This window comes from Orbicella faveolata, unplaced genomic scaffold (genome assembly GCF_042242905.1).
Source record: "Orbicella faveolata isolate gen_17 unplaced genomic scaffold, um_ofav_v1 contig_26, whole genome shotgun sequence".
Lineage (NCBI taxonomy): Eukaryota > Metazoa > Cnidaria > Anthozoa > Scleractinia > Merulinidae > Orbicella > Orbicella faveolata.
In genome coordinates this window covers 19060698-19202555 of record NW_028301554.1, presented here as the reverse complement: position 1 = coordinate 19202555, position 141858 = coordinate 19060698, and the positions used below count along the sequence as shown (strand labels likewise).

Here is a 141858-nt window from a genome sequence, read left to right as displayed (position 1 = left end):
ATTTGCATTCGTTTTTACACCCAGTCCTCTCAAACAAATTACATGTAATAAGCAATGATTAAATAGTGTTTTACCATTATCTCTGTTCAAATTGCCGGTTTTAGTCATGAATTATAAATGTCCAAACAAATATGTGACCCTATTTTGGAAAAAGTGGTTAAAGGTGAAAAGAGAAAAACGCGTTTATTCACGTTTCAGACCAAAATGTGTTTAAACACCGTTTAAACGGGCTAAAAAAACGTTTAAACGCGTTTACAAAATGTTTTAGCGCGTTTTTCCTTTGGCGAATGTTTTCTTTAAATGAGCGTTTAAACGCAATAATTTATTTAATAGTAAAGCTGTTATGACAGATTATTCAGCATTATCGTTCCCACGCCTTTTGAAATCATGGCGTTATTAGAATTATTATGCCAAGCTGGCTTACTGGATCGTATGTAAAACTTATTTTCGCCATCATTCTCAGTCAAAGTGGAAACTTATTGTTTTGATGAAAATACAAAATAATGATATGAACGCTCCTTAATATCGTACTAAAAATGTAATGTAAGTTATGGTCTATACAGTGAGCCAAATGCACGAGTCTTCAGCGACAATACACAATACACTTCACATTACCATTTCCGTGAAATTTACGCCAACGTAACTTCATCCAACTTGCGAAACGAAAATTTTGTGTTGCTAATTTTCTTGTCGAAAATATTTGCACGTAGGTAAAATCTGCTACAATTCTGCAACACGCGGGAACGAGTGTGTCTTTCATTTTGCGATATCACAGGGAGCCTTTGTGCTTTAATTAGCCTGTTCATATTTATGGCATCAAACTAAATGATTTACCTGTGTGTTTGTGTCTTTCTTTGGTTGTCTTGTGAGGTATTTGCATCACGCGGAGACGGCCGTTTCTCCGTGTGATCGATTCAATTCATGCGCCGGGACAGATGAGTGTCTCAAGTTTCAAGTATTAACTACAGTTCAATCTTCTCCCCAGTTAAACAGAGGGCAGAAACTGTTATTCACAGCATAATGTTTGTAAAGCTAAGGAGAACCACAGTTTTTTTCTATTTGAAAGAAGTTTACTATTTCATGCAGCGTTGTAAGCTGTAAAAACAAACTCTGTATCCATCAAGGTTGATTTGGATCGGCTATCCGTGTTGCATTGCATTGCTGTCTCTCAGTTACTATGTTGTTCTCTTGCTCCATGCAAACTCAACAGATTGAATAATTGGTCATGTTAATCGACTAGCCAATGAAATTTGCCTGTTCCCACGGCTAATATCTCACGTAAGAAGAATGTGTCTTCGCGTTTGCAAGCGGCATGAAATAAACGCCCAGGAAATCGCCAATTGTTTCGGCGCGGTCATCGAAGACGGTTATAAACAGGGGGGGCTAGATCACGTGTCACGAAAATTAGAAAGTTGCTTTCGCAATTCGTGGAAAATAAAAATACGCATTTCATGCACCACGAAAAAAGTTTCTCCTATATTCACAAAATTAATTAGATTTCGAAATTCCCTAACGCACAACCTTGTTCGAATGCGGATTGCCTTTCATGGTCAGGCAATGTTTACTCACGTAATGACAGGTGTCAAATACATGTAATCTAAAGAAGGGTTGAAGACGTGGAATAAAACGTCACATTTTCATTTGACAGAATTGTTGAAAAAGCCACTAGTGAAATCCTGCGAAATTACGATTCACGAGTAAAAAGTATGGCCAGTCACGTTAATACTCTTTACCACCCTCAATAAACATTTCCTGCAGTACAGAAACTGTAATAAATTTAACGTGACATGACATCTGAGAAATAAGTTACTGTACTTGAAGGCTTATGTGAAGGAAAGGGCTCCATAGAAAACAAAATATTCGCTTAAAAATACTTATGGGACCACAGCAAAGCCGTGCTATTTGGGTATCAACTCTATCGTAGCTTCAGAAATTGAGCTTTTAATGTTATCGAAGACCAAGAAAAAAGAGCCTTTTTAGACCTACATATAGCACCAAAATATCACGCTAATTCTGACTAACTCTGCAGTGGAAACAATATAATTACCTGTCTAACGAATAGGGCAGGCCTATGTGAGAAAATTTTAAATATTTGGCATCAGGTTTGCGTGTTAAAACCAAGCAATAACTGAGCTATTTGTACGATACTAATAGTAGTTTATGTTGGAAACACTTTAAAGACTGATAGGGGTGATTAGAATACATTTAGGTGGTTGTGATTACTGTAGATGTAGCTCCTATAGTAAAACGGCTTTTGATGACCATTTTACTCCATTTTATTAGTGTCAATAAAAAGTACCTCTATTTTGTAAGCAGTAGCAGACTTTTGCGTACACGAGGAAATGTTTCGTGCAGCGAAATGTTTTTGACGTAACTATAACGTGACACACAATGTAGAGTGTGAAGGTATGCCGGAAGATGGCACGTTACTTGAGAAAGGTCGAAAAACTTTCGAGAATTGCAATGGTATAAAATCCTCTGCGACCCATACGATATCCTCAGTCATTTAGTTACAGAGTGGAAAGCACAAATAGTTATTTTAAACCATGACTGCAAAGAAGGTGCTTATAAGATGGGACACTAAGTGTGCGTGGAATGGCAAAGAGCAATATGTGCCAAGGAAAACAATCGACCCTCCAAGCCCTGCAAGCCTCGCTGCTGGAATAAAAATTAGAGTGAAGTTTGCATCCCGTTGGTACAATGCCTTTGTAGTTTTACCGTGGGAAAAGCAACGAAACGGTAAGTTGAATTTTGTTTGATTTACTTTTTATTTGATCAGACTATTTTTGGCCTGCGAGATAGCGTCAGTTCAGTCACTCACTCTGGTTTGAAATAATTTTGCATTTGTACTTTAACTTGTATATCAAATTCACTCTAGTTGTAACTGATGGTGACAGAAGTTACTGTCGAAACATGCATTTACAACTGAAAAGCGTTGTCCTTTCTTAAAAATTTATTAGTGGCCTGCTGTTAACAAGGCAAGTTTTTTATGCGTCTGTCCTGTTATTGACAATTAATTACATTGTCAAGCAGCTGAAAATCTAGGAGACGATAGCCGAGTGGATCCGCAGGACAGTACAGAAGCATGAAAAACTGACGTCAATTTGTCTTTTACAATAACAAATTGTCAAATTGTCTTTCTCTCACTCGCATAAATTATAGTCTTAAGTTAAGTCTGTCCGCTTAATGACAATGAAAATTAGCCCATGAGTGCGCGAGATTTCTTGCAATCATCTTTGAAAAAATTCGACAGCCATTCACATGAATTGATGTTTTTTACCCTTCAGATTAAAAAAAAATTTAATGTGAATATCAAAGGGAACCCCATTACATTGTGCGCCTTAGGGTTAAACTGTACTTATTAACAACTCGGTTTTTGATAAATGTACATTCATCTGATTAATTGACAGTTTCGACTAAAAGCATGCAAGGTCAAAAGGAATTGGCAAAGTCAGCAAAAGAGCGAGAGCCAGAACCAGCTACTGCTTCAAAGAGCAAACAAGTTGAAAGTCAGAATGAAGTGGAGGAAGCTGCGAAAAAGCCAGAGCCAGAACAGCCTCCTGTCAAAAGAAAGAAAGTTGTCAGTGAAAGGGACCTGTACAAAGAGTACACTGATGAGAGGAAGAAGACGGAATTGGCCTGGCAGAGAATGCGTGCGTCCGGTAAGGGTGACGGCAGTAAAACGGTAGAGAAGGCGAAGAACGAGCAGAAAGCAGTAGTAGTAGAAGAAGAAGAAGTAGAAGAAGCAGCAGCAGCAGCGAAAGAAGACTCCAACAAACGAGCAACAGTGGAGAGAGAGTTAGAAAACAAGAGAAGGAAAGAAGACGTCATGGGACGGGAGCGGGTGAAAGAATTGGAAGAAAGGAAAAGGGAAGAAAACTTCAGGAGAAGAGAGCTGGAGATCGAGAGCCGGGAAAGAGAATTGGAAGAAAAGAAAAGAGAAGATATCAAGAGACTGGAGGTGGAAAGAGAATTAGAAGTGAAGAAACGTGAAGAAAACATCAGGAGACGAGAGAGGGAGAGAGAATTGGAAGAACGAAAAAGGGAAGAGAACTTCAGGAGAAGAGAGATGGAGATCGAGAGGTGGGAGAGAGAATTGGAAGAAAAGAAAAGAGAAGACATCAGGAAACTGGAGGTGGAAGGAGAATTAGAAGTGAAGGAAACTGAAGAAGACATCAGGAAACGAGAGAGGGAGCAGCAACAAATAAGGCAAGCGGAAAAGGAAGAGACCGACCAGCAGTTGAAGAAGCTCCAGGATCTGCTAGCTCGTAACGACGATGTTGACGATGGCTTAGTTGGCACAATGGATGATCTAATGCAATGGCCATTAACATCGACCCCAATTTCTTCAGCATGGCTGCCTGAGGCAAGAGGCTCAGAGGTCCAAAATAGCCGAGATCCTTCCCCATGGCAAGTCTGGAATGTAAGTCGGTATTCTCTTAAGATTAATTGTTTGTACACTTTCTATAATTATATTTACTTATTTAATTCACATTTATAATTTCCTTTATGTTGCGTCCCCAGTTAGCAGCATTGCTAAATCCCCCCGACACTCTCATGAAGGTTTTGTTGTTGCTGTCGTTATTGTCGTAGTTGTTATTGTTGCAGTTGCTTTTTTGTCATTGTTAGTCTTTTCAATTGCTCTTGCCAAATCTTGGTACTTTCCGGGGTTTTTTTTTATTATTTCTTTAGTTGTACTGCTACTGCTTGTAGGAGCTGCCTTGTCTATTATTTGACAAAGTGGATAGTTGTAAAGAAGGGGACTTAAAAAGTTCACCGACTTTGAGCTAATAAGTTATCACCTTTTATTCTCTCCTGTAGACCGTTAAAAGGATAGAAGAAAACTTGGCACTTTTTACAATGGAGACCAGATCGGTGCTGGAGAACCTTGCAGAGCGGGTAGGAAGACTAGAAAGTTTTCCAGTTCCAACAACTCCACCTTCGGTAAGTATTTTTCATACATTTTACGCTCTTCATATATTTAACATTTTCCTTTCAATTCCTTTGTTACCCTCAAGCTTCGGTATTCCTAAATTAAGTGAAACGAATAGCTTTCAGTTGTACATGTCTATCGAGTTTTATTCTATATTTAGACTTATGCAGGAGAGTAACTGGTGTGGAAAATATTGTAATCTTGACATTTGTTTGTTCCACAATAGGTGACTGGGGTACCCAGTTCAACAATTTCAAGCTCATGTGCACCTTCGATGCTTGTACCAACTGCGCAGGTGCCAACACTGGCAGTTTTAACACCTTCAAGCAAGAAGACCGTAGCAACGATTTTAGAGAGGACTCCACAACGGCACAAAGCAGCGCTAAAACTGTTAGCTGTGAAGTTCACCAAAGAGGAACTAACGGGTGCCAATTGCACTGGGTCGCAAGGGAAGTCAAAGCTGGACACGACTCGCTTGGCGCTTATTAGAAGTAAGTTGGTATACTGGAAGAATTCAAACAAGGACGTTCTCATAATACGTTCGTAATATATCATACCTACTGCCGTTACGAACCTTGCCTCATGCCTCGACGGTGCATATTTTCTTGCTGTTCCTATGCCGGACTACGTTAACCATCTCCTCATATTTCAAACACAATTTAATTAAAATTATGTATGTAAAACGCCTGTGTATAGTGGGACTATCTAAAATATGTTCAAATGTCTTACAAGTAATTTATTTACTCTGTATATATTACATCACAATTACAGAATACTTACGTTACAAAACAAATGTCTTAGAAGTCAATTTTTTTTGTGCTGACAGGAATTATTTTTGAGAAGTATCCCATTGACGTGGCAGCCGAGGAAAGGGAGGAAACTGTCTGGAGGGCCATCTGTAAAAGGATTGATGTCAAATGTCGAGGAACAACATTTTTTAGCAAGTTTTAAAACAGACGACAGAACTGTATATAGTCCAACTCTGAAGCAATAAAAGTTTAGTTTTTAAGAGTAGTATCAAAGAGGCCCTTAAATTGTCCTTCACTGGAATTTAAAACCAAGAAGCAGTTGCTTATCACTTTCACAGCGGTTAAACGCATTGCGTACGTGGTTTCCGCCAAAATTGTTGCCCAGATAAACATGTCAATTGACTAGAGAGTCACTGAAAAGATTAGCTTCAAACTCCTTACAAGCAGAGAGAACGTATATTATCCACCTTCTTTATTCGCCTCCTTCGTAACGTTTTCCTTAAAATAAAAGTCTTGTATATTTTTTCGCAAGCTTCGAGGCAACGAAAACCGGAAGTTGTAACAGATTTTTGCATGTGGCTGATCCTTGCCAACCAAAACATCACGATTGTGATCCTTGAACTGAGAAACTACTGGTAATGATATCTGGGGAAGGGGGATGGGGTAAAGCTGAACACCCACAATTGCCAAAAACAGCTCCCGTAACTACGGGCTCTAACTTAGTGCCAATTGGTAGGTCAAATCGCACCTTGTTGAACGGGAATTTACATGCGTCATTATTTTGTAAACTTGTCTATGATACATTGATCCCTAACACAAACAAGCAAAGCTCACGCAATAGCAGAACTCTTTAGAGAACTCGATCGATTCAGTACATTTGAGATAGGAAACATAGACTTCTACATGTACACCCTTGGGCAAAGTTACGGTTACCACTACTTCGGTTGAAAAATGAATTTGAGCCAAACGCTTGGCACCTTTCCGAGGATTACACTTTCATTCATTATTAAATGCGAGTCCCCAGTGACTTTGAACTATGTTGTGTTAGGAAGCCTCCAGGAGTGCGTGACCATGCCTAACGAAACATGTGACGTTTCAAACGAAACTCAACGTATCGTTGTTTGATACTGTGCCTTCAAGTCAGCGAAACTTGATGTAAGGGCAGCGCGTTAATAAGCAAAGGATCACTTGTGGGTTATATGTCGGTTTACAGACACAACTCAGCACAAATACACAGGCATTTGGTATAATGAAATTTATTAGGAAGTCAATCAAGCGCAGTCCGACCCCAACAATACAGAAGCGGACGTATCGCCTATTATAACTAGGTGACTGAAAACAGCACCTTATCATTTCCACTACATTTTGAGTACACTTGAGTGCTTAACATTTGTAATTCAAGTAACTACTTTCTGTGATGCCCCTGAATAATAACAGAAATAAATGTTATGACGGAAAAAAAAGATATGTCAGACATCATCTAATTGGTGTGTGGATCTCCCTGCGGTTCAGGAGCGATGAGATCCTCCGTTCCTTCTTTGCAGAACTGTCGTATCTCATTGAAAAGGTACATTTGCCGTTGATGATCTAAGCCTTTGGGTTCTTGGATAGTAGGCAGTTCAGCTGGGGGAAAATCATTTTCAGCCCGCAATAAAGTGAACCTTTCTTCAGTGCTATCTGAAAATTGCTTGTAAAAAACAACCCCTGGGTCTTCTTTTTTAAACTGAAAATGGTGGTATTTCTTTATGTTTTTGAATTTTCTGAAATACACAGAGAGAAATGAGACCCAATCATAAACTGGAACAATGACTGAACCATCATGTAATGAGCACAGTTGTGTGACATTTACTCCGCTAACAGTGGACCTGTCAATAACTGATGCAAACTCATAGAGTGAGGAGATGAAAGATTTTCGAAAAGATTGCTTCAAAAGGCCAAAGCACCAGTCGCATGCAAATTTAGTGTGACCAACAATTAGAAAACTGTACACGCACGACTGATGCAGACCAGTTATTATCCTCCATGCTAAATACCACAGGACATACGAATTCTTGTTTTGGCCACAGCAGTTGTCTGCGTGGAGATGTACGTCTGTCTCCCCTATGCCGTGCTTTTGGAAAAAATAGTGCAGATAACTTATGGTTGCATTTGCACCCTTTCCCGCACTGCCTGCTTCATCAATTACAAAATTAACTTGCCTGGGCAACGATTCGCAACAGACACCAAAAATTCCTACTTTCCTTGGTACTTTGAAATAAATAGGGCCAGGTTGCATGGGGTTTGAGGGCAAATGAACTTGCTGGGCATAATCAAAAGAATAATGCATTTTCCCTTTGAATGAACAGGCTGTTCTTGTTTCGTTAAAGTCTAGACTATTTAGTATCGGCTTTAAGTTGCTCTTACTCTCTTCGCATACACGCTTGTAAAGGCTTCTCTCACGTTCGGCATCCAGTAAATGCGCCTCCTGCTTTCGTACAATCTCGCTCTTTTCTTCGTCTGGCAAGTTAGCTGACCGGTAGATGTTTGAATTGTTTTTTTGACATGTGTGACACAGGTCAGTCATTGGTTTTGTTATTCTTACAAGTGGCCGCAGCTCATTCCACATAGTTACAAATTTAGAATATGAAACTACAGGTAGACCAGCGCTCTCTGCTGACTGTTCATAAAGTCTGTGGATACTTGCTTTAGTTGCAGATGAGGGAAGCAATTTAATATCGGATTGTTTAAATCCCGGAACTCTTCCAGGAAGAGCAACAGCATGCTCTTCGGCATAATTATCAAGGAAAGTGATTACATGTTGTAGGGTGTCCATTGAACAAGTTCTAATAGGCATTTTCCCTTTGTTACCATGGATACGAGGCATAATTCCATGATTCTTGTAGTGCCATTTCAAGTTCTCCAGGCGCCTTACCCCTATTCCATAAAGAACTAAAAACATCTCTCTGCAAATCGGAGCACCTGCAAACACCGGCAAATTAAAGCATGGTAAATGGCGATGTTATACGCAATCTACACACTAACAATGATGTCTGCAAAGGCGTCTGCGGGAAATTAACGTTATGCAATACAATAAAAATCCGCTTGTGAGAACCTACATTTTGTTGAAGTTTGGCAAAATAGGTTCTTAATTAGGCTCTTAATTTATATGAAGGAGATATAGTTATTGCTTACCAGACAAATAAATAAAATTGGTTTTGGTCCTTGAACATAGAGTGTATTTATTCACAACTGTGTTATGTATTTTCTTGTAATATGAATTTGCAATTTCAAAGTCACGCTCCGTTAAAATGTTTGTAATAACTTAACTGTAACCCACATAATTATAAGAACCTGCTTGATCTTGCTTGGCTAAGTAGGTTCTTATATTTTTGCGTATTAAAATAGCAGATTTCTGCCAGCAGGTTCTTAAACCACTAGGTTCTTTACCTGTGGGTTTTTACTGTAACAGGGTTTTACTAATAAACACTAGAAAGTGCATTTTACCTTCAAAAGTGAAATATGTGCGGGTCCTTTTTCTTTTTGTCGTTTGCCGGCTGGAATGGGAATTTTCATCTTGCCTGGTGCATGCTTCGAGCAGTGCTAGTACCACCATGTCCAACTCTGAGGACGACATTTCAAGACAAATTTGTCGATGATTCAGTACTTTTTCCACTGAAAAACGGTTGCTGCAGTTTTCTCCTTCCGCTTCCTGTAAACATCCGCAGCCTACTTTGAGAAAAGATTCCACTTTTTGATTTTCAATCACGTCTGATTCTCTCCATTCAATCGTGTCAGCATGTTGGGAAAATTCAGCCTGACTGCAGTTCTCATCGCTTTCCTCTTCACGGTCTGAATCTGACGATTCATTTTCATCGTTATCAGATATTTCACGATCCCTAGTTCTAAAGTAAAGTTCCTCCGCTAACTGCAGGTCGTTGGCAAATGATGCAGAAATGTTTGAGGAGTTTAGACAAGTGTAATCCATAACAGCTTCGTTTGTAAAGAAGTTAGAAAATCAATGCCTTTCGGGAGCCTTTCACATTTCGTGCAAATTTTATGTGGAATTGAAATATCCTGTTGTTTTACGTCAAGCCTCTGTCAGAAGTGAAGATGAGTCAGATAATTTTATTGCGTGAAACGCTAAGTGTGTAGCCCTGTCAGCAGTGCTCACGAAACTGTTCAGTCAGACCACTTTGTGCAACAATAAAAATTAATAAGTAATACTCGTAGTAATCGGTGGTTAGAGAGAAATGCGCTAACGCAAAGGGGCAGAATACCTTTTCTGGGTCAAAATCGGTGTCAATAGCAGCTTTGTTTGTAAAGAATCCAAGTAAATTAGCGTATTTATACCCCTCGAAGGCCTTTCACATTTCGTGCAAATTTTGTGTTATTAGTGGATCATTACGTTGTTTTACATCAAGCTTGTGTCATTGATAGCAAGTGAAGATGAGTCAGGTAATTAGTGCGTGCGAATTTTAGCTTTTCCGAGCTGACTTAAAGTGTGTAGCCCTGTCAGCAGTGCTCATGAAACTGTTCAGTCAGATCACTTCTTGCCACAATAAAAATTAATTAGTGATATTATGTACAACTTTTCTATGAAGGTTAGATGATGGGTTGAATGCCACAATGTAAATAATACAAACCAAGACTGTACCGCTTGTTAACTTGCGAGTCTCGTCAGTGTTAATGATTCACAAGTCTTGAGCAGGCACGAACATAAAGGTTACTATTGCGTGTGGCAAAAAATATAAATAGTCTCATCTCAGAATTACTCACATTCAGTTGGTTTGAAAAAAAGGTAACCACAGCATGGATGCCCCAAAGAATTCCCCTTTGCACAATTCGTCATCTGAGGATGAATTGCGTCCCATTGACGTGGCGTTGGAAGCTTTGGAAAAACTGAAGTCAGGTTTGAGCAAGATGGAATGTGCCGTGTGTATGTATGAGACGGAGTTTGAGCATAGTGAAGACCCATACGATAACCGAGTTCACCCTTTTAAGCAGCAGTTTCGAAATACTTATAAAGGTATACGTGAATTAATATTACATTACTTTCTTTCTTATTCGGATAAACAACCCACTTAATGTAGACATCGAAAAACATATAACTTTTAGATAATGTATAGTTATCGAAAACCATTGCATACAGACTGAAGACAAATTCTCAATGTATTACGATGTATAAAACTGTAATTTTTGGGTCAGTCTCATTTGAGGACCTTAAGCTAAGGTGTGAATTATTTGAATTTTATTTTGTTTTTAGTGCTCAAGGTATCCATCGAAGCTATGGAACAGATGATAACAACAAATAAAGTATTAGACCACAGGTTCTTCAAGTGATCAGAATCTGTTGAAGGAGATAGATATCACGTACCCGGGACACGCAAACCAGAGTTGAATAAATCCACAAAATGTACATGAATTGTAATGCTAAATGATGTATTCAGTCGAACCTAGAAAGCAATATTTGAAGCAATAATAAAAATTTGAAGCAATACGAGAAGGTAGTTGAAGTGGTTTGTATTCTCGCTTAAGCTTCTTACAGAAGATGTAAGAAAAGCCGGGATTAATTCAATTATCGCCCCAATTCTCCTCGTCCATTCTTTTTCGTTCAGTTGCCACTAGCGTTTACTCAAAAACGTGCAGTTTTCGCTGGTTGCATTCCGCAAAAGAATTGTGGAAAACTTCGGCGTTAATTGAGGAACTTGCATTTTCTCCTCGAAAAATGGGCGATTGTTGAGACAGAAATCGGGTTCGTGATCGTTCGCACGCACTCTCGATACGTTCGCGTCAAATTACAGTGCACATGTACATGTGGAGGATGAAGGCGAAGTCTGCCCATTACAAATGTTTGCTGCATATATACATATATACCTCTCTTTTTGGATAACTGAGATGAAAAGGACTCATCTTAAGTGGTATGTTTACTAAATAGAATCAAGGAATTTGCGACCTTAACCTAAAACACGTTTGTTATTGCTTCTCTTTCTTTAGCTTTTCCTTCATTGAAAAATCTTGATGAGAATGAGCTTGTAATGTCTTTTTCAATTGCAACCAACGTCTCGAATGCAGATCAAATTTGTCAAACACAAACACGAACTATATATAGTTGCAAATCTGTGCACTTTCTTCCAGCCACAATGGAGGAAAATTTAATTTAATCGGAAACATCGCTCGTCACAATCCAACACAACAATACCTCTAATTTATGAGCAAATTTCATTCGCAAAAAGCTTCGTAAACTAACCACAACATAATTATCGGAGTATTAAACAGAGAAAATTTTGCACTGGTGTTTAAACGCGCAGAATTAGTGTTTAAACGCGCAGAAATAGTGTTTAAACATGTATCCAAAGCGTTTAAATGGGTTTAAACACTTTCGTTTTAAGGCGTTTAAACGCCATTTTGACAATTCACCTTTAACCACCTTTTCCAAAATAGGGTCACATATGTTGTTTACTTTTCTTTGGCTTTACTTGCGATTTTCTTGAATTTCCTTCAGTGAAATCTTCCCAAATTTTCACAGCATATCGCTTCCTGCGGGATAGGAATTTTAAAGACAAAAAAAGTAGGGTTTGTAAAGACAGGTTTTTCAAATTTTGCAAATTTACTTCTTTTACCGCTGCAAAAAAACTGGTCTGATAGATTTCTCTGAAAAACGAGCTCCGACTAAAGTAAAACATTTACTACCAGTGTGCCAAGTTTTCCAGAATTTCACCAAAGGAAACGCCAGAAAATTTACTGTCAGTTTTTCTTGTTGTGCTCATGTTGACGTAATAAAATATTGAAAAACACTGACGTTTCCCTTCGAGCGCGCGCAGATTACTTGAGCTTTCGTCCTACGCGCGCGTGCGATCATAAAACTATAGGGAGCCACCTTAAGTAGTATTCAGAGTTTCCCTTTTCTGCAGGTGGCAGAAACAAAATCAAACCATTCATATCTCTTTTTTACAACCATGAATAAGAACTCAGTTCAAAGCAACTGCTTGTAGACTGAGCTATGGCATGTACATGTAGCCTTTTCATGGACAATGGAGAGTAACAGTTGAATGGTGTAGAAGAATAAAGAGCAGTTGAGTCATAGAAACTACGGTTTCCAAGCATTCCTAAATTGGTTGTCAGAGTCTCCTCTGATGGAATTTTTCACAGATGATCACCCTTTACTTGCAGAGAAAGGAAATCCTAGGTCTAGTTGCTGGTATGCTGAATGCTGAAATTTCCCCAGATCACAACATGGGGTCCAGGTTTTGTGAATGATGCGTGTGCCAGAGCAGCTGCTCTTAACTCAGTTATTTCTTTAATGATGAGAATGCTTTTTATTTGCAGAGAAATTTGACTTGGCAAATTATACTGGAGTGGACAAGAGCAAGATTGTTGGTATGTTGTGTACTAACTCTTTATGAGAGTGATCAGCACGTTTCTCCTTACAATTAGCAGCATATTTTCAAGAGATGGGTGATGTGAGGAGAGTCGCCAAATTGTGTACATTGATGGGTTGTTAAATTCTCAGAAAAGAAAAAAAAGGATCATGTGACATTCAATTTTATTTAATTTTCGGTTTTCACCAGTCGTGATCAGAACTAAAAATCATAACCATTCAATGAATGAATTCAAGAATCTGGGATATGAAAGATGATTGCTATATAAACAACTTCGCCAAGAATCAGGTTTTTGCTGTTTTTCATTACCCCGTTATTCACAGAAGTGTGTCACCCAAATTTATAGTCAGAGCTTTGTATGGAGATACCATGTTTGTGCCCTTCGGAGGGACACAAACATGGCGGCCATAAAATAACAAAAACATCTATGGTTGAGTTTTGCTATTGAAATGAAAATTTTTACTCTAGAGCTCCAACACATTGAAATAAATGCTTCTTTTAGTACAAGCACCATTTATTTAGCAAAAACTAAAGTGATAACTCATCCTTTGACCTATGCAACAGTCTTTGGGGCGCCATTTTCATGTCACGCAACGCAAAACCTTGGAGTGCTCTATTACAAAAAGAAGAACTCTGTTGAGCTAAAACATTGTCAAATGTCACATTCCTATAGGGTCTTTTATCTGGTGAAACTAAAACCTCAGAAGCTAAGATAATTTCTAATTTTGGAATATGACGTATGAAAACCAAGAATACTTGATTTTTAAGCTTGAAACTGAAAGAGTTCAGATTGCTGCAATGATAAATTAAAATTACTCTTGAGTGTATGGTTGGTTCCTCTTTCACTAACTTGCTTAATTACAATATTATTTCAGGCGGTGAATATTTAGAGGAGATCAAGAATGATGACGGGAAAGTTGTCAGTTTTCACTGCAAGTTGTGTGAATGCAAGTTTAATGATCCAAATGCCAAAGAGGCTCATCTGGCTGGGCGACGACATCGTTTGTCATACAAGGTAATTTAATAGTACATGTATGTTTAGTTTTACTCGTACTGCAGATTATTTCTCTGTTGTGAATAGATAAGTTTGCATCCAATCTTCTCTTTGATTCCGAGACTTTATTGAGCTTTGAATGCTCCTCTGAAACTATGGGTTATGCTCATCCAAATTAATTGGTTAAAAATTCTGTCAAAAGAAGTTACCCTTACATTATTGAAATTGTGAAATCATGTGCAGCATGTTCATATGGACACAAGAATAAGCCACAAGTAATTAATTAGATTCAGGTACTGTAAGGTCTGGGTGCTTATTATAGTAGTAATTTAAGCAGAAACACAAAGGCTCTTGGAATGTTTTGCTGCTTAATTAGTGATCTTTTAGAAAGCAGTGTGCACACACAATCAACGTTTTGAGACAAGAAGAATTTTAAACTTAAATGTGGTTTCAGAAAAAAGTGCAACCTGATCTGGTGGTTGATGTAAAACCAGGTGGCCGTGGCCGCCTCAGCAAAATGCAAGAAGACAAGTTTCGCCGACAGTGGGAACAAGAGCAATACTGGCAGTGGAAAAAGTAAGTTAATTAATTATCTGAAATGCTTTGAACTTCATTATAATGTTTCCTTAATTATTTTGTCTGATATATAGGCTAGAAATTTTAAATATTCCATTTTCCTTGCTTGTGTTCAAGTTTTATTTGCATGTCAACAGGGGAAGGCATGAGGAAGAAATACGCCGTTGGGAAGAAGAAGAGTATTACAGGAGAGTGGAGGAGGAGAGATTTTGGGAAGAGGAAAGACATCGTCGTTATGAGGCAGAGTTCTTTGAATGGGGGGCCCCTGGCCGAATGGGACCACCAAGAGGCCCACCAGGTCCAATGGGACCACGGCCCCTTATGGAAGGAGTTGGTGACATGGTGCCGGTGAGAATCCATGCACTGCTTTATGCTCTACTGTTGTATGTACATGTAATTACATGTAGAAAGAAAGTTTACATGTAGGAGTTAGTCTTTAGTAGAAGTGAATTAATGGAAGAAGTCTTAAAATACAATATGCTGCAGCTATGAAATTCTACTATTTTATAGAACATATTAAACCTTGTCTTGTGAGCATTTCTTTGAGAGATGAACTTCAAGTATTGGATGTTTTAAAATTTGAAATTAACTTAAATGTTTTCATAGCAAACAGCAGCTTTGTCATTATTTGACTTGTATGAGACTATTTTGTAACATTTCAGTTTTTCATTTCCCCATGAGTTTTTTTCTGGGTGATATTGTCATAATAGTGTAGTTTTAATGATAGCTGTTGTTCCTTTTAAGCCACAGCCTATGCCCCGCCCAAGATATGACACCCCAGATGACCGCCTTGTGATGGCCAAACACTCAGCAATTTATCCCAATGAGCAAGAACTACAAGCAGTTCAAAAGATTGTGTCCGCCTCGGAAAAAGCATTAAAACTTGTCTCAGACCTGATTGCCGAGCAAGACCTTGCTGCTCAGCCTAAGAAAGAAGGGGAAACTGCAATCAAAAAAGAGAAAGAAGAAGCCAAAGATGAAGTTAAGATGGAGGTTAAGGAGTCTGATGAAGGAAGTGACGAGAAAAAAGAAGAGGATGATAAGAAGGATCCCAGCAAGCAATCCTCACCACCGCGTAAGTGAAACTTGAATGAGTACACTGGAACCCTGTTTATCTGGTCACCAACAGGCCGCAAACATCTGGCCATATAACTGGGAGGCCATATCGAAGGGGTTCTTTAAATGAAAAAAAAAAAAAAGACTGACTGAGCTTTTGTTCAGACCAGAATAAAGTGGCCTTAATAATGAGGTGGTCATAAGGCGGGTCCCACTGTATGTGTAAATATTATTTTGCATTCCTTCTGTACGTACAGTGATTTGACCAAAATAACATGTTAACTTCATCAACTTTTTAGTACATGTACATGTAGGTTCCAATAATTTAACATCAGGTAATGTTACTGAAACATTCTAGAAACTTATCCTTTATTTTTCTTAGGTGCTCTAAAGGGCGTCATGAGAGTTGGTGTACTTGCCAAAGGTTTACTACTTCATGAACGCCTTGATGTTGATTTAGTTGTGTTGTGTCATGGTAAGAAACTCTCTTTTTTACCTTTCCTCAAACTTTCCAAATTTCAATTTGATCTGGAACTGATGGATAAATAGCTACTCTGTGGATTGCCACTGACTATACCCATTTGTTTATTTATTTGTTTGTCAGTTAGTTAGTTTGTTTGTTTGTTTATTTAATGTTGTAGTTTTGTTGTTAAATTTTATTCCTATGCAAATGCTGTTAATAAGTTTTTGCCTTTTCACCATAGATAAACCTACAAAGACGTTAATGAACAGAGTTGCTGAGCTCTTACCGGCTCACCTCACAGTAAGCTATTTTTTTGCTTGTTTAGTCAATATTGTAAAACAATATTATAAAAGCTAATCAGATAAAATTGTATTATTTTTGCTCAGTGAATTCTACAAAGTAAATTTTATGAGGCAGACTTTCTGAGTGCAAGGTGATTGACAGCTGAAGACCTATGTAGGTTGTCAGCCAGAGTCTTAAATGTGTTGTACCCCAATGGGAGAAGAAAGCATTCCCTGCCAAGTTAATAGCAGCGAGCAGTGTCTCGGCATTTGTGCTTTCTAAGACTCTTGTGTTTGGTGTCACAACCATGTTAAAAGTTCTATACTGGTTTTTCTCTTTTTGTTTGGCAGAAAGTCACAGAAGAGAAGTATGAGATTAAGGTGGCATATGAGGAAGCTGCAATAAAAATTGTCACTACAACTGACCCTAAGGTGGTTGTGACAATCACCTTGACATCACCTGTCATGCGAGAGGGAGAGGAGGCAGAACATGGTAGATGTTTTTATGTCCTTTCATGCAACCACAGGGCCCTTAATAAGTCCTTTCTAAGATGAAACATTGCCAACCAGTGTTATCTGATTGCAAATTTTGATCAATCGACTAGCAAAATTTATTATTGCATTCTTCATAAAACAAATATTTTTGTGGAAATTGTATTAACCACTGTTCGAGCAGTGGTTGCTTATTACAGATCTTATAAAGGGCCCTGTGGTTTATACTTAAATATTTGTCTCTTGTTTTGGGGAATCTAAATTTTGACATGTATTGCCCCATTGTTTTAAAGTTGGTTTTGCTTTTGAGGAACATACAATCAAATTGCCTATTACTGCAAATGTATGCTAGTATTTGTGGCTTCATCAAAATACTTGTTGTTTCACTGTTACCAAGTTTCTCACAGCCTTTTTGACATACAAAGACATTTGCTAAGTTGGGGCTAGTTCAGTTTGAACAGCAATTCTATTTCCTCTAGATTTCCCTTTTCCAACTTTCAGATCTATTTCTACCATTGTTACAAAATTGTTGGCATTGTGACATTCCAAAATTCATTGACAATGCAAAGGTTCTTTTTTTGGCATTGCCTTCGTTGTGTTATGCATGAGAAATTTTGTTTAAGGAAGACAATCACTGATTTACTGTTCCTCCAAAGTCCAAAAGACTTCTCATGGCACCCATAAAGAATTAATACTGATATTAACGTTTATTTGGAAGCAATGCCTGTGCACAAAGCTTATCAGCCTTGTGCTTGATAATCATTCTGATGTTGTTACAAATCTGCAGAATTCTCTGTGTAATTTTTGTACACTCAGATGTCTTCCGTCCATGCTACAGCGTGGAGGAAGGAGGTGGAAAGATACTCGGCCTTGTGTTGTTTGTTGTCGCTTGTTTGTTGGCCAGTGGATGGCCGTGCTAATGTTCAATGCGCATGACAACGTGCCCAAATTATTTTAAAGTTTTTCACAACTTCTGGACTTTTTATCCAGTTACTCTGTTTTAGTACCAGTCTTAAATGGAGAATGTTTCATTGTACAACTTTGAACTTAATTCCTGGATTTATTTTTGTACATGTATATTCCTAAAGCAATAGAGTTTGTTCTACAACTTAATAGTGAGAGGAATGATGAGGTTTCCATGTAAAAGAGTTAACTTTGTAAATTCCTTATATTGAAAACGAAACACATTAGGTTCATTGCGCTGTTGCTTGTATTGCTTTGGCTTGAATCTAACTGATTTTTCGTGGAACATATTTTCACTGTGGTTTCCAAGGCATATAACAGTGTGTACACATGTGATGATGTATGCATGTGGGTGATAGTTTGTGTGACAGTTGTTGACAGTATTGGGATGTACCGGGGTAATCTTTCCACCTCCTACTTATCCACCCGATTCTCACCCGTAGCTGAAGACGATCCTCAAGTGCTGGACAGGCCAAAATGCTTAGCTGCATTGGCATCGCTACGACATGCTAAATGGTTTCAGGTTCGGCTCATTTGCTGTATGTTTTAAGAGGAATTGTCACATTCTCTCTTATTATATCATTTTGCTGTTGGAAGTACATCTAATTTAAGAGTTTGGACTGCAACAAGTTGCTACACACTCCCCTACATTCTATGAAGTGCATAGACCAGAGCAAAACATCAAGTGTGTAATTATAATTGGCTAAAACTGTCTTATTCTCTGTCCAAGAAGATACATGTAACTTTACAGGAAAATTTCCACTCTGTTATTTAAACATAGCATTATTTTTGGCCATCTCATTTGTTAGATTTGCTTCCAACCATAATGTTTTTCTCATGTTAACTAAAGCACTGGTTGTGTTGCTATGTATGTTCTGAGCAGTTTTAGTTGCAAGTGCGGCAAAGGTATGTATTGTGAGCAAATATGTGACACTTCCTCTTTGGAAAACAATGACCTCAGAAGAGATATGCCATCTCCTCTGGTTTTCCGCTGTATGCTACTTTTGATTTTATTTTATGTGTTTGTAAATGAGCATTTCATTCTCTTGTGAAGTGCTGGTTTGCAGTGTACTGTTCGTTGTAGTTCACTTAGTTGATGTCTTTTAGTCTTTTGTTATTTCTAATGACAGCATATTTAACACACTGTTTGTTTGTTCCAGTACATTAATTTTCTTGATATTTACCTGTAATCTTGCAAGTATAGCATAGAGTAGCCTTGCTAATGTGATCTTTGTTTTGCGTACATGTACATTAATTTAACTGATAGTACAAGTACTGGTGTTAACATGCACTTTTACACAGCTGTTTTGAGAAAGGTTGTCCTTCAAAAGCATAAAAGCATGTGCGACAATGTCGAAAGGTATTATCAGTAATGATGGTTTATGGTTGCTTGATTGAAGCTCAAGATGTTTCCGCTTGACTAAAGGAAACAGCACAAACATGTATTCATGTTATCTTGTTTCGTCTTGCTGAAACACCATAAACCTCAATCAAGCAGTGCCAAACTGCTACTACCCCTAATACAGATCGGCATTGTCGTGTATGCGTTTAGAGATCTTGTGGAACAACCTTCATCATATAAACATATTTGACTGGAAGGTTCCATTCTGTTATTTGTGATCATGGAACATTTGTTATCGTTATTAAAAAATTTCAGAGCTGTTTTTATCCTTTGCCCTGCCCCCCGCCTCTTAACTTTTTCAGTGTGTTTATATTACTATACTTCCCTATACATGTAAAAGGATAGTCTGATTCTCAGGCAGTCTACAGTCACTTGCTTTCACTTCCAAGTGAGCGAGAGCTAGCGATCTCCTACTGCTTGACAATCAGGCTAATGAAAGAATTGAACCTGGTTTAAAGCTTTTGTATGAGAACTGTAGTGGTGGGAAAATATATTCTGATACCCTGCTATTGCTTGAAGTGCGCTGTACAGTAAAGTTAACAATTCCTGGGCTGTTATATATTTAACGTTGGCATTAAAGAGTTCTCTCCATCATTGTTGACTTTGTTTCATCGTTTTCCACAGGCAAAGGCAAATGGCTTACAGTCATGTGTCATCATTATACGCGTCATGCGTGATCTGTGCCAGAGGATTCCAGCATTTTCTCCTCTCAACAATTGGGTAAGTTATTGTTTGTTTATAGTAGTCACGAAAAAGTATAATATTCAGAACTGTTTGCATACTGGTAGGGTAGTAACGTAAAGGCTGTATACAAGCCAAGTGGTCTATCAAGCCAGTGCTTATCTCAGTTTCAGCGGCATGAAGCGACTAGGTGTGATTCTACTCTAGTCGGACTTCTAGTCCAGTTACCCCCAGCTTGCTGGTACCCATTCATACACCTGGGTGGAGAGAGACACTATGAAAGTAAAGTGTCTTGCCCAAGAACACAACACAATGTCCCCGGCCAGGGCTTGAACCCAGACCGCTCGATCCGGAGTCAAGCGTACTAACTACGATACCTCCACTCCTCCACTGTTTGCATACAGAGCGTTTATTTATTGCATCAATTTCTAGCACCCAAAAATTGTTCAAGAAGTTTTACAAGTTCTTGTAATGTTTCCTCTTTGATAGGCTATGGAGTTGTTGGTAGAGAAGGCACTCAGCAGCAGCCAGCAGCCTCTGGGACCCGGTGAAGCTTTCCGCCGCGTATTGGAATGCATTTCTAGTGGTCTTCTCCTGGAAGGTACGTGTAGTCAACAAAGCCACTGACAAAATGTTCAACTGAAATTTGACTCTCTTTTAACACCATTGACTGACAAACGCTATTCACTTGACTCTGAAAATGACTTCCGCTCAGGTTGTCAAAACGTCTGTCACGAACAACAGTTCTTTCCAGAACCACTCTCACCCGGACGATCACACAAGACGAACTACTGATACCCCTGGGTTCAAACCATTTACTACGTTAATTCTCTTTGTTGTCTGTGCTACAGGTGGTGCAGGGTTGTGTGATCCTTGTGAAAAGGACACTGTAGATGCCTTAAGCGCTGTTTCAATGCAGGAGAGAGAAGATCTGACAGCTTCTGCACAGGTTGGTTTACGCTATGAGGAATTTTACGTCCAAAGGATTTTTTACCGTCTAGAGAGGGTAATGAGCAAATTGATCTTTTGAGCTTCTTAGGTCCCCCTCAAGAGACTCCACTTTTTGCGTCAGTTGTGCAGGGCCTAAATGATGAACAGATTTTTGCCTGACACTTGGTGGAGGGAAAAAACTGATTTAATGAGCCTGATAGGCCTCTTTAATTTTGCTTGACATACTAATGTGACCTGAATATACTATCACATCCGTAACTGACAATTTATTTTTCTCCCATCAGCACGCTCTACGACTTCAGGCTTTCCGACAACTACATAAAGTTCTCGGAATCGATCGGCTGCCTCCCGCGTCCAAATTCCGGCGCGGTCGAGGCCGAAGCTTCAAGAGAAGGCGCGAGGACAGTGGTCAGGGGGAGGAAGGAGCCAAGAAAGAGAAGAAAGAGGGGGAAGGGGAGAGTGGAGGAGAGAGTATGGAAGTTTCTGCTGGAAGTAGTGCTGAGACGAAGACTGAAACCAAGACATAATGACATAAATTCTTCATGGATGGTTGTAGCAGGATTTAGACAAGGGAGGCAAAAATGTCTACAGTCTGGTGCTGTTGCAAAGCTGGCAATAAGAGCTGAAAAATTATTTCACATTGTTTTAACTTATGACATTGGCTCGTAATGATTCAAACGTTTTTATTGTAGTGACGCTTGTTCCTATGCAAGTGTCCAACTTAGAAGTACTCATTGACCACGTCGTCGCTGGGCCGCTTGTTCACTGTTATAATAAGGTTCCTTAGAAATGTTAAGTTACAGAACAAAACGTGGCAGTGTAGAAAATAAAACTGGAGTTGTTCAAGTTTGTTACTTTTATTTTTGCAGAAGTCAAGTGAGCATAATTTTAGAAACACAAGAGGCTCTTCAATTTACACTTAAATTTTAAACGTTACGTTTCCCTCGTTCTCTGATGAATTTCACACCAAATTAATTATGGTCGTCGGATATATTTCTAAAATCCCTACAATAATTACAATGTATTTGTGTGATTTAATGTTAGCTCTTTTCTACGGTCGTTGTGAACGTCGCTTGTTTGGTTAAGCAGATGTTATTTAGAAGAATATTGTAATCTCTTAACAAAACATACAATTATCCATTGTCAAGCCATGTATATTTGACAATAATTAACTCATTATTGTTTACAGTCTGCATGCTGCTTTTAGCTACCTGAAGGGTTCAAGCGTTCTTTCTCAACACTACATGGTTTGCGCTGTACTCGAACCATTTCAGTTCGAGATCAACTAGTGGTATTTTGGAGAATGAAAGCAATCTTGAATTAGTGAAAAGGGACGAGAATGCTGTCATGTGGGATATTTCTTGCTGTCTTTTCTATAGAAAGCAAGCACACGGCTCTCCATAGTGCAGTTGTTGGAGCCGTAGATTATTCTGATCGGTAAATCAGTGCCGTTCAGGATATTGTTTACAGTTGATAATGATGTCAGACATTTTATGTCGGGCGATCAAACCCCCCCCCCCCCACCCCCCACCCCCCCACCCCCTCTCTTACAGTGGCTACTCTCATGAATCCGATCGCTGGAAATGGCAACACTGTGAGACATAAGCAGCTAACTGGTCTTAAGACTTCTTTCTAGGTAGTAAGCGACTCTAAAAGACGGTTGAGACGAGGCCGAGTCGAAAAGAACATGAATTCGATTCGACTCTTCTCAATCCTCACATTCGTTTGATTGAAGGAGCAAACTTAGTGGTGGTCTTAGACCAACGTCGGTACGTCTCTCTAGGGTACGAACTTCAGAGCTGCGGTGTGGAGAAACGATAAGGTGATGACGATAAAAAGAGACTGAAAACCCCGATTGAGTGTCGAATAACACCGTATATAAACTCATTGTGGGGTACTGCTTGCTTGTCAGAAGGCACTGTTCTGTTGGAAATGCGCGAATCTTGTCATTCCCTCGTCGCTGGGTTATTTTCTAATAGGTGCCCTGTAAATGAAAATGGCTTGATTTGACTGTTGTCCTGACTGTTACCCTTTGGAGTGTACACTAAAACCAAAAGACTGCTATGAGTGGCAGTCACCTTGTCTGCGCCTCGTTGACTTCTGGCCCAGAGAACACTGAGTCTCTTGGTTGTCTACAGTTGTTAAATTATTGATAGATATTATGTGGAAAGAACCATTGGTTAAGTCAAAATGTGAATTCTCGCTGTGTCGGAAGTTTGTTCTTCATGATTATTCATTTTCTTCACGAATAACAAAAAAAAAAGTTCAAAATTAAGAGGGGTAGAAAAAGGAAATCAAAGCCATTACAACGTGAAGAATGGTTAAAGCGTGTCAAACCACCATGTGCCTCTCTGCGGGGGGAATCAGGTTCAAGAAAAAAGTTTTTTTTTCCTGTGTTAACCAAAGAAGAAAAAACGGCAAAGGAAATAACCCGAGCAAAGTTAACAGCGAAACGAAGGAAAAAATGCTCTCCACAATTCATTCTTGTCAGATAAGTCCAGACAAATTAAAGTCAATCAATAAGCAATAAACAGTTACACAAATTTTTATGGGTAACAGTTTCGGCAGCGGTTATTGGTTGAAGTTCTCAACCTTCACATCTTTACAGCATCAGGGGCCTGACTGAAAAATTCATAATCTTCGACTGCAATTTTTTTTTTTTAATTTTCGTTTTGTCTCGTGTAGCAGAAGATTGGTGTACTCGCTGCGTTTGTAAGTGATAGCTGAAGGTAACCTACTTCATATTGTTTTAGATTCTATAATTAATTCGTCTCGGCATCGGTGCAGAAGTTTCCAAGCAAAACTTGATCAAATGTACTTTCGTTAGCCCGTATTACCACTCATTAACAGGTTGAGCAAACCAAGCTCTCAATTTATTGCAACTAGATTAGAGACTTGAATCACTTTTCGTTGTCACTTTTAATCTTAAATGTTTGATTCTCGAATGTTAATTGAATGTTATTTATTTTTTTCACAACGAATGCCATAATTTAATATTTTGGTTTGCTTTGTAATAATACGTTGAGTTAAAAGTTATTTAATTTGCTATACATGATTCTTAATTTTATTATATTATCCACTTTTTTTAATCACCTGAATTTATGGTTCAGTCTAAGTTCTCAAGAATTTCGCAAACTGGCCTTTTGCAGGGTGACGTACATGAAACAATGAGGTTCGCAACACTGTTTGTAATTCTTATCCTCTCCGCGTTAATAGGTAAGACACCTTTAACATCACTCTATCCTGGGATTAAAATTTAGTCCTCGTCGTCTTGGAAAAAAATGATTAGTCACAAAATAACCAAAAAATGGCGTAACAATGAGACCACTATAGAGGCTGACTGAAAGGTACAAAGCAAAGTAGAAGCCCGAATATATCAAACACGAAAGACCGTGTTTGACCACATTTCCAAACACCGAGAGGAGAGAAAATACGACGCGCAACGGAATATTTTTGACGGACTAGTTCTTACATGTATACCCTCAGCTCTAACGTCAGAATTCCATTCTCCTATTGCTTACCATACACATTCTCCTCAATATGGCTATTCTAGAGAAGTATTTTAAATGGAACAATTTAAAAGAGTAGTGTGGCTAAGTAGTACCTAAGAGTCCGAGTGCTGAACTTTCCAACATCTGCGGATTCAATTCAACATCTGCGGATTCAATGCAACATTCGACATTTCAGCCATTTCACTGTTCCACTAGATTCCGTGTTAAGCAGACACAGCTCACGCAGGTCCAAAACTGCCTCAAAGAGGAATAAGCACGATGTGCCGTCAAAGAAAAACTGGATTTACAATCCACCATCTCCAGCTGCTCAGACTGTACCAGCTACGCCTTTGGCAGCGCCATATTCTGCGGCCTACTACCAACCAGTGTTTGTAAGAAACAGTCCTCAGTCAAGTCCTGTTACCAGTTCTACGAGCTATGTTCTAGGAAACCAGCGCAGTTTCACGAATAAACCTGGTCCTGTTAATCGTGGTCTTAATCAGCAGGGAACCCAAAACGGTCTACAACAACAGGTTCAAAACACTCGCGTTAAGAATATTACTGCTGTTTTGCGTAGGCAACATTTACGTCGGAAGGCTCTCAGAGAAGGTTAGTGACCTCGAGTTTATTCATTGCCCAAATTGGCGTCAGAAAGAACATTTGAAGACCAAGTTTGCGTGAGCGATTTTTCTTTGTTTTCTTTTATATGCACTCATACTTCTCATGCACAATCCGGCAAAAATGCAATAACAACAACAGTTTATCATTGTCACCCTTGCAGCGAGAAAACGACAACGTAACAAAGTCTTGAAAAGCTTAAGGGAAAGGGGAAATACCACTCGGTCTGCAGAACCAGGCTCTAAACGGTCAGGACCTGTGAGGTTAAACTCGCCCCTAACCGCCGCGGCTGCCGCAGATATCCAGGGTGCTGTAGTGGAGAAAGGAATAGAAGTCATGGGGAAAATGGTGGACAAGCAACTCCAGATTATCGATGAAGCACAAGAAAAAGCAGAAAAATTTTTGAAGAAAGATGTGAGATCACTGTTGTTTCAGATAAAACACATTGCCTGACTTAATCACTAAAAGACATCTATATTCTGTATTCATGTGTGTTCAGAAAATATCGGTTTTAGTAATAAACCAAACACGAAAGACCGTGTTTGACCACATTTTCAAACACCGAGAACAGAGTTGAAAATACGAGCGTGGCGGAGTATTTTTGACGAACTTCGAGGTGTTTTGAAACGTGGTCAAACACTGTCTTGATTGTTTGATATATCTTCTCAATCGAAACTTAAATTAAGGAGAAAACGGAGAAATAAAATCGAAGAAATCTACGGTAATTAAGATCAACTATCCAAACCGTCACGGTCATGATTTCTTTTGTTTGATCTTGATGGATTATTAATGAGTTTGGGAATTAGTTTTGCAAACTACAGTAATTTGGTTTTCTTTGATCTGGATATGGCTTTTAATTCCTATATTTATGTTTAATATGATAAATCAATAACAAATCGCTTTTAAAATGGTCAAACTATCTTTTGAATGTGAGTTACTGCGTCTTTCATTGGTGTTTCCCGATATACAGATAAAGCTGGATATTGTTCCAGACAAAGGCTGGCAGTCAGAAGACATGTTTGTACCCGCTGGTTATCATATGGACACATCCATCTCTGACGAAGAAGGCTCTCCTCCGGAAAACGACCAGGCATCTTTTTCTTATCCAGCGGGTCTTGGGAGCGTGTTGATGAATGGCTGCTTTGGGACTGGGTACAAGGAAGGAGATCCTTGTTATGTAGCGAAGTGGAAAATGGACGCTTGTTTGGTATGCAGTGACAACAAATAATTATGCATTTGTGGAGCATGAAACTTCATGATTCCTAGTCATGAGGTACACCTTTCAATTAATCCAATTTCCAATTTTGGGGTTTTAACTTGATCCAAAGATCAAGGATTTAAAGTCAACATGACATATAGGAAACCACATTTAACCATTCTTTCTAATCAGTAAGTTGAAAACAGTTGAGATTTTAATCGATGAAAAGACTGAAATATTCTCGGACTTTATAACAAACAAATCAGACAAAAATACTTCAACTGTAAGGCCTAAATTCGATTATATAGTGCCCCTCTCATGCAGTCTTTTTTCCATCATTATGTCTTTCTATTTTATCTTTTATTTAACACAAACCGCATTACTAATTGTTACTGTAAAAGTGGATTGGCCCACAGGATTTCCACTAAGTTTTGGTAACTCAAGAGAGGATCCTTAGCCAGAACGGAAGATTCTTATTCTGTATAACACATTATCTTTGAAAAGAAACAGATCCATATCCAATGTTGGTGTGCCAAGAGCTATTTATTATATGCTAATTTTGAACCTCGTTCCCAGGGTCTCTCTTCATCCCACACCCTGGAACGAGGTTGGCTAATATGGATTGAAATCTTTATGTTAGTTCCCATAAAGTTTACTTTCAATCAACAGAACATGATTGACGGGGCGGCATTCATGGGTGTGGGTTTTGATGGGCGTGGTGAGTACAGTCCTGAATCAAGAAAAATGAGCATTGTGCAAAGAAGCTGCGCTGGAAAATCAACGTAAGCCTGTTTGACATTCTCTCTGTCACATCTGTTAACTGGGCTTGTTTGACGTTCTAGTGGTAGATGGTGTTTAGTATAAAAAAACTCCTTCAACATGTGATTTGCATACAACTAACTCTTATAGCTGGTTCTCACATGACGTCACTAAAATTCGAACTACAAAACTATTGATCTTCCTGAGATTTTACTTAAATGATGTATAAGAGCAGCTGAAAACTAATGTTCATACAAATTTTCGCTCCGAATGGGTTCTTGGTTTTGTGATACACTACGCTTGAATTTCCAAGCTTTTGCGTGACGCGGCATTCACATGACGGCCTAGAGAGCTGTCATGATGGTTAAAAAAGTGACCTATTTCGGGGAACTTGGCTATCTGAACAGTTCATGTCTTAGAAAAAGTTTTATTTTAATGTTTAAGAGTTCCTTGAGGGATAAATCCACGCTTTTGTAGCAAAACTCAGTGATAGATGTTTCTGTTGGTTTCCGGCCGCCATGTTGGTGCCCATATGGATGGGCACCAGCATGGCGTCTCCATACAAATCTCTATAAATTTGGGTAAAAAATTTCTCCGCATATCTCGCATAAGAAAAATTGCTGTGACCAGAATTTTGGCGAGAGTCTTTGCATATTTACGTTCTTTCGTTTTCCAGATTCTGGACTTTATCTATTGACCGGTTTTGATTTTTATTTTGATCTATTTTGAATTGCGTGACACTGAAAACCAGCAATAGCTTCGTTGGTGTTCTCCTCTGTTGTCCCAGATGGGTGTTCAGATCTGTTTATTGACGATTTACTGACACTTAACGTCAGCTGTACTGCATTGTTTAACCTTGAAATAAGTTCATAACACGCTGAGTATCTCCCATTGCTCGCTTGCACATCAGGACCATTTACTTACTGAGAAAAGGCCTTACCGAGTAACTGTGCTCAACAAATCAAATTCTTTCCAGGTACGATGACTTTGACGTGCCGGACACTATGAATGTGCATGGTATTTATGACACCAAAGCCACAATGCTGACGTTTGAGAGCCGCTCAGAGTTTCAAAGCTATCTACAGGAGCAGGCTGGAGTGTCAGGTTCCTTTTTTGGCTTCTATGGAGGCGTGAAAGGAGCGTGGGGAAGTTCAACTTCTGCCGCCAGTCAACAATACATGGCCTTGCTAAGCGTTGATATCAACAGGTTTTTCCTTCCTTACAATGACCTCCAAAGCATGGAGTATTATAAGTTAATTGAGTGTAATACAGTGATGAGTGCTTCACGTCCACTTGGCGTATGGAACTTCTCCTTAGTTCGAGTCCCGTTTGGCACGCAGATTTAGGCCTGTCCACACTATGCCGGAGGAATTTGAAAACGGAGGTTTAACTCCGAAAACGCATCAAATGTTTTCCGTCCACACTACACCGGAGATATTTAAAAACGCAACAATCACCGGTCATTTTGGATTTGTGTTTGAGGAAACCTCGGGCAAAGAAATCACATGATTATCGTGACGTCATCGTTTTCGAAAAGCTCCTTTTTCAAAGTGTTTTCCGTCCACACGAAAACGTAAAGCCGGCGTTTTCAAATTCCTCCGGTTTGAAAAGCGTTTTCGAAAAACTCCGTTTTCGTGACGAATTATTTTGGACGGAAGGCGTTACCCAGGAAAAAAATAGTGCTCCGTTTTCAAACTCCTTCTGCGTAGTGTAGACGCTGCCTTATTATACTTTGTCCCATGCTCAACTCATAAACAAGTTTCGTGGTCTTTAATTAATGTAAAGCGTTCAACTAAACCTTTGTATCGACTGATATAGTTACAACTTTCCTTACAGATACGAAATCTTCTTGGATGAAGTCAAACCCGAGTCGTTAAGTTTATCATTTTTAAGGGAATTCATGGATTTACCAATATCATACTTTGCTGCTGGAGCGCCGCTGAAATATCGTAAGTTATATGCTTAGGGTCAGTTTCGTAATCAAGATGGCGATTGATCGGGACATTGGGAGGTTGGGGCGTGGCACTTTGTTCATGTGCAGTGGAACCCTGTCAATCCGGTCTCCGATAGGCCACTGGGCGTATTAGCACACATCTGGGCGTATTAACGAAGTAGCCGTATTAAAGGGGTTCTTTAAACAAGAAAATGACTGAACGAACTTTTGTTCGGGCCAGAATTAATTGGCCGTGCAGTATTAACGGGGTGGCGGTAAGGCGGAGTTCCACTGTATTTATTTATTTGTTCCTTTGCCCGTTTGCTTGGTTGTTTGTTGGTTTGGATATTAGCCTAAGCGACTATAACATCTCTATTAGCTTCACTTTATCTTGTCAGTAGAATTATATAACCAAAATAATTCATCGCTAACTGAAATGACAGAAGCATTTATCCTAAAACTTGCAGAGGATTTTATTCAGCGATGGGGGACACATTACATCAAGTCTTCCAAATTCGGCGGCCAATTGCAGATTCGTAAATTTATGGCTGCCGCGGACGTGTCGAGCAAAAACGAATTCTCAAAAGAAATGGAGGTGGAGTATAAAAGTTTGTTTGCCAGCGCTGGCGCTAAAAAGAGCAGCTCAGGCGGAGCGTCCTCGAGAAGTCAAAAGAAAACGTCTTCCACCACAGTTATTGCCTTGGGAGGAAGCCAAAAGATCGCTACTATCTTGTCAGACGCGTACTCACCGACTTTCAAAAATGAGTTTAAGGACTGGCTGATGTCCATCCCTCAGTATCCTAAACCGTTCCATTTCCAAGTTGGCATGGTTACTGACCTGTTGAATTTCCGTATGCACGACTTGTTTCCGGAAGAAGCAGTCAATTGGGGCTGTGAAGGTAACGCCGCTAGTCTGACGACTGAGACTAACGCGAATGGAGAAGAAGTGTCTTTCTTCCAGACCGCTGGTGCTAATGGCACGGTGAAGCATTACTGCGCGTTTGATAGTCGAAAGGGACTGGAAGAAGCACTGAAGAGAAGAAGGATCAGTTTGAAGAGGGCCATTGAGGTTTACTTGGAAGAGGTAGGTTCAGGTATCCTACAAAGACAAACTATACGAACAGCCGGTGAAGGAAGCCTTTACCTGATCTTCAGTTGGCAATTTTACTGTTGATAATTTCACTTGTAGTGTTCCACCTTTGCAAACAACATAACAACAGCATATTTGAGGATCGTAACATTGTATAGGCGAGAGGAGGAGGTATTTGATGATGACTATGTTACAGTGAACTAATTCATCTTATAAACAAAATTTTCCCATGAAAATTGCAGAGCGATGATTCAGATGTCGAAATTAAACAAGACCTTGTATAACTATTTGACAGGTAATAGAGAGTTCTGATCTAGAATAACGCTTACCTGCGTACTTGTTTCTCAAGGGCCCAACCTCTATCTCCGATTTTAATCTGCCTGCGTGCCGACCTACCCCAGCACCACCAACAGGAGACTTGCTTCAAAGTGCCATTCTTAAAAGGTCGATGAATGCGACACCCAACTGGCAGACTATCGCCGCAGGAAAAAAACACCTTCGTGTTATTTTCGATTTGAAGAAGGACCTCACTGGAAATGATGACTATCGCATTCCTCGCAACATGAGTCGCCTGGTGAAATTCTCGGAGGGAAAGTGGCTGACGGCTGAAGAAGACGGCTCTTTCCACTTCTACAACGGTTTTATGAATGGCAACAGCGGTGATCCTAGAAAGCACAAGATATCCATTCTAGGTTTGGTTCTGTCTTACAACCAGAAGACTGGAGGATTAGAGCTTCTACCAGCTGACTTCGAAGCATCCAAAAAGTTCTTCCCAGACCTTCATGATACTTTTGTTTGGCAGCGTTTGGCTAGTGTCGTGGAAGATAATACAGTGGTTTCTATGACAGCAGACAAGAGGGAGACATTGGCGAACCCTCCTTGTCACGTGCAGTGGTCCAACTCGCTTCGTTTTGATCCCACTGACGGAGGAGGCAAATGTCTTCACTTCACTGCCGCTACTGAAGGAAGTCTGTTTGTCGTGTTCTCGGCTTTGCCTAAGGACAAGAATACTTGGTATTACGTCGAAATTACACCCCAGAGAGTTGCTATTTACAAGGTAACATGTGCGGTTTTACTCAGCCATTTTTCTTTTATAAATTAATCAAGGGAGTTACCTAGTGTTGAAGAAAAACATTTTCATGAGAAAATTTAGGACAACAAGATTTGTGGACTCACTGACGAGCCATGGGCGGGTATTGCTTGTTACGGCTGTTTTGGAGTTCTCACGACGCGGGTTTCACGAATGTTTCCGTAACTCTTGTTTATATGAAAGAAAGAATTCCTGAAAAAAAAAATTCTTCTTTCTGTGGGTGCACTGTCTTGTTTTTCTTATTCGTTAACAGATCGCAGTTTCATTAGAAATGTAACACAGCCAGTTGAGAAGCTTGACATTTCGTATGCTGGAAACCGTACATTCTCATTTCTATTATATTTTCAATCAAACCACAATGGCTTCACAACAAGAGTTTACAATTTCATTTCCAGGACGCGACGATCTACGTATTGCCCCAACAACCAGTTGTCGGGGGCAATACGTGAATCGCCCTGGGGTCAAGTTGTAGGTTACGAGGACGATACTCGAGAGTGGCGAAGGCGAGCTGAGCCTAATAAATTATAGATTAACCTTAGTACCCTAGCTATCAGGTCTTCTTGAACTAATGTCATTGTATAAACGTAATGCAGTGCAACAGCACGGAGATTAACTCATTGGACACCTTTCCATCCTAAGTTTACACTTCTCTACCGTTCTGTTATTTTTGTTGTCTCTCATCGGTCGTTAAAGGGAGAGCAATTAAAGACTTCAACCGCTGACCCAAACGCACTGGGCCTGGGCGATCCATCTCTACTGCAGGCTTACTTTGTGTGTGTCACTGAGTCCACGTCAACAACTCTGATAGAATACGGCAAAACCATGGGAACCACAGAAAGTGGGGATGTCTACCTTAACATGCTGGACACCACTCACCGTCTGAATGTACGGTTGTATGCTTTTGCAAACAGCAAAGAAAGGGCGTATGTTATTGATGCGCATATAGTACCACGTGAGATGACTGAGGCTGAGTGCAAGGGAGATACACACAAGGATCTGGAATCTAGGCTGTGCACGCAGAATTGTCATGAGGATTGTGATCCACTCTTTGGTGAGCAAATCGACATTTGAGTTCTTCTTACAGTTAATAGCAATGCAACCAAGAGAGAAAACCGCCAACATTTTCACGAAATAATATCTCAAGATTGAAACTAAATATAGGCTCGATTACCAGCCGCTGTTCGAGAAAGGAGCCTGTGCTCGTCCCCCGACTGAACTCACTGAGCCTAAACTAAATGGAGTTAAATATTACGCTATAGTTCAAGGACCTTGTACTGGTAAACTACTCCGAAACGAGAAAGAACGTCTTAATTTTTCTTTGAGTGGTACCAATTTTGCAGCAGTATTGCCCATTGTTGTTCTTTATTAATATCCTGCAGAGGAAGAATGCTTTAGATCTATTAACATCACGTATAAAATGCATCTTCGCCAATCAAAGCGTGTGAAAATTGATTTGCGAACCACTGTTTATAGGTTGTACCACACAGTCATCTGGGAACCCGCAGCCAAATGAGTGTAACGTGTGCCGTGTTGCCAAGGACGCTGCATCAGGGAATTGTCTTCCGGAATGTAAAGAACCTAACTACCTAACACCTGACAACTTTTGTGTCGATAAGAGTGGTAAGTTTTTTCTTCCGCAAAACTTTAATCTTGTTCACTTTCTCAAGCCTTCATCCCCCCAAGAAAAGAACTGAACTGAATAGGAAACGCTAGCCCATGTACTCTAAGAATGATTTCCTTTCCTTTAAGAGATCCTCACATTTTTCAGCGTTTGCTGGAGGCCATTTTCTGGCTTTTTTCCAGATAACATTATCTGGTAACATATTCCCCCACCAGCAGTTTAAGAAATGCTCGAAGGCCACCTGTATTCTTACTTCTAGTTCCTATTTATGATGTTAATTTCAATTTTTGAAAGTTATTTCAATTGATCAGCTTTGTTAAAGAGATCATGCTGACGCTCGATGCGTCGGCTTATTGATTTTGCCTCAGGGGTTACTTTGCTGACGGAACAGAGAATAATCGTTTCACCAAAATCTCAAGGGAAGTGCGAAACTGGATTATTTGAGCCGCTACAAAAATCTAGAGTAATTTAGACATTTGACTCGATTAAAGGGCTTTATCACTTTGTACTTTTAATTCCTTCCCCGCTCGATGGAGCGAATGATAGATTGAGCGCAATATCCCAGGGGTAGGGGCATTTGATTGACCACACTAAAGGAAGCGCCTGCATGTCTACTCATGTTAAGCAGATTAGAATGACTGTAAAAGGTTTTTTTCTTTTTCAGCTACTTTTGATATGCAAGTGGGAAATTCACCCTACGGAATATCAATACGTCAAATCCCTAAGCTGGCCTCCATCACTATGTGCTTTTGGCTTCGTTTCCCTGCGGCAATCGTCATAGATAACAAGAGTTACTTTCCCATGATTAATTATTATGTGAGTGGCAGGCGGTACCAGGAGTTTGCACTAAACTGGTATCCAAACCGAGACCGGACGGAGCCTGGGATGCAAGTAGCTTTTAAAACATGGAGAAGAAATAATAAATACTTACCAAGGTACTTTTTGAGACTAAAGTTTTAAGATTTAACGCAGGTTTAAACAATAAAATTTTCATTAGACAGGAGGAGAATAAATGGTTCAGCGGGGCAAAGTGCGCAGCCCTCGTACTCTCAGGGCAAGTACAAAGCGCGAGACAGGTGCGAAGACTTAACGACGACTTCTCTTTAAGAAATCCTTTGCATTTTTAAATCTATCTTTTTAAGAGGGAAGTCGGCCATTTGTTTTGCTGTACCCTTAATGAATAGTTTTGTTAACATGCCATAGAAAATACAGGTAATTAGAATACAGCAAAACCATTATATACTCAACTGTATTACACCCAGCCTTCCCATCGTGCCCTGCGCGTATGTCACATCCGCAGTTCAAATATATGATCTTTCATATATTATTCACTTGCATTCACAGTATAACCACCGTATTTTCTATGGCATGGTATAAAATAGTTATGCCAGGATTGATTAACGAATCTGCCCAAAACTAAGCTTTCTTAAAACAGGCTGAACGCCAGATCATTATTATGTTCTCTAACTACCTTCATTTTTATCGAATAGGATGTCGTTTGAGCAACTTCTGGACAAGAAATGGCACCATATCTGTGCCACGTGGAATGGAGAAAGCGGTGTGGTCATGCAATACCTCGATGGAGTCAAGAAACAAGCTGGAACTGGCCTGGTCTGGGAGTATGAGGGCGGAGGAACTCTTAAGATGGGAGACTCCACCTCTTTCCCTTACGATCTTTCTAGCTTTAACCTTTGGGATCAGGTTCTCGCCCCTGAAAACATCAAAGACATGTCTAAGTCATGTCTTAGAGGCATTGGAAACGTCAAGAGCTGGCTGGACTTCAAAGACGCAGCCAGAGCAAAAAGAACGTTACAAGTGGTGAGTCCTTCTGTCTGTACCAGCCCTTCCCAGCCCAGTACTGACGAGCCCGCGGAAGAGCCTCAGTTTAACTACTCGTCCCCATGGAATAATGGTACCCATCCCGTAGGGCCTGTCGGTATGGATGCGGTTGACGAGCCCGAATATCGCACTCTCCCCAACCCACCTCCGTGGAAGAAAGGCACTAGCAGTGGAAAAAATTCCTTCTAAGTCATGTTCGCGATCAGGAGTTTCATCGTTGATTTAACATGCAGCTCAGCTGACCACAAAGATGCAAAAGGCTAAGCTCATGCTACTCGCCAGCTTCTCGACCCGGAGCCATGCACACTTTTTGTGACGTAAAAGGAAGAGGGTCCTGGGACGAGAATGAGTGTTTCAGGATATAATGAATTTACGAACAATAAATCAATTTATAAACTGCCCAGTAGTAGTCCTAATGTTATTGCACCAAGTACTATAAACAGACGAAATACGACTGATCGAGTAATTTATGGGTAAGAGGGTGGTGGTACAACAGTGAGTGAAATGATGGAGTCAAAGATTGAACTGAACACTAAACAGTCCGACTCTTTTATTTTCGACGTTTCACAGCTTAGCATTCGTTACATTGACCTCAATTCGTCATCAGCAGGTACAGATCATCCACTTTATTTACTGGACTCTGGTGTCTCTTCTTCAGCACCCTGTCGTGCCGGGGGGAGACACACCGAGGGAGCATTTACTTTTAAAGCGCTGATGGCTTTTGCCTTGTCAGAAAATTCCAGCCAATGCTTGACATTCCCAATTCCCTTCAGACAGGAAGTTGCTAAATCCTTTATTTCCACTTCAGGAAGAATTTTATCCCAAAGATTGAAGCCAGTGATCTGATACGTCTGTGCAGCGTATGTTTCACCGATACTCAGGGTCCCTCCGCCATCCAATGCGTGCGCGACACCGGTCTCCGATTTCTTTCTGACGCCATCAACATATTGCGTAACGACTCCACTCTCTCCTGAAAATGTGATGCACAGATGGTGCCATTTCCTGTCATCAAAAAGGTCTGTGGAAATCCTGTGAATGTACAATACAACGCATTCCGTGGTTATCATACCATAAAAATCTGATATTAATCACCCCCCAAAAATATAAGTGAATAAATTGCACTTGCAAAGAAAAAAGCGAAAAAATAATAACAAATATTGATAAAACTAGTACAACACTTACTTATAAATTCCACGTATTACATTGGGAAAAACACACATGCACTTACATGCACACACACGGTAAAACAAGTCAAGAGTACATCAACAGCAGCATTTAGTTAGATTGTTAATTTTGCTGCATCTGCAACAGATTAGTTTAAACGTTCCAGTGTCATCTGGGTCAAACACTATTTGTGATGTGAAGGTGAATTAATCAACATGACACGAGCGTGGGACAAAGAAAAATTCTGAGTCCCCGACATGAATCGGACCCATGACCTCCCGAACACCGGGCGGGCGCTCTATCCACTGAGCTACGAGAACTCATGGAGAGCAAGGTCATTTAACTGAGTTCATATATGATAGTCATATATGAACTCAGTTAAATGACCTTGATAGAGCGCCCGCCCGGTGTTCGGGAGGTCATGGGTTCGATTCCTGTCGGGGACTCAGAATTTTTCTTTGTCCCACGCTCGTGTCATGTTGATTAATTCACCTTCACATTTCATTACCGAGCTTAAAATTCACCATCTTTATTAACTTATCACTATTTGTGATGTCTTTAACTTCATTTTGAAAGAATTTAAGACAATATATACAGTGCAGAGACCATTGGTTTTCATCCAATGATCATGGAACCCGTGTTGTTTTCCCTGAAAAGGATTCAAACAACTTCCTCATTTCTAAAATGCATCGCAGTGGTTCTGTGTGTTAGGACCAAACCACGACTGAGGGAGGGTATGCAGTGAGCGTCACTCTCTTAGTAGTCACTGCTTCCTACCTGTCGAGTGAAGCCCAACTCTCTCCAGTCCAATATCCTTGGACAATAAGTAGTTCCAGTCGATTTTCACCACCCTTCACCCAAAGCAGCTGAAGACTCTGCGAACGTGTCCCTCTCACTTCGTAGTCCATCATTCTCCAAGCCCAATCAGTTTTAAAATCCAAGAAGCGAAGCCACGTGCACATGGTTAGGGATGGTAGATGGGGGATCTGGCGCACTGAAAGCCTTTCAGAAAGAACGTGTGTCCCTAGCTCCAGGTCAAAAGTGCCTTTGAAAATGATATAAACAATGAACTGTTAGACTTAGGACAGACCCATATGTATGATAGATTTAGTAAGAAGTTGCAAGCTAGACTTGTATAAAAACTTGTTCGGATGGCCAAAAGGATTGCCAAGCTTCATCTCAAGCGCACTCAAGTTGAAAAAGCAACCTTTTAACGCTATGGATAACGTGCGATCTACTTGTGTTGACTGGAGTTTGGTTTCCAAACGGAGAACAAACTTGCACCGACTTACGTTCATATTTGATCGAGACCAGAACGTACTGAAGTCAACTCAGGTGCAGGCGAGCCCGAAAGTTTATGTACCTTTGTGCGCTCTTGATCACAAGCATATTTCCATTTGCTTCTCACAAGCAATTGCTTAGATAACAAACGTTTCTTTCGCGACAAAAGAGGGTGCTCGCAAGCCCCTAGACACAATTTCTAAAAACTCTATCGTCTATCCGAAAATATCAAAAGTATTTACCACTCTTGTCAATGCAAATCTTATTGGGCGATAAGTAGTTGGGTTCTTTACAGTCTGGCAGACATTTTCCCGTGGCCAGGTCCTCGGCAATTCGGCACACGTTACATTCTGTGGGCAGTGGGTTCCCAGATGATTTCGTGTTGCATCCTTAAATTAAAGGGACAAAATATAACACACAATTAGTAGTTTTACGCTGTAATATGTCGGCCAGTTGTAGATATCTTAACTGAGTTCCGCAAAAATTGAGCTGACCTAGTGAAGTTTATGGCTGTGGATAACGCATTAACCAAAAACCTCTAGGTATGAGTCTTATCCAGAGTCTTAATCTTAACTGGGTAATGAGTACCATTTTAGGGTAAATCGGCCTTACGATATTAAGACCCGCATTTTCCTGAAGTTGCTAGGTAACTAAGAAACATGACGTTACTTCACGCATGAAGCATTAAGAGAACAATAAATTCCTCATAGAAGATTGCGTTTTACATTTTAGTTTATTTTCATGCTTATAGACACCCGATAAGTTGATTCTGTATTTGTTAACCGTCTCCTTACCATAAAGTGGATCGCAGTCCTCGTGGCAGTTTTGTGTGCACAGCCTCGATTCCAGATCCATATATGTATCCCCTTTGCACTCAGCCTCGGTTAAGTCACGTGGCACGATGTGGGCGTCTATCACATCGAGGTCCTTATCTCCGTTCCCGAACGCGTAGAATCGCACGTTCAAGCGATCAGTGATGTCTAGCATGTTTAAGTAAATATCACCACTCTCTGCAGTTCCCAGTGTTTTTCCATATTCCATGAGAGTGGTTGATTCAGACTCGGTGACACAGACAAAGTAAGACTGCAGCAGGCTTGGGTCACCCAGACCCCGCGCGTTCTTGTTGGTGGTTGATGTTTTCACTTGGTTACCCTGTGGAGAAGGAGCGGGGAGAGTTACCACCGACCGTTCGTTCAAATGATCATCAGTATTAGTTTTTCGTGTCCAAACTTTTTCAAGTTCAATTTTCAAAAAGTGTCTGATTCCATGGATTGTGAAAGTTAAAAATAATAAGGTAGTCATGAGCTCTCGCCGTTGGCAAACAACGACTTAAAGTATGTATTTCTTTTCGTCTCAGTGACCCTAACAAATCATAGCTACCAGCCCCCAACTGTCGGCACATTTCTCATATCGTGGAAGTTTAAATTTTAACGAGGTAGTGGAGGAGGCGCGGGGAGTGGGGGAGAGGGCGTTGAATAAATGTCGTCTAAAACTATGAAGGAGTATGCATCAGCTCCTCGAATTCTCTGCATTTGGAGTGGAAGTTGGTAACAAAGAGAGAAGGAACCCTTCCTGCGCCAGAATTCAATAAGAGGAGCCGATGATCTGTTACCTTATAAATGGCCACTCTATCAGGAGTTATCTCAGTGTAATACCATGACGATTTATCCTTAGGTAAAGTCGAGAATACCACGAAAATCTTTCCCTCGCTAGCGGCTGTGAAATGAAGGCATTTTCCGTTAGAATCCGTCGGATCGAAACGAAGTGCGTTTGACCATTTGACATTGCAAGGGACACTTGCCGCAGCTTCTCGTTTACTTGCCACTTTGGTAACAGACTTGGTTTCTATGGCAACCCTGGCCAGAGTACGTCCGGCAAGAAATTCGTGGAGATTGGGAAAGAACTGTTTGGAAGCTTCGAAATCGGCGGGTAACATTTCTAATCCTCCAGATTTCTCGTTGTACGATAGAACCAGACCAAAAATGGACATCTTGCGTTTCCTAGCATCACCGGTGCCTCCGTTGTTGAAGGCATTGTACAAGTGGAACGAACCGTCTTCTTCCCCTATCAGCCATTTTCCGTTGGTGTACTTCACAAGGCGGCTCATGTTTCGGGGAATAGTGTAGTCCTCTATACCGGCCAGGTCTCTTTTCATATCAAAGATGACTCGAACCTCTTTCTGACCGCTTGTTATTTTCTGCCATGCTGGTGCAAATTTTGTAGTCGTCCTTTTCTGTAGGTCTGCTTGAGCCGGGGCTTCAGCTGGAGGGGACGAGCACGCTGGGAGGTTAAAATCTGAAATGGATGTTGGGCCCTGTAATGAGAAAACATACTGTCGCTGTTAGAACTTGAAAGCGTGGCATATTCGTAAGCGTGACTAGACGTGACGCATGTAAGTGCGCTAAGCCTTATGGACTATATGCGAGACCCCGTCATGGACTATACGAGACCTTGTGCTTCTGCTAGAGGAAAATCCTCGCTTGTGTTTGCGTTGTTGTAAATGCCGGGCTGTATGAAAATTAAAGGCTGAAACTGAACCGTCGAGTGAATCTTTAACAACTTTCTAACGGTCACACTCCTCAAAGAAAGATGTATAGAATCTGTTCTATTATAAAACAGGAAGTTCCTCTTTTAGAAACACTTTTTCTTAGTATGCCCATACCTCTTTCCCACCCCTCTCTCTACAGTAAAATCCCCTTTTTAAAATGGTCCCTCAAAAAGGTTGAATAGGGAAATATTATTCAGTGGAAACTTTTTGAGTGAACTCTCAGTGAACTGAGTCGTTCTGGCGGGAGGTTCAACAGCAGGACCTGGTTTAGCGCACTTCCTCATGCAGGTTGAATTAATTTGTTAAAGAGTGACTGCGAACGCTCAATATATTAAGATACCTCTTCCATATAAACCTCGATAGCTCTCTTCAAACTGATCCTTCTTCTCTTGATGGCCTCCTCTAATCCCTTTCGACTCTGGAACATGCAGTAGTGTTTCACCATAGTTCCATTTGGTCCAACACTTTCGAAGAAGGTGACGGTATCCCCGTTCGCGTTCTTCTCAGTTTTCAAGCTTGCTGCGTGTCCCTCACAGCCCCAATCGACTTTTTCGTCGGGAAACAAATCCCGCATTCGGAAATTTACCAGGTTTGTAATGGGACTGACCTGGAAGAGAAACGGCTTGGGATACTTGGGAATAGAAACAAGCCAGTCTTTGAATTCACTTTTAAATGTGGGTGAGTACGCGTCGGACAGGATGGAAGCTATTTCATGGCTTCCACCCAGAGCTATAATGGTTGTTGAAGTGGTTTTGGACTGATTCCTCGCATATTCTCCGCCTGAGGTGCTTGACTTGGCTCCCGCACTTGAAAATAATGTTTTGTACTCCATCTCCATTTCTACGGCAAATTCTTTCTTGTTGGAGACATCAGTTGCGTCCATGAACTTTCGAATTTGAAGTTGACCGCCAAACTTGGACGACTTGATATAATGCGTGCCCCACCGCTGAATAAACTCCTCTGCAAGTTTAATAGAAATCATAACCTATAACAAATAGTTTTTTTATACTCAGCTTCTACTGAATTAAACTAGGATTCTTGAAAGATTCGTGTACAAACTCAAATTGTCTGAGAGCAAAAAGTAACAAGCTATAGCCTAGCTGACTATCGCTCGTACTCTTGTGACGCATCAAAGTCTCCGACGCATGCGCAGCAGCCGCTTATCTCGGTTACCATAATATGAAGCAACTTTCAGTATCGCTCCTCAGCCCCTGCCTAGGCTGCTAGTATGAGTTAGCGATTAAATAAATGAAGTTGAAACAGAATAACATTTGAAAAGAATAAAGCAGGCCTGCCCTAGTTCTTCTGATTACTTACGGTATTTAAGTGGTGCTCCAGCGGCGAAGTAAGATGAAGGTAGACCCATGTATTCCCTCAGAAATGATAAACTTAAGTCTTGAGGTTTGACTTCGTCCAAAAAGACTTCATATCTGAAATGAATTTATTCCTTGTACACTTAGCTTATGAGTTGGCTAGAGCTGTTCCTAAGATTGAAAAAGAACATGTTGTCTTTTGGACAACATCTATCCTCATTTTTATTTTTGTCGTTCAGAGGTGAGTTAGAAGTAAAAATGCTTTTAAAGAAAAGGAATCAAACCTAGATTACTGTAAAATTCTCATCAAAACATACCCTTCCTCTTCTTAATTTAACCCTCTCGCTTCGCGTTATGATTTAAAGAAGCGCATGCGGCAGCCTCAAGTCAAAGTTGTCTCCTTTTCTTCTCACCCATTCGATTTGTTTTATGCCGTTAGTATATATGCTATCTTACAAAACAGGGTATTCCTAAATTACTGAGGTATTTGCTGACTTTTTTTGTGTCGCCAAGCGACACAAAATGAACGTGCAGGTGATACGAAGACTTGTTTTGAAACGGAAGCAAAAGTGAAAGTGAAGAATGATCATCGCAGTAAATTTTCCAATTTAAGCAATTGGAAAAAAGAAGACTGAAAAAATCAGGACTTCAACGGGATTCGAACCCGTGACCTCCGCGATACCGGTGCTATGCTCTACCAACTAAGCTATGAAGCCACACATTGGGAGCGAGGTCAATTAATTGAGTTCATATCTTCCCGTGAGGAGTGACATGATGTGAAGTATATATGATATAATTCATATTTGAACTGCGGTTGTAGATGAAAGTGAAGAATGATCATCGCAGTAAATTTTCCAATTTAAGCAATCATCATGTCACTCCTCACGGGAAGATATGAACTCAATTAATTGACCTCGCTCCCAATGTGTGGTGGTAGAGCATCGTACCGGTATCGCGGAGGTCAAGGGTTCGAATCCCGTTGAAGCCCTGATTTTTTCAGGCTTCTTCTTTCCAATTGCTTAAATTGGAAAATTTACTGCGATGATCATTCTTCACTTTCATCTACAACCGCAGTCCAAATATGAATTATTTCATATATACTTCACATCAGAAGCAAAGGTCACGTCAAAAGTGACCTATTGTTGTAATGGGATAAATAATAGTCTGCAATATCCAGCAATATTAGTTCGACGGAACCGGAGCCTGTTTTTACCTGTTTATATCGACGCTTAACTGAGCCATGTATTGTTGACTTGAACCTGACGACGATTCGCCCCAGGCGGCCTTCACGCCTGCGTAGAAGCCGAAGAATGAGCCTGATACCCCGGCCTCCTCTTGCAAGTGGGACTGGAACTCAGAGCGACTCTCAAACGTCAGCATGGTGGCTTTAGTGTCATAAATACCATGTACATTCATTGTATCCGGGACATCATAATCATCGTACCTAGGAAATCAAAACATTGAGTCTCTCGCACGGATTCCATGAAAACGTGCAGGCAGATTAAAAAATAAATGGAGAAAAGGTTTGGAGTTAATACTTACAGGGATGTAGTCAGATGCACTTCTTAAGTTGTTTATTAAAGAAAATGACGCGGAGTCAACGCTGATTAAAGCCGTGCCTATTAGGTAAATACAAGTCGAATGCTAACTACTCACGTTGCGTATCTACTTCTACAATTAAATTTTGACGTTAACAGTTCTTAGTAATAGGTGCAAGGTAAACCACTCTTGAATTTCGGCGACTTTCAAATCAGTAATCAAGCAATGAAATCATATTAATTCACTGCTAAAATAAAAACATTACTGTTGCCATTCAAATGAACTGGTATTCTGGTTGTCAAACACTCGATATAAGCTGGTCAATGAACAAACTGTGGGTAGAATTGGCAGACCGAGGAGAAATTATTTGTTTATGTTACTTGAAATTTCAATACGTGTAAACGATGTTAAGACTACTTACGTTGCTTTTCCAGCGCAGCTTCTTTGCACGATGCTCATTTTTCTTGATTCAGGACTGTACTCACCACGCCCATCAAAACCCACACCCATGAATGCCGCGCCATCAATCATGTTCTGTGGGTGATTAAAAAACGATATTAATTGATCTGGCCGTGTAGCTATCTCGTTATGTTGTACTTCGTATAAAATGTCATCACTTCATTGCTATATGAGAGGCACGGTTGCCTCGTGGTTAGTGCTCCAAGTCCGGCTCCGGGTTTAAGCCCTGGCCGGGGTCATTGTGCTGTGTTCTTGGGTAAGACACTTTACTCTTACGGCGCCTCTCTCCACCCAGGTCTATAAATGGGTACCGGTGAATTAAATGCTGGGGAGTAACTCTGCGATAGACTAGAAAAGAAGAATAGTAGAATACTCTTAGTCGCTTCATGCTACTGAAACTGGAGATAAGCGCCGGCCTGATAGATCAAGTGGTTCGTGCGCAGACTTTACTTTTACCTTACTTTATTGCTGTGGGGTTCGATGTAAAGGTTATAAAGCTCCTGTCATTTTCTCTCGGCTTTAACTGTTCGGTCAGCCTACTTACTCACCAAACAAGCGTCAAGAGTCCATTTAGCCACGTAACAAGGATCGCCTTCCTTGTACCCAGTCCCATAGCATCCGTTCATCATCACGTTCCCTAAGCCTGCTGGGTAAGTGAAAGCTGCCTGCTCAGCTTCTTTTGGAGAGCCCGCGTCATCGGTTATTTTTGAATCCAGGTGATAACCAGGAGGAACAAACATGTCTTCTGACTGCCAGCCCTTGTCTGGAACAATATCCAGCTTTATCTGCGAAACAAAAATAAATATAGCATCGCTTTGGCCCAGTGAGCATCGTGTGCTGTTTTTGCGCTGTTAACTTATCTTTAATATCACTTTTAACGAATCAACGTATACCTCAGGGTACCAATGTTATTCTTTCATGTCACTCCGATCGACATTGATTAGGTTCGTCTCATGAAAACATAACATTATAATCACCTCGTAGCAGTAAGTATGTAGAGCAGTAAGTTAGAAAATAAAATTTCCTGACCGGAGTTAAAAAGGAGAGGTAGAATTACAGGAAGCGTGTTTCAATTGTTTCATTTTAGTCCGCAGTTTTCTCGTGTTTCCCTGGAAATGCGTTGTTGTGTTGCTGTTGGAATCAACTTTTGACGTTTGGGCTGTTGTCGAATTTTGACAGTGGAGTTTTCTGTATTGGCTTCCAGCCCAAAGGTTGGCTAATTGAACAGCACGCTAGTCTCATAACAATTAGCAAATCGCTGCGCGTTTATTTTTTTGCTCTTTTTCTGAGCTAAGAAGTGTGGAAAACCAACAGAAGGTCTTAACATTTTAGATTTCAGTCAAAGTTGTTGGCTGTCTAATTGATGAGGTGCTGTCAGTTCAATTTACGGCCCATTTCTCTTTCGCAAATAAGTTTTGCAAATCTCAGATCTCAGTGAAAAAAAACGCGTCATATGGGTTAAGAAGTTAGGGAAACCGACCAAAAAAACAAAACAAAATAAAAAACCGTTATCGACACTTAAGGACGTTCGTGCGAAAATGTTCAGCTCGATAGATTTTCTTCAAACTTCTACTGCGGACAGATAATGAATTACTTGTTTTAGAAATTTATAAAAAATGGAGGGTCACGGACTTCGTTTCAGAGATAAAGCGTGTGGAAAACTAGTCTGGTTTTGAAAAATTTGTACGCGTAAATCAGCAAGGTCTCCAGGGTTCTTAGCTTAAAATATCAAAGATGAATCAACGGAGACAAACTATCCCAGTTATATTTTGTATAAGTGAATCCGTTGCGTGAACAATTCCAAATGTTGCCAACGTTTTCACAAAACTTAATCCTACAAGAGGCATTCGAAACCCCCGCACAGATAAACGAAGAGCTAAAAAGAATTCGATGGTGCATTTTGCGAAAAATTCAAACTTCTAATGAGAGATTTTCTTCATTTTTTCGTTAAACGTAGAAAATCGGCGGGTAGAGAAAATGATCCATCAAAAGAAAAATAGGGGTCACCGTCGTTAAATCCAGGCAATTAAAGCTATAGCAATGGCCATCTGCCCTATCATTGTTCATTTTATTACTTAGAGCGCGCTTAAGGCATGACGTGGCGTGTGAACAGACCAATTTCGATATATCAAAATTCAGCCTAAAACATTAGACCTCAACACGAGGCTCCCGTGAATAAACCCCACAAACTCTGTGTTTATTGCCCGGAGTCTCGTGCTGAGGTCTATCGTTTTAGGCTGAATTTTAATGTATCGAAATTGGTCTATTTGCGCGCGCAGTAAGGATGCGCAGAAACAATTAGCGCGAACGTCCCTATAAAAGTCGTGTTAGTTTAATTTTACCTCTTTTTTCAGGAAATTTTCCGCCTTTTCTTGTGCCTCGTCAATGATCTGCAGTTGTTTGTCGACCATTTGCCCCATGACTTCAATTCCTTTCTCCACCACAGCACCCTGTACATCCGCTGCAGCGGCAGCAGCCATTGGCGAATTTAGTCTCACGGGCGCAGTTGTTCGTCTAGTCACTGGTAACATGTTTTTCCGCGCGCCTTTTCGCGCCATTTTAGGAATTCTTTTGACATTTTTGGGTTCTGTAGAAAATTGATTAACTTTTCTTATACATTGCCTTAAGCTTATTTTCTTAAAGGAGCTCAGTCACGGCATTTTGGTTTATTTTGGTCTTGTTCAAAACTACCTTTAAACGAAAGGAACCTGAAAATAGTAATTTACCAAGATAGAAAAAAACCAGAGATAATAATAAACCTTAAGGATGGAGAAGATTAACGCAGATTACAAACGACAAACTTGAAAAGTTTAGGCTAAACTTTTCAAGGTGCGAATCTGTGACGTAACTCCTTTAACCACAGCATCATTGAGTTTATGGCTATAAAAATATTTACTGGCAAAACTGTTACTGAAGATAGTTTTTGTTTACCTGATATCTCTCGCGCGTTCCAATTCCGCGCTATATATTACCTGTATTCTGATTGCTGGACATCAGTCGAATCAGTAATCGTACCTTCTACGATGCGGTTTTGAAAACCACTTTTTTCATTCTTCAGAGGTGATCCCGAAATGGCATTCACATTGTTCTGAGGCCGTCGTGCTCCACTCCCATTATCATTAAAGACCATCGAGGCTGGATTTTTAACGTCCCCTCGCGATCCTTGGACATTTCTGCTCCGTTCGCGAGCCAGTTCTGGGCTTGCATCAGGATTTGTTTTGCCAGTCCCTTGATAATATCCAGGTACAAACGAAGCAAGGTGGGGCGAGGAGGCATATTGCAGCTGCTGCTGGCCGCTACTTAAATTTGTATTGAACGCATTTTGCCGTTTTCCTCTGCTGATGTAGGCTTTGGACCGTCTTCCCTCAGATCCAACAACAGAGGCTTGAATAGAGATAAAAATCAGACCGGTAGTGCGTTCTATCTTCAAATGGAAGGAAAACCGGTTGCTCAGAAATTCGTGATACTCTCGATGCGCTATCCCAGAGGGAATCCCATATGGAAAGGTCGGGAATGCTCGTCGGAGAATTTGAATGAAACCCCTAAAGGAGACCAATCTTGGTGTGGCTCGAGCTTAATTTGACCCCTAAAAGATACCACTTAAAACAGAATAGGCTTGATTACCAGCCGCTGTTCAGGAAAGGAGCTCGCGCTTGTAAACAGTACTCGAGAGACGGACGGAAATCGAGCCTAAAAACGGAAATAAGAGCGTTTTTTATTATTTTTATTTCCTTGAGTGCACCCTAAAAGATACTTTAAGGGCTAAAAAATAGCGGCGTTTCGTTATGAACACCCTAAGCGAGACGAGAGAGCATCCCCAACCTTTTCATATGAGAGTTGCCCCCGGGGATAATTTACTCATAAAACCGAGGATCTCTTGGATGTAGATTGTTATCTATGCTGATCAGATGAGAAGAGAACTTAGATCTTACCTACTAGAACAAGAAATATGATTGCTGTCTTCATTGACCTGCAAGAAATGGCGTTTAAAACAATCAGATAAGACCCTTAAAACTTAGTCTCAAGTTTGAAGTAGAAACTAGAGACAGCACCTCATTTCTAACATGGGTCCAAGCACTGACAGGCTATCCTATTTACACATTCGCTATATGTTATAACTACCCTTATGATGAGCTCTTGGTAGTTCTTTTGTGCCCACGGAAATATTGCTTTTTAGAGAAAGTCGTCAGCTTTGAGCTTTTGTTTTTTCAGAATCCATTCAATTTATTTCCCTAAACTGATGTATATGGTCTGTCTGGTTCGTGTGTGACCCCCAGTAGCATTTGACAAAGGGGGCTTTTTTTCGTTAAAATCCCTCACCAGGGGTTCCAGTGGCATGCTGGGACACCAGCTGTAGAACTTTTCGCTCTATTTGTGTTCTTTGTTTCTCACGCCAGGGTGAAAATACAAGTTCATTGACTGACCTTTACTGTTATTTCTCTATTGTCTAGATGTTACACCGCTAAAAACAAACAAACTGACTAACTAACAAACTAACATAAATCCAGTATTAAAATTGTTTACATATTGTGAAGTTTTAAGATTCTTGAACTATTAAACTGAGCCGGCCTGGCACCACCATTATATCCACGTCACTTTGTGGAGTATTGGCTGTAACCAACAAATCAAATTAAACATCTGCCATAAATAACATTAAACATTTCTCATAAAACTAAGTTTTGTATCGTAGTTATTGCGATTAAACAAGCACGCAAACAAACTAACAAACAAACGAGCCAAAAATAAACTAAAAACAGGTAATAAACAAGTCACCACCGCACTTGGTTAAATTAAAGTTGGTTGACTTTTCAGTGTTTTCAGGGCTAATATAAAGACCGGGCAAAATTGGATGTTTGTGTTTCCTGCCTCTTATACATTTACCTTTTTTTTTTAATAATCTTTTGTATAAAACAGTCAGTTTTACTTGATTTCCACATAGTTCAGTCGAACCATCGTTGGGGAACATAGGTCATAAGTCATGTCTTAATAAATCCCCCTTGCATTCTACTAAAAAAAGGGTCCCTCTTTCTCTTAGAACCAGGCAGTTAAAACTACTGGTAACTTATACTTAATTTCAAAACATAGAAAGTGCTTCTTTACCTTGTAGAGTCCGAGTCCCCCCCAAAAACGTTATTGACACCAAAACGTAACGGAAACAGACTGACCGTGTGTGTGACTGAATTCGAATTTGTTGACATAATGAACTACGTGGCAAGCTTCTGTGGTTCTCACCAATCAGAGGTACGACTCGAGCAGGGTCCATAAAGGACCTAAAAGCCGTCCAGCCTGAAATACTATACACGTTGCAATACAAGTAAGTCAGTCTCGTAACTAGAAGCAGGAAAGGTTGAAAAATCTATGTGGCTTTGTAGCGTAGTTTATTGCGTGGAAGCCCTTTTGTAGTGTTATTTTACTATCGCGGATTAAATTAGTTTAGAACTATTCGAGTTTCACGGATGTCTGTTTGAGGAGTAACCAACCAGTGGAGGTGACTGAGTTCAAGACCGCTCCCTACTGTGCACAGTACCGATGTCTCTAACGCAAAGTAATTATCTTTTCAAAACTACTAGCTACACTGTACTACTAACCTGGCTGAATTCAACTGACCCTGGTTTGGTTAAAAACAACAGACGTCAAAAGTTTGACAAACTTTGCCATTGGGTGAAAGCTATGTTTTAATTCTAAAGCGGCTTTCATTGCTATTTGTGTATTCTGTTTTCAGGAGAACGTCTGGTTTTGATATGAGGCTGAGTGGAAACGTGGTTTTCTTTTTGTGGTGATTTGACAGCTCTGAAAATGTGCTTTAGATTTTTAAAAAGTAATTGGTATTTCAGCAGGTCAGTCCGGACATAAGTGGGAAGTTTGTCCGATTTAGAACATTGTTGACTGTACTAGTAAGTTACATAGGACATGTTCGGTCGGAAGTCAAATGGAAAGGTCCGTTTCGGACCCTTCCGACCGGAATATTCGGGATCACCTCTGGAGGTGGTCTACTTATTTCGGTCGGGCCGGTCCGACCGAAATTTGCCGTTCCATTTTTGACAAACCGGCTCATTGCTCTATTCATTTTCACTTATATACGGAATTCGGAAAAGGAATAAAAAATGGTAACAGCCACTCCTCTTGGCTGGCCTGGTTTGATCGGAAAATGTCGTTCCATTTTTCTCGGGTATTCCCACTGGTCTCTGACTGGTCGGTTTAGCATAGTGGAAGCACGCCACGTGAATACTTTGCATGATTGGACTTCATTGCCACTAAGCATGTTCCGGTTTCCATCACATTCTCTACAAGAATGGAACATTTTGGGCCATTAGCCATTCACTAAGGTACGAAATGAGTCATAATCAATGGAATCGGTACTGATAACCAAGGTTGTAAGGAGATAAAAAACACGGGCGTCGTCTTCTTTGGATAAAGATCAGATTGGTGGGATAATAAGTCAAACTGAGTGAGCTGGAAGCATCGCCCGCATAACTTTTCGAAAGACTGGAGCGAGTGTCGTCAGGACACGACACTCATCCCCAGTCTCTCCCGCTAACATTCCAAGATGGAGGACATTTGTAGCCAGCTTGACCAACTCACGATTGAATTTTTCGACATTCTCGAACGACTTCACGAGAAGAGAGAATATCTGAACGATGCAATAAGAGATGGCCATCTCAACTTGTCAAAGGCGCGTTATTCAATGGGAAACAAGTCCGTGGGAGCTTTGCAATACAGTCATAAAATGGACCATGCCTTGTATCACATTGGAGGTGTTTACTCCGAAGAACAATCAGAGGACACCTGTATGGCATTTGAGCTGAAGAAATCTGCGCCTGGAAAAGTAATGGAAACTTTAAAAGCTGATATTGATGAAAAGGATGAGGAGAGAAATGTTCTCAGGAGGCGAAAACCACAAAAATCGGACAGTTTGAACGATGAAATTACAGGCATTGAGGAATTGAGTCTTTCCAAAGGGGAAAAATTACCATTAGAAAGTTCCAGTAATGGCTTTGTACAAGATCCCCTTAAATGGTTTGGAATTTTGGTTCCTGGATGTTTAAGAACGGGTCAAAAGAACTTTCAGAGCGCCATTGAACTAAGCTGTGAGATGGTAAACCTCGAAATCAAGTTGAAAGAAATAATACAGAAGTTTAAGGCTTTAAAAACTCGTAAAAGAGAACTCATTTTCGAGGAAAGTAAAAAGTCCCAAGATGTTGAGGCTTAAGATTTATCTTTCCAGAAGGAAAGCAGAATTTATTTTGTAATTAATCAGCTATTTGCTGTTAACTTGATGTAGCCTTTATGTGGTTAAATATTCATGTGTGTTCAGGTACCAAAAAGAAAAAAAAATTAATCTTTAGGTAGAGGAAGTAAATTGTGCTTGAAATTAAGGGTTAACTGCCCTAAATTCTCCAGTATAGTATCAAACTTAATTTCATATATTTGCATACATGCATTTAATGACTAGATGAGAATCTAGTGTAAAATTTCAAGAATCCTAATTAGTATCCTCAGGGACAAGAGACTGGTACATGTAGTGGAAAACTAATAATAAAAACATAAGCCAAAGAAACTGTCTGCTTTAGAACTTGCCAAAAAAGCTTTTTTATATTAGATATAAATTCAGCAGAATATCCCAACGTGCTCAAATGGGGAGGCTTGCCGTGGAGAAAAGGCAGTTACATGAACAAGATTTCCCTGGCCCTTTCAGCCCTTCCATATTAACCTAAAATAGCCAAGGGGGCCAAGGAGGGGGACTTAGATCCAAGGCAGGGGCGGATCAAGGGGACGTGTGCATGGGGTGTGCGCCCCCCCCCCCCCCCTTCCCCGCACGAGATGAGAACTTCTTTGTATTCACTTTTAAAATTTGTTTACCTCACCAGTCAGTTATGACATTCCTTAGTGGTGCACTCCTCCTAAGAAAATTTTGTGCTTATAACTGGTATAAAAAAAGTTACCAACATCCAGGAGTATCAAAAGACATACTCCACTTACTGGTTTTATCAAGCTCTTAAATGTCACATCTGGCATTGAAACTGTAGTTCATTGCAATATGTGGGATTCAAACCTGGATTGTAACAAAACAAACTTGGACCGTGAACTTGTTCTTGAAGATGGAGCTGAATTCCCTATTTTTTGTTTATTATCTTCTTGGCAGCAAGAAACACGAAGCAAAAGCAAGGAAACAAACACAAATCACAGACAGAGAAAAAGGTTATTATTTAAGGCCTCTCCATAATAGCACTGAAATACTGTGGGACACAAATAAAGCCTTCTGAAACTGTTTAAAACTGAAAGCTGTTGAAGACAAGCTCTGCATGTCAGTTTTTAATGACTGTTACCTAACAAAGCGGTTTCTTTAATAGAGTTTGGCAGGACCTGTATCCTTACAACTTACAACTGGAATTATTCAGTATTAATGCAATCCTGACCTTCTGAAAAACAAAACAAAATCCCTGCCACATGCATAAAACACAGTTTTTATTACTATTAAGTACATAAAGAGTAAGTAGAAATAAACATTATATGAAAGGGACCCCAAGCTTAACTCTGGGTACAGTGTACCTGTTAGTTAGCACCTCAGACTCTGCAACATACCAATGTATCTTGCTAAAGAGAGGACAGCTTCATTTTGCATAAAAATCTGACCTAGTGAATCCTGGTTAAGCTGAATCCCAGGTTTATATTTCAGAGCTCAGTGTTCAACTGATAAGATATGTTACACATAGTTTCCAAAACAAATGTTTCTTTTAGCATCTATTTAATAAACATGTTTAATGGCCTTTCCAACTTTCAGGTAATACATAACTACAAAATGTACATGCAGCATCGAGCAAGATGTAATCAGTTTGCACCATTCTCTCTACATTTTAAACCAAATTCTCTTGTTAGTGTTTTTGTCCTCATCATACAATCCTCTCTAATACTTAATAGAAAGATTTCTTGACAGGAAGAAGTTTGGCATTATCAGTCTGGTATGAAAATTAAGGCCTGATTGAACTATTTAGAAAGAAACCCTTCTATCAAATTCTTTCAGGAGAAAGATAAAAGCTGCATGTGACAAGAGAACCGGGATGCTGAAATTTGGACTTGGAAGTGTTTAAGTGAGATTTATTCTTACAAAGTTCCTTGAACAAAGTTTATCCATGACTTGTCCAGACCTACAAAGTATTGTAAAATAATTTTTAATGTCTTGCATTCAACATCTGTCCCGGGTTTTGACTGCATCTGAGGTTGCCACATTCAATACAAAGTTGCTAACAACAAATAAGGTTTATAAGGAAGTGCGAGGATTTTCATAAATTAAAACTACAGTTTATTTCTTGGCAGCAGCTTGCTTTGCTTCTTCTGCTTTCACTTGTTCATGTTCTTTGATCAATGCGTCAACTTCTCCAGCTTCTAGAATCTTGATTGTTGTTGTGCCATTTTCTCTAGTTAAGGTTGACATCTCAACTACAAAAAAAAAAGTCAAAATGGTGAAAAAAAAAACTGTAACATGGAATAAACTTTTCCAATCAAACAAGTTGAAATATAGTTTCTGCATACAATTAAGGGAAAACACTTGTTCTGAAATATTAATAATATTGTAGTGTTAATGCTCCTCATCTATATCAGACAAAAACAAAAAATACAATATTAGAAGCCTTTTGGGTACCCCAAGAAGGACTGGCCCAAACTGGTAAGTACCACTCTTTTCCTTGATTAAGGTGAATTACAAGGTTCATTGTTTCCTTTATTGACACTCTCATTATGATAAATAATGCAGTCACTTAAAAAAGAGTAACATGTTAGTGAAGATAGACCCTGTATGACAATAGATCAACCACCAATACCAAAACCAGGCAAAGAACTGTATTATTTTTCAATCAATTTACAAATCTAACCTTTATCAGGTGTTAATTTTGTGATATCCAAAGTCTTGTCTAGCACTTTAACTGCCAATTTAAGAGCATCTTTTAATGCCATCTCCTCTTCCTTGTACTCTTGTTTCAGCATAGAAACTGCAGCCTTATAAAACACAAAACACAATCAAAAGTCATAATATATTGTTGGGTGGTAAGTCACTAAGACACACATACTGTACTGTATAAGACACTAGTGAACTAAAAAGACAAGATGATCTGGTATATACCTGTACATGTATATAGTTTGACCTCCCATGAGTAAACATCTTTGGGACATTGGGAATTTCCCCTTGGGAGGTGTCCAGTGGTGGGATGTTAATAATGTAGTGTTTGTATATGGCTGGGACCACAAAATTGTAAGTGTCTATTTGAAGTAAATTGCAAGTGTCTATAGGAGATGCACCTTAAACAGAGGTTGAACTGTACTTGATATAAAAACTCTAACAAAAGGATAACTTACCACACTGTTATTTCCTATGCATGTTGCCTTCCATCCACTGTAGTTACCACTGGGGTCACTCTGGTACAGCTGATAACCATAATGTTTGTCCCAACCCATGTATAGAATAGACACACCAAATGGCCTCAAACCTATAAATAATGATCATACTACTACATTAGAAATGAACCACAGATTTAATCAAATCAAAAATTATATTTTACCATCTGTTGCAACTGATGAAGGGGTTTTGCCAATATTTTATAAACAAGCTAGTTTGTAAAAGAAAATTTTTTGTGGTTGCTCCAGTACCAAGTGTTTGATACTTACCCCCAAACTGTGTATAGGCCTGTTTCACATCACACAATGAACTAACAACTTGCTCACAAGGAATGGGTTCTTGAAATTGTAATAAATATCTGTAAGAAAAGAAACAAGATCAGGCAACACTTCCAACAAACAATGAAAGTTTACTTGATATCAAAATATAATTGTCCCTTATGTTTAAATGTACTTGAGCAGCGACATAAATTCTCCATTGTGTAAAAAAAGTGGAAAGATATAACAACATTATTGACTCTTTTTTCTTGATTATGATGCTCATTCATGACACTGAAATGTCAAACCACTTTAAAATTTCTATTTCTTGTCCACATATGACACCTAAGAAAGTCTTTAATTAATTTTTGACAACTTTTTGACAACTTATGATGACTTCCATTTCAAATGTTTGATCAAAATGCGACAGCTTAACACCAGTTTTAAACATTTGCAGGTTGAGACCTACAAAATTCCCAAGAGAGTGAATGGTAAATTTGACAGTTTAACATCTTCACCCTCAACAGTTCCCATGTTTTGATTGACTGGTTCAAATAGAAGCCAACAAAAGGTTTTCAAAAAGATATCAAAATTTAATCAAAAACTTTCTCAATTAGCAACAGAATGGTGCATAGCACTGTAATTGTACCTCTGAGCTATAAGTCTAAGTTGATTGGTCAACACATTGGCGTCAGACGTTATACCAGCAACACTGCAAGCCAAGTCACTGAAAGAAATGGGAAAGACAAAAGTGAGCCAAACTGTCCAAAATTCTACATACTGTCAAGACTTGATAATTGAGACTTCTTGGGACTCACTGACATAGCCAGATAGTCAATAAGGATGCATTATAGCTAGAAATAAGCTGGCCCATTAACAAGCCCAGCCAGCTTTTCTGGCCTTTGCATCTTAACAGTTCCTCCAAGTCTTTGTTCCCCAGTAAAATTTCCATTGGCAATTTAGCCCTCTTTCAGCCAGTAAAACTATCTGGCACCTGGCTCTTAGCTTCATCCCCATAGTATGTTATACACATACATCATCTTTATACAGTTTTTATCCCCATGCCATCATATACCCTAGGAGGTGAAGTCTACTATCTATTCTGTTCTTGATTAGTGAGTAGCCTAGCAGTGTGTGGTTGTTAAACTGAAAGAAAACAAAATGGCAGCTGCTTCCTTGCATTTTCAAAGTGTCTGTGAAGAGCATTGTTGTTTAAGTTTTGAATGACTAGTACAGTAGATTTTTACTAAAACAATTAGATTTATTTACTCTCGTTTTCTATGCATACCAATTGACTTGAGCTGTACCCTTGTCAACTAGCATGCCATCGAAATCTCAAGCTGATAATCTGATTAAGTTCTGGGTGGATGCACACAGTTGCACAAACAGTTTTAGCTCAAGGGCTTTGCTAGAGTAATCACATCACTAACCTACTCTCTGGTTTTTATCGGCTTTGATAGTTGGTGAGGGAAATGATATACACAACCTTGAGTTTAGCGGCCAAAATAGTAAACATTTATGAATTCACTGTCTCAGGCTCAAGAAGACTGAATTGAAATGTTTCTCACTTACTCGTGTAGTTTGTAAATTTTTTCTGAAGCAAACACTTCATCAAGGAGTTTATTTGTGTTTCTTCTCTCAGCTGCCAATACAATGCCATCATTAGCCAAAATTCCAAGGCAAATACCGGCATGACCTACTGCCTCCATGGCATATTCCACTTGATATAGTCGCCCTATTTACAAAGAGAACATACTTAATTAGATGATGTACTTAAGGCCGTGGAATCTGCCTGCATATTAAGAGCTGTAATAAGTCAGGTATTGCTTGTTTGCCACCAATTCTTTAAATTTCCAACATGATATTTTCCCATTGCCCTCGATTGACCGACAGCACTTGAGTAGATCGATTACGATCATCTACCAACATAAGTTTACATGTACATGGAAATGTTCACTGTACAGCTGTATACCTATATTAAGATTCAAATGATTCTGCCAATTTCTTACCTTCTGGCGAAAATATCGTTGTTCTTGTATCGTACCGCCGAGACTGTAAATAGAACATATATAAGTTTCATTTGGTGTTTGAAAGGCCACACGGATACACAAATATAATAGACAGAATTAAGCTTATTTCTAAAAAAGCCACAGGCCCTGAGGAAAAAAAAACCTTTCACAAGACGTCGGATCTAACTATTTTTGCCAAGATTCCCGAAGTAAATCACGTCTAGATTAGCTAAATAAGAGCTATAGATAATTCTAGTAGCTACAATTTTACATGATTTGCTATAAGTAAAGGAAAACGATTGGAAAAAGAACGCAAAAGAGACCAAAATTTACCCACCATTTTTGAGAGAATGACAGTGCACGTTGCGCGGTCGGAGAATTGGAAACGACTTGTTTACTCATGCTCAGTGTAGACAACCGCTCCTGGCTTGCGGACTCAAAATTGCACCACAACATGGTAAAGTAGAAAGTAGAATGGTCTGAATCGCGGCGAAAATAAGGTAATATTTTCTTTGGTTGGCATAATAGACGACACCATGAGAACCACCACTCCTCAGCATCTTTCTGAGCTCCAGAAAAATTCAAAAAATATCAGGAATATTTGTATTTTGGCCCATGTTGACCACGGTAAGTTTGAGAAGTTGAAATATTCAAGTAAAATTTGAATGCTTTTGTTTTCTTTGGATAAGCCCATATTTCATCTCATTTATAAATCACGCTTTGTAGGTAAAACAACAATAGCGGATGCATTGGTAGCTAGTAATGGGATCATTTCACAACGTATGGCAGGCAAAGTAAGTCTTCTCTATGTAAGCGCTAGCTTGTACAGTAGTGCCACAGAACATGTCCACACGTGAAACAGTCATGTCTTAAACGGCAAGGAAATAGCAAGCTGTCTAAAGAAACGCCAAGAACACTTAAAAAATAGTCTAAATACAAAGTTTAATAGCTCACTAGGTTGAATGGGTTATCATACAAACCCTTTCCAATATCTATCCCCAACCTCCCCCCTCCCCCCTATCCTTGACCAGGGTTGATATAGGGATGCCCTATTCTGAACTTTGTCTTAAGTCCAGTAGGTGGGGAAGGGACCTGGGTGGAGGGCTGAGTATTTAAGACTAAAACTTTTCTAGTATAATCTAGGGATGTGTTGAGTTGAAAAAGTGACCAAGAGTCCCTTGGGGGAGGGGGGCGGGGTGGTAAGTGTAAGATTGATATCTTAGGCTTGATATCTGCCACTTTCTCAGGTCTGGTTGCATTTCTCCTTCGGGAGAGGAACACAGACTTTTTTCCCAAGCAGCAATGGGTGATCAAGCCTATTGGCTTCTCTAATTTTATGATGTTTGATACAGTGTATGTTGGGAGTTAGTTATCTATCTTTCATCTTCATTGTTAGATGATTTTGTTGAAGTAAAATGAAAGAACAGTGAAAGGAAAGATTTTGATAAACTGCTATTAATAATGAATTATTTTATCAGTTAAGATACATGGATAGCCGTGAAGATGAACAACTTAGAGGAATAACAATGAAATCAAGCGCAATCTCTCTGCTTTTTACCAAAGGTTAGTTGGAAACAATAATAATAATATTGATTTTAATGATTAGATTTTTAATTATTGTATATTGTAGAAGGCCACAAGTTTATTAGTTGTATAACTATTACGTGTTTTACCCTCTATAAATAAATGAATAAATAAATAAATAAAGATTCATTGATTGATTACCTTCTGTACACTAGTCATGCAGTGTACATCTATACAGAACATGGTTTTAATTTCACTGAATGTGTGAATGTGTTTTTTTTCCTGATCCAGGATTGTTCTTACTCTTGTTTATGCCTTGTCCATTAGCTCTAGAGTGGACTTAGATAAAATGGACATTGTTCCAAATTTCAATTTATTTTAAAATGCCTTTTTTTATTACTTTTGTTATAGATGAAGAAGAGTATATAGTGAACCTTATTGATTCTCCAGGGCATGTGGATTTTTCCAGTGAGGCAAGCACAGGAATTCTTTTGTTGTCTTAATCATATACAGGGTGTACATACTAGTTATGCAACGCTTTTGAGTGGTATACCATGGAATCCCTGGAATATCTCACATGTCATTTTTGTTTTCTTGGTATATAAACAAGCTTTAAGTCACGTGTGTCTACCAAGAAAATACAAGTCACAAATGGGATATCACTGGATAATGCAATTTGAGAGTTTTCATTGGCTTAGCCATCATGGGTTATGAGCCATTATACCGTGCTCTACAAGTGATTTTGGGGGGTGTTTTTATTTTTATTTTAGTCTAGTTTTCTATATTTTGGGGGTGTTTTACATAAAACAGTAATTATTCCACTCGCCCTTGTTGGATATAAGATGTTTATAGCCAACTTGGTGCTGTGCACGCACCATGTTGGCTATCTACCATCTCATATCCAACAAGCGCTCATGGAATAATTGTTAAGTATACTATGAGAAATATGGTGGCCAACACAATCAACGTGACACTTGCGCTGTGCATGATGTAAAGGTTAGATGTAACACTGTTGAGAATACAACAGCTCTCCTGTATTCTGATTGGCGTTATTTTCTATGGCATGGTAGAAAGTTTCATATACTTAAGGCGTATTTCTTGTTAGTAGTATGTCATACATTTCCTGTAGCTTGCATAATAACTTATCCTCCAAGCCAGGCAGAGGGCACTAGTTATTAACACCAGTTTACTATCAGGATAACAATAGTTGTGGCTCAGTTTGCAACAGCTACTTGTAACATGTGCCAAGGCAAAATGTAAAACAGTGCAGACAAAAGAATTAAGTTCTGTGGATGTTGCGAAGTTTGACCAGGGGCTGTACAGGGATGTAGTTCCTCAGCATCTAATGTTTCATCAACGTTTTTGCTACTATTGGTCAGGAGCAAGACAGTAATAAAACGATAAATTACAAATTGTTTTCTTTCAGCTTTGTGTATTGGATCAATTTGAACTTTCTCTTCAATACTTGTATTTACAGTTATTGTAATAAAATTGTGAAATACTTTAGGTGTCAACAGCTGTGAGGCTCTGTGATGGTGCAATTGTTGTGGTGGATGCGGTAGAAGGGGTCTGTCCACAGGTTAGATATCATGTTTAGTTTAAATTCAAATAAGGGGCTGATTATAACTTTCTTGTGGTTCAAAAATCCCTTGGTCACTCTTACCAATGTATAGGATAAGTACTATTAATAAGTACTGCTAACATCAATTTCACAGTAGGCCTCATTTGAACTTTTGTCAGTATTGTTATTTGAAAGTGCTACTGAAGGCCTATTAGAGCACTTTTCAACTGAGTATCCTGAAACCAAACCAAATTAATCGCTTTGGCTAATCAAAAATTACATGGGCAATCCAGTGAACCAATCAAAACTTGACACAAATACATGCAGTGGATGCAAAGTACAGAGGGATGTGTCTAAGCAAGTCACGATTGGAAAGTTATTTTTAAGCCACTCAGAATCAAAGTTAAAGATCTGGTTCTGATACGCTTCCACAAACTCTGGAATTGACCTTTAAATTCCTGGATATTTCTATTCTTCACTTGCAGACTCACGTGGTGTTACGTCAAGCTTGGCTGGAGAACATTCGTCCTTGTTTGGTATTGAACAAGATTGACAGGTTGATAACTGAACTGAAGTACTCTCCAGCTGAGGCACACTTTCATTTACAACAGATACTAGAAAAGGTGATTGTCCCACCCTGTTCAGTACTACTAGTAATCACCATCTAATTTACATGTATTCTCCAACTAACAACACAAAGTTAGAAATGCAGATGACAACAGTAGAGGAACTGCTAAACCCCTCTTTGTCCTACAAGTACGTTGTCAATTATCACTAATCATACAATTCAGATAAAGTTTTTTTCTTCATCCATGGTGGGGTGGGGTGCTCTTCCACAGAACCATGCATTGTTTGTAGCCTGGTAGCTTGGCAAGGGTCTGAGGAATGGAAAGAGTGTGTTGAATCCTAGATTGCTGTTTATTTGGGTGTTGAAAGTAATCCTGAGTTGCTTTGGTTTAGCTTTACTGTGCTCTGACTGGTATAAAAAATGCTGCCTACTGAACCAATCAGATACAAAACCAAAAGGTATGATTAGGTATAAAAACATTAGTTTTATGATTTGTTGTTTTCCACTCAGGTTAATGCCATCACAGCTGCTCTCTTTACAACTGATGTCTTGGAAAAAAATTCCACTAAAGCCACACCTGAAAAGACCTCAAATGACAAACCAGTAACGGATGATATTGCTGTGTCTATTGATGAGTGGAGTTCAGGCCTTGAAGAAACAGATGATTCGTTGTTGTACTTTTCACCTGATTTGGGAAATGTTGTATTTACAAGTGCAATTGATGGATGGGGTTTTAGGTTAGTGAGTGAAATTTTCAGATTAAATTCAATTATGTTACACATCTTTGACCTCATTGTCATTTGAACCCTCAACCTCTGGAACTGAACTTCTAAAACCTACTACTGTAACTGATGTACCGGTATTAGGGCAAGTAAGGTCAAGTCATAGGCTGAATATACATTGTACATGCTTCATTTTGTAGAGAATGACTTCCTTCCCCAAGGATCTCCTTAATTTTAGCTCATTGTACATTGACTACCATCTCCTCGAAATGTTCTCATTTTCAAACCAAGGCATAACATTTATCCTTGAAATACATTTGGAAACTATTTCTGTACAGTGGAACTCCATTAATATGGTCACCAATGGGCCATGAAGTAACTTCTTGACAGATATATCACAATTGTACTTCTAGGCAACACTACTTTAATAAGCATCTGGAGTGTAGAAAAAAAATGATCTTCAATCAGTATGTACAATAGTAATCATGGCAAAATGAACATGACTGGTTGGAGTGACCGTATAATTACTAATCAGGGTAAAATTCTATAGGATTATACAGGTTGGAATTTCAGAATGTGACCATTGGCCATATTAACAGGGTGGCCACATTAACAGGGTTTTCTAATCAGAAAATGTATGGCCATTTTGCCGGGTAAGAAAAGATCAGAATGGCCATACTGACAAGGTGATCCTTTTAACAAGGTGGCCATAAGGTAGAGTTCCACTGTACTTTCATGTTAACAATTCTACAAATGTGTTTATTTACCTTATTTCACCAGCATCAATGACTTTGCTGAAATGTACGCCAGTAAACTTGGAATAAATAAAAACATCCTCACCAAGACTCTGTGGGGAGACTTCTACCTTCATTCCAAATCAAAAAGGATTTTCAAAGGTGCCCAGGCCAAGGCTAAGAAGCCGCTGTTTGTACAGTTTATACTGGAGAACATTTGGGCTGTGTACGAGGCAGTTCTTAAGAGGTACGTTTACAGTTTTCAGCACAGTTTGTGACTTGTACAAATAGGCCTTCTCTATGAGGAAGGTTCCCTCTTCGCTCATTATGTCAGAGATAGTATAGGGCTATAAAAGGGTCTTTTATAAGATTCTTCTCAGAGAGCATGGGAAAGGAAAGGGCAACGATTTTGCATAATAAGTCAAGTGGAATGATGTGATTTTACATTCACAAAGAGGAGTTAAGATGTCGTCAACAAATTTTTCTGGCATGGCTGTAGTCAATACGTAGCCACTCTAACCATACTTTTAATAACGTTACCATTATGAACACTGATTGTTTGGTCCCAAATTTAGAAGTTTCGTTACTGGAATCCTTGCTAATAATTATGACCACCTTGTTTAAAACCATCTTCTGGAGTCCCCATCTCTTTTTCTTTCCAAATTTAAAGTGTACTCACTTAACCTCTGAGTACCTTCAAATTGTTTGCCTACAACAAAGTTCCTACAAGACTATCTTTTTATTACAGGGACAAAATCAAAACAGAACAGATAGTGAAATCATTAAATCTGAAGATCTCAGCAAGAGACAGTCGGCACACAGACACTCGTGTGCATCTCAAGGCCTTGTTTGATCAATGGCTTCCACTCTCTGGTTCCTTACTGGCCATGGTGGTGGACAAACTTCCCAGTCCACGAGATATGATCAATGAGAGAGTGGAGAAGCTGATGTGTAGTGGGGTAAGGACGTTTGACTCCCTACCCGAGGAGACACAAAGCTTGAAAAACGGTAAGTCTTATCAGTAGTCAAGCGTTTTATACATGTTACCTTATGTTTTAGAGAAACACTGAGTCCTCTTTCTGTCGTAATCCCTTGCCTCTGGTAATCTGCCTGACTCTCTTATGTTCTTAATTGTATATCAATTTACAATACGCAAATTTGCAATTAGCTAATCAGTAGCCATTTCTAGTGTTCTGATATCCTACGGCTTCAAGTCATTTCTCTTCAGAGTTTTGCCTAAATTTGGGTGTGGTACCTTACAGTTTGATTTGCTTAAGGTATTAGGACTAAGTACTATTTGCTACTTTCGTGGTCTATTAAGCAATCACAGAATTTATTTGTGCCTCTGGAAGAAGAATTTTGCAAGAATTGAAGTGTTCTATATGGAGTCTTGCTCTATAGTTGACTATTAGATTATTCGCTGTCAATTATGTAGTGTTATGGTTGACTCGGGCGCCCTCGTCAACTATCGCGCTATATTAATCGAGAGTGAATAATCGAATTGTTTTAGTATAAATTCAGTAGTAAGTTATCGCCTGGACTGGTAAATTCAATCTAAATCCTCCCAGACACTTCAAAAACGTAAAGAGGCGACCGCCATTTTGTTATCAATCGCGCACTGCTAGGCTACCCACTATCTACAACAGAGTGTAGCCAGTAAGTGAACGGCATTCGTGATACGACGCAAATAGATTTATACTAATTTAGATAAGACTCTAAGAAGAATGTATAGGAAACTTTTGTGTCATCTTTTAATGATACCCTCAGTGTTTAAAACAAGCTGCCCAGGGATAGAAAAACACTTCCTGAAACGGTATACAGTAGCCAGCCTTATCACAAACTTGTATCCAGTCTTTTTTAATGTTTATGTTTTTTAATTTCGTTTACTTTCTTTTTCTTTCAGATTTTCTGGCCTGCACGTCTTCTGATGATGCACCAGTTATTGTTTTTGTTTCCAAAATGTTTGCAGTTGAAGACAGTGCCTTGCCGAAACATCGCAAGAGGTACACTTGTACATGTTCATTCTCTCATCCTGTGATAGTTCTTAAGTTGCAATCGTAAATTGTTACACACAAATCAGAGGATTTTACGGACTCACGTGTTGTAGTTTTACAATTGTGTAATTCAACGAATACGTAAGACCGTAACCTTTAGTTCAGCTGCATGTTTGTGCCTGGTTGAGTTCCAGTAAACTACTAGGCACTTTTAGAGCTTTACGCTAACCGGTATGAATCCTTTAAGAGGTGATTTTGTACACCAGGCAACCAGCCAAGGGAAAAATATTCATGTTTCCACTCCGGCATTTCTCGTATTTTCCAGTCCTATTTTCTATTTGGTAACGAAGTCAGTTTGTAAGGTTAGGTTTTTTGTGTAATTGTTCCTAATACCTTCAGAAAATTTGATTCATTCTTTATTTTTCTCTTGGTTCATGTTTAAGGCCTTTGACTCAAGACGAAATTGGGGCTCGACGCGAACAAGCTCGACAAAGACACGCCGAGATGATGGCAAATAACACTGGCTTGGAAAATGGAACTCCTCTTATCCTCGAGCCAGCCAACAAAGATAACAAGGAAAACGAAAACAATGAAATGAAGATAAAACCAAGAGACGAGAAGGAGGTCCCTAAAAGTCACGTGCTAGCGTTCGCGCGGGTGTACAGTGGGACTATCAAGAAGGGACAACAACTGTACGTGTTAGGCCCAAAACATGATCCACGAGAGAGCCTTAGTGAAGATTTGGTACCTTTAGAGGACCTCGATCAAACTATACCAGACAGGTAGTGCGTAATTTCCCATCACAAACTGTCCGCTGTGTTTAACTGTAAGGATAAGGCTTTTCTTCATGAAAACGATAAACGCAGACCTTTTATGGTAACCGGATGTTAACCCCTAGGACAGAGGGTGTAGGTGTTTGCAATAAGCATTGGTAGTAAAGTAAAAAGATGGTACACCTTTTCATTATTTTGTTATTGAGAATTGTACTGGTACAAAGTCCAAAGGAAACTGAAAATCCTTGATAGTACACAAAAAGATCTCTGTTCATTAGTATGGAGTATATGGGACAATGAATGGGAAATAAACATTGTTCGGGTCATATTCTCTAATTTGTGAATTTTATTGACAGTGCTATTGATGTTTGTCTATTTTTTTTTTTCCACTTACAAGCAGTGACAAAGAAGAGACTAGCGAGGGATTGTCAGTAGCAAAATCAGTGGACCGTGGTACAAACCAACACGTGGCGTGCTTCACCGTACAAGACCTCTACTTACTAATGGGTCGAGAGCTCGACGCCCTCGATTCTGTGCCGGCCGGGAACGTCCTGGGGATAGGCGGTCTCGAAAGTCACGTGCTGAAGTCGGCTACAATCTCCAGCACTGTTTCTTGCCCGCCATTTACTGCTCTTCCAATCGAGGCTCGCCCCATTGTACGTGTAGCAGTAGAACCAGTCCACCCCGCCGACATGCCGGCGCTTGCTAGGGGAATGAGGCTACTTAATCAGGCTGATCCTTGTGTTGAAACTTTAGTCCAAGAAACTGGTAAGCTGTCACACGTCAGGCGCATTTCACTTTCCACACTAGCAGCTATAATTTCAGACAAAAGTTGTTGGTACACTTCTGATTGGATCACGTATATCTCCCTCAACAGAATTGGAATAATAAAACGGGAGAGAAAATTGTAAAACGAGGGGCAAGGGGGACAGCGTTTCACTGGAGTAACGTAGCAAAATCGTTTAGCAATGTAGCAACATTTTACAATATACTTTCTGTCAAATTTTAGACCTACGCGTGTAAATCGATCTCGTATGAAATTGGTCAGTCCTATTATAAATTCAACCTGCTATGAAATCATGAACAGTTGAAAAAGGTGGCGTTTATTTGAAAAAGGTTAACATTAATTAGTGACTCCAAGAAACGAAGCTCGCTTATTCTCAACTGAAAAATTTCCTTTTAGAATTTTCGTTAATTGCTTATCAGTTTGCTTTTCAGGGTGTTGGGTAATATTTTAGAATTAAGTGTGCGTGAAATTTCTGTCATGTTTTTTCTCATATACCTTGATAATTTTCTTCACTTCAGGTGAACACGTGATCGTAGGGGCAGGCGAGGTTCATCTACAGCGGTGCATTGACGACCTAAAACAACGCTTCGCCTGCATCAAACTCAACGTGTCAGCGCCTATAGTTCCATTCAGAGAGACCATCGTCATACCTCCTACCGTAGACAGAGTCAACGAAGCTATTGTCAGCGAAACAGTCGCGGCGCAGCCAAAACAGAACGAGGATGAAGAAGGAAGCGAAGGTGTTAGAAACGTCCTTGACAAAGAGAAAGGCCTCATTGAAATCAGGACAGCAAACAAATTGTGTAGTGTTCACATCAGGGCTATGCCACTCCCAGAGGATGTAACTCAGTTACTGGATAAGAAAAGCGATTTGATCAAAATACTGGTGACAGTTTCATCTGCTACAAGCATCTCAGAGCGGAGACAGTTAGCAGAACAAGTTAAGCTCTCGACAAGAGAAGCATTGAAATGTTTCTATCAAGAGCTCTGCAATGCTTTTAAAGAGGCAGGCAGTATGTGGGATGGCGCTGCTGATCATATCTGGGCATTTGGACCTCGTAGGGTTGGCAGTAATGTGTTGTTAAACAGGATTCCTGGATATAAACGACCTTCAATGTGGCACACTCTGGGATTATCAGGTATGTTCGTTATTTTCGTGAAATGTTTTGTGATTGCACCCTGTTTGAGGGAACCATTGTAATTTAGTAGCTCTGTGCTTGGAACTCGGACGCTCCCCACGGCTGTATCAAATCATTTTACCCAAAAGTCTACACGCAAATATTCCTTGCAGTCTCCAAACATAGCTCTAGCACTTGTTTGGAAATCTAAATTCTTCGTTGTAACTTCACATTTTGTAATGACAGTTCACCAAATCGTAGGCAGGCCTTTCGTACAGGTTTGTGTCGCAATTAAGTTTCCGCACATTTTGTACGAGACATTGTCCCGTGCCGAGAAAGTAGTGTAAGAATGGCCTTAGTAACTTTTAGTTATTTCGATTGCTTCAGGAAATACTTTTGTGCCATCCGATAGCAGTTATTGGGATTATGATAACAGTATTATAAGCGGCTTTCAGCTGGCCACATTAGCCGGACCTCTTTGTGAGGAACCTTTGATGGGCGTGTGCTTTGTCATCGAGAATTGGATTTCAACGGAGCAGGACTTGCTCTCGAATACAACAACAGGTATAACAGGTATGACTGGATTAACAGATCCATCACAAGCAAGTCTGTCATACGAGGACGACAAAATTGTTGAACAGAATGTGACTGAGAATGACAACAATGAGGACAAAACTAACGAGGAGAACGATGAAAATGTTAAAAACTCATCGACAGATGGTATCTTAACTCAGACTGAAACAGAAGATGGTAATGTGAAAAATCCTCCTTCACAAAGACTCGATAGATTCGGACCGTTCTCAGGACAGCTCATGTCCGCTGTCAAGGAAGGCTGCAGGCGCGCTTTTCTTCTTCAGCCAGTTCGTCTCATGGCCGCTATGTACACTTGCGACATTCAAGCTACTGCCGAGGTCCTGGGTCGAATGTACGCGGTTGTATCGAAACGAGAGGGACGGGTGCTGAGAGAGGAAATGAAGGAAGGTTCAGACGTGTTTGACGTCACAGCTGTACTTCCGGTAGCAGAAAGTTTTGGATTTGCGGAAGAAATACGAAAACGGACCAGTGGACTGGCCAATCCACAGCTTGTGTTCAGTCACTGGGAGGTGAGATTTTAAGGGTGCTTCTTGATCTTTTTAGTATAACATTTTATACCATGCCATAGAAAAATACAGCCAATCGGAATACAGGAAAGCCGTCGTATATTCGATGGTATTGCATTTAACCTTCCCATCATGCGCCGCGCGTATGTGACATTGATTGTGTCGACCACTGTATTTTCTGTGGCATGATGTAATATAGTTATACAACGCCCTCTCGTGGTATACCATGTAATATCCCGCTTGTCACTTGCATTTTCTTGGTATACTCACGAGCCTACAAAACACAAAAGAAAATACAAGTGACTCGTGGAATATTCCATGGTATACCACGAGAGAGCATTGCATAAGCAGTATGTAGGCGTAAAGGGGTTAATCGTGCTATATGAAGTGCGAAAAATGAAGGTATCTCGTCAGAAGAAAACAATTGCCCCTCAATCAGTGGTAAAAAGTACATTCGCTAATAAATGTTCATTGGACGCTTTTCCGTCAGTCACCTGTGTAATGGATGAAATTGATTTAATTGTAACAGCAATGAATCAATTCCAAAGAGTTTATACTGATGAGGAAGCCTTACATAGTTCCGTGTTTCTGATTGATTATTGCAAGGGTTTCAATGCGTTTTTCTCTCGCAAGTAACAGCCAACTCCAGTAACACTACTCCGATCGATCTCTGTAAAGCTGAGTCATCATATGTTTTTCCTCTCCATTGGCGAAGATAGACGTTTCTACTCGGAGTCGGTCGGCTTTTTCCGGTGTAGCTCGCGACCATTCGGAAACTGCCGACCGATCCTAATTACGTTTGTTAGCCCGTGGAATTGTTTTCTGTAAATCGAAATTGTACCTTGGCACAAAGAAGGTGATATGATTATTCTAACTTGTCTTTTTGGTCGTTTCTTCCCTTTCTTGTCGTAGGTTGTGGATATTGATCCATTCTGGGTTCCCACAACAGAAGAGGAATACACTCATTTTGGCGAGAAAGCGGACTCGGAAAACCAAGCGCGAAAATACATGAACAGCGTGAGGCGACGTAAAGGGCTATACGTGGAGGAAAAGACTGTTGAACACGCAGAGAAGCAACGGACTTTAAAGAAATAGTTGAAGCTAGAGGAGACAAACCAGAGCTTTGATTTAAGGAACTACTCTGCTCTTTTGAAGAAGTCTTTCTCCTAAGTCTGTCCGGATTATGTTTTGTTCGTTAACTGGGTTAGTGTGAGTGATTTTGGCTGCTTTCTGCTGAATGTTTTTAAAGTAGACTGCAGTCCAACAAAGGGAAATGTTTTTTAAGATTCTTGGAACGGAGAGGCCGTTACTGTATTTCTTTTGAACACAAGAGATGTTATTATGTAGCTATAAGCTGAAATACCAAATACCTTTATCAGCCAATTATTAAACGTAAAACCACGATTTTGATATTGTGCTCTCTGCTATACGCATTTTGTATCCGGGTTGGGTCTTTCTCGACTTTATAACTCCTCCGGCCACTATTTGGTTTCTTTGGAGCAAACGTCTGCTCTTTAACTCACGACTTGTGGTTTAATCGTCAACTTACATTTAAAAATCACTTAAGGGAGGTTCGGAGACAGAAACGTTAACAGCGAACACCTTTATTCAGAAGCTGTTCTAATTATTTAGGACACAACAGCTTAGTCAGTCACTGAGCACCCTCTTGGCTTACACGACAAGCTGAAGGAGTTACCAAGTTAACGTTCTCTGCCTTGGCCAGATCGTAAAAATCTGCCCAAGCCTTGACATTTCCATTGCCCTTCTCGCACGCTTTGGAGAACTCGGCAATATCTTCAGGAGCTATGACTTTGTCCCATAGATTCAGGCCTGTTATTTGATAAGGGTATTCTGTATAGTGACCGATTGTCAACACTCCCCCACCCTCCAGGGATCCGATCAGACGGGTGTCGGCGACCTTGCGCAAGCCGTCCAAGTAGTGTATCGTCACTCCACTGTGACCTGCCCACGTGATGCAAATCTGGTGCCAGTTTTTGTCCGTCAAAGCAGTCAGCGGTAATCTGAAGTGGAAAAGAATGGAGGAGTGTTGCTATTGAGAAAAATATCAGTGTTAGTAACGCCAACTACTGTGGAAATATTCTGAACCCTTGGACCTTTGGCACTGACACGTGTTACACAACCTAGGCCCATCTTCGCAAGTTGAGGAGGGGGGGGTGTTCACCCCTGGAGTGATTCAAATGAGTCTCCGGGGATCAACTATTAAAAGTTACGGGGGTAATCTCAAGACACTTCAAAAAGAATTTCTAAAAGATACTAGGATCTTAGTTTACGGGCATTGCCTTAATTAATTTTCCCCAAAGAGGTACAAGTTCATTGTCTGACAGGAAATCACGGACCATGTTTTCTCGGTTTAATGCCCTGTAGTGTGCCAGGGATAGCCAGTGTTCATCCGTACCTCCCCCCCCCCTAAAAAAGAGGGGTAGGGTCCATCTCCCCGATAGTTTTGAGGGGAGGGGGTGGATGTTCCCAGGCTATGCCAGGGAATAATCTTAACGATAGTCATGTGTTAATACAGCGCTAACCTCTCAACGGTAACAAGATTATCCCCGTCACTATTACACAGGAGTACTTTTGGGATGGGCTCTCAGTGTTCTGTTTAGTGAAATAAAATCCATGACTTACTGTTTCCCTCCTCCATCGAAGATAAAATCCATTTTTAGATCTGTCTCTTCTCCTACCAAGCCGATGTACAATGATTCGGAGCCTCTGTATTCGATTATTGGATACATGAGGAAAGACTTCTTCTTGTAACCTCGAGGAAGGCGAATCCAAAAACACAACGTGAAAGCTTGTAATTCAGGTACTTCCCTGGCTGTAGCGCGTTTCACACTTTGCTGATCTACGACTGGAAACTCCATATCATAGGTAGCTGTAATTTCAAAATAAACGAATATTAGGATTATGCCATATTGTCCAGCGATCACGTATATCTAGACACATGGTTTTGTTTTGACGTGGATTTGGATGTGTACCCCGACTCCCTCCATATATTAAACAATTAGATTATGAGCTCAAGATTTCTATCGCGTGATGGTTGACGAGGACATCTCCCCATGTTTCCCATATCGTGAATCAGACTTAACTTTCCTTGGAACACGACTGTGAGAAAGATTAGTGGTTTAACCTGTAAAACGATGTCAAGGAGATCGTGCTTCACTTTCACAACTCTTGCTTTTGTTCTTAATGGTCGAATTCTTAAATGAAGAGAAATCGTCGTTACTAAAGCTTGCAGAATAATTAAAACAAACGAAAACCGTAGAACATGCTTATTTCATATATGCTGCGATCTATCTCTTTTCATCCAAACATGAATTTAAGCTAAAGCTTTAGCATTTTCACACATCGCTTTGGACGCGTCCTCGACACAGTCTGTCAACATTCTAGAGACATTTAATGCGTACCAGTACAGAATTTATAAGTTAGATTTCTGCTCCTACAATTTCCACATCTTTCGATTTTCGCGATCTGGTAAAGGGGAGGTTGATGTGTATCGTTTTATGTCCAAACACAGTTCAGATCACTATGCGCTTTTCTGTCACGATCCCTTGTCACACGTCGCCATCGATGCGTTATCATGCATGAAGTTGTTGATGAATCAATGCGCAAAAGATGTCACTATCAACAGAATGTGCCGCAGCATTACTACCTTTTAAATACCCTAGTTTTATTTTAGGCTAGGAAATTGGACTAGCCTCCAGACGCAAAGATTTACGAGTCCCTAGATCAAATTACAGTGATGTTCGAAACGATGTCATACTTCAGTGATCTTTGGTTGTTTTTAACAGCGAAACATGACCGTCCCAAATGGATGAAGCCTTCAAGGCTATGGTTGTCACTGGGGGCAAATAAACCATGTTTTGTAGTTCATTTATATGTTAATTAATGAAGTTTTATTTCTTTTGGAATTTTGTCGTAGTTGTGGCATCAAAAGTTGTCAGAAAAGTATTTTAATGAAAGACGGGCTTCTGTTCTCTACGGAAGTGACAATCAGCTGAAAGTTTCCGAAGAAGTTTTGTGATGATCAGTGGCATCGATTTGCTAAATCGATTTGAAATTCAAATTTTGCGATTCCTTTGTCTACTTAATGATTATTTGACAATCATAAATAACTTAACTTACAAATAAAGGTCTGCTTCGGAAACGCGAAAATTTTCGAAACACTTGATCATATACAGTAATGTTCCACTGAATCAATGACACCATTCAATTTATTAGTTGAACTCAAATTGTAACCATATCTTGAATCGAAGCAGTCCGGTCGGAACCGAAATGAGTATAAAGATGAACATTATCAAAATAGTTTTGCTGATATTTTCTGTATCGTTGGCCCAAGCAAATGATCTTAAGGATGAAAACACGTCGAATTTGCAGCCACAGGTTAGACAACTTAAATCTGTTTTCTTTGCTTCCAGTCCTTCTTGGTGACAATGGTCAGTAAAAATCCGTCTTGGCCAGAAACTACTTCTACGGGCAGCAGTAAATATGGATCACGATAGCAACAAATAATTTTTATTTCGTTTATTTAAGAATCTGCGTTCTTTTTAGATTAGACTCAGTATTACACTTGACGCCTTAACAACGCTGTTTTCGCTTGAAAAAAAAAAGTGAGCGGTAAACTAAATAAGTTTTGTCTTCTATTTTGTACGTACAGCTTGTGTTTTACAAATTCTTCACACCTACGAAGCTTGCTGAGGCTGCTACCTTCATCCATCACCACAATACCCTGACTCCTCGACTACTCACATTCCTCAGTGCTCCAAGCAACTACTATCGACTGATGATTGTTCCACTGATTCCGCCAGGAGTCATCGGTAAAAATGCCAAACTTGTCGCCAAGATGGCGGTTGGCTTGGAAACGAAATTTGGCTCAGCAGATAGCGATCCTTCATTTGCTATTTCAGATGGCGATCGCTTTGTCGGCATGCTGACACTTGATAAGACCAACTACCCATCGACTGCCCCCTGTCTTGGTATAGATGGGCCCAGCGGGAATACCATGACTCGTCATACCGATACGTTACTCCCAAAGCCATCCGAGTCTTATTACCCAGGAAGATTCGAGATCCAGTTAAGCCTGTCTGACCGTTGGGGAACCTGTTTCGTCCCGCTAGACGGCGGTTTCAGCAGGGAAATGGTTTACCAGTACAAGTTGAATCCCAACAACGGCCTATCTTTGGAGATTTATGGCGACGACGCACAAGAGAAAGAAGGCATCAAATACATTGAGCTGAGCATCCTGCAAGAGAACTAGTCTCTTATACGGCTGACTCAAAACAAATGTCTACATATCACTGTCAAGAGCTGTGTAGTTTCTGCTGATTAAAAGTGATTGTTCACAAGCCGCCAAACAACATTTGTTCACTTCATTTTTTCTTTCCTTATTTTAAGGCATAGAATTTAGCTCCATTCCAATCCTAATCACAACTTCCTTGTCATACGCGAGAAAGGTTACTTTATGGGCTTTCGCCTACTTCTATTTTACATCCAAGGCGCTTCTTTTGGTTTTTATCCCATCTCAGAGGCGACCGAACCCACAATTTTCGGCGGTGATGTTGCTAAGCAACTGATTCATATCTAAACTCACCCCCAAAGTTTTCCTGCAACCCGCTAACTGGTGTAGTAGTAGCTAGTAGTAGGTGGGCAAAGATAGATCCTACAACCGGCAGCCATGTTGCATTCGCGGTTGACGCTTGAATGATGTAGTTCTGTTGCTTTTCTCCTTTTATTTGGCAATCTTTTTTTGCCAGGCTTCGTTGCAATTGTTTTAACTGCAAATACAGCTGAGAAATTATTTTCCTTTCTTTATACACTTTCCGCCGTCTATAGTGTGAATTCTTTTATAAACCTGACATCAGTGTCAGCTAAGCAAACAGTTTCGTGACATCATGATTAAATTTTTGGCATCAAGTTACAGTGCTATAGCTGACCCACAGGTAAATATTTTATTGCTGTTTTCAAAGGCAAGCATAAACCAAACCAGAAAAAATAGACGATTGAGTTTCGTGAACTCTATGAAGACCAGCAATTCGTCTTCTTTTATGATCTACTATTCTTCTATTATTTTTAGCACAGTTCGGCATAGTCATAAAATGATAACAAGTTATACACGGCGCAAAAGAATAACAGCTTTCCACTGCTAGGAGTTTGTCAGCGCAGTCTACATCCCTTCTATGTGAAAACATGCAAAGTTACATGTTCCTGCTCTGGCATAGAATTCGCCCTCTGACCCATGACGGGTGAGAAAAGTCGTCTTTCTCAGTCGTAAAACAAGATACTCCCCTCCCCCTCATTACCTAAATTGCCAATAGGCCACATTCGATATTATTGATCTTTGACATGGCTCCGAGGCCTTCAGGACAAACTTCTATATTTGGTGGTGTTTTCTTTGTATCCAAGTCTCGTTTGGGAATTGAGAGACAAAAAGAACTTAAAAAGTTTGCAATTTTGACTCGAAAGCCTCGGAGCCATGTTAGAATATTGATATATCGAACATGGCCTATTTCAAAATATCCTTCGCACCTTTCAGACTTTTTATCCCTAGGCAATACAATGCCAATAACCCCTTATACAAACTCCCTCCCCATCACCCCTTCCTAGATATATGATTTCCCCCGTTTACATACCACTCAGGTCGAGACACAGCTTATCAGCTGTAAGGTATTTTTCCGGGGGGCACTCTGGAAGGCAGCTGCCGGTCGTTTTGTCCTTTGCTACTCGGCATACATTACATTCCGTTGGTAATGGATTCCCTGATGACTGTGTGTTGCAACCTGAAATGCAAAGAAGAACCTCGTAACCCGAACGTTACGAAACGACATGTCATTTTTGCAAAAATGTTTGTAAAAGAACTAAGGTACTACGCGCGCGCTCACTGGTCGATAGATGTGTTTAGATGAGACAGTTGTGACGGTTTAGATTCGCGCGTATTCCTGAGAAATATTTTATAAAAGCAATAGAGTACTTTTTCCGCGTTTACATAGCCTCGTCTAAACACGAGGGGGGTTGGGAGAATTCGAGACAGTTATGCAAACCCCTTGACCGCGTCATCGGGTTTGTACGGAAGCCCCAAAGGGACATCCACTTATGAAAAATGGGAGTTCGTTTTTCGAGATTAAGAATTTGCTTTTTCGAAAATGGGAGTTTGTTTTTCGAAAATGCGAGTTTGTTTTACGAAAATGCGAGTTTGTTTTACGAAGATGGGAGTTTGTTTTTTCGAAAATGGGAGTTTGTTTTTTCGAAAATGGGAGTTTGTTTTAGGAAAATGGGAGTTTGTTTTTTTAAAAATGGGAGTTTGTTTTTCGGAAATGAGAGTTTGTTTTACGAAAATGGGGGTTAGTTTTTTTAAAAAATGGGAGTTTGTTCTACGAAAATGGGAGTTTGTTTTACGAAAATGGGAGTTTGTTTTGCGAAAATGGGGGTTTGTTTTGCGAAAATGGGAGTTTGTTTTGCGAAAATGGGAGTTTGTTTTGCGAAAATGGGAGTTTGTTTTTCGAAAATGGGAGTTTGTTCTCTCGAAAATGGGAGGGTTTTTTTGATGATGAAAATGATTGACAGGCCAAACACGACTCCTATTGGTCAAGATAGAGCTAGCCAATGGCGTAATGTAACGTTTTCAATCCTTATTTGTTTGAAGCTCGACCTCGTTGTTTTGTGTGTCTTTGACGACATTTCAGTGTAAAATAGGGTTGACTAGCCTTCACGACTTCTACGGTTCGTGATATTTGTACATTTGCCGTTCTCTGTTCGGTCACTCGACCCGGCTTTGTTTTGGTCGCTTCCCTCATGTTTATGACGGGCACTTCATGTTGTGTTATAAGGAGGAATTTTAAGTAGAGTTGAGCCGTTAGATCGTGCTATGGCAAATTTTTATAGGTCATAGGTCTGCATGATTTCCGCTGTTATCTGCATGTCACTTCGTCGCGTTTGACACCCCTGTAATTTGCCACGTGTTTATACATTGTTTTGGCTCATTTCTATTGCAAGCTATGTTTTTAAATCTCCAAGTATTTGCTTTTAAGGACCAAACTACGAAATTTACCGTGAACATGTTGCTTACTTGCATTCTACATTGTGACGCCTGGCTGTGATTAAAACTGTTTGCAAGTACAGTAGTCAGTAGAGATTGTTATCACGGATATCACATTTGCCCTCGTACGTTTTTCTTCGGAGACGCCGTAGCTTTACTTCAAGAAAGCTATACGTTTATCTTAAGACATTTTAATGTTTTTTGCAGCTATCTGATCGAGCTTATGTTTCTCAAGCTCGATGTATATGTCTAATGCTGTGTTTACATTTGAGCTTTTACCAAGGTAAACAGTTACTAAGGTCAAGTTACTAAACCTTGGTACATTCGTCCAGTGTTTATACCGGCCCAAATAACTCAAGTTGATCTTTCAACATTCGCGCGCGCTGCATTATCAACGTCATGAAATCGAACTTGGACGAGGATCCCACCGCAGTGGAACAGGAGTAAATTGAGGTGCCATCATTTTCATAGGCAAGGACCTCATTCCATAATATTGCGGCGAAAATTCAGCTGCTTGATCATACCCAGAGTATGCATGGATACGTTGTATATGCAGCATCCTCCCTGGTGGCAAAATATATCGACAATAATTACACAACATAGGATCGAAGTTTGTCTAGAGAAAGTTGTAAATAATACTGAGAATGAAAAATACAATGCTCTCATTTACGTGACGGATTGTTCGCTGTAAGAAGATCGATCCAATCTTTCCACGTTATCTGCCATGATCGCCTAGTCAAAACTGGAAAAGAAACGCTTTGTCGACAATCGCGCAATCTGTTCACCGCGGGAAGTGAAATATTACGCTGCCACAAGCGGATATATCTTTCATCTTGACCTTGGTTACCAACTGTAACCATGCCTGATCACAGTGTAATTACAACTTTTACCTCGGTTAAATTTCAGGGGCACCCAAAGACCGTTTTCTCTCGAATACTTTTAAACGCTGTTTTAGGCTATCTGGAGTACTTTTAAAACTCTGTAGGTTAATTTTAGGTTGCGCTAAAAAAAGGTTTATCTGTTCGATTATTCTAGGGGAACTTGAGTATTCTTGAATTTATTAGGGCTTTTTTGTCCATTTCCCGAAAACCTTAGGTTTTATCGTCTTTCCGAAAATGATAGCTGACCTTTTTTTCGGTACTCAAAACGACATTTTTAACAATCCGAAAACAACAGACATTAAATTTTTCATATCACGAAAGTTCGAGGTGACAATTCTCTTAAGAAAATCAGAGGGGATTAAAGGCCTTCCGAACAGATAATTTACCGAAACGATCCGTTGGGTGCCCCTGAAATTTCTTTTGTCTTTTGCGGCATTTACCAAAGTATCAGTTGGCGTTTACACAAGGAAAATGTTTACCTAGGTAAGTAAACTCTGGTACCTCGGTAAACCGTTCAAGTCTAAACACAGCATAATCCTCCTTTGATCGTTCTGGCACCACATGATTCAAATGTAGCTGTTCACGCGCAAACAAATCAGGATCGAAAAGTACATTACGCCATTGGCTAGCTCTATCTTGACCAATAGGAGTCGTGTTTGGCCTGTCAATCATTTTTATCATCACTCTCATTTTCGTAAAACAAACTCCCATTTTCGAAAAAACAAACTCACATTTTCGTAAACCAAACTCCCATTTTCGTAAAACAAGGCTCCCATTTTCAAAATACAATCTCCCATTTTCGAAATACAAACTCCCGTTTTCGAAAAGCAAACTCCCGTTTTCGTAAAACAAACTCCCATTTTCGAAAAGCAAACTCCCATTTTCGTAAAGCAAACTCCCATTTTGGAAAAACAAACTTCCATTTTCGTAAAACAAACTCTCATTTTCGAAAAACAAACTCCCATTTTCGAAAAGCAAACTCCCATTTACAAAAAAAAAAAAAAAACATTTTAAAGAAGTGGATGTCCCTTTGGGGCTTCCGTAGGTTTGCGTAACTGTCTCGCATTGTCCGAATCCCCCTCGTATTTAGATGAGGCTATGTAAACACGAAAAACGTGCTCTATTGCTTAAATGTTCCGTAACTTCATTGGTATTGGTTATGCATTCTGCCAAAAAACAAAGCACCACCCGCATGAGGTTTGATTCATTTCACTAGGAGAACTTTGCCTTAGTATACTTTTCACTTACTCATAACTTTCCCAGTATTACCTGCGAATTGTTGCCCTTTTATATCCGCATATGTCAAGGACTTCATGAACTCTGATAAGGTTACGATTTTCCAAAAACGGCATGCGCGCAAAACTTAGCGCGAACAAAGCCTGACACCGTGAAACAAGAAATCTTAACTTGCGTGACATCCCAAAACGTGGAGAGTTTCTTTGCTTACCATATAAGGGATCACAGTCTTCGTGACAATGCTGCGTGCAAAGCTTGCTGGTTAGGTCCATGAACGTGTCACCTTTACACTCGGCTTTTGTTTGATCACGTGCTACTATATGTGCGTCGATGACATCAGCTTCCTTGTTCCCATTCCCAAATGCGTAAAAGCGCGCATTCAGTGGCTTGTCGAGGTCTAACATGTTAAGGTAGACATCACCACTTTGTGTAGTTCCCAGTGTTTTTCCATATTCAATAAGCGTGCTTGATTTGGACTCAGTGACGCAAACAAAGTAAGATTGAAGCAAGGATGAGTCGCCCAGACCCCGCGCGTTGATATTTGTTGTGGAGGTTTTGAGTTCGAATCCCTGACAAAGAGAATGTAAAAGAAACAGCAATGCATTATTTTTATTAAGAGCAATGTTTGGAACGTAGGCAATGGTCAGGGCTGTAGATCACTTTCAGGCTTTGAAAGTTGAGATATGTTACGTTATGTTGAGATATGTGATGTTATGGTAGTTAATCAAAACATCTTCGTTATGATGTCTCGTTGAAAAACCAGAAATGAAATCTTGTGTTCATTACTTAATTTCAAAATTCCACAAAAGAGGACAAATCCACTGTGTGTGCTGTGTCTTTGGTTCAACCCTCGTAACTCATGGTTTAAACGCATTGATGATTTTCATTTTGTTTTCTCTTCCGCTAGATTCACTTCCTTTTCATGGGACAAATTTGAAAAGTGGTTACATAGGAGGGACCGTTTGTCTTAGGCCCCACACTATGCTGGAGGAATTTGAAATTGAAGTAAGTTTCACTCTGAAAACGCATCAAATGTTTTCTGTCCACACTACGCCGGAGGCATCTGACAATGTAACGTGTTGGTCATTTTGGATTTGTGCTTGAGGAAAACTCGGGAAGGGAAACCACATTATTATTGTCATGTCATCGTTTTCGAAAAGCTTCGTTTTCAAAATGTTTTCCGTCCACACTTAAACACGAAGCCAGCGTTTTCAAATTCCTCCGTTTGAAGAGCGTTTTGGAAAAGCTCCGTTTTCGTGACGGATTAGTGTGGATGGTAGGCCTAACCGTAGAAATAAAGCCGCGTTTTCAAATTCTCAGGCGTAGCGTGGACAGGGCCTTAGCTTGGATCTCTCGTTACCTTATAAATGGCCACTTTCTGTGGCGTGATTTCAATGTAATACCAAGAGGTCTTGTCGACTGGCAACGTTGCAAACACCACAAAAATGTTCCCCTCACTGGAAGCGGTGAAGTGAAGACACTTTCCTTTTGTTTCAGTGGGATCGAATCGAAGCGCATTTGACCATTTCACATTACATGGGGGATCTTGTAAGGTTTCACGCCTGTCTGCTAATACGCTGAAGTCTGAAACAGCTCGGCCTAGCTCTCGTCCAGCTAGTGAATCATGGAGGTCTGGGAAGAACTCTCTTGACGCGTCGAGATCATGTGACAGAAGAGACAGTCCTCCGGTGTTTTGATTGAAGGAGAGCACGAGTCCCAGAATTGAGATTTTGTGTTGGCGAGGATCTCCGGTTTTTCCATTCTTAAAGGCGTTGTACAGGTGAAAAGAGCCATCTTTTTCAGCTGTGAACCATTTTCCTTCATCGTAGCGTACTAATCGACTCATGTTTCTGGGAATATCGCTGAAGTCTTTCGTTCCTTTGAAATTATTTCTCATGTCGAGGACGACTCGGAAGGTGGCTTTGTCTTTGGTGATGTGCTTCCAACTGGGGACACGCAGTTTGCTGTGACTTGCTACCTCGTCCGCTTGGCTTGGTGTCTCTGGGGCTGCTGCTGGGGTGTCTGTGCTGCATGGTGGTAGCTGAATATCTGTGATTGAATTTGGGCCCTTGGGAGAGAAATTTCGCGACAGCAAAATACTTTTGATAAAGATACTTCACACAGCTAAGATAAGACAGTAGTTATTCTGGTGTAAGTGAGGAAAACACCATAAGCCACGCCTTACTTTCGCGCTTTCGTGGGAGGTCGAATTTTCTAAACTTTTTTTCATCGGATTATGTGCGCGTTTTGGAATATAGATTGGATTCTGCGAGCGCCTTGTAGGTGAAAAATCTACTGTCAAAATTGATATCAGTGTAGAAACCTCTCCCCAACAGCTCATATCTTGAAATCTCTCGCGTGTTCTCAAATGTCTGTCTTACGACAGCGTTATATGTGGCTTTGGCATTTCGCGACTCTATATCTTGAGAAAACGATCAATCGTTCATTTATCTATATAACCATGGTCAACGATAAGGACATCTTTTATGAAAAGTACACATATGTTATCACCTCCTTCATGTAGACCTCGATGGCTCTTGTCAGGCTTATTCTTCTCCTGGTTATCGCCTCCTCTAGTGACTTACGGCTGTCAAACTGACAATAGTGCTTCTGAACTGTTCCATTGGGGAAGACTGTTTCGTAGAATTTCAACTTTTCTTCATTTGCCGTTACCTCTTCTTTAAGATTCGCCGCATTCCCCTCGCATCCCTGGGTACTTCTCTTTTCGGGAAACAAGTCGCGGAGACGGAAATTAAGAAGACTTGTGATTGGAGCCATCTGAAACTCAAAAGGTTTTGGATATTGAGGAATCGAAGCAAGCCAATCTTTAAACTCGTTTTTGAACGTTGGTGAATACGCATCAGATAAAATAGAGGCAATTTGCTGACTTCCTCCCATTGCAAGAATCGTTGTCGATGATGTTTTTGCCTGTTTTCTGTGCGATTGTCCTTCTTTTCGACTTTCTTTTGCTCCGACGCTGGCGAACAAGCTTTTGTATTCCACCTCCATTTCTCGGGCGAATTCTTTCTTGCTAGAAACGTCGCTTGCATCCATAAATTTACGAATTTGGAGTTGACCACCAAATTTTGCCGACTTGATGCAGTGTGTTCCCCACCTCTGAATGAAATCCACTGTTGGAAGTTAAATAAAAAAAAGAATGTTTCGTTCAACCAAAATGATTATGCTAAGTGTGCGAAGGATGAAATGAGTATTCGATGCTAACAACTGTTACTGGTAAAGCATTTTATCTGGGAATTAATTTGAGAATATCAGGGAATATAAAGCGACTTAGCTTACTGTACTTGTTTGTTTCTTGTTTCTCTCCGGAAAACAGCCACAGAGCTAAATCGCCTCTAGTTACCAGTAAGTATTTATCAGAGCTGATATGTTATATATTTGAAAAGGCGTCTCTCACTAGCCTCGTTTGCCAGCTAGTTTCATTTCAATAGTGAGAATGCGAATATGGTCAATACAGTTTGAATGACAGCGAGGCTGGAAATGACCTTGCTTTGATACAGACCTCTCTACTTTTGTGAAGTAAATTCACCTAGTCAGAATTAGAAGAACTTGATTTACACAACAAAAGCAGTAAGGTCTGTAGCAAAACAAGGTCACCTCCAGCCTCGCTGCTATTCAAAGGCCAGGTAAATGAGCAGACAACTGTAAAATGGTCAATTCTTCAATCTTTAAATGTTCGTTTTCGTTCTTCAATTTACATTTTTATAGTCAGACTGGCACGCAGATGGCTAGTGCTTGTCTAGGTGGGCCCGTCTCTCAAGATCTAATTACAAACCTTTTTATTGATAGGTTACAATAGAAAATTAGGAAAAAGTAAATAAAATAGAAACTGAAAGGTAGTAAAAGAATGAACAAAAGAAGTGAGGGGTTATTAGATTAATTAACTCTCGTCCAGTGATCTTTGGAAGTGTTAGAAATCGCTCATCATGTCAACACTATGGACATTTTTTGATGGCTCAAACAAGTGGGGATAATAACAAAACTAAGACCAATCAATGCAAACTACAGACACTTAAGGCTGACTTACGATATGTCAGAGGCGCGTCCGCTGCAAAATAAGATGTCGGCAGATCCATGAACTCTCTCAAAAACGACGCACTTAGATCGTTTGGCTTCACCTCGTCAATAAAGATCTCGTATCTGAAACACGGAAATATGTATTTATAGGGGGGAAGTAGCGATATTTAGAGTTATTTCAATTTAGTGTCGAAAGTGATCAGGCAATTACTTTGGTTTTGGTTTTACTACGGCCCGAGATTGGCTGAGTAATCTCATTGTTAAGTAATTGGTTTGGTTTTGGCTTTACGAAACTCAATTGAAAAACGCTGTAAGTTAGCTAGCACAGCAGTTAGAGCGGTTTTTAATTGAGTGTTGTAAAACCAAAACCAAAGTAATCCTTGTAGCTATTCACAAAGGACACAGACAATACAGTGAACCAATCAAAACTCGAAGTAATTACATGTAGCCGACGCAAAGCGTTGGAAAACGAGTGAGAACGAGTCACGATTGGTTTTGGTTTTACTTCTGATTGGATGAAAAAAATGGCGCAAGTTTTTAAGCCGATCGTATAGCGCGGTTGATGCAAAACCAATTACGTTTCAACACTCAAATAAAAACCGCTTCATGCAAGTGCTTTTACAATATACAATTTTCAATACCTGTTTATGTCTACATGTAGAAGTGCCATGTACTTTTGGCTAGCTTGGGTCTCAGACTCCCCCCAACCTGACTTCACGCCTGCGTAGAATCCAAAGTATGATCCAGACACACCAGCCTCCTCTTGAAGATATTTTTGAAACTCGCTGCGACTCTCGAATGTCACCATTGATGCTTTCGTGTCGTAAATGCCATGAACATTCATTGTATCCGGGACATCGTAATCATCGTACCTGAAGGACACAGCAACATGCATGTTTAGTTAGTACAAATTATTCACAGAAACTTATTTGGCCATCTGATATCGTTATCGTGTAACATAACATATAACATAAAACCTCTATTTCGACACCATAAGAGTCAAAACTACAAAGCTTGTGGAGTCGCGTATACTATTAAACTAAAATACATTAATTGAAATAACTACATGTAAAATACTAAATATGGAGCTAAGATAAAAGTATCAATCTAGGACCTTAAAATATTAATTCAAGTTTCTAAAAACACACGTAATCACTATCTCTATATCGGGATGTGGAGGCCGGCAGTTGAACTGTCGGAAAGAAACTGTCGAAAATGTCCTGTCAAATAACTGTTCAAGAAGCCTGCAGTAAGACGTGAGGATGACAGATCTTACGTTGCTTTCCCGGCGCAGTTCCGCTGCACGATGCTCATTTTTCTTGATTCAGGACTGTACTCACCACGCCCATCAAAACCAACACCCATAAATGCCGCGCCGTCAATTAAGTTCTGCAAAAATACGGAAATGTAAGTGATTTGAAGACTGCTACTCTTCCTGTTCTCTGCAGAAATCAGAAAAGACATTTAGTTTGTGATGCGCAATCTGTCAGACGTAGTAACACTTACTAGGTCTTTTCGTTTCATAGGGTTCTTCATAAACACATGTGTTGAATGAAAGCCTTTTGCCGAGCAAATCATTACAAAACAAGCTCATTCTGTGCTGTACAATAAGCGCCCAATGGGATTTCGGGTCCAGACAGCACTTTCAATAGTTTTATTATTTCCAGTCAGTCTCAAAATTTACTTCAAGGAGATCGGTCATGATATTTTGACCACGTACAAAATAACCTTTAAATTGAAGAAAACCTTAGTTTGCTAAGACTGAAAAAAACAAAGAGATATTAACAAGGGTGGTTAAGAATGGAGAAGATTCACACGGATTACAAACGGCGTAGTTGAAAAAATTAGGCTATACTTTTCAAGATGCGGAAACCATGACGTAGCTCCTTTAATACCACGCCTTTTGTGACACTTGCAATAACTATCACAGTATAGGCGAATCTTTGCTGACGTCATTGTTTACATTTTTCCTCATTAGCATACGACTTGACTCATAGAAACCGTGGCCGTATATATGAACTAAATGCAAAAGTTGATAATGCGGATTAAGTTGAGCAATTTGTGTAATTTTCAACTCTTTACAAGCAAAATTGAAGGAAATATCAGCCATCAAAAACTGCCAAATTGCTGTGTGGCAAAAAAGTTAATGAGCCATACATTTCTCTGTAAAAATACGAATTTTCAGAAGAGAATTTCTCCGAAACCATTCCGTGTATTGGGCTTAAATTTTCAGAGGTAACTGAAAGTGTTATGCCCTTTCAATATTCAGAGTTTTTCTTTCATTAGCGTCATCAGATAGTGATAAGCAAATGTTAATGAGGCAAAAAGTGTAAATAAAGATTCGCCTATAGCCTGTGCACATCCGCTCCCTCCCCTTAAAAAAGTCGATTTTTTTAGGAGAGGCGGGGGATGTGCACCGGCTATCATAGTACGATCATCTACATACCAAGCAAGCGTCCATTTTCCACCTTGCCGCGTAGCAAGGATCTCCCTCCTTGTACCCAGTCCCCCAACAGCCGTTCATAAGCACGTTTCCAAGGCCTGCTGGGTAAGTATAGGGTGGTTCGCCGACTTCCTTTGGTGCACTGTCGTCACTGGAGATATGTGAGTTCATATGGTAACCAGCAGGAACAAACATGTCTTCCGTTTGCCAAGATTTATCTGGTACGATGTCCAACTTAATCTGTGAAAATATTAAAGTGAAATGTTCCTATTAAGAACGATCATGATCTCAATTTACTCCAAAATGGTGTCTTTAATTTATGTTGTTCCAAATAACATTTGATCGGCTATTACAATCTTGTTAAAATGTAAGCTTTTTCCCAACATTGTTCCTAGGGACATATCCGTTTAGGTCTAAAAAGTTTGAAAGACTTAACAAGCCTTTTTAAAGTGACCAATCGTGAAGTTAGTTAGCCTCTAGACTACAGTACAAGCGACGCGAAAGAGAACCGCGAGAAAAAAAAATTGGCTTCGCGAAATCCTGGGCCATATTTTCCTCGCGGTTTATTTCCGGTCTCGCTCGACGGACCAAGTGAAAGAGGGACTACTCGTAGTTTACTAGCCTCAATATTTTGCACCACGACGCTTGTTTTGGTGAAAGAGGTGTAAAGTATGAATACAATTGTGTCATACCTCCTTTTTCAAGAAATTTTCTGCCTTCTCCTGTGCCTCGTCGATAATCTGCAGTTGTTTATCCACCAGCTTTCCCATTACTTCAATTCCTTTTTCTACAACAGCACCTTGGACGTTCGCACCCTTAAGTACAGAGCCCAGGCCTCCACCTCCATCTCCGGCTGTGTCATCTGCTTCACGTTGTGTTGTTGACTGGGAGCGAGTTTGCCCTTGTTTAGAGCTTGAACTCTTCTTTTGAGTTTTATTACGTTTCGCATGGTGGCTTGCCCCTGGGTAGACAAGCAATGACATCATTTTGATAGTGAGTAACGATAGAAATTGGACCAATTAATGACACAATAGCCTATTTTCTCAGTTTAAGGCTTAATCCTAAATTTAAAAACTCCTGAAACGGGCACGAGGACGGGTCATCTCACCAAGATGGTTACCTCTAATCGAAGATAATTTCTGAACGAGAGAAACCATTAATTTATGAGAAGTACAATTAGTCCAACACTGCAGGTCCACTAGCTTATTAATGATTTTACAAGAAGTTCCTGCTTTTTCCTCTATATATTCAAAATATCCATCCAAATTTTGATTACCTTTTAATGGATAAATAATCGCAGGCGAGGCAGGTTTCTTTGTCCCGTTGTATTCACTTGTTACATTGCTCCCTTTATTCCGGGCTCTCGTACCACTCGGCCCATTCTCAGCAGCACCGGTCATAGATAACAGCGTGGGACTGGATTTTCCTTGAGACGCAAAACCGCGGTTGTTGCCGCCTTCTTGACGCATGAATCCAGAGTTGGACCTCGCCAGTGGAGGAACGTACACTGGAGCTTCCGGCTGAGGTTGCCATCCATAAACCCAATTCCGTTTCGAGTTAGGTTTAGCTTCAGCGGTGTGTTTTACATCGTTTACCTTTTTTGCGCTGCTTTCCCTGGCTGTCTTACTTAAGCAGGCTGAAAATCAACATTGCTTTACAGAGATGACAAGAATTTTATGCATTATCGACTGTATTGAAACACTTTCAACATAGTTGAAGTTCAATTCTCTTCGCGCTAAGTTGCACCTCAAGTCCTCACTTCAATTTCGATATTTGACATACTTGGTTAGATTTCTTTATTCATCTTTATAATTTCATAACAAATTAGCCAGAGTTTCTGTTGAAGTGAGATTTAATAGTTGCTGTTGTGACTGATTTATGACTGATTTCCGTGTGATAGATGGCACATGATAATTTTCAAAATTCTTGCTCGTAAACCAATTCGTGGGGTTATCCAATCTGGGTTTAGTTTTCACAAAGAAACCATTCAGCCTGTAATGTGTTATAGTTTGGGACTGGTCAAGTTTTCGTACAATACATAATTTGGTCCATGGTATTAAAGCCGGGCGATTCTGCTATCGTGCCATATGCAAATTATATTCTTGAAATCAAAGGAATCTAAATCATAATTTGAGGACGAGCTTGGTACTTTACTCAGAAATCCAGATGCAAACGTTAAAATCAAGATTTCATCATCAGTTGAAATTTAGTTTAAATTTCTTTCTGATTTATTGTCACTATTATATCTAATTGTACTTGTTATTCTTACCCGACGTGATTAATAGAAGAATGAGAAAACTCTTCATTGTTCTTTCTGAAAGTGAAGAAAAAAATAAACAACTGAAAAAACGATTATACATGGTATGACCAGAAGAATATTTCTTAATTAATGACTGTCGATCCTATTAGAGGGAACATCAGAACGCTTTGTCGGGAAAGAAGCAAAGAATTGAACTTAATTATTTTAGATCAAGAAACATCAAGTAATTTATTAATATTGACGCTTGTTGAATTTGAACGTTTTTGACATGCATTCTGCTCTTAAACCAACTAGAGGTGTATAAAAATAAACAAACAAAACAAAAAAACAAATGCAGTTTTAGATTAAGCGGTCACGTTAACAGTAAAATATTATACCATAACAACGAAAACATATCATGTCCTAACGACACACTCAGAGATTTAGAAAAACAAAACAAAACAAAACAAAAAAAACAAGGAAAATATCCATGAGAAATAAGAACTGCCTTTAAAGTTTACTTTTTCTCTCTGTTTCTATTTTGACAATTTTACTCTTCTTCTCTTACCTCTGATATGTTTAGTATTTTTAAAGGAGTTTTCAGCTCTTTCAGACGCCTGTTCTATCGGCTGTATTGTTTTAACTGTTTGTGTTAATCTTTTCTTTAAAGCATTAAACAAAGCGCTAGCCACCTATTGTGAGGTTTTGTCTCCAAATTGAATAGAATAACAGGTTGTTTTTGCACGTCAATTACTAGTTACTTGAAACTGGTTCCAGTTAAAACCATGTGTTACCTGAGAATACACTGGCATTGTTGATAAATGGTGTAGTGTACAGCGTATATGGACTTATTGGTGATATCTTTCCAGAGAATGTCGCAAATGCCCTTTCCCACACTTTGTTTTTAGTTTCTTGACTTTAAAGCTGGCTTCAGTTTAAAATCGGCTTGATAACGACCTCTTGACGACAACTAAGCGTAGTTCTAGTTTTCAGTCACTATTTTTTGCTTGTAAATATTCAAGCTAAGTGAGTTAAGGAATGAGTTTATTTAGAGCCATTTTGTTTTACACGAATAGGTCTGTGCTTAAGGTTATTCCCCAGTTTTGTATTGCGCATCCCTACCGCGTATAATTTCACGCGTGATTAGCGCGCGCGTATTAAAAAATGGCGGCTCCTTCTTTACAGCTGCACCTCGCCATAGAGGTAAATCGTCATTTTCTCGCAAACGAGTATAGTGATCTATCATTTTTTTTCTGTTATTTTGAACTGAGTAGTAAATTTCTCTGTGTAAAATAAATATGGACCAATTCTCAGTGTAGAACAAAAAGCAGTCGTCGGAAACGTAAATTTAGCAAGCAATCGTGACTACAATCATGGTGCTATTATAAGGATCTATATGGGTATAAACAAACAAGGTGCTGTTTCTCTTAAACGAACATGGGGAAGTTCCTATAATATAAACAATCAATAGGCAAAGTTTCACAAAAATCTCAGTGAAGGTTCTATTTCAGTGGAATGACCTTAAGTATAGTTTTTGCTAAGGTATAGGTGCGCTGAGATCACTCCTTAGATGGAATGCTGTAGTCCCAGTTGAGCCCCAGGCATTTTGTCAGGTCTCATAACAGCTTGCCGGTTCTCATTTATACCAAGTGATTAGTTCCTAAGAACAATGTAATGATGAGTCGGTGGGCAAGTGAAATGCTTGGTTTATATAATATCAACTTGAAGATGATATTTCAAATATTGGAAAGCTGACCTCTCGAGATTTAGCCCTTTGATGGAGTAATCAAAGGGGTCTTTGACCCAACTGCTGAATAAGTATATATTACGACTGAAAACTTCTCAACCGCAAGAGCCATTCAGTTACAAAACGTGCAATATTGTTGTCAAACAGCCAAACAGTTTTAAAGGTCGGCATACACGAGGATACTAGTCCCTGTGACCAGTCCCTACAACAAGTCGCGGGTACAAGTCCCATCGTGTGAAATAGCCGCTTTTGCTCAGTTCAAAATCTAGTCGCAGGGACCAAACTTTGGTCCTTGCGACTTGTCCCGAAAGTTCAAACCAGTTTGAATTTTTGGGACAAGTCCCTGCGACTTGTTTCTCAAACCTCTTCCTGTGAACTGTTCGCGGGACAAGTCCCTGCGACTAGTCTCTTCGTGTTAACCCCTCAAGGGACTAGTGTGTGTCGACCTTAACAGAAAATGGTGCTAGAAAGAAAAGGGATGTTAGACCTACAGTAGGCTTGAATTCCAGCAGTTTTGTGAGCCCGCGTTCCCGGAGTTGCCCCAACAGCCGTTCGTTGGGAGAAGGATAAACGACCGAACTCCCGAAACGACTGGAAATCGAACCCAGACCCACAGCCGTTCTAACAAGATTGCGTACAACGTTTCGAACGACCGATAGCAAAAGAGAAACGCAAAAAACTTCTCAGATGTCCACCAGCGGCAACAGCACATCGTCGCAACGTCACTGGTAGCTAGCAAGACTTTCGCAAGAACAGCAAGAAGAGCCATTTCTGTGCCATATACACATCCTTTGGATACAAACAGGGATTTGGCCCTACATTGGGCAGTATATCTGGAGCAATACGACGACTATGAAACAGAACCGAAACTCGATGAGTTGCAACAAATTCGACTTACTACACTGAAATCATTCAAATTACCAGAGATTGCGGTCAAATTAGCTAACAAGTATAAGGGAGCACGAGTGACTGTCAAAAATCCCTATCAGTCAAAATCTTGTTTGTAACCGGCCATGGTTACACTCGATGAAAAGCAGAACACGCGGCCTGACGAGAAATACAGCGTGATCCCGCGTGAATCCCGCGTAGATTCCGCGATGTGTTCCTTTCCTTGATGAAAAGAAACTGGGAACGAAAGAGAATCCAACATGGCGTTGGAAGGGGATGTTTAATATACACGAACATATTTTGACGGGAAACTGCCAAATGTTTAAGACAAAAACGCCATGTGCATGATGTCACTGGAATTTTGAAATGTTTTTAACTTCGTATTTTTAGATTACGTGAAAGGAAAATAGCTCCAACGGCTGCAAAACACTAAAAGGTTTTAAACACCGTCCGCTCACCGACAACATCGATCTGACAATTCCCAGCTATTGCCGGACTCCTACCAGAGGTAAGGATAATCATTAAAACTACTGTTTACGAAACATTTTTGTTTTGTTTTGTTTTGTTTTTTTTCGTTTTGCTATTTATTTCCCAGGTAAGTATTTACTTGGTCTTTGTTAACTCGCGGGAAATTCAAATTCTTACATCTGGCACGTGCGCGGTGTTTTGAACAGAAAAATCGAAGAGTATTCTTTGTTTGAGTTTTAAGAGTACCAAAATGAAAATTCCAACTCCTTGAAAGATCTTTTGAGACAATTCTCTGTGATCATGTCCTTTTGTGCAAAATAACAAGTTATGTCAAAAAGGCTAATAATACCTAATGTTGTGTTTTGTTGTGCCCAAAGTAATCGAACCAAATCGAACTCATTCGAACTTAATCGAACACAATCACGCGATTGGGTTCGATTGAGTTTGGTAATCGAACACAATCGAGCTCTCACAAAAAAATTTGACCAATCGAACACAATCAAATGTTTGAGTGAGTGTGATTGGGCTCAATCAAGTTGGATTAGTACGATTGGGTTCAATTAGGTTCAATTTGAGGATGGATATTGATTGAAAAACAATGGTCGTAAAATTCACGGTCTATCACATTTGGCTGGAAATGGGGTTATGTTGTATGGGAATAATAATTGCACAGGGTTTGACACTAACGGTAGCCAACTAGCCGCAGACTAGTAGAAATTTAGTTTTGGCTGGTATGTTTTTGACTTCCACTAGCCACTAGCGACTTTGGCTAGTAAACAAAATGAAATTGGCTGAACTAGTTTCTGTCTTCCTCAAGGAAGTCAAACACTAACACTTTACTCGGAAACAAGGTCAGAATTTCATTGTGGATGTATCATGTTTACTTTTCGCTGTGTGGCACTTGAAAGGGTACAAAAACTGAACATGTTATTATATTAGAAGAAATGCTGACAAACGAGACAACATTTTCTGAAAGCACACATCAATCTTCTTTTTTTGTTACAAAATTAGTAGAACAAAACATGACCATCCTGATAAAATCATGTGCAAAATCATGCCAAACTGTAAAGGGATAACATTTCATTTAGCACAACAACACATAGGTGATTTGTCATTGTTTCCATACTGACAAAACTTATACCACTGCAGAAATAATTACATGAGAAATATTTATTTCCTTCGACATTTATTAGCAGTCGAGTTTCGCTAACGCTGCTTTTGAAACAGTTAGAATTCTACAGCTCCTGTCTGTGAAGAGACTGAAGAAATCTCAACAGTTCTTACGATGACGTCTTGGGGTCTTGATATTTTTCCAAGGAAGTCTCAAAGAAAAACAGAGTCCTGAATGTCTTTTCGGGAAAATTGCAGGATTTTTCTTTGTGATCTGTTGGCGTGAGAGATTTGATGTGAATAAACCATGAGGCAATTAAACAAAATTAAAACTGGTGTAATTCGGTGATAACTTGGTTTGCCCTAGTATTTAACGTTACCAGTCAAGCATGACACAAGATGTGCTGACTATATGTTAACTGGTTAAGAGGTTTCAGATGCAAAATTGCATTGTTTTGTTTTTCTTAAAATTCCATAAATGGAAAGAAGAGGTTTTTTTACCAGCAGTAAAAAAGAAAAAACCAAAAAACGAGAGTTCTGAAAAGAAACGACCTGCTCAGGAAGAAGGTGTAAGTCTAAAACGTCCAAATATAGCATATCTTGTTGTTTTATTATTGGAACTGGTTTAAGTACAATGTAATTATCAACAATATGTATTAAACAGAGTCGCTTGCATTGTGCTTTCAAGTCTTGCTAGTAATTCTGCTGTTATTGGACCTAGCCAACATCAACGCTTGGCTAGTAAAATTTTTTTTTGGAAAGTAACATCTAAGTTGTCACTAGCTACTAGGCTAGTAAGTTGAAAAGTCAGTGTTGAGCCCTGATTGCAAGCGACCATAACACAGGAAGTCACAGAACAGGGAACATCAATCAAAGCAGACAGACTGGGAAAGCCTTTAGCAGATGGTTCAGAGCAGTTGCTCAACAGTGTCCTTAAAACAGAATGCCATTTTTAAGTTATTTATTTTGAATCTAGAGGGTATTGCTTGCTAAAGATATTGATCATTATTAATATTGTTTTTACTAGGCACCTCTGTGGATATGAAGATGATGACACAGACAACTTGGGACTCTGTAGGTTGATAAAAACAAATCATATCATGAAATAGGACTACAGTGAAGTAATATTAATTTTCTATTGTCCATTGAACTTTACGTTTCGGGATTTTTTTTTGCAATGTTACAGACAGCTTATTCTTTCAATTTATTTTCCATGCCAACAGTCTATACAGTACATCAATAAAAATATTACTAGTTAATTATTCATTTGTAACTCTTTCTGAGACAGACTGTTCAATTATCTGGTTGTATTAGGGTGAATTTAAGATTTTTCTATTGTGTTCGATAAAGTTCGATTGGGTTTGATTAGTTTGGAAAGCAAACGCAATTTAACTCTCTCACACAAATTTTTGGATTCGATTTTGTTTGATTATTGAACTAATCGAAACCAATCGTTCAATTTATTTCGATTGAGTTCAATTGAGTTCAACTACCAAATGGTTCGATTAGTAACGTCAGGTTTGTGGTACCACAACTTTATACATCTAAGCAGTTTATATACTTCACGTGTGGGTTTTGTATCATTCATCTTCCAAGAGGTTTTGTTCTTTGTGCCTCTGGGACATAAACAGTTAATTTTCTTCTTGTTAGATTCAATTTGTATTTTATGTTATGTTATGTTATTTATTTATTTATTTGACATGTTTATTTATTTATTTTTTCATTTATTTATCTATTCTATTTTATTAATCTCGATAATTTTGTGAGGCTTATTGGAAAACCTATGTTGAATTTGCACCATACAAGTCCTATTATTACTCTCATCAGCAACCAGCTCTACTTATAAACACCAAAATCATAATCATCTTCATTCCCATTCATCTAACTTCACTCACCTTAATTCTCCTCCATCTAACTTTGGTCACCTTCATTGGCCTTCATCTAACTTCACTCATCTTCAGTTGCCTTCATCTAACTTCACCCACCTTTATTTACCTTCATCTATTTCATTCACCTTTACTTGCCTTCATCTAACTTCATTCACCTTTATTTGCCGTCATCTAACTTCGTTCACCTCTATTTGCAGTTATTTAATTTCACCCACCTTTATAATTGCCTTTGTCTAACTTCAACCACCTTTGTGCCTTGATCTAACTTTCTCAAACTCATTAATAACTCATCAATCAAGTTTAAACAAAGGAAATCATGACCGTGACGGTGTTTGGATATCTGATCTTAATTGGCACAGATTTTAACGATTTTATTTTACTTTTTTCTCCTTAGTTTTCCTTTCAATTGAGAAGGTATATCAAACACTTGAGACAGTGTTTGACCACATTTCCAAACATCTCGAAGTTCATCAAAAATACTCTGCTGCGCGTTGTATTTTCAACTCTCTTCTTGGTGTTTGGAAATGTGGTCATAAACGGTCTTTTGTCTTTGATATATAACATATCCACTTTCATTCTCCTTCATCTGTCTTCATTCACCTTCATTTGCCTTGATCTAACTTCATCCACCTTCATTCTCCCTCATCTGACCTCATTCTCCTAAATCTAACATTGTTCACCTTTATTTCCCTTTATCTAACTATATCCACTTTCATTCTCCTTCACGTCCTCATTAACCTTCATTTGCTTTCATCAAACTTTGTCCACCTTCATTCACCTTCATGTAACTTTCATTTTGAGAGTCATTCCAAGAGTGTGGTTAACACTGTAAGTAAATAATTGTGTTTTTCATCTTTTCTGCTGTTTAATACTGGACACTTGATTCTGGTACTTAAAGTAAATAGTGGAAATATTTTTGGTGAACGTTTTTTTCTGTGCATTTTACATAACTTCAGAGTTGGAGATGAAGGGTGTTCAATGTGGAGTGTCTCAGTCATTGGAAACCTGAGAAGTAAGTACAAAGAAGTTTAAAACTTTTTAAGGATTAAATGTACTATACACAGCTGCAGTTTCTTCATTAAGTTTATTTCTTGGTTTAAGGTCGTGAAGCTGCTACATTGGGAGTTTTACCCCATGGCAGCTAATGTTTGAGGAAAGGAAAATGAGAGAACAGAAATGAGGAAAAGCCAAGTAAATCACATATACTTTTCCATTCTATTACCGGTAGCTCAGTTAAGTGTTATTTATTTCTGAAAATATAATGCTCATCTTTTGAGAAAGGCGAGTCAAACTTGCAAAACTATCCTGGGTGATTTAAGACTATGAGTAGTCCTACTTTCACTTAGTATGTAATGCGTGTACAGGAGATGATTGCAAGACCTGACCTACAAAAAGGTTGGTCCATCCAACAAACTCTCTTCCTGAGCTTTTTGATCTGTGAAGCAAAGACTGGTCCTACCTTCAAGTTTTTTGTTTGTTTTTTCTATGCAATTTTCAACTGTAAATCTCAGTGCATAAAAATTTGTTTAAGAACCAGGACTGTCTATGTGTACACACATTGAATGGATCTTGAGCTTTGTACAGGAGATGGGTGTAAGACCTGACCTACAAAGGGGTTGGTCCACCCAACAAAATCTCTTCTTGAGCCTCTTGATCTGTGAAGTAAAGACTGGTCCTACCTTCAAGTTTTTTGTTTGTTTTTTTCTATGCAATTTTGAACTGTAGATCTCAGTGCATAAAAATTTGTTTAAGAACCAGGACTGTCTACTGTACATGTACATGCACTGAATGGATCTTGAGCTTTGTACAGGAGATGGGTGTAAGATCTGACCCACAAAGGGGTTGGTCCACCCAACAAAATCTCTTTCTGAGCTTCTTGATCTGTGAAGCAAACACTGGTCTTACCTTCCAATATTCTTTTTTGTATCACACAATATCTCAGTGCATAAAAATATGTTTAAGAACCAGGACTGTCTACATGTACATGCGTTGAATGGATCTTGAGCTTTGTACAGGAGATGGGTGTAAGACCTGACCTACAAAGGGGTTGGTCCACCCACCAAAATGTCTTTCTGAGCCTCTTGATCTCTGAAGCAAAGACTGGTCCTACCGTCAAGTTTTTTTTTTCAAGCAATTTTCAACAGTAAATCTCAGTGCATAAGATTTTATTTAGCAACAAGGACTGTCTGCCTGCGCTGAATGGATCTTGAACTTTGTACAGGAGATGGGTGTAAGACCTGACCTACAAAGGGGTTGGTCTACCCAACAAAATCTCTTCCTGAGCTTCTTGATCTGTGAAGCAAAGACTGGTCCTACCTTCAAGTTTTTTGTTTGTTTTTTTCTATGCAATTTTCAACTGTAGATCTCAATGTATAAAAATTTGTTTAACAACCAGGACTGTCTACATGTACATGCACTGAATGGATCTTGAGCTTTGTACAGGAGATGGATGTAAGACCTGACCTACAAAGGGGTTGGTCCACCCAACAAAATCTCTTCCTGAGCGTCTTCATCTGTGAAGCAAAGACTGGTCCTACCTTCAAGTTTTTGTTTGTTTTTTTCTATGCAATTTTCAACTGTAGATCTCAATGTATAAAAATTTGTTTAACAACCAGGACTGTCTACATGTACATGCACTGAATGGATCTTGAGCTTTGTACAGGAGACGGGTGTAAGACCTGACCTACAAAGGGATTGGTCCACCCAGCAATATCTCCTCCTGAGCTTCTTGATCTGTGAAGCAAAGATTGGTCGTACCCTCTAGCTTTTTTCTTTTTTCAAGCAGTTTTCAACAGTAAATCTCAGTGCATAAAAATTGTTTAAGAACCAGGACTGTCGACATGTACATGCGGTGAATAGATCTTGAGCTTTGAACAGGAGATGGGTGTAAGACGTGACCTACAAAGGGGTTGGTCCACCCAGCAATATCTCTTCCTGAGCTTCTTGATCTGTGAAGAAAAGACTGGTCGTACCTTCAAGTTTTTTGGTTGTTTTTTTCTATGCAATTTTCAACTGTAAATTTCAGTGCATAAAAATTTGTTAAGAACCAGGACTGTCTACCTGTACATGCGTTGAATGGATCTTGAGCTTTGTACGGGAGATGGGTGTAAGACCTGACCTACAAAGGGGTTGGTTCACCTAGCAAAATCTCTTCCTGAGCTTTGTGATCTGTGAAGCAAAGACTGGTCCTACCTTTAATTTTTTATGTTTTAATTTTTCATGGAATTTTAGTGCATAAGCATTTGTTTAGGAACCAGGACTTTCTATATGTACATGCGCTGAATGGATCTTGAGCTTTTTACAGGAGTTGGGTGTACGAATTAACCAAGTAGGGGATTGGTCCACGCAACAAAAAATCTTCCTGAGCTTCTTGATCCGTGAAACAAAGACTGGGCTTACCTCAAATGTTTTATGCAGTTTAACATTAAATATTAGAACTTATAGAATCTTTTTAGGAAGGAGCATCTGCATATGCTTAATGGAGGAATGACTTTGTACAAGGAACTAGGTATCAGAAGTGACGAAGAAAGGGGATGGTCCAGACATAGAATGAGATCTACTTTAATAGTGTAATATCAATTTTTTTATCCACAGAAAAGTCGCTCTTGGAAGGCCAGCATGGCCATGTTTTTTGTGATATGATAAGTAATAATTGAATGTTGTCTTTTCGTTTTTGATGTTTTTTTTTCAGTGAATCTATTGATGAATTTATGAGTTGAGCTTCAGCCTTTAGCGTGCTAGAAAGGTTAAGAACTAAAAGAAACGCCGAACGTTTTTGACTAATGAAGTCTTCTTCTAGGTGAAGACTGTCTGCGCATGTATTTTTGCTGCGGAGCGAGCGTAGCGAGCGAGCAGCAACATAAACAGGATTTAAGAAGAATATATAAAAGGGGATCCAAATTCTCGAATTCATCACTTTTTACCAGAATGCATCGCATTTAACCAGAGTGCACTGCGCCACTTTTTACCAGAGTGCGTTGCGCCACGAACTACAGGAGGACGCCTTTTCGCGTGGATTCCAGTGGTTGTGTTTTGCTCTGATTTACCTGTAAAACGATGTGAAGGAGATTGTGCCTGCTTTCACAACTCTTGCTTTTGTTCTTAATGCACGCAGTATGTGACAGTTTGTAAATCTGGACGATTAATTGTGACATCTTGATTTTAAACTTAGTATGTCATTTCTTAGCAGTCTCGCCTACTTGGCCGAATTCTTAAATGAAGAGAAATCGTCGCTCCTAAAGCTTGCAGAATAATTAAAACAAACGAAAACCGTAGAACACGCTAATTTCATATATGCTGCGATCTATTTCTTTTCATCCAAACATGAATTTAGGCTAAAGCCTTAGCATTTTCACACATCGCGATGGACGCGTCCTCGACACAGTCTGTCAACATTCTTGAGACATTTAATACGTATCAATACAGAATTTATAAGTTAGATTTCTGCTCCTACAACTTCCACATCTTTCGATTTCCGCGATCTGGTAAAGGGGAGATTGATGTGTATCTTTTTATGTTCAAACATGGATCAGATCACTATGGGCTTTTTTGTCACGATCCCTTGTCACACCTCGCCATCCATGTGTCATCATGCATGAAGTTGTAGATGAATCACTGCGTAAAATATGTCACTATCAATAGAATGTGCCGCAGCATTATTATCTTTTAGATACCCTAGTTTATATGTTTAGGTGATTTCTGATGGATACAGTTTCGCCATGGAAGAATGGATGTGTTTGTTAAACTGAGGTGCCATCGTTGGATCCTCAGTCCTTCAATGATTCTACGCTTGTAATAAGATTGGGCCATACACAGTATTTGCCAACTGAAAGGATGGGACGGGTTCTCTCTAGTCTGTTTCAGGCATTTGGTCAGTGGAGAAGATCGAAAAAGTGGGTGAGCGACGAGCAGGGGCCTTTGAGAGAAAAAGCTCGTTACTGATCTCGCTCGTCGCCCGCCCGCTTTTTGATCGCCCCAAAATTTTACTAGAAAACGTTTTACTTGTCAGTGGGACAACTGAAAGACAGAAACCACTCGCAAAATTCCATTAGCCCCGGCTATCGGACACTTTGGAAGCTTACGCCGGCTGTCAAGTGAGATGAAATTAACCCAAGGTTTAAACCAAAATAGCAAAAAATGTAGATACAGCTTCTGGTAAACTTGTAGACAATGTCATAATATGTTTGTGTATTTTAAATCTGCGTTTTAGTAAGCTTGTACTAACTGCCATTTCTTTTGTGCTTTGATAGGATTTACAGCTTCTCGTTTCCGTCAAACAAGCTCGTCCCAGTGGTGTCTGGAGTCTTCAGGCGGGAAAAGCTTTATCTTGCTTGATATTCCTCTTAAAATAGTTTGAAGGAAAATTGAATAGTCTGATGAAAATGACTACAAAGAGAAATTTGCATTCTCTTGATAGGTAATAAATCAAACACGAGAGACAGTGTTTCATCGAGATATCCAAACACCGAGAAGAGAGTTGAAAATACGTCGCGCAGCGGAGTATTTTTGACGAAATTCGAGGTGTTTGGATAGCTGATGAATCACTGTCTCGAAAGTTTGGTATATTCTCTCAATCGAAACAAAAACTAAGGAGTAAACGTAGAAGTAAAATTGGTAATTAAGATCGGGTATCCAACCTCCTTCGCGGTTGTGATTTTCTTTGTTTTAACTTGATGAATTATTAATGAGTTCGAGAAAAACACATCAAAGTCGATTATTTTGAATTAAAGATAATTGATAACTGAAAATGTGGTGTGTCGTGTGTCCCTCCAAAAAACTGCCACTTCATACGATAATATCATTTATTTGCCCGATGCACGGAAAGGAAACATGTTTAGACTTCAGTACACTCTCCTGCATTCAGTTTGTGAAATATATACCCCATCCCGGTCCTTGGTCGTAGGAAGCCGAAAAACGCGTTCTGGATAGCGTTAAAATGATATTGTAACGTTGTACAGTGGAACCCCGATTTTTCGAACCTGCAAGGGAAACCGAAGATTGGTTCGAAAAATCGGAGATAAAATTACTGTGTTCGACTGAGGAGAGGGAAACTACTTTTGGTTCGAGTTATTGGGAGGTTCGAAAACATGAGGATTCGAGAAATCGGGATTGCACTGTATGTATTTTCACGTTTCTTTGCCCGTTTTTCAATCCGGATTATCTTAATCGCATTCACATGCGTATTTTCTTCGCCACGGAGTCGAACCCTGCCTGACCAAAAAATGAGTGAAAATAAGAGGTACCATTTAAGATAAAATAAAAAAAAAGAACATATATAAAAATACTTAAATATGATAAAAGTTACGTGAAGCAAAACAAGTAAATAGCTACACAGAACAACCAACTTAATTTGACCGCGAAGCGAAATGGAAAATCTTGAAATTCTTCCGTGATGTATATACCACAAGAAGCAGGAACTTAAGGAACCATAAAAATATTGCCTTTCTTCCTTATTCACATGCGCATTTATGATATACCTCAAGGACCAGGAACTTAAAAAACCATAAAGTAACTTGCTTTCGTTCCTAATGCGCATGCGTATTTGTTTATGATATACCACAAGGAGCAGGAAGTTAAGGAACTATAAGACAGATTTCTTTTTCTGAACGTGGTGGTGGGGGTTACGTTAAAAACATTACTACACAGTACTAACACTACTACACACAAAAACTGACAGTTTTTGGACACAAAAAAAAAGTATTTTGGACAGTTTTCAGATACTACCATCCCAAACCCCGACCACCACCCTAAAAATTCAAATTCCCTACTATCAAACAAAATTTGCAATCCTTATGGTACTCAAGTATTAAATGCGCATGCGTAGTAATAATAGTGTGCTGGAAAGAAATAGGCCACTTTTTAATAGTAATTGAATCAAGAAAGGTCAATCTCGAAATGAGTGAAAAATCCAGATGGGATCCGTCCACCACACCCAACAGAAACGACGTCCATTTCAACTTCATATCGTTCTTATCCTTGTGGTACGCTTTTCACGAATACGCATGCGTATTGAAAGTGTGAGCCCTTGTGAGGACTCTTTCAATTCTCTGTTTACCTCTTTCGTTGTGGTATATTTTTAACAAATATTAATACGCATGCGTATTGAAACAGTACGAGCTGTTCAGGCAACGTCTTCAATTTGTATGGTAATCATACAGTTTCGGGTTCAATTTGGAATTAATTTGCACGAGTGAGCTTTTTTAAAAACTCACAAAGTGCTAATTGTTTCCAGATTGAACGAGAAAAACCGTTTGATTACTTATTAATAATATAAACATGAAACAAATTCGCGTGGAGGAAATGCCAGAAGATCTTTCTTGAAGCCATTTTTTCTCATTCCGGAAAAATTTTTCTCAAGTTTCCGCACTAAATTTTCGTCATCATTGCACGTGATACCATTGGCTTAGAAAATTTCGTAATCTTGAATTATGATGTGTAATTTGCACTGGTATTACACTTGAACTGCACTGCTCTCAGTCAATCAAAATCGAGTAATTTTTTCATGTACATTATGTTAACAATTGTATCCTTGTGGTAAATTCTTAACAAATCCGCATGCGTATTGTAACAGTGCGAACCTGCTTACTAATCTTTCAATCCATTTTGTTCATCCTAAAGATTCTTATACTTGTGATCTCTCACAAATGTGCAATCGTACTGAAAGAGTGAACCATCCTGACAACGTTTTATATCAAGACAAATCCGCCCATTCTCTAAAATATCTTTGGTGTTTCGAGATACTGCCCAAAACTGATCATTGTCTCTCATATCCCCACACAAGGAGAACAGAAGCAACTATAGAGGCAATGAATTAAATATCTTCAAGATTTTTATTTGAATCCATTACAAAGCGTTACCGGAGGCAACTTTGAAATAATTTAAAAGTGTACTTAAATTGCAAAGAATACGAATCTGTGCTCATAAAAAGTAGTTGTGATAAGGTGATACCGGATTTACTGTGACCAAAGAGTGGTGTATAGGTTTTTCATCCGTGAACGCAAAAAAAAAACCTAAACACCCAGTCAGACTCATTTGCACTTAAGTCTATGTTTGAACAAAACACCGGTAATTAACTTTACCATTGTTTATTTATTCGCATTCAACTATTTGACACAAGGTCCGGTAATACGGGCAACATATTTCTTCAACTTGTCTCGCAACATTGTTGCATTGCAAGTTGAAACCCTCTGTTGCACGTATTACCAGTACCACGTTTGTGACCAACTTGTCTCGCAGCGAAGTACAGTGTTGCAAGTCTGCGGAATTCTACACGTATAATTGGTCAGTCGTGTGTAAATAAAGATGGCTCCTTCTTTCATATAATTTAGCGTTTCGACGAACTTCCACTTCGACTTCTGGCCGTAATTTTATTCTTAATTTTCAGTGCCAGCGAAGTTCTCTCAGTATGAAGCTAGCCGAAAAGTTGTATTTTTGCGACAGTTCTTCCAAGCCTTTTGTCTTTTTTGCTGCTTGTTTTGAAGGGACAAACGACGTGTCCCAAAGACTATGATAGCCCTCGAGGTCTTTCTACAAGGCAAAATTATGACTTTCCGAGAGTTACTGGTCTACTTCTAATTCAGGCTCGTCTTCACCGTCCGCCATGTTTATTTTTTATTTCCCGCGCTTCGTGACAGCCAATTAGAAGCGTTGAATTCAAATTTGTTGCGAGACAAGTTGTAGCTTCAGTGGTAATACGAGCAGCAAAACAAAAATTTGTTGCAGAAAGTAGAATTCGAGTCTACTTTGCGCAACATGTTGCCTCAACCTGCAACACTGTATTTTGCTGCGAGACAAGTTGGTCACAAACGTGGTAATACGTGCAACAGAGGGTTTCAACTTACAATACAACAATGTTGCGAGACAAGTTGAAGAAAAATGATGCCCATATTACCAGACCTATAGTCATTGTTTATTTATTCACATGGAACAACTGACACTTTTTCGGTATATATTAACGTAATTTTGTTCTGTTTCTCCGCTTAAATTCTAGCGAGATGGTATGGAAGCGTTGTGTAATTTCGCTTATTTCTTTGTTTATCTTAAACAAATTTTATTGAAAAAGAAAAAGTTTGCGAAACATAAGCTGAATCAAATGGCAAACTGTTTGCCATTAGTAGCAAAATGTTTCCCAAGACGTTAACAGCAAACATCGCGCACTTTTCTAACTTAAAATCAAATCGTTACTGTCCTGTGCTTTGCTGCTGTTATGGACAAGGAGTAGAAATACTCCTAGAAACTGGCCCCGGCTGTTTCGGCCGCTTGGCTTGACACGGACTTTACTTCACATAAATTGTCAATTCTCAAAGAAACTTATAACTAGGAAGCTGAACTTTTAACGGGTATAAATATAAAGAAAACTATTTCGCCGAAGTTTAAACAGCACCAACTCAGATGATTCTCTCTGAAGTCGTCTTCCCGTACTCGTGTGATGACCTAAAAGAAAGGAGTTCCAAACATCAATACATAAATAAAAATAAAATAATAAATACTATTGAATTCCCAGTTACACAGCTTTTAGCTACAAATTGCGAATCTTTCAGCTAGAGATTCCAGAGCTTTGAGGGAGAAATTGCGCCGCTTTTACCCAGACAATAGGGAATTTACGCAAAACACGACGGCAACGGCAACGAGAACGTCACCAAACAAAAGGTTTAATAAGCAGAACAATGGCTGTGCACGTGCACTATAATTCTTGGTACATTTCTTTGCCGTCCTTTGTAAAACAGCAACGTGAAATGACCATATTCTGCTTTGTCTGGAGAACGTGAACCACAACGGCTAATTTTTCGTATTTCTATTTGGAACTGAACGCATTCGTAGCATATTCAGCCGGAGCAAGTTTCAATACCGACAGACACACTGGATAGTTCCAAATAAATGCGAAATTCCAAGGTAAAATAGAACCACATTTTTTACTTGGCGTCGTCCTCGCCGTCGCCGTCGCCGTCGCATATGCGTAAGGTCCCTAATAGGGAGCTTAAGAACCACGATGGCGACGCCGAGGACAACGTCGATTAAAAAATGAGTTTATATTTTACCCACGAACCTCGCGTTACCCTAAAGTCATTTACTTTGCTTATCACTGACAAAGCTATCACGAAACTGAATCCAGAACATATCGATAAATTCGAAATAAAGAATTTAAAAATTAGCCGTCGTGGTCCACGTTCTCTGGACAACGCAGAATTTGGTCATTTCACGTTGTTGTTTTGCAAAGGACGGCCAAGAAATGTACCAAGAATTATAACGCACGTGCACAGCCATTGTTCTCCTCATAAAACCTTTTGTTTAGCGACGTTGCCGTTGCCGTTGTGGTTTTCTTAAGCCTCCTATTGAACAGTCCTTAGCTGGTCAATTGCGTATCTTTTGTACATCTTCGGCTAAAAATTACACGGCTTCACCTATCAATTGCGTATCCTTCGGCTAGAAAGTGTACATTACTTGGCTATGAATTACACAACCTTAGCTGGAAATTGTATATCTTTTGCCAAGATAATGTACGTTTTTTGGCTAAAAAATGGCAGGATTTTCCTAGAAATCGCGTATCTTTTAGCAAGAAACTGCGCAGACTGAATTAGACAAGAAAATGGCTCAACGCTTAGCACTTTTTAAGTTGGAAACTGTTCAATTGCTAGTTAACAGCTACACAACGTCTTTGATTCAAACACTGCCAGTGCTGCACAAGATTTCGTAACTTTTAAATAGAAATTGTACAGCTGCGAATGGTGCAGTTTTTGGCAATGAACCTAGTGTGTTATACAAAAAAAAATTTCGTAGTTTTAGAAGACATTGCGCAATTTTGAGAACATTTTGTCAACTTTTACATGATTGAAATTGGCCGTAAGAAATTAGGTACCTTATATCTGAAAATGACGTATATTTTAGTGACCTTTTAGCCAGCATTGTGCATTTGGAGGAAATATAAATAAATAAATAAATAAATAAATAAATAAATATACATTTATATAGCACCATTTTCCACTAATTGTCCATGGCGCTTTACAATACTTTAAAATTAAAATCCTAAGTTTAAAATCCTAAAATTAAAATCCTAATCCTTTAAAAAACCTAAAATCCTAAATTCTAGAAGTTAATATCCTAAGAATTAAATACGCTATATAATACAATTAGGCTACAAATAAAAAGTAAAACTACAAATCAAATGCACGCTCAAAAAGATAAGTCTTAAGATTAGCCTTAAAAACTGCCTCTGATGATGAAAGTCTGATCTGGAGGGGTAGTTTGTTCCAGAGCCTTGGTGCCGCCACGGAAAAAGCCCTTTCACCATACGTTTTAAGATTTACTCTAGGCTCATCAAGCAACCTGTTGTTTGAAGATCTTAGTGTGCGACCAGAAATGTTAAATCGCAGTAGGTCTCTAATGTAATCAGGGGCCGGTCCATTCAGAGCTTTGTAAGTTAACAACAATATTTTGAAAATAATCCAAAAATGAACTGGCAACCAATGTAAGCTCCTTAGTATTGGTGTGATGTGTTCCTGCCTTCTAGTCAAGGTAACAAGACGAGCTGCTGAGTTCTGTACAAGCTGAAGTCTATTAATCAGATACTTTGGGAGACCGTACAGTAGGGCATTACAATAGTCCAAACGCGATGTTATGTAAGCGAGAACAATAGTCTCAGTAGTACTCTGGGATAGGTATCGCCTAATTTTAGCTATACTACGAATGCGGAAAAATGCGTTCTTGCAGGTTATTTTAACGTGTTCTTTGAAATCCAACACATTGATCAAATGCAACTCCTAAATTGCAGGTTATTTTAACGTGTTCTTTGAAATCCAAACACTGATCGAACGCAACTCATAAATTTCTGGCCTGTTTACTAGACTTGATAAATATCGTGCACCTTTTGGCAAGAAATTTCATAGGTTTCAGCATTAAGTGCGCAACTTTAAGCTGGAAACTGCTCAACTGCTCAGCTAAAAGCTGCCAGAAATTGCTCCGTTTTTAGGAAGTGATTGCGCACTTATTAACCAAACATTGTACAGCTTATAGCTAGCACCCGTACAAGTTAGAGTAAAAAAATTGCGCTGATTTTATCAAGAAATGACTTCAGCTTTTTGCATAGCTTTAACCTCTAAACTACACAATTGGGCCACTTGTAACAAGCATATTGCTAATAGAAATTGGACAACCTTAGCGCTGAAACTTTATAAGTTCATAGCTACATGTAGGGAAATTGTAATAATTTGCCGAAAATTGCCAGAGTTTACCAAGGAGTTTATTGCTTAAAGTTGCAGTAGACATAACTGGTCAGCAGTCACTGCCATTTCATTTGAAACAATCGGCCAATCAGAATTTGCTTTACGCAGTCTAAACATTCAGGTAGATTGAAATATCCACACAATATTGAAATCTCCACACAAAGCATCCTAAGAGCAATACAAACTTGAACTTACAGTCGAAAATCAGGAAAAAGTTTTAATAAATTATGTCAGATTACCCGATTAAACTGTAACGTAATTCCTTAGTATTGCATTCCCTAATGCGCACGATTTTCGCGTCATTAGCGCGCACATGAGCTCGTGCGCGCACAAAACGTAAGAGATTTCCCTCAAACTAAGCTCGATAGCCAAATAAATGCTCCTTTTCTCTCAAACGAGCACGGTGATCCCCGATTTTTTTTCAGGTATTTGCTAAGAACAGTGTAATAAAGAACATAGTTGAAGAAGAAACAAGTTTGATAGTAGAGCATGAATTTTTTTTGGAAAATAGTTCCGTACTGGGCGTATTTTGGCCAAGGCGAGGACTTCAAGCTAACCAAGGAACTGTCCGAAAAAGTGCAATATTCCCACAACCAGGCAATCAAAAATGGCTTAAATGAAGCAATACTGCTTATGTGAATAAAAGAAGCTTTACTTTCAAGATAAGATTTTGTATCTTTCAAGTAACCAAGACATAATTCTGTAAGCAGGTGATTCGAATTTTTAATGCGCAACCAGCAAAAATACCCCATTTAAGAGCCTGCTGACGCGTAAACAAGCACGGTACAACATGCCATTGTATTTGATGAACTTGATGTAACCTTGGAAACCAACCACATTTTGGGAGACATATTATTCTGAATTGTAAACATTCTCGTCCCCAGAGCCCACGATCCTTCTGCTGACGCGTAAACAAGCACGGTGACCCCATTTTTTTGATTGCATTTTTTGAACCTTGTTAGTATCTAAGTAACAGCTGCGACTTGATCTGAAATTTACCTGGACACAATTTGGTTAGCCTGCGCAGGCCAGAAGGATCGTGCGCTCTGGAGACGAGAATGAATTATAAATTAAATTTAACTAATAGAAATGCTAAGCTAAGTCATATGGCGATCAAATCCAAAGCTATTTCGCCTAAGGCATGGTAGTAGTTTCCACTCTAAATATTCCTGTAGCACTGAAGTGTTTGCCACACTGTACCTAAACATGGCTATCCATAATATAAAGCGATTATTTATGTTACACAGAGTCAAAATGTTTGAATAACAGTTCACACTTATCTGGCACCTATCAAGTTACTATGAGCTAGACCAGCCTTATTGGGTGGAGGATGGGAGGGTGACAATTCCGTCAAAGAGAATTGAAAAGATGTGGAAGAAAAGAGGTGAAAAACTGCCATGCAGGACCAGTGTGGTCTCGAAAAGTGTGTCCCACCAGATATTTGTATTGGTTTACCCCAGAGAGAGTCTCCAGAAACCTAAAGCAGAAGTTACCTTTTTTCTGATGGCATCAGGGAAAATGGGCCATCACACGTGAAACGTTAACCTATAAGGATGGGAAACAAAAGGAAATTAATTTAACACAGTGCTTTTTTAATAAAAAATTAAAAAGTGATGGTGCCTCTTTGTACAATGGTTCAGAAAACAGGCAATGAATATTGAAGGGACAACAATTTCATACAGGTCTTGCAGTCCTGCTTCTTTGGAACAATAACCAATAACCCTCTGACCAGGAGCTGGCTCATATTAACATGTACATCGTTTGAAGTGCCACAACATGTTTAATATAAAAACAACACAAGAGTAATGAGCAGATGAAGTAGCGATTACCACACATTTTCATCTCACCAGACATACTTAACTCGCTTCAAGGACATCAAATATTGCTGCACAGCGTTCAATTATTTGTTGTTCAAGGTCAATTAAGCCACAAAGTTAAACATGAAGTACAATGGACAAACAATACCCACAGAAAAGCTAGTAGCATGTTTAGCAAACTACGAAAGCTGTAAACAATTTCCCAACCTTCCTCTGCTAAGAGTGCAAGGTTGAGAAATAACAAGGCTTGGGTGTTCCTTTCATTTATATCATCAAAATCAAGTTAAAGGGTGCCTGTAATGGTGGGACATTGCCTGCTCTGTCAAACCTTCTGTAGCATTTGTCATGAACATCATACTGAACAGAAATTTTACTGATTCAAAGCTTCATGTATGGCAACCACATAAACTCGTTTGCTGGGTGGAACCAATCCCTTTCTACAGATAGGTCAGTTCTTACGACATTTTTGTTTCAAAGTGAATGATGAAATTTGAGTAACGGACCAACCCCTTTCTAGAGCAGATCTTATACCCATCTCCTGTACAAAGCTCAAGATCCATTCAGAACAAGGAGAAAGTCCGGCTTCTGAAACAAATTCTATATGTATAGAGATTTACCGTTGAAAATTGCATGAAAAAACATTCTACTATTTAAAAGCTAAGCCAACCACAATGGTGAACCATGAAATTCAAGCAACAAAGAAACAATTTGTAGGTAAGACCAGTCTTTGCTTCACAGATCAAGCAACTCAGGAAGCGATTTTGCTGGGTGGACCAACCCCTTTGTAGGTCAGGCCTTACATCCATCTCCTGTACAAAGCTCAAGATCCATTCACCACATGCAGACAGCCCTGGTCAGTAAAACAAATTATATCATCTGAGATTTACCGTTAAAAATTGCATCAAAAAAAAAATTCCCACAATATTTCAAAGCTCAGCCAATTGCAAAGGTGAACGATGAAGTTTGGGTAAATAAGAAAAAAAAGAAAAACAATTTAGATCTAGCAACAGTCTTTGCTTCACAGATCAAGAACTCAGGAAGAGATTTTGCTGGGACACTGGACCAACTCCTTTTTAGGTCAGACCTTACACCCATCTCTTGTATAATGCTCAAAATCCATTCACTGCAGGAAGATAGCACTGGTTTGGAAAAAATTCTACACGTACTGAGATTTACTGTTGAAAATTGCATGAAAAAAACCCTACTATTTCAAAACTAAGCCAATCGCAAAGGTGAACAATAAAAATTTGGGTAGCAAAGAAAAGAAACAATTTAGATCTAGGAAAAGTCTTTGCTTCACAGATCAAGAACTCAGGAAGAGATATTGCTGTGTGGACCAACCCCTTTCTAAGTCAGATCGCACACCCATCTCCTGTTCAAAGCTAAAAACCCATTCAGTGCAGGCAGATAGTCCTTGTTCCTAAAAATAAAATTATGTGTACTCAGATTCACTATTGAAAATTGCATGAAAAAAATTCCAAAAATCACAAAGGTAAACGATAAAGTTTGAGTAACAACGAAAAAAAAAAAAATTTAGTTCTAGGACCAGTCTTTGCTTCACAGATCAAGAACTCAGGAAGCGATTTTGCTGGGTGGACCAGCCCCTTTGTAGCTCAGATCTTACACCCATCTCCTCCCAGTGCTGGAAATAATTTTTCTTCTTTAACAGGACATGTGACCTTTCAAATCTTTATTTTGGTTGGACATCTTATCAATTTGGCCGGACGTTAATTTGCTTAATTGATTTGCATAAGTAATTAGCATAATAAAATTTATTAGCATACTGTAAAGATTTTCAATACAAATTGTTGAAATTTGATTTATTTATCAGTTATGAAGATTAGATGACTTTATCTACAAGATGACTGCACTGATCTTCCCTGGTTATCTCCTGATTATATGTCCTTCAAGCAAACCTAGTTTTCTATTGAATGCTACCATTAAATGACACAGTCAGCTTTGGGACCACGGTGACCTGAACACTAGTTTTCTCACTTTGAAAAAAGTTCATCTCCATTAACCCAAAATCAATGTACATCTAGAAATCCGCTTCAATCTTCGCAGTGTTTTGCTTGATTTTCAATTGTTTACTGAAAAGCCTGTTTTTGAGTGTGCTTTTGCTCATCCTATGATATTATTTTTATTATAATTTTATTTGGTTAAAAACAGTATGGATCGCATCTCTGTGATATGCAAGTTAGCTATGAAATGGTATCTAATGCGCATGTGCTCCAGCTGACTGTGTCCGAGCCCATCACTAGGAGTGTGCAACTACCCCAATTATTCCTGTCCCAGCCTTTTCACAGACCCATCTATTTTTAGTTTGAATTTAGTGCAAATTCAGACCACCGCAGAAACCTCAGTGACCAATCACAAGCATGGACTTTATAATTTCACTGGAAGATTAGGTCGACATGTCCACCTGAGGCCGCCATTTTTCTCCTTACCAATTCGCACTCATATAGACTGGAACTGACCTTTTTCCTGGGAAGAGAAGCCTATTAAGTATAGACCAGTCTGTTAAAATACCGTGACACGGGCTTAGTATGGGAGTTGCAGGCTCCTAGTGATGGGCTCCTGACCAAAGTATTCTCTAGGGTACATACATGAAGGGCTAACAGCATATCGCAATGTATGTAATGCATAATGGGGCGATTTCTGAAGAGTACTTTATTTGGCAAGCACAGGAAAGGTGACCAGGTCTTCTTTATGATATGGCAGGATCCCATAATGGGTTCCAGGATGTGGCTCAATCTGTCAGAGTCAAGGGCCCAAAATTAAAAAAAATTCTTGAGTAGCCATTTGGCAACTAAGTGATAAAAATCAAATACAAATTTTATTCAGAAAAGAACTCAATGCATAAAATCTGTAAAGAAAAAAATTTCCAAGACTCTTTCAGCCGCTAATTTTGTATGCATAGCGAATGTAATGTCTAAGATTCATGCATTCCAAGAGATACAATCAGTAGGCATACATGCCTTACTCAATGCTCAAGGGTTTGCAATGCATTATAGGGTGATTTCAAACACGATCAGCCATTTGCGATATGAGGGTGATGTGACGGAATCCTTTACAGCAAAGCAAAATGATAGATTGCTTTCTTTTCTTACATTGAATGTTATAGAATCAAAGATCTTTGACTATGTATTTCTCGAAGGGCATAATGTTTGAGAAAATAACCGTTATTGGTCATCAACACAGAGAAATGTAGTCACCATTATGGTAGCCCATGAATGCAGACGTATTTTTAGCTGTTGACTAAACCAGACGTTTTGGTCGATAAAGATGCAATTTCGGGCCTTCTAACAATGTATGTAACTAAATTTTATGGATGGACAATAATTGGTGTTGGTGAAATGTTCGGACATCATGTCCGATCATAATGTGAAATTGGCCGGACATATCCAATATTTGGTTGGACAATGGCCGGTGACCGACTGTTATTTCCAGCCCTACCTCCTATACAAAGCTCAAGATCAATTCAGCCCAGGCAGACAGTCCTTGTTACTGAATAAATTTTATATGTACTGAGATCAACTGTTGAAAATTGCATGAAAAATAACATCCACTGTTTCAAACCTAAGCCAATCATAAAGGTGAACAATGAAGTTTGAGTAACAAAGAAAACAAAACAACTTGGAGGTAGGACCAGTCTTTGCTTTACAGATCAAGAACTCAGCAGGAAGAGATTTTGTTGGGTGGACCAACCCCTTTCTAGGTCAGATCTTACACCCATCTCTTGTACAAAGCTCAAGGTTCATTCAGCAAAGCCAGACAGTCCTGGTTTGGAAACAAATTCTACACACACTAAGATTTACTGTTGAAATTGCATGAAAAAAAATTCTACTATTTCAAAGCTCAGCCAATTGTTAAGGTGAACAATGAAAATTATTAGGGTAACAAAGAAAAAAACAACAATTAAGATCTAGGAACAGTCTTCGCTTCACAAATCAAGAATTCAGGAAGAGATTTTGCTGGGTGAACCAACCCCTTTCTAGGTCAGATCTTACACCTATCTCCTGTACAAAGCTCAAGATTCATTCAGTGCAGGCAGACCGTCCTCGTTCCTAAAAAAAAATTTTATATCTACTGAGATTCACAGTTAAAAATTGCATGAAAAAAATTCCACTGTTTCAAACCTAAGCCAATCACAAAGGTGAACGATGAAGTTTGAGTAACAAAGAAAACAAAACAATTTGGAGGTAGGACCACTCTTTGCCTCACAGATTAAGAAGCTCAGGAAGAGATTTTGCTGGGTGAACCAAGCCATTTTGGATCATGTCTACTTATCTTGAACATCTGTCTGCCGAATATCAGTCGATACACTCGGCCGACATATCGACTGATACTCGGTCGATATGTCAGCTGACACTCGGCCGACACATCGACGGACATGCATGTCAGCCGACACTCAGCTGATACTTCATCGACACTCGGTCAACACTACACTCATTTGGTCGGCTCTTGTTGCTGACTTCTACCTTCTCTACTCAAATATTAAATAATCTTCTCTAGCCCAATGAGAGGGTCTTTTGGGGGCCCTCATCCGTTTTTCACTTTTCATACCAGCAACATTCTTCTATCTCAGACTGTTTTTTTCCAGCTATGCTTGTCCAGACCTCATGTTGCATTTATTTAGATATGTATTCAAAATGATGGCAGTTTGAGCTGCATCCTCGCTCTAACAACATTTAACGAATTGACGTCAGTTTGTTATGCACCTGTCCTCTTATTGATGATAAATTGTGTCATAACCTTGTCAAAGTGGCTGCGGAAACACAAGCTGCAGGCAATCGACTGATACACTACCGACAGTTGACAGATACACCACCGACTGTTGATTGCCACATGTCAGTGGAGGAGTCGGCCGAGTGTCGACCGACATACCGACCAATAGCGTCAACCGACGGTCTATAAACTTGGATAACATGTCGACCAACACCCGGCCGACTCTCAGTCGACATATCGACTGCGTATTAGCCAATATGTCGACCTACTGTCGGTCAATATATCGGACGATAATTTCACCCGATACTCGACCAACAGATGCCATAAGTACACACGATCCAATCCCCCCTTTCTATAGCTAGGTCAGATTTTACACCCATCTCCTGTACAAAGCTCAAGATCCATTCAAAGCAGGCAGACATTCCTTGTTCCTAAACAAATTCTACATGTACTAAGATTTACTGTTGAAAATTGGATGGAAAAAAATTCTACTATTTCAAAGTTAAGCCAATCACAAGTGAACGATGAAATTTGGGTAATAAAGACAAAGAAAATTCACATCTAGGAACGGTCTTTGCTTCACAGATCAAGAAACTCAGGAAGAGATTTTAATGCTGGGTGGACCCACCCCTTTTTCAGGTCAGATCTTACACCCATCTGCTACAGGTACAAAGCTCAAAATCCATTCATTGAACGCAGACATTCCTAATGCTCCTAAAAAAATTCTATATCAACTGAGGTCCACTGTTTATGAAAAAGAAAATTCTACTATTTCAAAGCTATGCCAATCGCAAAGGTGAACGATGAAATTTGGGTAACAAAAAGAGAAAAAACAATTTACATCTAGGAACAGGCTTTGCTTCGCAGATCAAGAACTCAGAAAGAGATTTTGCTGGGTGGACCAACCCCTATCTAGGTCAGATCTTACACTCATCTCCTGTACAAAGCTCAAGACCCATTCAGCACAGGCAGACAGTGCCTGTTCCTAAATAAAATCTTACATGTACTAAGATTCACTGTTGAAAGTTGCATGAAAAAATAATCCACTGATTAAAACCTAAGCCCAGTCACAAAGGTGAATGGTAAGGTTTGAGCAACAAAGAAAACAAAATAATATGGAGTTAGGACCAGTCTTTGCTTCACAGATCAAGAAGATTAGGAAGAGGTTTTGCTGGGTGGACCAACCCCTTTCTAGGTCAGATCTTACACCCATCTCCTGTAAAAAGCTCAAGATCCATTCAGCACAGGCAGACAGTCCTTGTTGCTAAATAAAATTTCATATGTACCAAGATCAACTGTTGAAAAAAAAATCCACTCTTTCAAACCTAAGCCAGTCACAGAGGTAAACAATGAGGTTTGAGTAACAAAGAAAACAACAAACAAGCTAGGACCAGTCTTTGCTTCACAGTTTGTTTCTCAAACTTTGTCAGTAACTTGTTTCAAAACTGTAACTTTGAGGTTGTTTGAATATGATTTTCTTGTTGAGACAGCCTAACATGTTCGTGAAATTTTCAAAATGATATGCTTTGACGGTGCTGTGTCATGCCAAAATTCAGTTCAATTTCATCAACCAAGTACATGATTTACATGTACCTGTCAACACAATTTTCCTGGTTAAAAGTATCCCTTAATCTAAGTTTTTATCGAAAATCTAGCTTGGGCAAAACAAAAAATGAAATTATAAAACACAACAATTGAGGGCATCTTGAAGACTAGGCACTTATTGTAAGCTAATTGCCTGACATTTTGACCTTTCACACTGTGATCATTATCTCCAACATTGATCCAGAAATGTTTGCCTGTAGGTCTAATTTTCAGTAAAATTGTCTTTAGGTCTCTGAGATCAGTTACTCTAATTGAAAATACACATAAGCCTGCAAATGAGCATTTTAAGCAGATTTTGGATAGGAAATCATACATTTGGTGGTTGGCGACTACAGACACTGCATGCAACAAAATATCAGATATTAAATCAGCATCAAGAAAAATCTTAGAGAAAACTAGTAGTATAAATATGGTAGTTGGCGAAATTTCTTACCTTAATTTAACCTATCTTTATAAAAAATTGGCTGAAATGGTAACATCGCTTGCAACCTTTATGTTGCATGTACAAATTTTTCTGGAAGTATTCCCTTCCCTGTGGGCATAGGGAGGGGATGTGGTGGTTTCAAATTGACTGATACAAATATGTACATTAGAGGTAAAAGTATTTCAAATAAATTAATTTCCAAAACATGTAGCAGTTTACACATAAGCTTAATTGCCATGTGTTGTCTCATTGACTGTGCAGCCATGGGCTGAGTGCGGTTCATGTTCTACCCGTGTTTTTTTTTTTTTCTGTCGGCGACCAGACGCAGCCCTCCATTCTGCCAACTTTGAATTACGCAATCTGTAATGTTCACTCGCCAAACCTTGTTTCTTCAGGGTCAACAAAAATCTCAGATTACAAAGTCACGCTGAACTCACTTTAGCGTTAATAGCTACCTCATATCAGCAGTAGTAAAATCTATTCCTTAACAATCCAGCTTCATCATATTAAAATTTCAACGAAATCGAACAAAACCAGAACTAAATATAATTAGATTTTTTTTTGTCACCTTGCTTCATTGCTCGAGTCAACAAAGGAAGCGACGGTTGCCCATAGCCACCGAAACACACGAACACAACACAAACCGACGTTTCAGTCAAAAAAGTCCAGGATTATTGGCTGAGAGCTGAAAATTGAAGAGGGACATCTTTTTCGAACTTTTGTCAGGTTATTTAAATGAAAAAATGACCTTGGCGGGCTCCAAAAGAGAACGAGACAAAAAAACAGAACGAGACAGTGAAAAGAACCAATAATTTATTCACTGCATGGCCTTCGTTATGTTCAAGTTAAAAAAAGCTTACTTCTGGATAATTTCAGCCTTACAAGCCAGCAACTGGTCCCAAATTACTTTCTGTATCCTTACAAATGTCCTGACTTCCATCTCACAAAGATTTGGCTGCAATTTTTTAGCAAATAAACATTTCGCCAACGGCAATCACCATTACGGTGGCTTGCATACTAATTCGCTAACTTTACAAAACCCTCCTGAGGGGGGGATATGACGAAAAGAGCTGAAAAATGATGGCCAGAAATAGGGTAATTTTCTCAGCTTCCGGTGTGTAGGGACTTTCATATTGGGAAGCCTGGATACTAGTTTCGCAGTTTGTAGGGACAAAATTTTTGCGGGAAAAATTGTAAATATGGCGGTCCTTCATGAATTGTCATAGTTTTAAAAACGTTTCATCAGAAATTCATCTTTGGAGGTAGAAGACCCTATGTAAAAGTTAAGAAAATACACATACCCGCTTTCAAGTTGTTGGCCATACAGAAAGAAATTCAAGAAATATGGAGAAAAGTGCAGAGTTTGACAAGGAAAATTGCGTGAAGTGGTTGGCAGATATCGGAGCTTCTTCTTCTGGTTCAAAACAAGAACTAACAATGAGGATAAATCGATTATCAAGATATCCAGGACTAGTCCAGAAACTCAAGACAAAGTCAGAAAAAGCTAACGTATTTCAGTTTAGTCTTGATTCCACGGATATTCCACCAGCCACAGCCAAGTGGAGGGCAGCCAACGACGATTTGCCCAAGATCAACAATAAAATGTTTACTCAGTATGTTTCCATGAAACGGGAAGGTAGTGCTGGTCAGCAGAAGAAAGCATTACAAATGTTTACAAGTAGAAAAACTGTCAATGTCAAAACTCTTGTCAACGAGCGAGTAGTCAGTTACGTGAAGGCTATGATAAAAAAGTCTTACGGGTCCATGCAACGCAACAGTTATTATGTTTGAAAATGGAATACCAACCAAAGCTCATTGTAGTTGTCCAGTAAGACTAAGTGGAATCTGTTGCCATGTATTAGCATTGCTTCTCTTCTTGAAACACTATCATGAAACTGGAGAGAAAATACAAGCCTTAACATGTACAGAACAACTCCAGAAATGACATAGGTCCTCACACAAGAGCTCTATACCAATGGTACCACTGAGGGAGTTAAACATTAAATCTGCCGTAAGAGTTGAAAACAAAGGAGGTACCATTCAAGTGGCTGATCCCCAAAATAGCATGATGAAACATGATGTTCAAAAAATGAGAGATGAAATGAAAAGTGGAATCATTAAAATTGAGGACACCGTTAAACCGTTTGAACATCATGAGTACACAGTACTGGTTGAATCCACTGAACAACCCCTGATTTTTCAGTGATACAGTTATCTGATATAGAACCTGGGTAGATATCACTAAAAAAAAAGACCCATCTCATGTGATGCAATTCCAATGAGGACTTTGCCTGTTATGGTGTTCTTGTAGGTAGAAAACATGAGAGAATTTAAATCAAGATTTGATACATGCTGAAATTTCAATTCAGTACAATCGAGGATCATGTCTGTGAGTCCATGGCCAGTCTTAACAAAAATGTCAGGCATCTTCTTTAGTAAAACCCAGCTTCAGGCTTAAGGTTAATACAAGTGAGGTTTGTCTCAAGGAAACTATCCAAGTAACAAATATGCACTGAATTGTGCTCTCTCCTACTTTAAGCATAAATTCCATCACACCCTGATGGAGAGAATGTCTACAGATAGTAAGCACTGCAAAGAGTTCTGTTGGTTTATCTAGAGATCTCTTCCTAGTACCTTTACAATCAGTATAGATGATGACATCACTGTGCGGCTGTACACAATTCCAGAGAATGAATGAAAGAATACCTTTATTTAAGTGTCAAACTAAAATAGCAGTAAATAACCACTACATGGGGACACTATAAATAAATTAAAATTAATAAAACTATTTACAATTGATAAAACGAGTATGAAATTAATGAGATTTACCTGTGCATGATTGTTGAGTGTGGCTTAGAACTACTTACAAATACATATAGACTTAGTAAAATACTAACGTGTCTATTACGTACGACATAAAATACAATCAGAACAATGAGCATCAGCCAGTAAGGAATTTAAATCAAGCTTTCTAATACGCTGCCTAAATACAGATAATGCAGGAAGGTCTTATATTTTTGGGTATTAGACTCCATAACTTTGGGCCAATGTATCTGATGGAATGCTTGCCATGTGTAGTAGTGCTAAATCTTTGCATGGCGAACTCCTTGTTTCTCAGTGAATATTTGGTGTCTGTCATATGGAGGAGGTCTGCAATATATTTCGGACAAATGTGTTTTTTTGTCTTGTACATAGAAACAGCCATATCCTGTAACTGTCTGTTACACAGGGTGCACAGATTAGCCATACTCAGTAATTTATCATTTTGAACTGTTCAACAGATAATCCACACAAGTACTGAAATGTATTTGGCTTCTTAATGAGATTGGAGTAGCTAAATTGCTCTTGTTGTAGCCTTTTTACAGCAATCTTCAGTTCCTCATTTTGTTTATATTTAGTATTTTGCTGGCTTTGTTCAATGTTTTGCAATTTAATTTTTAAACTGAGATTTTCAGTCCTCAGTTTTTTAACCATGTCTTGAGCATTGGTCAGCTGCTCGGTCAATAGCTGCTTGTCTTCTTCCAACGCACCCAAACGAGTAGAAAATTGTTGTTTAGATAACTTCCTTGACCTTTCAACAGTTGGCTAATCTCTTTCTGTTGGAGCTTCACTTTTTTTTTTAGATCCAGAAAAAGTTTCCTTTCGAGACTACTTACTTTCCATTTGGCAGGCTTTGTTGCTTTTCTCTCTAGCTGAGCTTTCGCCTATTTAAGCTTTTTTTCCAGTGTCACTAATTGAGACGCTGGGGCAGGGATGTCAGGAAAATCAGCACTCACGTTCTCTCTATATCCATGGCTCCAATGTTCCGCACATATATGGCCAGAATGCCAGGTTATACCCGTCGTTTCAAGAATCCTGGTGTAGGCAGCTTGAACCTCAGGGTCACAGGGCAAATGATAAAACGTGGTCGATTCCCCTTCAGAATTTCGCGTTCGTAAATTGTTGGTACAGAATGCTGAACAACAAAACCACTTCACCATTCTTTCCTGTCACACTGCTGCCATATTTGTTGTTATCCCTACAAACCGCGAGACTAGTACCCAGGCTTCCCAGTATGAAAGTCCCTAATGATCCCATATTGTGACATGTGCTGGAAGTAATTACGTCATTGGAGATTTCACAACGGCTACGACTGATGGTGCAAAAATACAGGTTGTGTTGATCAAGTGATGTAGTGTCTGCAGTAATCAATGAATCATCAAGGACTGCTCTGGAATGTGCATTGCATTGCGACTGTAGTGCTACCAAAACAGTTAACTTTTAAAAGCGCGGTTGTAAGATCTTAAAGATCTTCTTGTTCCAGATAAATTACTCTAAAAAATCTTGTTATGATTAAACAAAGACAAATAATTAATCTGAGATAAAATTATTCACCTTCTAAGGCTCCATATAGCCATTCTATTTATTTGATCTTGTCTGCTGTGTGTGTGTGTGGGGGGGGGGGGGGGGGCAACACTCGCGAGAATACTGAAGATACCGCCGGTGGGGGGGGGGGGGTGGCGACACACGAAAATACACATATAGCGGAAGGGGACATACATGATGATGTTTCATGCAGGACGAAGCTAACTTAGAAGCAAGCTGGAAGCCGATCAAAAGGGAAAGGAATACATAGTACTACTATTAATAATGTAAATAAATCAAATACATTTTGTTTGTCCAAAATGCTTACCGAGTTCAATCGCTCGCCAACAAAGTTCTCCTAACTCCAAGCGAAGTTCTTCCCTGAATAAATTACAACAAGTACACTAATAAAGAGAAAATCCTCCATACGAACAAAGCATGAAAGCACTAAAAGGAAAGGTACACAATACACAGTGAATAACAACTAATTAACCTTTTACTCTGCCTTTATTCCGCCTCGTTCAACAACATGGACGAACTGTTGTTGCAAAGAATGCTGGGAGTGTTCACTCATCTCGCCCGTTACCCGCGCGTGTTGGTGTAGTGACAATATTCGCGCATAATCCATATTTTGCCCGGGTGTGTGGCGGGAAGGGGGAGAATGGTTACTCCCAGAATAATTGGGTGGGGGTGTGCGGCCCGCTTCCCAAAACTCTTACTCAATTTAATAAAGACCAAATTCTGCTATTTTCCCTACCACATGACCTGACCAAAAATTCGAACCCTATTTATGACCTGACCCTTACTATATATACGAGAGAAATTGAAAAAGGTTCGAGTTATTAGGAGTTCGAGTTTTCGGGAGTTGAGAACAAATCACGGGAAACAATGAAAAAACGGTGTTTAATGTTTTTCTATTCATGCAGTGTACATTTCAATCAAATTTAACTGCACTGAAAGGGAGCCAAGAGATTTAATGACATTTTGGAAAAGGAGTTAAGAAGCAACACTTTGCGAAAACCAGCGGAACCTGAACTGAACTGACACGTTTTGTGTACTGTAAAGAAAGAGAGAAAGAAGTTCACGCGGCTGCTTTTCATGTAGTCTCCTTCGCAGCCGTTATTAGGGTCGTCACGCAACGCTCCTCCCCACTAACGGCCGTTAGTGGGGAGGAGCGTTGCGTGACGACCCTAATAGCGGCTGCGAAGGAGACTACTTTTAATGACGTTTTGGACTACAGTACACAGTTTGTTTTGATTTGTCACGTATTGACAGGCATGGTTCGAGTTATCGAGGGTAAAATTATATAGAAAATGAACTCAGCTCAACTTCGCGGGCAAGCCCGCGGTCAATGCCTGGGACAGATTATGATTCGACGATAAATGCTCACATATGCCGTGACGGTGTCCCAGGCCGCGCCGACGGTTTTGTCCCAGGTAGGCTTAAGGGAGAGCCCCTCCCCCGGGATATTTTGATCCACTTTCATTCATGCCTTCGCGGATTTGAAATTTTAGTTGAAGGCTGTTGTGACCGGACCGAACCTCCCTCTTCGTAACTTCTGGCAGGAAATTTATAGGTAGTTTGGTAGTCAGCCACTAGGCATTTTTGCTAATAATAATAACTTGAGTTTGTTAGCACGAGTGCAAAACGCGAGAAAATTCCTCTCATGGCTAACCCTGAATTGAAGAAAGCTACAAGAATTAACGAAGAATTATACCGCACTGCTAAAACTTTCCAACCTGGGGCCTGTTTCTCGAAAGCCCCGGAAACTTTTCGGGCCCGAAAAGCCATTTTTAGTTGATCGGTATTTGAAGACAGAGAGGTGTATACGCCTGAAGCCCTGAAACTTCTTGTACGGAATGGAACCTCAGTTTATATTAAGAATATGTTAATAAAACAGCTCTGTAATTATAAGGTTTAAGATTTTGCTACGGCTTTCCAGGTGCAAAAACTTTTCGGGACCTTCGAGAAACGGGCCCGCTGGTTGTAATGGCCTTTTTGCCATCTCGCGCTAAAAAAAAGTCGGCTATCCCGCATTAGCCTCAGTTGCAAGCTAGTTCCAGTCCAAAACCGAGAATACAAATATAGTCTAATGCTGACCAGGATATGCAAACATTTTTCAGACCAAAATGTTCAAATATAGACTAAACTGGCTTCAAAACTACAGGTATACCATGACCGATAACTACGGTCTAACGAAATATTCACAAAAAAATAATTTTAAAACTGCTCAAAACGGCATTCAACAGAATTTACTACCGCGGACTGGCTTCCAGACCGTGCAGACTCTCCCCTTGGATGTGGTATCAGCTGCTCGTTGCCTCACAGTACCCTGGCACAGTACGTCCTGCAAGGCGCATCATAGGAATTCAATTGAGATATCTACCGGTAATTCTCAGGAAGGTTGTTACATTTTGCGTTGTTATATTTCGCGTTAACGAAGCTGCTAAAGTTTACGTTAAGTTGTTAAAATTCAGTTTAAAAAGTGTTACACTGCATCAAAGTTGTTACAATTCGAGTTAATGTTACATTTTGCGGCGTAACATGGATCTAGCAGGGCACGCAAAGTCTGACACTCGCTACGTGATACGCACCTAAACGGGATTTTGTGGCTCACGCCCCGTCCACCTTGGGGGAGGGCTAGGGACTTCCATATTTAAAGGACGTGGGTGCTCGTCGGCAATTTTGAAAAGAACCCCTAAGAGACACCAAGATCCTGTTTTTTTGGGCGTGGCGTAAAAGGTTTTCTTCACCTCATAAGAGGTACCAATTCTAAAACAACAAATTCTTTCTCCTGTCATATACTTTTTTCGGTTAAATACCATAAAAAGTACCGCAAAAGATGCCGCGTTGCTCATGATTACGCCAGATTTTAAGTTTCAACTGCGGGTGTGGAATCCACCGCGAGAAAATACTGCTCTTGAGGACAAACTCTCCATGTCACACAAGTAACAGTGAAGAAACATAAGTCGCATTGGAAGACAAATCCCACATAGCGCGAGCGAGGAGAACTAGCTAGAACTTCACGAACTGAAATGCAATCCGAGCATTAAAATTTTTATCCTGGGTACCAGAGGTTTTTTCTCGCGCGCGGCGGACGGAAATACTTTGCTTCGCTTTGGGCAAGAAAAAACTCTGGCACCTAGGGTGTAAAATTTTGCCCACAGACAAACATTTCTGGGCTTGTTCAAGCTGATACACTTTGATAATTGAATAGGCTGTGTAGCTATCATATCACTATATCACACAACAGCTCTCGAGAAAAGCTTTGCATGTCTATTTTACAGTAAATTTAATCATCACAGCACGATCGCATATGTACAGTTTGATTTTGAGATCATTTCAATCAACAAAGGTATGTTGCAACGCCTCATCCCTAAAAACAATAAATAAGAAGACCTAAAGCCGCCCAAGTGAGGATGGTGAGGGGGCACCCTCTAAACGAGGCCGGCCCGCCAAAATACCGGGAGTCGAATCCCACTTTACCAGTAAAAGCAGTGAATGAAAAATTCAAAACAAAAAACAAAAAATACAATAACTTAAAGTAAAGAACAATGTCAACTATTTACAGTTAGCACAAAATGCCATGGAACAGCAAGGCAGTGCAACCAACAAAGGCGACCGCATGTTAGGAAAAACTGGACTAGAAATATTTACACGTTGAAAGCGAGGGAGGAATTCCTGATTGGACAGATAACACCATTTGCGCCCCACTGACGAAGAAAATAACGGCGTCTGCGGTTGGAGCGAAACCTCTTAAAGAAGAGACTAATCATTAAGTGTTAAATATTTACCGTTGTTTATTCTTTGACAGTTTACTCTCTTATGAAGGTCTTAAAACAAATTTGAGCGAGGTGTTTACTCATCAATAACCCTCTAATCAAACTTAAAGGAAGCATATCAAGAGAAATTTTCACTAAGTCATTGACAACCAAACCTGTTGAGCTCCGTAAAAGTAAAATCTTCATTTAAGATTTTTCGTCTTACCTCAGCACCAGAACAAACGCTGACTTAACTTGTCAGCTATCAGTCTCCAGGTGCTGAGGTAAGACAAAAACATCTCAAATTGAGATTTAGGTTTTTACGGATAGGAGGAGGGGAGTCTTATTAATTAAAAGGAAACTTGTTAGTGTAAAAAGAAACAAGGAGAAACAGTACGGTAGGTAGGTAGCTCCATAAACATGTTTTAATTTCAAAATAATTTTGCGAGTAAATAATATAAAAATAAGAACGTCAGAGTTGAACGACTTGAATCCCGTTCAAGCCTGAATTTTGTTCTGGCTTTATTTTCGCAACGGCCTAAGTTGAGAACCTAACTACAATGGTCTCTTATGTCTTAATTCAAAATGTTTGTTTCCTGCATGATGGAGCTGATCTTACGATACTAAGGTGCGTTTCTTTAGGAAACTCAAGATTGGATTCTTAAATCCAAAACTGAACGGATTTTGCGTTTCTTTACTAAACGGATCAATCCAAGATCACTCGGATCATGGTGCATCAAAGGAACCGAAGAATACTTGCATTAACCCACAGTGGATTCTTCGGTTTCTTTGATGCACCATGATCCGAGTGATCTTGTATTAATCTGATTGGTAAAGAAACGCAAAATCTGTTTTGAGATTTAAGAATCCAATCTTGGATTTTCCCAAACTGAAAACGCATCCCTTAACTAACCCACTCCACGGCCATGGGTTAGTCTTTCTGTCAGTGGTAACAGTATGGCTAGCTCGTTAAAAAGGGGGAAAAAACAAAAATCTGTTCAATTCTAACAGAGTTAAGGATAGAGTATCAATGTTTAAATTTACACTGACTACTCTGTTCGATGGAAATTAACTTATATGGAACGTCAGACAGCTGGAACGCATTATTTACAGCCTCAGTAGCACCCATGCGTTTTCTTTCCTCTCTCAGCTTGGAATTTTATGACGCTGTTCTCTTACCTTCTCTCACCTTCTCGCACCACCGCCCAATCCTTTTCCAGGCGATTTGCACTAACCCGCGAGAGGAAGAAAATGTCTAGGGACTAAGCTGTCAGCTGGCTGTCTGCATTCAGTAAAATAAGTCTCAACACTTCATTCACTGCCGGCTTCAAGTATCCCGACATTTTGCAAAACTGGAGAATATTTTGAAATCTAAATTACCGTACATGTTACTATAGTAAATGAAGTTACTATCCAAAAGGTAAAAGGCTGATTATGAAGTAAAAAGCAAGTGCAAGTTGTTTCAGGAACTCTTTTGGCAGGTAATTTGCTGTTCTATATAGCAATTCAATTAGTAATATTTTTTCCGCATCCACTTGTAAAATCTGATCGATTTTGCATTGCCAAATAACTGATAAATACACAAAGTTTCACAACCATTTATACAATATTATTAACCTCCAGACACATTTTTATCAATTTTGAAGAAATTTGAAATTTGGATTCTATAATTATTTCCTATCTAGGATATAGTTAAGTTAGTAACTTAGTCCCATTGAAGAACTATTTCCTTCAGTTTCTTCATAGCAATATTTGCTCCACAAGAAATAATCACCACGCTTTGTCCTTGAAATTTTTTCTGTTCTTTCAAATAAGCAGCAATTGCCACTCCAACTGCACCTTCTACAATCTGAAATATGCAAGAGAATCGATACGTCAATCAATCAATCAATCGATCAATCAATCAGTCATTCAATCAGGCAGTCAGCCAGTCAGTCAGTGAATCAGTGACTCAATCAGTCAATCAATTAATCAGTCAGTTAGTCAATCAGTCAGTCAGTCAATCAATCAATCAGTCAGTCAGTCAATCAGCCTATTAGTCAATCAATCAGTGAATCAATCAGTCAGTCAGTCAATCAATCAGTCAGTCAATCATTCAATCAGTCAATCAATCAATCAGTCAGTCAGTCAGTCAGTCGGTGAATCAGTCAATCAATCAGTCAATCAGTCAGTCAGTCAGTCAATCAGTCAATCAATCAATCAATCAGTCAGTCAATTCGTCAGTCAATCCGTCAATCAATCAGTCAGTCAATCAGTCAATAAGCCAATACCTCAATCAGTGAATCAATCAATCAATCAATCAATTGGTCACTCAGTGAGGTAGTCAATTAGTCAATCAATCATTTATTCATTCAATCAATCCATCAGTCACTCAATCAGTCACTCAATCAATCAATCAATCAATCAGTCAGTCCGTAAATCAGTCAGCTAATCAATCAATCAATCAATCAATCAGTCAGTCAATCCGTCAATCAGTCTATTATTCAATCAATCAATCAGTTGGTCGATAAAACAGTCAGTCAATCATTCAATGAATCAATCAATCAATCAGTCAGTCAATCAATCAATCAATCAGTCAGTCAGTCAACCCATCAGTCAATCAGTCAATCAGCCAATAAGTCAATCAGTGAATCAATCAATCAATCAGTCAATCAATCAGTAAGTCAATCAATCAGTCAGTCAGTCAGTCAGTCAGCCAATCAGTCAATCAATCAAACAATCAATCAGTCAGTCAATCAATCAGTCAGTCAATCAGTCAGTCAATCAATCAATCAATCAATCAGTCAGTGAATCAATCAATAAGTCAGTCAATCAGTCAATCAGTTAGTCAATCAATCAATCAATTAATCAGTCGGTCAGTCAGTCAGTCAATCAATCAATCAATTAATCAGTCAATCAGTCAATCAATCAGTCAGTCAATCAATCAATCAATCAGTGAATCAATCAATTAGTCAGTCAGTCAATCAGTCGAATAGTTAATTGATCAGTTAGTCAGTCAGTCATTTAGAGAACTAGTTAATCCTTTTTACCATACTATACTTCTCAGATGATAATGCACCTGAGAAGGCATATTGAACTACTTGGTGAATTTTAAAAAAATTATTAATAGCGTATTTACCTAAGACAATGTGTAATATATCATTATCTCTCTTGCCTAGTTGTATAGTACTTCTTCCTAGGTAAATTTGCCAATATTTTCAAATAAAAAACACAACTCCCAATCTAAGAATATCTGCATCATTGAAATCTCAATCGGAGTTAGAACTGGATTTGCTTCTTTTTCTGCAAACAATGTAAATTTGTGTTTATAATGACACCACACAAAACATTTTGGTCTCGTGCCAGCCGATGCATCGGTAGTGTGTCAGCTGATGTGTCGGTCATGTGTCGGCCAATGCATTCAGTACTGTGTCTGCCAACGCGTCAGTAATGTGTTGGCCAATGCGTCAGTAGTGTGTTGGCTGACGCATCAGTAGTGTGTCTGCCAACGCATCTGTAACGTGTCTGCCAATGCGTTGGTAGCTTGTTGGCTGACGTGTTGGTGTGTTGGTGGTGTGTTGATAGTGTGTCGACCGACGCATTGGCCGACATCTCAGTGTGATCGGATTCATTACCTTTACCCAAAACATTAAACTACAAACCCAATGTTTTAAAAGAAGCATGAGTTCAGGAAGGAAAGAAATATTGCTAAAGCAAGTCTGTCCACGTCCAGAATGTGCACATTTTATACTCTAGTTAACAACTCTCTAAAAAAGAATTTAAGGTCATTCCCCAGTATTGCATTGTGCATAATTTATGGCGTCATTAGCACACTCATACAAACACACATTGAAAACATGGCGGATTAGCCTTGATATTGAGTTCTGTCAGTTGAAAAATGGCTATAGCTCACTAATGAGCTCGGGCACCCCAAATTTTTTTCCAGTCATTTTAATCAACTAATCATTAGCTTTGTGTGAGAAAAGACTGATCTGATTTCTATTGTTGAAAATTGAATAAATAAGGAAAACAGCAGCTGCACTGTGGTCTTTTCTATTTGGCAAGCAATTTTGTTCCAATATTTTAACAAGGATTCAGCTGTCTGTCAAAATCAAACTTCAAAAGTTTATTTGTGTCCGACTGTAGTTTGAGGCGTGTTTTCATGAGTCTGGGCTCACAAAGAGTTTACAATAACTTGGAATGCATTCTTGTAATAAGCATTAAATAATGCTAAAATTGGACATTTTCAATGCCTCACTGCTCCTTAATGAGCATGGGCAGCCCCCTTTTTTATTTTATAATTAAAGTTCTCATATGATAAATATTCATTGGACAAAGTTTGAACAAAAATCTATGTGCAGTTTTATTTCTGGGGCATTACCTTAACTCTGCCCAACTGAAATAACACAGTGTCAACCTCAACATGCACATTGTTTTGCATTCTATTGTGTCTGATTTCATTTTAATTACATGTAAGTAATAAAATCATCAATACATAGGATTCATGGATTTTGGAGACAAAAGCTGTTTCTACCATCATAATTTTATTCTCAAACCAAATCAGAAATGACATAAGCATTAGCAAGTACACAATAAGTTCTCATCAGTTGACCACGTAATAATATTACATCAAGTTATGCTTAGTCATGAGCCTTCCTAAAAAGACTGACGGAAGATTGAATCCTCTGAAGAACCTAGTTGTTCCCATTAGCTGCTATAGTGAATGGCATCAATCACAGCAGCAGTTATGACTTACTTTATGATGATTTTCCATAAATTGATACACTGCTTTGCTTATTTCCTCCTCTGACACAAGAATCCACTCATCAACAAGACATTTACAAAGATCAAAGGTAACCTAATAAGGAAAATCACAATGCAAACTATCATGAAATATGTCAAACTAGATTGAAATATGGTCTATTATTCCATTGACACCCTTCGGGCAAGGAAAAGAAGTAACTGAGTTCACTTAGCAGAGGTGTTTGCTTAAATGGGTCAGATGCACGCCTGCTGGAAGTCTGTTTGCAGAGTTTAGAATATATGTTCTGTTCTGTCCTTCCATGTTCTTTCTACCCACATGAGGCTATTGAAATAAAATATTTGACCTCTTCTGTCATTGTTCTGTTGCATTAATAAGTTCAGTTCCTACTGCATTTTCCTCAATGCCGCCAGCTGTGCCATCAGACAGTGTGACGCCTGAAGGGAGATCCAAAATTTTTCCTGCCTTCACTGATTCTGCCATCACTGCAGACTGCGAGGGCTGGCATCCAATCATCTACAGCATAATCAAAAATTTTTTCAGCACGTAGTTGATGGTCAAAGGTCATTCAAACCATAAACATTGACATTTTTGTGCATTTGTTTGATCACTATACAATGAGGGCTTTTAACATGAAACGAAAATATAACCCTTCAACATGGTAAAAGGACTAAAACCTTTTGTTTATCTCTCATTGGATAGTCATAGAGATAAAACATGCAAAAACTGTGTTAATAAGTGTTCATGCCCCAAGTGTCCTTGCAGTAACACAACTGGCTTTTGTAGAGGGTTCAAGATGGCCACCATATAATAATAGGGATTTCGGTAATCACATAAGAATAGAACTGTGAATCAACAAAGATGGTTGCCTGTTAGTAAAGGTACCACTGTGTTTGTTTCTTGACTGCAAAGTACAGTTCATATTCTGTTCACTGTACCTTAACTGAAGGTTTAACAGACTTCAGGTAGGCTGCAATTCCTCCTATTAACCCCCCTCCTCCAACAGACACAAACACTGCATCAACATCGGGTAAGTCGTCAAAGATTTCCACCCTGTGTATGTGATGAACAGACAAACAAAGATATCTGATTAACAGTGCTAAAAGTAGTCTAACAAGCTGTTCCACTGATGGCACACATTGAAAGGTCTATGTCTAACCTTTCTCTCAAATTATCATCCCAAATCATAGTCGTCCTCTTTTAGTAAACTTTGATGTGAAGTTTACATGAAATAATTCATATATGAACTGTGGTTGTAGATGACAGTGAAGAATGATCATCACAGTTAATTTTCCAATTTAAGCAATTGGAAAGAAGAAGCCTGAAAAAAAAATCAGGGCTTCAACGGGATTCGAACCCATGACCTCCGCGATACCGGTGCGATGCTCTACCAACTGAGCTATGAAGCCACACATTGGGAGCGAGGTCAATTAATTGAGTTCATATCTTCCTGTGAGGAGTGAAATGATGTGAAGTTTATATGAAATAATTCATATATGAACTGCGGTTGTAGATGACAGTGAAGAATGATCATCGCAGTTAATTTTCCAATTTAAGCAATTGGAAAGAAGAAGCCTGAAAAAAAAAATCAGGGCTTCAACGGGATTCGAACCACGGGTTCGAATCCCGTTGAAGCCCTGATTTTTTTTTTTCAGGCTTCTTCTTTCCAATTGCTTAAATTGGAAAATTAACTGCGATGATCATTCTTCACTGTTAGTAAACTTTATTTATTATAATGATTCAATTTAGCACCAACCTTCAAATAAGCACCCCCTTTCCCATTGAGTGCTGCTTTTCTAATAAGCACCCCTACAATAAACGCCCCCTTCCAATAAGCAGGCAAGCACACCCATAGGGAAAGTAACCCTCAATTGACATAGGGTAGACTCATTAGACTAATGAATTACAAAGTATAGTTTCTTACCTGAACGTACTATAACATTGAACATTATGACTACCAGAGTCGTTATTCACTTATTGCTCTACATTTAAAAAGAATGGTAATCAGTGGGACAAAAAGAAGCAGATCCAACTTAAGCCCCACTACATCTTGGCATGGGTAATACCCTGTCCAAGCTATGTACTAATTAGATGGATCCCAAAGAGTATGATTTTTTCAGCTTTTTTGGTAAGCAATACTTTGTTTCTTTAACCAAGCTTTTTAACTTCAAACAAAAAAGAGATAAATAGGAAGTAACCCAAAAAATATCATTTCAAACAAAAAAGTGCAGGACCACTTTTGATGTGCAAATGGCAAAGTTAAAAACAGATATGGAAAATGACTTTTAAAACATGGTCTGAAATAGTGTAAGGAATTGAAGAATTGGGTAACACATCCTCACCAAAACTTCCAAGGAGTACCCTGAAGCTATATATTATTTAATGTATTTAACATTTAAAAGTAGTTACCCTATGGTTCCTTGCCCTGCAGCAACAACTAGATCATTATATGGAGACACAAAGTGCAAATTATTTTCCTGACAGAACAACAACAAAAAAACATTTGCAGTTAGTCAGAGAAGATAAAGGAGTTAAAATAAAGAATAGTCCCTATAGCCCTGAGTTCACGTGTAATTGGCACCAGTTTACAGGTTATGTGTTTGCTTCTGTATCAAGATCTACTTAGCTGATTATCTGCAGATGCGGTGCAAATTGACCTCATCATCTTCGTTGTCATCGTTGTCATCGTCATTATCATTATCATCTCTTTATGCCAGTGGTCACATAAGGCCTCTGAATTATTTCACAAAGGCTTTTAGAAACTTCTTATTAGACTAAGGATGTATGAAACAATTTTACCTTGGCAACACTCCTTGCTTTAACTTCTGCTTCAACACAGTCTATTCCATGATACACCAAAGTACCACCAAACTGTTTCACTACCTGTAACTTTGCAGGAGAAGTAGTCTTGGGTACATATATAGTAACTGGAATGCAGACTTTGCTTGAGGCGTACGCCTATTAATTACAATGCAAAACAAACCAAAAAGGAGATATTAAACAAACAAATAAATACACAGTCAAATATTTTTTCCACTGCTAAATTACTATCAGTGTCATAGGGTAATTTTTCTTCAAATGAACGTACTTGAATCACTCTTCTGAATAGCCACCATAACTGTCAGAGCAACACACTGGTTACTGTTAGGCAAAATAAAGCAATCTGGGGTAGACCCTAAGAACTGTCAGTTTCCATTAACAGTGTATGAATCAACACAGAAGGTATTTGATTCCATATCAAGTGGCTTCTTATTTGACCAAAATAAAACATAGGCACGCAAGGCGTGCAAGAGTTATTTTTTTTGTGAACTATAAGTCTCGGAGATAGGCACATTCATGGAACTGTTTACAGTAATGATTTGGTTGATTTGACAAGTTTTTTTGGTTGCGATGTACAGCAAGAAAGAAACTGGGAGTTTATGATGTACATAAGATGTTACATCGGTAATGGTAAGATAACTAAATAGTAAGCCATAAAATGTTTGACTGAACAAACTACAGTAATCTGACACGTCTCCAGATTAATGTAGATACCATCTTATTTTCTAACAGGCAATTTTATTCGTTCTTTGATACAACCCACACTGTGATTGGTCTGACACGCGCACATGCATAACTCCCTCACTCACCGATCACGTAGCCCTTCCCCCCCGGGGGGGGGGGGAACTCCCTTATATGGGCTATATAGGTCTGTGCGGCCCCGAAGGGTATGGTTTTTCAGCCGTTTTGGTCATAAATAGGGTATCGATTTTAGCTGATTTTGGCCATTTTGGTCTTAAATAGGGTACGGTTTTTGCACTCTAGCCTTGATATGGGTATGCTTTAAGAAGAAGCCACTTTTTCATCATTATCGAAAAGAAAATCAACAAAAGCCCTTCACAAATTTATACGTTTACGGTAATTTAACATTGGTTTGAACTAGGGAGCTAATTATAACGCAGTTCTGAAACAGGGTTTTGATTTGAGGGTCAGGTCGTAAATAGGGTTTCGAATTTTTGGTCAGGTCATAAATAGGGTAAGGAATATCGCAGATTTTGGTCATAAATAGGGTAAGGGTTTTGGGAAGCGGGCCGCACACCCCCAACCAATTTTTCTGGGAGTACCCCCTAGGGAGCCCTTCCAGCCCCCAAGAGGAATTTTTGCTCAAAAATACTCAAGTTAAGAGAACTTTTCGCATTTTATACGAGTAGTAAGTTTACTCTTTTTACACAACACAACGCAACAACACTACTTCACCGAAAATTTAAAGAAAGAGAAAAAGACCTCTCTGACACGTTGAAAGTCTGATTTAATTAAATTGCACTTTAACTTGGTGCCACACAGTCTTCAAAGAACATTTGAACAGTTTTCATACTTTTTACCTTTAAAAATATCGGACTGAAAAGAATGTCATAAAATGCTCATCAAATAAAAATATTAAACTGCTACTGCAGAGACGTAAAAACACTCTAGAAAGGAAAGCTTCTTTTTTGTTTAATATCCTGGGAACAATAGCCGATAACTTGTAAGCCCTAATTGAATTTACTCCCATATGAAAAACAAAAGTGTCGAGTTACCATTTGTAACTAAAAATAGCAAACATCTCGTGGGAACAAGTGGCGACGATTCGTCAGCTCTAATTGAATTTACTACCTTGTGAAAAACAAGAGTGTCAAATTACCCATTGTAACTAAAAAATAAAAATATCTCGTCATATTTGCATGCAATAAGAACAAAACAATCGTTACCTGCACTTACTATTGTAAACGTTAGAGCTGCTTCAAATCTAAATAGTCTCGTCTCCTCTAAAACATGTCCTAAGAACTAAAAGCGACGATTCGTGACCTCTAATTGAATTCACTCCTTGTGAAAAACAAAAGTATCAAGTTACCCTTTGTAATTAAAAATAAAAATATCTCGTGCCATTTGCCTACTACTCATGAACTGCTTCAAAACTCAAGACTCATCTCGTTCATAACTAGCCACCATTTCACTGAAAATTATGCACTCTAAAACAGCCCAATGTACGTATGTAACCGTCACACTCTCCTCCAAACCGGACTAAAAATCACAAACCGACAACATACACGTCACTCTTTATTTTTCAATTACCAAAGTCCTTGTGTTTATACATACCTTGTGTTTCTCACGTACCATTTACCTTTACAACAAGAAATTTGATTGGCTGTTCATAGTAGATCCAATCTGATTGGTGTGACATACATACATCTCTCACTCACTCACTCACTCACTCACTCACTCACTCACTCACTCACCCATTGACCCGTTCATAACATACCCGACGCGCCGACTAAGAGGTATTTTTTTTACAAAAAAATAACTCAATAATTGCTTTAAATCACCGAGGATGGCTGCCCAGTCTTATTAGCCCATTAAGGCAGAAGCATATCACCTAGAAGCGTTTAACCCTGGTTCAATACTGCCGAATATTCCAAACCAATCAAATTTAACTTCCTAATATGGAGCACAGGCTCTTGTGCAGATATCATGTGGACATGTCGTGTACGCGCTTACTACACGCCAGCTTTCGTGAGGAAAGTTGCAACAACCACAACATGTAGTTGACACTAATTACACCTGCTTTCAGTGTTACGTGCATAGCAACTATCTCTCGACATGCCATCTTTCGACATGCTATGTAACCTGGCCTACATCAAAATGTAAGCACAAGTGGCTTCTTTATGGTCGACCTCGACTTTAAGTCCTGAAAGATGGATTTATTTGACATCAAACTAAGGCTAGGAGCATCAAGAAAACATTCTGTGAGTGATAAATCGACTGCTTCAAATGTTTACATCTTTTGAATATTACCTGAGCGGTAGCAGCCCAATTCTACCGGAAGTCACTATTGAGAGCTGATCGAGTACACTAAAATCATTTGAATTATCCCGTAAATCGGGAGTCCACAATCTTCTTCATTCATTTGAGGTCAGTAATTATCATGTACTTGTCATTCGTTCTGCGAATAACTGGAAAAATTGCTAGTTTCACAGGTAAACCGTATTTCAGCCGTTTACACAGCATGTCGAAAGATGGAATGTTGAGAGATGGTCGAAAGATATCGCCTGTGCACGTAACACTGAAAGCGGGTGTAATAATTATCGAAAATGTCGAAGGTTAAAAGAAAGCTGACCTTCACAGAGGTTAAATTCAACAATGGAGGAAGCTTGCTACCTGCTAAGAGACTGAGACACCATCCCAATGTCAAAAAAGAGTCCAATAGTGATGTACGATCAAGAAACGTGGGTCCTTTCCGTGCCCTGCAAACAGATCTCTCACTTGACCTTTTTATTACTAAAACCAGACTGCTACAACCTTTTATCAATTCAAACTTGCTGGCACAAGAGTCCAGATAAACCTTGAAGGTTTCTGCCAACTCACCAGAAACTCCTGCAAATACAACCTCCTCTCTCAATTCTTTTCTGTGGCACAAATCTTCCTTTTTTCATGACTGAGAGCCTCTTCCCTTTAGACACCATTTTGAACAGGTTTGTTTGTGAGAGATTCACGCAAGGAGTTTGCAAAAAGAACGCTATTCAGAATTTCCTTATATGGGCAAAAATTAGAAGAGTGATTTTCATTGGTCAGGAATAATCGGCAGCATTGTTTGAAACAGATAAGGGAAATAAAATGCTTCTGAGTGATATGCTTCTCGCAGCCATGTACTCTTTTATTTTAACTTATTTTTGTTGATTACTTAATTTCTAGCTGAGTACAGATAAAGTTGGTGCTGTTGTTGTTGTTGTTGAGGTTTGTCAAGCCAGCATCAATTACCACTAACTCAACCATACTTCACTGGTGAATTTCTCTTTATCTGAAGACTCCTCCACATTTAGCACCAATGCACTGAGTGACCAATTTCTCTTTGAAATCCTGCTTCAGGATCCTATAGAATATTACACAGCATCTCAACGTAGGATCCTTTCAGGATCATGGGATAAATTTCTACTGCAGACTGGACAACCTATGTATATATGTAACCTTCACTTACTGTGGCTGCACCATGATTTCCAGTAGACGCTGTTATGGCTCCTTTTGTTAAAAGGACATCATCATTCAACTCTTTAAGGGAGAGAAGTTTGTTGAAAGCTCCTCTGAGTTTGAAAGATCCTGTTATCTGCTCACTTTCTGTAATCACGAGTAAAATAATCATGAATATATAGAAACTCAGACTGTTATTGAACAGTAAAGCCTTTTCAAAGTAAGCTTACACTTCTAACAACACTTCCTACAACATAAAACATTAATATACTGGAGTGTCTATAGGAGTGCCAGTTTCAAAGCTCTTTTGACAAGGTATCTCAGTTCTATATGCAGGTGATCCTTCAGTAAACAAGATTTACACTCAGTCTTTTCTCTAAGAGCATGACATGGACACTGAGGTGTAACAGTGGGTCACAATATTGTATTCTCTGATCAAATGGAACTGGTTACGTGCTGTTCCATTCCAGGGAGCATTGAGGTGAATTATTGCAGCAGGTACTATATAGCCTGTTCAAAACAATGAAAAGGTGCCCTGAAAAGGTGCCCTGAATAGCACCTCCCAACTCAAATATGTTTTCTGATTGGAGGAGAACATGTCACATGCCATGGGTCAAAACAGATAACTCTACTTTATGTAGGGAAACAACAACTTAAACTTTCAACTCACAAGTGTTCAGGTTGTGCTCCTTGAAACCGCAACAAATTTGTGAGCCAGCCAGCGTCAAGCAAATGATTTCTTAGCATTTTTTCTATTTTTGAGTTGGGAGGTATAGCAAAACACTTAATGACTGGTCCCGTGGGAAACAGTGAGTGAGGGTCCTGCTACAGGATGCCCATTCATTGGCTAGTTCATAGTCACATGACATCTAACAATGAAACTGTTTACCGCCAAATGCCATGAGTGGGCAACATTGCAAAAACTATGACGTCAAACAGGAAACAGTTCATTGTTACCCGCGAAATGTTGACTGCTGTTGCAGTTCATTTGTCAATAATTAAGTGATAACCTGTGAACAAGCTCCTGGCAAGGAAACAAAAAAACTTTCGGTGAGCGCGAAACAGAAGAACTCGGAGAGCAAAGCAATCGGGATAGGACAAGGGAGCCTGTAGACTTTGTTTTTGGTGTGCCTATCTGCCCTTGTTGATTAGCCTGTAACAAATCAGTCAGTGAGGTAATTAGACCTGTCAATTTAACAAGAAGGCACATTTTCTGCACTTGCGAACAGTTCTAATCAACCTGATCAAATAGCCGGGTCGGGTTTCGTAATATAGAGTGCAAGTAAGCAACATGTTTATAGCATATTTCAAACTTTGTCTCTCCAGAGCCAATACTTAGAGAGCTTAAAACATATTTTGCAATACTAAAATGAGCCTAAAAAAGTTATAAGCACATGGTAGAGGTGTCAAACTCTGCAAAGCGACCACAGGCAGCCCAAGCTCTCAATGTTATCCTTTTTTTTTTTTCCTTTTTATGCGAACGTTCAGGCTAACGTGACATATGGCATGTACTATTACATAACGACAGAATTTGACCACATGAAACATGAATCTCGCCTTGCAGCATATGGAGGTGTTGTGTTACAACGGTTTGAATTTATAAAGGTTTGTATGGGAATGCAACGGCTTTGCTTGAAAAGCCAATTATTCTTATATTTTGGGAATAAAATCTACTTACCCTGTTGCTGTGTTGTATTCTTTGTTGTTTGCTAGCTCTTCGGGCCGATCTCACGCGATTTCGGCGAGTTACCATTCTGTGGGTTTCCACTACTAAAAGAAAGACAAGGCCGGACACTGATTTCCGGAGTGCCCGCCGCTCGGAGCGAATAAATCCAGTGAAAATAACCCTGCCGGCTCAATTCCTCCGTAGAATTGAAGAAGAGATGTTGAAGTTCCATGCCAGTTCACTCGCTACGCGATTCCGTCCACAACGCCTTCGCAACGATACATTTATTTCGAGATTGCTTCGCTCGCAAACTCGAAAACAGCTGCGTCACAAAAGTTAGGACACTTTCGCGGTGTTGGGTAACTATAATTAGCCCGACTGGGGGTAGTCAGCAACGATTTGTCAACGGTCAAACCAAAATGCTCCCCGGGTAACCGGACACTCCCTTTATGGGTTTGACAACTAAAGCACAAGGGTACCCAACTTAACGGCTCCACTCCACTAGCTTCTACTTAAAATTCCTCCTCATAACAGAACATAAAGTAACCTTCAGAATCACTTGTGAAATAACGAAAGGTCGAGAGACCGAAACTTAGCTCTTAAATACACTATTGGCACCAACCGTAGGAGTCATGTAATTTTACAAAGATCTGTCAAATGTTTACCTCAAAGATGTCAACAATCAGCGATCATGATACCGGGTGGTATCATAGAACGGCGGCCTAGCTTCGTTTGGGCTCACCGGGAGCCTGTTTGCAGGATAAAAAAGTGATTATTTGTTTTCCACCGGTTTGACCAATTTGTGTTGCTCGACTTCGTCTCGGGAAACATTGAGATTCTCGGGAAACAAAATCCACTGTTCCACCAGGGACCAGTCATTTATTAAGTGTTAAGTATTTTAGCATCTGGCCTATTGTTTTTTGCCTACCTCTTGTACACAGGTCGTTACTTTAAAAATGCATGGTGCCATAACATACCCAACCACTGCATTTACACAGCTCCCAAATTTTATAGAACCAATTTCGTAGACTTAGCTTACGTTACTCACCTAATTTAACGTAGACCTTAGATTTTCCTTCGTCACTTAGCCAGGGAGAATATTCCAGAGGAGTTCTTCTAATATATGGCTCTATCCGAGTAGATGCTTGCAAGATGTCTTCAGGCGACAAAGAAGACATCTTGCAATTAGTAACAGCCGTTACCAGGGCTCGAAAAAACCCCCGTCCGCTCGTCCGGGACAAGTACATGTTCGTTGATTGCGTGACGCCTGTTCACAGTTCAGAAAACATAGGCACACAAGGCGTGCAAGAGTTATTTTTTTGTGTGAAGTGTCGGAGATAGGAGTATTCATGGCACAGTGATGATTTGGTTAATTTGACAAGTTTTTATGGTTGCGATGTTACATCGGTCATGGTAAGATAGCTAAATAGTAAGCCATAAAATGTTTGACTGAACAAACTACGGTAATCTGACACGTCTCCAGATTAATGTAGATGCCATCTTAATTTCTAACAGGAAATTTGATTCGTTCTTTGATACAACCCGCACTGTGATTGGTGAGACACGCGCACATGCATAACTCCCTCACTCACCGATCACATAACCCTTCCAACCCCCAAGAGGAATTTTTGCTCAAAAATACTCAAGTTAATTTAGAGACTTTTTCGCATTTTATAAGAGTCGTAAGTTTACCTTTTTACACAACACAACACAACATAACACAACACAACTTCACCGAAAATAGAAAGAAAGAGAAAACAAACCTCTGACACGTTGAGTCTGATTTAATTAAATTCCACTTTAACTTGGTGCCGCGCAGTCTTCAAAGAACATTTAAACAGTTTTCATACTTTTTACCTTTAAAAATATCGGACTGAATTGAATGCCATCAAATAAAACTATTAAACTGCTACTGCAGAGACGTGAAAACCGTCCAGAAACGAAAGCTTCTTTTTTTGTTTAATATCCTGGAAACAATAGCCGATAACTTGTCAGCTCTAATTGAATTTACTCCCATATAAAAAACAAAAGTGTTAAGTTACCATTTGTTACTAAAAATAGCAAACATCTCTTGGGAAAGTGTGGTGACGATTTGTCCGCTCTAATTGAATTTACTCCCTTGTGAAAAACAAGAGTGTCAAATTACACTTTGTATCTAAAAAACAAAAATATCTCGTTATATTTGCATGCAACAAGAACAAAACAATCGTTACCCGCACTTACTATTGTAAACGTTAGAACTGTTTCAAATCTAAAGTCTCGCCCCTTTTAAAACATGTCCTAAGAACTAGACGCGACGATTCGTGACCTCTAATTGAATTTACTCCTTGTGAAAAACGAAAGTATCAAGTTACCTTTGTAACTAAAAATAAAAATATCTCGTTGCATTTTCATACTACTAACTCACGAACTGTTTCAAACCTCAGGGCTCATCTCGTTCATTTAACTAAAATTCTCAGCCTAACCCACAGAAAATGTCGAAGTAAACCCAATATATGAATACTTCCTCCTCTTTTATAGAGGAATAAATATGGCCGTTCTCAACTCTATCGGGATCAAATCTTCTCACATACCATTTACCTTTACAACAAGAAATTTGATTGGCTGTTTATAGTAGATCCAATCTGATTGGTGTGACATACATACATCTCTCACTCACTCACTCACTCACTCACTCATCCATTGACCCGTCCATAACATGCCCGACACGCCGACTAAGAGGTATTTTTTTTTACAAAAAAAACCTCAATGAGCACACAAACAACTTCATAATAACAATATCCTTCCTACAATTTTTACTTCGGTCAACAAAACTAGCCCGTCCAAAACAAACGCTCGAATCACAATTTAGTGTTGTGCCTTTTGCTGACAGCGTGTGCGTTGTAAGCAGCTGAGCGTCACAGAAAATACTTTCCTTATGTAATTCTCCCTCCATAAAGCTAAATCGATTGACATGTAAAATGTTCGACTGAACATACTAAAGTAATCTGACACGTCTCCAGATTAATGTAGATATCATCTTATTTTCTAACAGGCAGTTTGATTCGTTCTTTCATACAACCCACACTGTGATTGGGGTGATACGAGCACATGCATAACTCCCTCTCTCACCGATCACATAGCTCTTCCAACCCCTAAGGGGAATTTTTGCTCAAAAATACTCAAGAGAACTTTTCGCATTTTAGACGAGTCGTAAGTTTACCCTTTTTACACAACACAACGCAACAACACTACTTCACCAAAAATAGAAAGAAAGAAACAAACCTCTCTGACACGTTGAAAGTCTGATTTTATTAAATGCAATTTAACTTGACGCCACGCAGTCTTCAAAGAACATTTGAACAGTTTTCATACTTTTTACCCTTAAAAATATCGGACTGAAATGAATGTCATCAAATAAAACTATTAAACTGCTACTGCAGAGACGTAAAAACACTCTAGAAAGGAAAGCTTCTTTTTTGTTTAATATCCTGGGAACAATAGCCGATAACTTGTCAGCTCTAATTGAATTTACTCCCGTATGAAAAACAAAAGTGTCGAGTTACCATTTGTAACTAAAAATAGCAAACATCTCGTGGGAACAAGTGGCGACGATTCGTCAGCTGTAATTGAATTTACTACCTTGTGAAAAACAAGAGTGTCAAATTACCCATTGTAACTAAAAAAATAAAAATATCTCGTTATATTTGCATGCAGTAAGAACAAAACAATCGTTACCTGCACTTACTATTGTAAACGTTAGAACTGCTTCAAATCTAAATACTCTCGTCTCCTCTAAAACATGTCCTAAGAACTAGAACGGACGATTGGTGACCTCTAATTGAATTAACTCCTTGTGAAAAACAAAAGTATCAAGTTACCCTTTGTTATTAAAAATAAAAATATCTCGTGCCATTTGCTTACTACTAACTCATGAACTGCTTCAAAACTCAAGACTCATCTCGTTCATAACTAGCCACCATTACACTGAAAATTATGCACTCTAAAACAACCCAATATACGTATGTAACTGTCACACTCCCCTCCAAACCGGACTAAACATAGGCACGCAAGGCGTGCAAGAGTTATTTTTTGTGTGAAGTGTCGGAGATAGGAGCATTCATGGTAGAGTAATGATTTGGTTAATTTGACATTTTTTCTTTGGTTGCGATGTTACATCGGTCATGGTAAGATAGCTAAATAGTAAGCCATAAAATGTTTGACTGAACAAACTACAGTAATCTGACATGTCTCCAGATTAATGTAGATACCATCTTATTTTCTAACAGGCAATTTGATTCGTTCTTTGATACAACCCGGTGTGACACGCGCACATGCATAATTCCCTCACTCACCGATCACATAACCCTTCCAACCTCCAAGAGGAATTTTTGCTCAAAAATACTCAAGTTAATTTAGGGACTTTTTGGCATTTTATACGAGACGTAAGTTTACCTTTTCACACAACACAACACAACACATCTTCACCGAAAATAGAAAGAAAGAGAAAAAAACCTTTGACACGTTGAAAGTCTGATTTAATTAAACTGCGCTTTAACTTGGTGCCGCGCAGTCTTCAAAGAACATTTGAACAGTTTTCATACTTTTTACCTTTAAAAATATCGGACTGAAATGAATGTCATCAAATAAAACTATTAAACTGCTACTGCAGAGAGGTAAAAACTGTCCAGAAATGAAAGCTTTTTTGTTTAATATCCTGGAAACAATAGCCGATAACTTGTCAGCTCTAATTGAATTTACTCCCATATAAAAAACAAAAGTGTTAAGTTACCATTTGTTACTTAAGATAGCAAACATCTCTTGGGAAAGAGTGGTGACGATTCGTCCGCTCTAATTGAATTTACTCCCTTGTGAAAAACAACAGTGTCAAATTACACTTTGTAACTAAAAAGCAAAAATATCTCGTTATATTTGCATGCAACAAGAACAAAACAATCGTTACCCGCACGTACTATTGGAAACGTTAGAACTGTTTCAAATCTAAAGTCTCGTCCCCTCTAAAACATGTCCTAAGAACCAGAGGCGACGATTCGTGACCTCTACTTGAATTTACTCCTTGTGAAAAACAAAAGTATCAAGTTACCTTTAACTAAAAATAAAAACATCTCGTTGCATTTGCATACTACGTTCATTTAACAAAAATCCTCAGCCTAACCCACAGAAAAAGTCGAAGTAAACCCAATGTATGAATATTTCCTCCTCTTTTATAGAAGAATGAATACGGCCGTTCTGAACTTTATTGAGATCAGATCTTCTCACATACCATTTACCTTTACAACAAGAAATTTGATTGGCTGTTTATAGTAGATCCAATCTGATTGGTGTGACATACATACATCTCTCACTCACTCACTCACTCACTCACTCATTCACCCATTGACCCGTAACATACTCGACGCGCCGACTAAGAGGTATTTTTTTGTAAAAAAAATAACTCAAAAATCACAAACCGGCAACATACACGTCACTCTTTATTTTTCAATTACCAAAGTCCTTCTGTTTATACATACCTTGTGTTTCTCACATACCATTTACCTTTACAACAAGAAATTTGATTGGCTGTTCATAGTAGATCCAACCTGATTGGTGTGACATACATACATTTCTCACTCACTCACTCACTCACTCACTCACTCACTCACTCACTCACTCACTCACTCACTCACTCACTCACTCACTCACTCACTCACTCACTCACTCACGCATTGACCCGTCCATAACATACCCGACGCGCCGACTAAGAGGTATTTTTTTTACAAAAAAATAACTCAATGATTACCTAGCTTTTACCTAGCATGTGTTCGACTCAGGGGAGAACACTCGGTGACGCCTGGCACGTTTTTGTGTTTGGATCATCGACCAAAAAGTGACGTCACATCCGGTAAAAAAGCGCACTGAGCGGCAAAATCAAATTTGAATGCGACACAATCGTTCTCTCAGTAAGTAGAATGGCAATATTTCGTAATCGGCGGGATATTTCTATCGTTTTTTTTGGCCATGATGAACAAAATTTTGTCGTCTTCCTCTTCATATCGTTTGTTTGAGGAACAGAACGATTATTTATTCAAAAATACGCTGTTTTGAAGGCGTGTGTTTTTACGAAGTGTCGTCGTTTCTTCTTCGCTGAATTCCACAGGAGTCATCGTTTGCGTGGAAATAATGAATTCTAGGTAAGTTGCACTCAATTCAGATATCCTATTCTCTTAGGTAGGCATTACACTAGGAGAAAAGCGCAACGTCAGTTTTCTAGACGTGGGAGAACCTATTTAACAGAAGCCCATTTTTTCAAATTTACCCTTGACAAACACTTGAGAGTAATGTAGGTGTTAATCGTATCACACTGTAAGCCGGAATAGACCCACACACATAACGCGGCGGAATGTTCTTGCCGATCGACACTAACGCAAATTCATGTTCTTGCTTGTGACTCAAACTGGTGTTATAAATTCTGTTACGTTTGGTTAAGAACCTTGAACAAGTTATCTCAACTGGGCTCAGCACGAAACGCGATGTTTATTTCTTAAAATTTCAGCAAATTTTTTGGAAGCATTTGCCAGTTTCACTGTATAAAAGTAAACTCGGCATAATTTGTATCACAGCTGTAGAAGCTGTACGCGAAAAGAACCCGTATGTTTCTACCGCAAAAACGAGGCCCTAACTCCCCGTCGATCTTTGGCAAAATGATACAAGTTTTCTGGCAAAAATATAAGCTTACTTGGGCTCCGCCGCCCGAAATAAAAAGTATTATTAATGCTATTAAAAATAAATTGATTAGTAAGTAAGTTTTCAAAAAAACTTTCAGTGTTCAGGGCTTTTGGCAGAGAATAGTTTTTCATTCAAACGTTTTCACCCGACTGAAAATATTTTTCAACCACCCATGTGGAAAAAATAATGCACTCACCAGCTCTAAAAGTTTCAAAATTGAGGAGGATAAGCCATATTGTTTTATATTCTACTAGTTTTTAATTTTACGCGCTTCAAAACGATTTTTTTTAGAGTTAGGCGAGACGTTCTTTAACGTTCGAGGAGTCGAACTCAAGGATTTTGGAAGATACCCAGCGCATAGCTCAGGAAATAGCAAGCACGTACACGAACATGAAAGTGATCAAAACTAAGAAGATTACAAGCAATTCATACGGGTTTATTACATTCAAACATGCAAGTGAATGACTTCCAGTTGGGCTCATCAGATTTATTAATGAATTTGAAAACCTGTGCAAGTGGGGAAATGCCCCTGATAAGCAAAATTTGAGAGTTACTTGCCCAAACGGCAAGCTGGAATTCAGACATTTTTCGAGCCCTGATTACTCGTCTCCGTTAAAATGCAGGAGAGACTAAGCCTAGACCGCGCACCATGCGCGCATGATAAGCGTAAACGCGATCCGCGCGTTCGATTCGCGTACTTCCGCGAATCAGAAATTCTTGAGATCCTAGTATAAATCGTGGATTGATACAACTCAGCTGAATTTCTTTTTAATTCAGTAGTGCAGAGGGAACAAGTAAGTCGCCATAAACACACTGAAAGTGTTGGGTTACGAAATCAAAAATCTGCGTTGAACTAGTTTGAAGTAATCTCCCACGTCAGTTTGCTGCATGCGGCCAGTAGCAATTTACTTGCTCCATCTTTGTTTAGCAGAAGAAATGAAAGATGTTATTTTAAAGTGAAGATCGACATCTCTTCACTTGACTTTACTTGGGTGCAACCCCCGTTGCCAGTGGTGCCTAACCCAGCATTATCCGTTGAAGCTTCGTTTGTAGTGATTATGGCTTATTATGTTGCTGGGGCCAGGGTTAAAAAAAAAAAAAAAAAATACGCGTTGGAGTAGTTTGAAGTATACACGATTTTCTACCCTTGAGCTTTAAGACTTTTGGTGCGAACAGTGTAAAAATACTCCATCTTTTTCTCCCACGCGAAAGTGAAGTAACTATTGCGAAGTGAAGATGAATCGTCATTAAAACGGACATATCCCTTCCCCGCACCCCACGGCTGTAACATGTGCTCGAGTCCCACGTCTCCCTCAGCCGGCCTATGGCCTTGTCTTATAAAACTAAGTTAGAGCCCAATCGTAAGACAAAAGAAACTAAACATTTGCAACATTTATTTCTAACAAATAGTCGTTTCACATAAAACAACCTCCACCAACCGCACCTTCCAGTTTAGTCTCTTTCGCCGTTACTCGAGTTGTCACGAAACGCCACACAGTATCGCGT

At 39.3% G+C, this 141858-nt stretch overlaps 12 protein-coding genes, 2 long non-coding RNA genes and 1 other non-coding gene across 20 annotated transcripts in view; 8 read left to right on the top strand and 7 right to left on the bottom strand.

The window, feature by feature from the left end:
* The window catches only part of LOC149108433 (uncharacterized), an 11997-nt gene extending 79 nt beyond the window's left edge, over positions 1–11918 (top strand). Inside the window, exons 1-5 of the mRNA XM_089296303.1 lie at positions 1–4423; positions 4822–4944; positions 5160–5424; positions 5760–10687; positions 10925–11918. The exon at positions 1–4423 is cut by the window's left edge and continues 79 nt beyond it. Of these exons, the coding sequence (XP_089152429.1) occupies positions 3425–4423; positions 4822–4944; positions 5160–5424; positions 5760–5884 (1512 nt within the window). The 5' untranslated portion in view covers positions 1–3424 and the 3' untranslated portion in view covers positions 5885–10687; positions 10925–11918. The remainder of the gene's footprint in view (positions 4424–4821; positions 4945–5159; positions 5425–5759; positions 10688–10924) is intronic.
* LOC110042152 (zinc finger RNA-binding protein-like) overlaps positions 1–21745 on the top strand; it is a 25908-nt gene extending 4163 nt beyond the window's left edge. The window contains exons 4-16 of one of the 3 annotated variants that reach the window (XM_089296302.1): positions 12988–13038; positions 13916–14055; positions 14489–14610; positions 14748–14958; positions 15361–15685; positions 16049–16141; positions 16371–16429; positions 16762–16903; positions 18309–18388; positions 19892–19987; positions 20438–20549; positions 20800–20897; positions 21184–21745. In XM_089296302.1, coding sequence (XP_089152428.1) covers positions 12988–13038; positions 13916–14055; positions 14489–14610; positions 14748–14958; positions 15361–15685; positions 16049–16141; positions 16371–16429; positions 16762–16903; positions 18309–18388; positions 19892–19987; positions 20438–20549; positions 20800–20897; positions 21184–21426 — 1772 coding nt within the window. In that variant the 3' untranslated portion in view covers positions 21427–21745. Of the gene's footprint in view, positions 1–12987; positions 13039–13915; positions 14056–14488; positions 14611–14747; positions 14959–15354; positions 15686–16048; positions 16142–16370; positions 16430–16761; positions 16904–18308; positions 18389–19891; positions 19988–20437; positions 20550–20799; positions 20898–21183 lie in introns of all 3 variants that reach the window. The other 2 variants (XM_089296301.1, XR_016209250.1) reach the window with 2 other exon arrangements.
* LOC149108434 (uncharacterized) lies at positions 7163–8011 on the bottom strand. Its single transcript, XM_089296103.1, has one exon. The coding sequence runs from the start codon at positions 8006–8008 to the stop codon at positions 7163–7165; it is 846 nt and encodes a 281-aa protein (XP_089152229.1). The 5' UTR covers positions 8009–8011.
* On the top strand, positions 21031–21099 carry LOC149108432 (small nucleolar RNA SNORD57). Its single transcript, XR_016209274.1, has one exon. It is a non-coding gene; the product is annotated as a small nucleolar RNA SNORD57 (small nucleolar RNA).
* Positions 21746–25915: 4170 nt separating the features above from the next.
* LOC110042164 (uncharacterized) lies at positions 25916–34941 on the top strand. The gene is made up of 10 exons (XM_020747521.2): positions 25916–26215; positions 26876–26988; positions 27942–28172; positions 28802–28914; positions 29300–29982; positions 30338–31045; positions 31772–32129; positions 32552–32698; positions 33364–33634; positions 34190–34941. Exons 1-10 carry the CDS (start codon positions 25916–25918, stop codon positions 34725–34727), a joined length of 3462 nt encoding a protein of 1153 aa, XP_020603180.2. The 3' UTR covers positions 34728–34941.
* A 117-nt stretch (positions 34942–35058) lies between these two features.
* On the bottom strand, positions 35059–48092 carry LOC110042153 (uncharacterized). Its single transcript, XM_089295196.1, has 14 exons — positions 47943–48092; positions 46775–46812; positions 45858–46226; positions 45185–45429; positions 43391–43627; positions 42805–42917; positions 42058–42288; positions 40849–40961; positions 39872–40491; positions 38596–39297; positions 37778–38135; positions 37226–37372; positions 36480–36747; positions 35059–35567 (listed from the first exon to the last, which is right to left on the bottom strand). Exons 1-14 carry the CDS (start codon positions 48038–48040, stop codon positions 35165–35167), a joined length of 3942 nt encoding a protein of 1313 aa, XP_089151322.1. The 5' UTR covers positions 48041–48092; the 3' UTR covers positions 35059–35164.
* A 1267-nt stretch (positions 48093–49359) lies between these two features.
* LOC110042139 (vacuolar ATPase assembly protein VMA22-like) lies at positions 49360–50400 on the top strand. Its single transcript, XM_020747487.2, has one exon. The coding sequence runs from the start codon at positions 49390–49392 to the stop codon at positions 50050–50052; it is 663 nt and encodes a 220-aa protein (XP_020603146.1). The 5' UTR covers positions 49360–49389; the 3' UTR covers positions 50053–50400.
* Positions 50401–51111: 711 nt separating this feature from the next.
* LOC110042136 (proteasome subunit alpha type-4-like) lies at positions 51112–55892 on the bottom strand. Its single transcript, XM_020747485.2, has 8 exons — positions 55836–55892; positions 55499–55541; positions 55062–55224; positions 54139–54216; positions 53502–53590; positions 53193–53323; positions 52712–52835; positions 51112–52280 (listed from the first exon to the last, which is right to left on the bottom strand). Exons 1-8 carry the CDS (start codon positions 55836–55838, stop codon positions 52144–52146), a joined length of 768 nt encoding a protein of 255 aa, XP_020603144.2. The 5' UTR covers positions 55839–55892; the 3' UTR covers positions 51112–52143.
* An 18-nt stretch (positions 55893–55910) lies between these two features.
* On the top strand, positions 55911–67783 carry LOC110042135 (elongation factor-like GTPase 1). Of its 2 annotated transcripts, none has more exons than XM_020747484.2 (15): positions 55911–56125; positions 56225–56292; positions 56977–57061; positions 57434–57495; positions 58530–58601; positions 59069–59206; positions 59662–59888; positions 60654–60854; positions 61356–61615; positions 62511–62610; positions 63045–63383; positions 63775–64142; positions 64680–65300; positions 65667–66382; positions 67292–67783. In XM_020747484.2, exons 1-15 carry the CDS (start codon positions 56035–56037, stop codon positions 67472–67474), a joined length of 3531 nt encoding a protein of 1176 aa, XP_020603143.2. In that variant the 5' UTR covers positions 55911–56034; the 3' UTR covers positions 67475–67783. The 2 variants fall into 2 exon arrangements, with proteins under 2 accessions (XP_020603143.2, XP_020603142.2); XM_020747483.2 differs by having other exon boundaries at positions 63772–64142.
* Positions 67784–67967: 184 nt separating this feature from the next.
* LOC110042155 (uncharacterized) lies at positions 67968–84649 on the bottom strand. Its single transcript, XM_089295197.1, has 12 exons — positions 84298–84649; positions 83714–83982; positions 83025–83261; positions 81855–81967; positions 81220–81450; positions 80589–80701; positions 79055–79674; positions 77904–78611; positions 76755–77112; positions 73024–73170; positions 69023–69269; positions 67968–68400 (listed from the first exon to the last, which is right to left on the bottom strand). The coding sequence occupies exons 1-12, from the start codon at positions 84488–84490 to the stop codon at positions 68031–68033; spliced, it is 3606 nt and encodes a 1201-aa protein (XP_089151323.1). The 5' UTR covers positions 84491–84649; the 3' UTR covers positions 67968–68030.
* On the top strand, positions 70496–71751 carry LOC110042137 (uncharacterized). The gene is made up of 2 exons (XM_020747486.2): positions 70496–70777; positions 71052–71751. The coding sequence occupies exons 1-2, from the start codon at positions 70670–70672 to the stop codon at positions 71649–71651; spliced, it is 708 nt and encodes a 235-aa protein (XP_020603145.2). The 5' UTR covers positions 70496–70669; the 3' UTR covers positions 71652–71751.
* A 2713-nt stretch (positions 84650–87362) lies between the features above and the next one.
* Positions 87363–97109, top strand: LOC110042121 (uncharacterized). Its single transcript, XR_016209166.1, has 5 exons — positions 87363–88403; positions 90501–90547; positions 92319–92374; positions 92464–92553; positions 96612–97109. It is a non-coding gene; the product is annotated as an uncharacterized LOC110042121 (long non-coding RNA).
* A 2063-nt stretch (positions 97110–99172) lies between these two features.
* LOC110042143 (uncharacterized) lies at positions 99173–117062 on the bottom strand. Its single transcript, XR_002295861.2, has 4 exons — positions 116992–117062; positions 116827–116879; positions 105074–105125; positions 99173–100794 (listed from the first exon to the last, which is right to left on the bottom strand). It is a non-coding gene; the product is annotated as an uncharacterized LOC110042143 (long non-coding RNA).
* A 3600-nt stretch (positions 117063–120662) lies between these two features.
* On the bottom strand, positions 120663–134859 carry LOC110042146 (uncharacterized). Its single transcript, XM_020747496.2, has 8 exons — positions 134696–134859; positions 131992–132128; positions 127800–127958; positions 127410–127477; positions 125939–126053; positions 125391–125516; positions 124995–125096; positions 120663–122108 (listed from the first exon to the last, which is right to left on the bottom strand). Exons 1-8 carry the CDS (start codon positions 134823–134825, stop codon positions 121965–121967), a joined length of 981 nt encoding a protein of 326 aa, XP_020603155.2. The 5' UTR covers positions 134826–134859; the 3' UTR covers positions 120663–121964.
* Positions 134860–141729: 6870 nt separating this feature from the next.
* LOC110042141 (major facilitator superfamily domain-containing protein 12-like) overlaps positions 141730–141858 on the bottom strand; it is a 13734-nt gene continuing 13605 nt past the window's right edge. For all 3 annotated transcript variants that reach the window (XM_020747490.2, XM_020747492.2, XM_089295792.1), the window contains one exon: positions 141730–141858. This exon is cut by the window's right edge and continues 1773 nt beyond it. The gene's annotated coding sequence lies outside the window, so the exon portion shown is untranslated.

Coding starts and splice junctions, on each gene's coding strand:
- LOC149108434 (XM_089296103.1), bottom strand. CDS start 8,008: ATGCATTATTCTTTTGATTATGCCCAGCAAGTTCATTTGCCCTCAAAC.
- LOC110042164 (XM_020747521.2), top strand. CDS start 25,916: ATGGTCAAACTATCTTTTGAATGTGAGTTACTGCGTCTTTCATTGGTG. Junction 26,216..26,875: donor GGAAAATGGACGCTTGTTTG/GTATGCAGTGAC, acceptor TTCAATCAACAG/AACATGATTGACGGGGCGGC. Junction 28,915..29,299: donor TGGAGCGCCGCTGAAATATC/GTAAGTTATATG, acceptor TCTTGTCAGTAG/AATTATATAACCAAAATAAT.
- LOC110042153 (XM_089295196.1), bottom strand. CDS start 48,040: ATGTCAACAAATTCGAATTCAGTCACACACACGGTCAGTCTGTTTCCG. Junction 42,289..42,804: donor AGCTGCGCTGGAAAAGCAAC/GTAAGTAGTCTT, acceptor TTGATTTCCTAG/GTACGATGATTATGATGTCC. Junction 35,568..36,479: donor AGTTGGGCTTCACTCGACAG/GTAGGAAGCAGT, acceptor GTACATTCACAG/GATTTCCACAGACCTTTTTG.
- LOC110042139 (XM_020747487.2), top strand. CDS start 49,390: ATGGAGGACATTTGTAGCCAGCTTGACCAACTCACGATTGAATTTTTC.
- LOC110042136 (XM_020747485.2), bottom strand. Junction 55,225..55,498: donor AACGATATTTTCGCCAGAAG/GTAAGAAATTGG, acceptor CTTTGTAAATAG/GGCGACTATATCAAGTGGAA. Junction 52,281..52,711: donor AAAATTAACACCTGATAAAG/GTTAGATTTGTA, acceptor TTTTTTTTGTAG/TTGAGATGTCAACCTTAACT.
- LOC110042135 (XM_020747483.2), top strand. CDS start 56,035: ATGAGAACCACCACTCCTCAGCATCTTTCTGAGCTCCAGAAAAATTCA. Junction 59,889..60,653: donor ATTGATGGATGGGGTTTTAG/GTTAGTGAGTGA, acceptor TTATTTCACCAG/CATCAATGACTTTGCTGAAA. Junction 65,301..65,666: donor GCACACTCTGGGATTATCAG/GTATGTTCGTTA, acceptor CGATTGCTTCAG/GAAATACTTTTGTGCCATCC.
- LOC110042137 (XM_020747486.2), top strand. CDS start 70,670: ATGAGTATAAAGATGAACATTATCAAAATAGTTTTGCTGATATTTTCT. Junction 70,778..71,051: donor CGTCGAATTTGCAGCCACAG/GTTAGACAACTT, acceptor TTGTACGTACAG/CTTGTGTTTTACAAATTCTT.
- LOC110042155 (XM_089295197.1), bottom strand. CDS start 84,490: ATGCGTCAAGAAGGCGGCAACAACCGCGGTTTTGCGTCTCAAGGAAAA. Junction 80,702..81,219: donor CTACATGTAGACATAAACAG/GTATTGAAAATT, acceptor TCCGTGTTTCAG/ATACGAGATCTTTATTGACG. Junction 73,171..76,754: donor AGACTGTGATCCCTTATATG/GTAAGCAAAGAA, acceptor TTTGCATTTCAG/GTTGCAACACACAGTCATCA.
- LOC110042146 (XM_020747496.2), bottom strand. CDS start 134,825: ATGTCTTCTTTGTCGCCTGAAGACATCTTGCAAGCATCTACTCGGATA. Junction 125,517..125,938: donor CTGTTAAACCTTCAGTTAAG/GTACAGTGAACA, acceptor ATTATGCTGTAG/ATGATTGGATGCCAGCCCTC. Junction 125,097..125,390: donor GCGGCATTGAGGAAAATGCA/GTAGGAACTGAA, acceptor TTTCCTTATTAG/GTTACCTTTGATCTTTGTAA.